At 52.1% G+C, this 139365-nt stretch overlaps 3 protein-coding genes across 5 annotated transcripts in view; all 3 read left to right on the top strand.

Moving 5' to 3' along the window:
- The first annotated feature begins 47500 nt into the window (after positions 1 to 47500).
- On the top strand, positions 47501 to 103289 carry UNC5B (unc-5 netrin receptor B). 2 transcript variants are annotated; one of them, XM_042789469.1, is made up of 17 exons: positions 47501 to 47663; positions 86063 to 86284; positions 89992 to 90135; positions 91901 to 92004; positions 92850 to 93030; positions 93585 to 93752; positions 94064 to 94228; positions 95017 to 95049; positions 96199 to 96393; positions 96805 to 97197; positions 97644 to 97731; positions 97821 to 97989; positions 98095 to 98328; positions 99220 to 99369; positions 99648 to 99812; positions 99908 to 100092; positions 100562 to 103289. In XM_042789469.1, the coding sequence occupies exons 1-17, from the start codon at positions 47573 to 47575 to the stop codon at positions 100725 to 100727; spliced, it is 2853 nt and encodes a 950-aa protein (XP_042645403.1). In that variant the 5' UTR covers positions 47501 to 47572; the 3' UTR covers positions 100728 to 103289. The 2 variants fall into 2 exon arrangements, with proteins under 2 accessions (XP_042645403.1, XP_042645408.1); XM_042789474.1 differs by lacking the exon at positions 95017 to 95049.
- A 3909-nt stretch (positions 103290 to 107198) lies between these two features.
- On the top strand, positions 107199 to 118925 carry SLC29A3 (solute carrier family 29 member 3). 2 transcript variants are annotated; one of them, XM_042791237.1, is made up of 6 exons: positions 107199 to 107239; positions 108007 to 108267; positions 112759 to 112841; positions 113892 to 114118; positions 115307 to 115469; positions 116193 to 118925. In XM_042791237.1, the coding sequence occupies exons 2-6, from the start codon at positions 108019 to 108021 to the stop codon at positions 116860 to 116862; spliced, it is 1392 nt and encodes a 463-aa protein (XP_042647171.1). In that variant the 5' UTR covers positions 107199 to 107239; positions 108007 to 108018; the 3' UTR covers positions 116863 to 118925. The 2 variants fall into 2 exon arrangements, with proteins under 2 accessions (XP_042647171.1, XP_032848251.1); XM_032992360.2 differs by lacking the exons at positions 107199 to 107239; positions 112759 to 112841 and having other exon boundaries at positions 108032 to 108267.
- Positions 118926 to 128754: 9829 nt separating this feature from the next.
- The window catches only part of LOC122154873 (cadherin-23-like), a 165373-nt gene continuing 154762 nt past the window's right edge, over positions 128755 to 139365 (top strand). The window contains 1 exon segment of the mRNA XM_042807848.1: positions 128755 to 128813. The gene's annotated coding sequence lies outside the window, so the exon portion shown is untranslated.

Here is a 139365-nt window from a genome sequence, read left to right as displayed (position 1 = left end):
TTTTTCTGCTTTTTCTCACTCTCACTGCCTCCCTTTGAATCAAGGATTTATCTTCACTGGCACACGTATGCAGGGCTATTGCAGACAGCGTTGTCTAGCAAAACACTCTGCAGAGTGAGTAGGTGCTGATGCTGCTTCTGAACTGCTCTCCACACCTCCGGGACCCTCCCTTCCCACCCGCACCCTGTGCGCAGCAGCATCTCCTGCCTCGCTCCCATCAGTCGAGGTGCAAGAGTTTATTATCAGAACTGCTCAGATGGCCAGAAAGGATGGAGTGAGGGGGGAGAAACATGCCCTGAAGAGACTGGGAGGCAAGGGTTGACTAACCTGAAGTGAAGGAGAAAAGCCTGCAGGATTCCCAGAGTAAGGACTGCGTTGGAGGGCTGTACTGCTGCCCTCTCGACAGCATCCCAAGCTGGGATGCTGAAGGACGGTGCAAGTGAAACAAGACAGATCATGCTCTAAGGTCAGCTAGCAACCACAGCTGGATTTTCCCTGCTGTAGTTTTACAATTAAAGTTTCCCTGTCCTGCCAAACCTGGGTGTAGGTGGTGTCCCAGCAGAGCCAGTACTCTAAAAGCTGCTGGATGTGGGTGAAGGGGTGCTCAGAAAGCATCTGCATGGGGATCCACTCCCTGAACCTACTCACATCCATGCCACAGGGGCATACCTCCCCTGTGCAGGGAGAGACGTACCCCACAGTGTGCCCCCCTCCCCATGCAGCCATCCCCACTGCATCGCTGCTGCCTTGTTTCGGCAGCCACTGGCAGTGCATCCAGCCTAAAAATAAAAAGACAGATTGTCCACTTCAGCTGTAATTACCAACTGAAAAGACCCAGTGGGGAAAAGGAGGGGCGGGGGATGTGGAAGGGAGGACAGAGAAGGAAAAGAAGAAAGGGAGAAAGCAGAAAGAAACACATCCTTGAACAGGTTGCATCAATCATCCAGGTTGCTGCCCATGCAAAGTCCTTCTCTGGTCCCTGGGAGGGATAACTCCATCCTGCACAGGGGAAGCGTTGCCTGAAGGATTACATGGAGCCATGGCTTCCTTGGGGTGCAGATCAAGGGGTTCCACCCGGAATTATCCGACCACCCCATTCCTGTCATTCCCCAGCAAGCAGGGCTGGCTGGGGTTGCTTACTGTTGCCCCAGGGCTGAGCCAGGCTCTTTTTTCAGGCAGCAGCGAGCTCTGTGGTGTGCTTGGCCAGTCTTTGATCAGCCCTGGCCTGTGCCCACATGCAGAGCTGCTGGCAAGGACACATGGAGGGGTAATTTCCTCTTGTTAGGAACGAGGACTAAACTACATAGGAATGTTAGATCCACAAGAAATGTTGTTTAGGCTTCTTTTGCTACTCTCCCACCGCATACATATCCAATTTGCTCATGTCTCCATTTCTCTGGAGTCTTCATCCTCCCCACCAATTCAGTCCCATTTGTAGAGCTGTGGTTTGGCTAATGCTTATTGCTTTTTTCTTTTTTTTTTTTTTTTTTTTTTAAAAGTGTATCTCCCTCACTGATTGGAGAAGCCAATGCTCTTTGACCAGACCAAACGAGAGGGAAGTGCAACGCTGGTGCTCCCAGCAGCGCTGCCAGCACCGTGCCTTCCTCTTGCTCCAGCCCCAGCGAGTGATGATGAATCCTGGGTGTCAAAGGCAGCAGGTGATGAATTAGCTGGGGAAGCATAAAGCAGCTTGGGTGACATTCCCAGAGCTGCTGACATTTCTTGGCACTGCAGCAAGGTGTCAGAGGCAAGGATGGGTCCTGGGCGAGCGGTGGCACGGGTCACCCAGAGGGTCAGCAAGGAGAAGGCAGTGATGACCCATGGAAGTCTTGGGGTTGCAACATCAGGACTCCCATGCCTGCTGCAAGCCAGGTGTGATGCAGCCACTCCTGCAGAGTGCCATGTGCCAGAAATACACCCCAGGGACAGTCACCTTGCCAGCCCCTGGCTTCCCACCTCCGTCAGCACCCAGCAAGTCTTGAGAGACCATGTACAAGTCACTCCCTGGGAGACTGGAGAAGCACTACAGCTGGCCAGAGACTGCATAGCAGATGGAGAGGCACACGCATACCCCAAGCCCATAGCTCAAACTACGCCTGTGTGCGCTGCCTCTCTTTAAAATGCCAGCAACGTCCTGTCATTATCAGCTAATGCCCTCTAATGGGTCCATTAAACAGCTCTGTCTTTGCCTTGGCTTCTAATTCCCCCTCCCCTACTCATAATCAGGCGGCATTACCTGCTTCAGAAGATACAATTACACTACTTAATTCTTTCTAAATGACAGCGCTGAGCCAGCAGCAGAGAGCCATTCACCCTTACTTGGCCAAGCAAGACCCCTGGATGCTGGACTGAGGGCGGAGGTGGCAGAGGAGACCCAGCTCTCACACCCGGATTTCCCCTTCACTCTTGCAACAGCAACATGGGTGTCCCCGAGGGCACCTGCCTGTAATTATCACAGATTTATAGCAAATAGTTCCTCCATCCCTGTCTCCATCCCTTTGGAGCAAAGAGGTCTTTGCTTTACCTCTACTTAAAACAAGATTTACCAACCTACCGTTGACCACAAGGCTTGCTGCCCCTCCAGCCATGCTAGCCCAGGGCTTTGCTTGCTGCCAGGGCAAAATCTTCCACAAAACCCAGCAGAACAGCCAGATACCCATTTCCATCCCCTGTGTGCCTCTCCATGTAACCGTCTCTTAAAACACTAGAGGAACAGCAACTGGAGTGACTCAAAATTGACTGCTTTTTGCTCAGTACTTGGCTGGCTTTCTCTGGAGTTTGGGGAAATTTTTGATAGTGCTGAGTATTGATAATATGTCACTGGGAATTTGCTTAGCAGTTCATGGCACAAGCGCTAAAAATACAAGGTCCTGCTCCCCAGAGTGTTTGGAAACATCGACAGAAAGCAAACTCGGAAGGTCATGGAGAGATGTGGAGGTCCCAGGGGCGCAGCCAACTGAGAAGGCTGCCAGGGACGGGCCCAAGCAAAGCTTCTGGGGGACCTAGAAGAGAAAAGGGAGAGAAAAGTGGGTCTGTTGGAAGCTCAGTGTCTGCACTGAAGGGCTGATAGAGCATTGTAATTTCAGGATCCATAACTACCATGCGACCTTGGGTCAAGTCATTTTTTTTTCCACTCCCCTTGCCCTGAAGATGGGGAAAACGGCTCTGGGGGCTCTTTGAGATCCACGGATGGAAACCATGGAAGTATTAATTTTGGTTATTCAGAGGAAGACTAAAGGAAGATGTCAACAAGAGGAGCCACAGACCCAAGAGAGATGGTGAAATGTGTGCACTGCTCTGTGTCCTATAGCTGAAGGTTATTTGTAGCATAAGGCAATGACAGAAATAGCCTTTAAGACAATACGGCCCTTCCTGCAAACTTACTGTGCATTTTACTCTGTTTTATTTGTCAGTTTTATTCCTAATGACCTCTGATATGGCAGGTAGGCCTTCATCATTTTTTCATGCTGGGCAGTACACTTCTCGAGGTTTCTTGTTTGTTGTTTTGGGTTTTGTTTTTTTTGTTTTGGTTTGGTTTTTTTCCCTTTCCATGTTGCTCTGTTATAATGTCATGCTGAGCTGCTAAACCCAGCTGCAGTTTTGACAGATGATGTACTAGTTCCCTCTGCTTTGGATTTGACATTTTCATGAGCACTAAACACACATGCTTACAAATTTTAAAAGGGAAAAGAACCCCCCTACACACACACACACTCTCTCCTGTTTTTTTTGGTTTGGCTTCATTTTAGAGATGATGAAAGATGCCAGATTAATGGCCCTTGAAACTGAAACCTTCTGTTTAGCCGCTGAACAAGCAGGATGAGGGATACTGCTCCTCTGCTGCTTCTGCAGTAAGCCTCATCCTGATGGCAGCCCCATCCCTGACACCCTCACATTGTGACTTTCTGCCTTTGGCTGCCTTGACAATGCTGCTCAGAAAGCGTCATCTGTGCCATTAACCTCTCCCGTTGCTTCACGGGTCTGGATTAAGCACACAAAGCTCTAAATATTTCAGGACCGTGTTCCTAGATGCAGCAACTCTGTCCTCCTTCGCAGCCATGGCAGTGTTGCGCAACCAGTTCGAGAGAGATGATCCTCTGGAAGATGGGAAGGAGGGTTAACCCCAGAAGGGAGCCTGTACTTGAAGCCCGGTCTCCTGGCAGAGAAAGGATAAGGTAAAAGGTGGGAAAAAATTTAAAACAGTCAGCCCGTGCTGATATTCTGGGAGCTTTCATGCTGCAGCAGAAGAAGCCAAGGGGAATTTTTCCCTCCACATTGATGGAAATGGAATCAGGCTATTTATCTTTGATGAAATGCCAAGAAATAGTTGATTGTGTTTAGAAGCAGCAAAAAGGTATAATAAATAGGGCTTCCTGCTCTGAGACAGGATGAGAAGTGAAAATGAAGAGACAATATCTGATAACCATCTGTATCCACATCCAGTATCCACAGGATCTCAGGTTAGAGAAGACATTGAGGTCTATCAACACGCCTGCCATCTGAAGAGCTGACTAACCTTGTGTTGGGATATTACAAAACAGGGAGTACTCTGGCATGGCAGATCATAGAGGTCCCGTTTCCATAAGGTAGCTCTGGATAACGCAGAGGGAAAAGCCGTGGGTCAGTTATTGTAGAGAAGAAAGACAACCCTAATTCTGAGGCTGGTGGGGCTCACCTAACTGTAGAAAGTCAACTGATGAAGGTCATCTTCAAACTCCAGTCAAGGCAGAGAGGAGCTCCATGCTGCTATTTATTGTATGAAAGCAGCATGCAGAGAAGGCAGAAAGGGTTTGCTGTGCCATCAGCTGTCAAATCACAGACAGTTGAAAGAAGAAGAAGGGAGGACCTCAGCACATGTACAGGAAATCCATCTGAGTCTGTATGCAGCGCTCTCCCAATTTATGTCTAATAAAGTCTGATTCTATTACTGGCGGAGCTGAAGCAGTGTAAGATTTAAGAGCTTGGTGTAGACAACTCTGAAGTTGCCCACATGAAGGCTGGGTCAAATCCTCTGGTGGGCTGCACCCAGTTGCGTGGTGTTGGGGCCAAAGGTGTTGTGGAGGAGGTAGCTTGTTGGTCCTCTGATGGCATCTCACAGAGGCTTGCTCTTCAGAAACATCAGGCACAGTATGGAAGCTTTCATCTTTCTTCTTTTTTTAATTAAAACCCAAACAGGTGACTTCTTTTTCTTTTCTTTTTTTTTTTTTTTCCCCAGAGAAAGTAAATGCTTTCTTGCAACATCTTAATTTGAAGTGTAGGGGGAAGAGGATTTTCCTTGTTTCGGGCCCATTGTCAACCTATCGCAGTCACAGCTGCGAGCTCCTCAGACCAGGACTGCCTCTCATACACAAACGAGGGGTGTAAAGAAATGGAAAAACGAACATCCTTGCAGAGAGAAGTGGTCACCAGTTTTGTGTTGGTGCTGCTTTGGGCACTTGTGGAACAGAAAAGGCTTCGCACCATGGGTCAGCACTCCACCAGCTGGCATGCAGATGTTGACCTGCTTTCTGCCTCCTCAAGGAAAAGGCATGTACGTTGTTCACTCATTAATATTTTGTACTGAAAATTGGAAGCACCATGTAAATCCTACATACCATTATTGGGTTTTTTTAATTATTATAATAGAGCCTGAGGAGCAGCAGCAAGCAAGAGCAGCACACCCTGCCCATTCACAGGATATATTCGCAGCATCTCATCGAGAAGATGGTTTTCCCTATGCTGGCCACCTACTTTTGCTTGAGTGGGAAACACTGACCCATGGCATTGTAAGGAGAGGAGGGAGGCCAGACATGAGAAAGGCAGGCAGAGAAAATCAGGTAATATTTCCCTTTACTAGTCACAGAAATTAATGCTGTCTGAGGCATAAAAGGGAAAAGAAACCCAGAGGCTTTGAGCTTGCCTTTGCACCTTGCCCCAAGCATGGCATTCACCTCCACCTCTTAGACTCTCAGCAGCTGGATATCACCTCGATGTTCCTCTCCCAGTTGGACCCAGGGTCAGGAACCGATGGTGCATTGTACCACTGTGCTTGAACATCAGCCCTGGGGGAAACGATGGGCATGGAGGCGCGGGAGCAGAAATCCTCAAATACAGCAAAGCTGGGCTGCTGCTGGAGGCAGCAGTCCTGCCCGATTGGGTCTGGAAGAAGATGGTAAAACAAAAAAGGGCAATTTTTTGCTGAAGTCATGACTGTGCTTTTCTCAGGGCCCTCCTCACCTCTGTCCTACATGCTCCACTGAAAAGAGCTGGTGGGCGACTCTGACACACACCATCCCGCTCCGCAGGAGGAGCACATCTTAATTAACTTCAGGGATGAATAGACAGGCGAACTCCTCTGCCTGAGGAGCACCCACCTTAACATCCCCTCTGAGATTTCCCAGCTAGCAGCTTGCGGTGAAGCTCTCCTTTTTATTTCAAATCCAGGACAGAGCGTGGCCGGGCACTGGCAGGAGAGGTGGCTGAGCGGGAGCCCATCCGGGTAGGAGGCACTGGGCAGAGATGTGGCTGTTCATTTCCCACTGAGGCATCCCGCCACTCGCACATGGCAACCCTTTGGGTGGGGAAATTATCGGGGAACAAACCCAGCTCTTCATCTGCACCCATGGGACCGCTCCTTCGGGCACCCCCAGGGCCCCGCAGCGCAAGTGATGCCAGGGAGAGTGGCAGAGGTACCGGCCCCGCATCGAGGAACGAGCAAAGGACATGGGTAGGTAACAGCTACTCAGATGATGCCTCTATTTTTTCTTCTAGAGCTGGTGATCTGGGGGTAATGCATTTGTTTGGGAGATTTGAACAGAAGTGGCAACAGATGCACTGTGTAATAAAAAACGCGAAAGCCACTATTATGCTTTCAGGAAGAGAAGAGAGAGGAGAAAAACTGCAGGCATCAGAGATAAACACATGCGGAATTATGGAAAGGCAATATTTAATAGTTCACCAATCACATTCTCATTTCCAAGGTACGCTACCCCTAGAGCTGAATTAAATATAGAATTTTTTTTATTCTTTTTTTTTTTAAGCACAAACCCAAGCACCTACCACCACCAAAAAATAAAATGTTGGCTGCTGCCCTTCCATTAGGAGAGCTCTCTTATTTCTCACCCCCACACCAGTGCATTCCCCACTTCTAGGCAGCCCGGGCCAGTTTTCATCCAGCATTGCCTGGCAGCCCCTTCCCAAAGGCTCTGCCCAGGCTTGCAGGGACTGTGCTGTGTGCCCAACAAGGGCAACTGGACAGTGGTGGGATCTTTTTTTTGGAGCCTCTCCATAAAAGAGAGTGTTTTATCTTTCACACCTGAATGTTTTCACCGGCACAACCCCAAATCAAGAGAAACTCGTGCAACTTGATGGTGGGTGGGAAGAAGCAGTAAGTAAAGGGGAAAGGCCAGTTATGGGAGCTTCTTACACCAGCTTCACTTGTAAAGGTTGTAACAGGATGAAATCAAGGTCCATCTAGATCAGCGTCTTTTATTCTACAGTTGCTATAGGCATATTTTCAGGGAAGAATAAAAACAGGCAAGCTAATGTGACCGGTCTTAATTTCCTCGTCTTCATGTCCCCATGCCGTTGCTTGTTATCTCCTCCAGCAGTGGAGGTTATTCCTCTATTCCTCTGGGCACGAGGCAGAGGTGCCAGGTCCCTCAGCTACCAGCAAAATTGGAATTGATGTGCTAAGGCTACTGTGGATCGGCTGGACCGTGGGTCTCATTCTCCCCTGGTTATCAGTATCTCTCTGGTGGCTCTTCTTTTACACCTCCGTTATGGGAACCTCTTGTTCTGCACTAATACCCCACCAAGTACAATAAGACTTGTGAATAGGCCTTTTAGGCACTGCATTAATACCACAAATAAAAAAAAGAATAACTCGCCCTAAATGGAATAGCTCTTTCAAGGAGGTATTACCTTTAATCATTTTTAAATTCGTGTAAGGCAACTTAGAATTACCTACAAAGGACTCTCTATAAAGCCAGATTGTATTGCATTTAATACCTATGCTTTTAGCCCTCTCTTTCCTTATTTTCTTGTACTTAGATAGATTTTCCTTTAGAGGACTTTATTTTTTTTTCTTTCCAAGTGTCTGTGCTGGCTCAAAAGTGACTCAGTACTTGATCAATACCTCTGGTGACTGTCAGTACAGCCACTGATGGGAAGCCAGCAGAGAATTATTCAGATGAAAGCCTCCAAGAAAAAGCAGTCAGGGGAAGGTCGGTTAGTTTGCTTGTTTTAAATCTTCATTGTTTTCAGAAATGGGGGGAAACCAGAGAGACAGACAGAAAACAGATTTTGGAGAATGCCAGAAGTATTTAAATACTAAATGGAGGGAGGCAGGAGTTTATAGCAGCAAAACTCATTACCAGTATAACATAAAAGAAGGCATATTTCCACTGCCTCTGCACTTTGCTGTAGGGAAAAGCCTGTAAGGACCTAAGAAAGGCCTTTCTGGTTCAGCTGAAGAGCGCACCTGTACTTACCACAAAGGCTGTCCTGACCTCCAACTGTTTTCCTCTCCGAGGAATCCCGGAGTCAGATGTGATTCCTCTGCCTTTTAACACCCAGTGGATTTTCCTCCCTGCCATGACTCCAACCCCTCTGAGCCTACACAAACATCTTCCTCGCAAAAATGTTAAAGGTGCACATCAACAGTGCTGAAGTTTGCAGACAGGCACAGGGAGGGGAAAAAGTCAAAAACTCCTCAAAGGGTCAAAATTCCTCGTAGACTTTAATCTTGGCATGTGCTGTTGTCCTCTTCTCCAGCACAACACCTCAGCTTGGGGTAGAGCAGGAGAACCCTCCCTGCCTTTCCCCTCTTGTCTTTGGGAATTAAGTTTATTCCTGATGCTTGCAGGGTGTTAAACCCCCACAGAAACATTTTCCGATGCCAAGCGATGCAGGGAGCGGTCCCTTGGGACCCTGAAAAAGTGTTGCTTTTCCATCTGGGACTGAACCAGGTCACGCCACCTTGCCGACCCTTCACTGCTCTGCTCAAGAGATGCTCCGCTGTTAAAATCCTCCCCAGGGACCTTCCGCTCCAGCAGAGCATCCTTTACCTTGCCACGCTGAAGGTACTTGAGAAAAGACCCACATCGCTTCTGCGTCTCGTTTTGGGCAGCTGAAGGGAGGAGGAGCAGCAGCTCCTTAGCGCCTGGCAGACATCTCAGCTTGAGAAACCCAGCAACACTTTCTCCGTGAGTCTCATTTTTCTCCCCTCTTCCTCCAGCCCTGTGCAATGGATGCTGTGCTACACGCTGCGTGTGTCGTCAGTCTTTCCAACCATGTGCTATCACGTCTTCCAGGAAGGGGCAGATTAACAGATTGGTCTGGAAGGAGTTTTTTCATCAAAGGGAAACTGTTTTGGTGGGACAACAGCAATCTGTGTCTCTCACCAGTCTCCAAGCGCTTACAGGTGGTGCTTGTACTCAGGCAAAAAGGGTGCGGGGCCAAACTTCAGGGAGCCCCTCATTAAAGCATTTGCAGCACATTGCTCCATCGGCCTGTGAAAACGCAACTGTCACCCCCCAGGCTAAACCCAGCAGTGAGAAAGCTGACAGCCTAGGTGAAACCAGCCACAAGTGACTTCTCCCATCCTCCTCAGGAGGGAAGATAAATGTCATAAGTCATCAGCCATCACGGCTCACACAAGGCGCATTTTTCCCTCCCTGGTGCTGAGCTGAAACTGCTCTGGATGGAGGGGAGAGTGAAGGGAAAGCACGGGGAGGGCGAGGGGCAAAAGGGAGCTGTGAATCCTGCTCAACTTCTCATGTCCCTTGAGCGGGTCTGTCAGCATTGATAAAAAAAGACGAGCGTGAAACTGGGGGAAACAAGGCACACAACCACCCGAGCGCCGGAACGGCAGCCAAGGCAGGTAGATAGATGGGTGTCTGGATGGGCAGCCATCTCTGCAGCACCTAACCCTGCAGAGACTGAGCACAAACTCTCAGCACCTGCTTCCTTTGCTGAACAAATGGTCCTTCAGCAAGCTGCTGCTGAACGCCAGCCGCGGTGGACTGCGTGGGTCGGGAACGGGCAGAGGGGCTGAACGTCCTCCACCCCTTCCCAGAAGCCGCCTGCTCGCTTTTGACATGGGTACATGAGCCGATGTCCTGGGTTGAGTGAGTGGTGGAGTTTTTTGGTGGCAGGGGAGGGGGCTATCGGGGCGGCCCCCTGTGAGAAGCTTCTCGAAGCTCCCCCAGCTCCACGTCAGCTCCACTTCTGTTTGGAAACTGAGCCCATCAGCTGCCCCTCTGCGATAACGTATTTAAGAAGGGACGTGGTGACGGGCAGTGGGACTGGTGAGGAGTTGCTGCAGCTGCATGAACACCAAGGTCAGTGGAGGAACGGAGGAAGAAAGGAGGGGGGAGGTGTGCCGGAGCAGAGACCCCCCTGTATCCTGTGGGGAGACGGCAGGGCGGCCCCCCCCTGCCACCCATGGAGATCTGCGGTGGAGCAGACATTGATTTGCAGCCTGTTGTTCCTGCTTGTATGATCAAGGTGCTGTGCCCAAAGAAGGCCGGGGTCTCATGGGAAAAGGCAGCCCCGCTGCTGTAATTCAGCACTGGGAGGATTGCAGCATGCGGGGGGTCCCACGCCACAGCAGCTCGGGAAGGGCTGCAGCCGTGGGAGGGACTCCAGTCGGAGGAAGTTAGTGACCCATGACGGAGCAGTGTGGGGAACGCTGCGGCCCATGGGAGGAATTCAAGTCAGAGAAAGTTTGTGGAGGACTGTCTCCTGTGAGAGGGGGACCACGATGGATCAGGGGGTAACAAGTTTCGGACACTCCCCTCACCGAAGATGAAGGAAGTGGCAGCGCTGACTGCACCCCCCATTCCCTGCCCCTGCGCCACTGGGGGAGGAGGTAGAGGGAGCAGAGCTGAGCCTGGGAAGAAGGGAGGGGTGGGGGGAAGGTGTTCTCAAGATGTGGCAATGCTTCTCACTGTCCTACCCTGTTATGTGTTGTTAGTGTCTGTAATAAATGTATGTTCTTTTTTTCTTCCCCTAATGAGTCTGCCTTTTGCTCGTGATCATAAAAGGGGGATTTTTCCCCATCCCAGTCCTATCTCGAACCCCAAGCCTGGCTCTCTGTCCCTTCTCATTGCCGGAGGGGAAGGGAGAGAGAGCTGCTGCATTGTGGTTGGCTGCCAACCAGGCCTAAACCACAACAGCCGAGCAAGCCCATCTCCCACAAGTCCCCTTCCTTGGCTGAAGTTGCACCTGACCTGCCCATCGGGTGGGCATCCCTCCGCCCAGCCCCCAGATCCTTCTGTGCAGCCCAAAGGCCGTGGACTGCCTTCTCTCCACGCATGGGAATGAGTGTAAGGGAAGCGTCTGCAGTGCTGAAAAGTCTGTTTTCTTCCCTTTTGCTGTCTTCAAGAAACTCACGTAGTCCAGGAGAGCCTCCTTATTCTAGGCACGAAGGAGTTGGCTCTGCTTTCTACAAAGCAAAAGTCATCCCAGCGACTCGTGAGCAAGGCGGCCATAAGAAAGCAGCAGACTGGAAAGGGTTAGAGCAAGGGGAGGAGATACGCTGGGAAGCCTAGCTTCTCACCCAGCTTCCAGGTAATTTAAGCTTAATGGTGAGTAACAATTCCTGTAAAAACAGTTAATTTCCCATTGCTGTTATTTCACGTTGCAAAGGCCAAGAAAATATTTTCAGCACAGCGGGCAGTACTGGGCTGCACAGGCGGGCAGGAGCAGGCAGGGATGGGGTTATTCATCCCAAGAGGCAAGTGTGTTTTCTGCATGCCAAATTCTGTCTTGAGTGATTCTTTCCCCCCCTTGCCCTGAGTTTGGATGGGGGGGATGAATTTATGGGTCTCTGCTGAAACCCTGGTTGCTGCTGCTCGGTCTCACTTGTCAGGGTGAGAGGAGGTGATTCTCGTCGTTGACCCAGAGCAGATGCTTTCTCTGGGGATACCTGGAGTCAAATACTACTTCTGTGTATTTAACAGTCTGTGGTGGAACCTTACCCATGATCTTGTCCAGTTTCTCCTGGAGCCCATGCAACCTCGAGGCATCCCGTAGGAAGTGGTCTCATGCTCCAATACCCTCTGTTGCATGAAGAATCATTTATCCTCTTCCATCAGCATCCCCAAGCCATGGGCTCTGCCAAAACACCTCCACCTCAGTTGAGGACCACCATGGTACTTCTGCTCTCAATTCACCCCAGGAAGAAAAAGACAAATCTTGCTGAATACAGGATGACTTTGAGTTATGAAGATAAAACATGACCACCAAAATTTGCTAGGTGATAGTATAGCCTAGCAAATAATTCCATGCAAATAGCTTGCTAAGTGAATCGAGCTTCTCTCGCCTCTCACAAACCACCCGTGAACACGCTGCGACCCATGATGTCCTCAGGTAAACCAGTTATTGGAAATCATTCGCCACTTCAAAATTTGTTCTTGGGCTTATGGCGTTCAATAAGTGAGCTGTGCAGATTGGCAGCGGCTGATCACATAAATCACAAGGCGTTTTTTTCCCCTTCCTAAACATGACAGAAGTCAGTGGGGTGGGATGCACGCTGGAGAGAGGCAGCAGACACGCAGGATCACCAAATTTTGGAGCATTTCAAACCTTTGCCTCCCCAAGCAATTAAGCCTCGTGTAACGCATCACTCCAAGGGAAAACGGACCCTGGCACAGAACATAGTTCAGATTTAATCTTGCTATATTGAGTTCACACATAAATAATTACCTGTGAACTTGCTGCTTCGATCTGCCCCACTGACCGGCCTCTGTTGAGGCCTGGGAAATTCTCCTGAGTTAGATGTTTTGCATAAGATAAGCCAGAGGAGAGGTGCCAAGGAGAGGAATGATTTTTTAACGTGAACACATCAGGCAGCGTTTGCAACATTTGCCCAGAGGATATTCACTCCTGGTATCACTATTTTCGTGGTGGCTCTTTGCAATGATTAATTTAAAGTGCCATCATCAGGAATCATGGGAACATATGACGAACCCAGTTTTTCTTTTAAAATAGAAATAACTTTCCTTCCAGACGTTACAGAAGAAACCTGGAAAAAGGTCATCATTAAAGACATGTAGAACACCCCTCTGCTTCTCATCTAATCTCATACTTTTTCATTGCATTTCTTAATTTGGAGAAGAAACCCTCTCATTTGGAATGTACCATATGGTTGCAGATCACCAAAATGGAAAAGCCGATCTCATCCAACCTTTAGCAGCAGATGCCCCAATTTCCCGCAGCCAGGGGGCTTAACAACAGGCGTGCCAGCCACTATCTCACGTACATCTTTCGAGAGTTTTCACGACAAAGGTGGCCTCATGGTTCCCAAAGCAGTAAGCAAGGTGTGTGGACTGCGGATGATGTCTCCATCCATCACCTCCCTGTGGATAAATTGAATCTTCCCCCTCCCCACCCGGCAATCCCTCCCGGTCACTGCTCTGTCCCTGTGCAAGGAGAATTGCAGCCAGCCCTTGCCCCGGGGTGACTTTACCAGGCATTATTTGCCTGTGTTGATGACTTGGCCTACTTCTTCAGGCCATTTGACAATGTTACCTCCTAGGAACCTTCACCATGGCCACGAGCTTGTCTTTTCTTACACTTCATAGCTTTCGGCCTCCTTACATCTGCTGTGTAATGTTGGGAAACGCGTGGCCTTTGGTTGGGTGGAGGAGGTAATCTCCATGTCTCTCAGTGCTCCATCCCAGAAGGTGGGACCTCTTAACCAAGGGTCTTTTTTTTATTATTATTGCTTTCCCCAATCTTACATTTCAAAGGATTAAATTATTGCTTGACAAGGCTGGGAAAATCCTATCCTGTAAAGAAAGCCAGTCTTCCTCTGAATCAACCCCAGCCGTGGGCTAGTGTGGGGTAAAGCCACCGACAAGCCACCACCTCGTGCCTCCTCGCCTATCCCAAGGCTCCTCCATCTTCTTCTGTTGGGACACTTTGCCTTTACTATACCCTGCAAATCTATCCTTTCTCTTCCCATCTCCTTGTGTTAGGCATCCTGGGGTGAATCCCATCCCTTATGGCAAACCTCTTGCTTTTAGCAAGCAGAGGGCTCATAGTTATTTACCGGGGAAAGAATAAGCTATGGCGTTTATATAAAACATATTAATAATTTCGCCCTTTCCCTCCACATTTACCAAATTGATTTTTGAACTGCTAGCAGTCGTATTGCAATAAATATAGTTGAAATCCATTGCACGTAATGGTTTATAAATTGTGAGTCATAATTCAGCAGGAGCCTTGGGTTTGGTTTGCTGGCTTCTGTCAGTGCGTGCGTGCACGCCTGTGTTTTCCTTTCTCCAGCCCTTAAGCCTGCACAACTCTCCAGTGGAGTAATAAATTGGGAATAATAGAAGCTCTGCTAACTAAATTTCACTTGTCGGTTGGAAGGCTTCATGCTGTGCATTAAGTTCTTGCAAATAGTGCAAGGTAAAAAATAAAAATAAAATAGCACCCCTCGCCCCATCCTCCAGCTCTCTGGTCTGTGTTATCAGCGTGTCCGGATGGGAGGAGAGCTCCCATTTCCCACTTTCCAGCAGCAGCATTGCTTTATCCCCGCCATGAAAACAGCCCCTTGTGCCTCGGGGCAGCTGCAGGAGGGAGTAAGTTTGCAGCTATTTTGTGATGGGTTCCCCTTGCCGAGGTGTCTCCAGTCCCCCTGCCAAGGCGGAGATGGAGAGGGGGGATTGGCAGGGGACCGAGTGCTGCCTCAAGATGTGGTATCAGCAGTGTCAGGTTATATATTCAGTTCACAGCGTGGGGTCCTTCCTCCAAACCATGTTTGGCTGCTCTCTGAGATGGCTGTTTTCAGTACACCCCTGGATCTGTGCAGGGGGAGGTTTTGGTGTCAAGCATGGGAGGGTACTGGGTGGGGAGGAGGTGGGAACAGCTTTGACCTGGCTAATCCCCCAAAAGTTTGGCCCCAGCAAAGGAGAGATGCTTGGGAAGAAAGAGCATCTGACAGCAGGGCAATGTCCCCAGGACAGAAACGGTGATGACCTCTGCTGCTGCCAAAATCACCTTTGCACAGCCACACATGAGATACCGTCCCCGCAGCCCTCATCCCCAAAAATGTGGCAGCAAAGGCACCGGGCAGGGGAAGCAGGAGGGTTTTGTGCAGGCAGCGAGATCCCTCCAGGGTGTGGAGACTGAACTGGAGCTCAGTGCGGCGGCTGGGCAGGAAAATCCATATCTGCCACAGATTTATTATCTGTCGGGCGAAATGTAGCACAGATATTTTTAAAACGTGGGGCCATTAAGCTCTTCAAATGGGCCGGCTCACCTGCTATTTTAACAACACGTTGTGACACCATCTTATTTTATAACTATTCCTCTTGGACTTATTAACTCTAAGCTGTCACATCCCATTTTGAGGGAGGAAAATGACATCGAGATGACCGCTCTGGTCACACTGAAACTGTTTAATGAGTTTTTATGGGACGCAGGAAATTTAAGTGCCAGTCCAGGACTTTGGAGAGGAAAAACAATGGATCAGTTAGGAATGGTGGTGTTTACATCGCTTTTCATTTTCCTGCTCTTTTCTCTTCATGGCCTTGTGTTCATTGTGGGATGGGAGTACAAGAGCCTGTGAGCTTCATCTGGGCCTCAGTGATGAAGAGGACTCTTTAAAGCGTCATCTCGGCAACCTGAAGTGTCTGCAATAACATCACAATCCTGGACACAGACACTTTTTTTGTGCCAAAAACCCCTTCTCCTGAAAAAATACCCCTCTGGGTGCTGCCAGTGGCTGGTGAGCACCCCTGGGCAAGGAGAGAGGCAGTGCCAAGAGGAACGAGGAATGGGGGTGAGGTCATGGAAAAGGGAAAACAAACTACACCTCATGTCTGGGTATCAGCTGCCAGTGTGGAAGAAGGGCAGAAAAAGGGATTTTGTAGCTTCCTAGTCCTTCACTGGCAGTGGAGGGCTCAGGGCAGTGATGGAAATGGGGCGGGTTTAGATGTTCAACTCTGCAGTCTGAGTGGTTTTTACCCAAATGTGTTTATTTTTGCTGGGAAAAAAAGAAAGAAATTAAAAAAAAAAGCTCTGGAGAAAAATACATCTTATGTATTGTATGCCAGGAAGCTGATGGGTTTGGAGGATGCTTGCAGCACTGCTACTCCATCACGTCACGTCATGTCACGTCATGTCACGACACGTCACGGACAGGAGACCAAGACAGCGAGGCCCCTGCCAACCCCTGCTCTCCAGGTGCAGGGCAAGCCAGAGAGGGCCGCAGGCAGGGGCTTGGCTCTGCTATGCCCTTGATGCACGCACCACGCACCCCCACGTCAAGGCAGGGGTGTCAGGGTGGGGGGCTCGACACTCATTTTCCAGCACCAGCCCGTTGCCCCTTCCCTGGAGCGTGGCTTTCCAGCAGGAGCCAAGCGCTGGCACCCACGGCCGGAGGAGCAAGCCAAGTAGAAGCATGACACATCCCAAAAAAACAACAAAGAAATGACTGTGGAGCTGGATTTGGAGGCGAGGAATGACAGTATTTAACCCTTGGCAGGACTTGCTGCTCTCGGGGGCGGTGCATGGGATGGACAGGCTGCAGCAAGGCAGGTGATTTGGGGAAAAAAAAAAAAAAAACAGGTGCCAAAGAGAGGCGCTGGCAACGCTCCATCTCTGCCTTTCTGTTGCCTGCTAGGGATAACCGTGTCCACCTGCAGAGGTTTTAGCCACACCAGGGCTGCAATCCCTTCACCTGCATCCCAGCCCTGCTACTGGCTTTAAACGGGACTTGGAGAGGCTGCTGTTAGTTCCAGGATTGGATGGATAGGAAGTGTGGGACCTGGGTGCTTGGGAGAAATTGTGGTGCCCGAGCACTGTTGGATGCATAGGTAGCGACTATAGTATGGCTGTGAGAGTTGGATGCCTGTTGCAGAGGGGTTTGGGGTTTTTTACAGAGATCCCTTAATAATTATTTGCTGAGGACTGTACTCTGTTACCAATGCAGTTACTAGCAGAGCTGTGTGAACACCTTCTGATTTTCAACTTTAGGAATGAAAAAGGAAACCTTGGTCCCAATTCCTGGCAGAGCATTGTCCAAATTGCCTATGCTTTGCCTCACTCCCTTTTTTATGTTACAATCACAGCAGAGCTTTGTCTGGAAAAATTGAAAAAGTATCCAAGAAGAATACACACAACTGCCCAGGAGAGATAATCTGTTGTTAAACTGTTAAAGCCTGCTGCTCTAATTAGAAAGGAAATGAAACTGGGTTTAAAGTGGAATTAACTGAAGGCTCCGTTATCCTGTCCATCTATTGTGCTCTCCCAGTCCTTCTGGACAAATGTGATGGAAAGAAAAAGGAATGCTGATCCTCTCTGGAGGTTCCCCTCAGAGTCTGGACCTGAGCAAGGCCACAGGAAGACACCCATTCCCTTCTGCCCAGCTGAAACGTACCTTCAGCTTCAGTATCACCAGTTATATAGGTTCATGCAGAGCTCGTGTTTCACTGCTGTCTTGTGCTAATTTTTGGCATCTAGGGAATAGACAGAAGTAGATTGTCTGTGTCTAATAGGTAGTTTAAGCTGTTAGAAATGATTTTCTGTTTATTAAATCTTCGTCAGTACCATAGATATTTTCTACTTCTTCGGGTGAAGGGTTAAAAGCCTGTGTCATTGGTGCTGATACAATGGCAATAACGCTAATACACTTCGCCTCTCCTTTGAAAGGAGAAGCACTCTGGCCCTTAAATCTGTCCCTTGGGAGGAAAGTGTGCAAATAAGTAGGCTGTGTGATGTGGTCTACACGCTTTTGTTGTCTGCTTTGTGATCCTTCTCACCTTGACAACAGGGTGATCCATTCTTTGGTCTTCTCTGGAAAGGTCCTCTCCCTCCAAACCTTTGTCACTGCTCTCTGCTGTTTGGGGAATGACTCTGGGTTTCCCACACATGGCCGAGGATTTCCAGGGTGCTAACAGCTCTTAAAAGTGGGTGAAATTAAATATTAGCAATGATAAAAAGAAATGGTGAGGTATTGACATGACCCTAGTAACATCTGCGAGGACACTTCTGGCAGCGCCTCGTCACCCTACCTGACACCTCTTACAGTAAAACACCCTCTCTCTGCTTTCACTTGAAATATGACTTTGCAGATTCGGAGGAAGAAAAACAAGATGTTAGCACTGTGTCAGGAATCTGACCGCAAAACCAGAAAAGATGGCTCTAAAACTGGCTCAGGGTGGTGATGGGGAACTCCAGGACAGGGATCAGTGAGGATCTCCGGCAGCATGCTCTTTGCAGGTATCTGTGGGAGAAGCTCATTGATCAAAAGGAGAAGAAAAAACTGGCCCATGAATAAACTGCCAACACGAATGTCACGTTGAAGTTTGAACCACAGGTCCCAGAAGCGAAGGCCTTATCTGAATACCAGCTTGCATAGCAGTAGCTACGCCAGTTTTTATCCCTGTTGGCTGATATAAATATATTTATTGGCCAAAGTCGATGTTTGGAGATATTTGCTGATTCTGGTATTTCTAGGTGAGCTCCTTTTGCAGCCATCTCATGCCACGCAGCCTTCACCCTTACCTCTGAGCCTGAATGCCAAGGGCAGGACCCTTCCAAGCACACCTCCTGAAGAGCTCAGGTCCTGGAGAGATGCTTCACCAGAGGGCTGTGTGCATCTTAAAAATCTGGCTGCTCCTCCTCTCCGCATCATCCTCCCAACATCTCCTCCCTGCTAACATTTGCATCTAATACCTGTGCAATGCCAGAAGCTAGCGAGGTAGGAGCAGTTGTGCTAGGGCTGGCAAGAAGTCCACACATGAAGCCATCAAGGCTGGAGTGAGACAGTGTCATGAAGCACTGCACTCTGAGGCAGAGAGTTCCAGCAGTAAATCACACATACCCTCAAAAAAGGCATCTTTTCACTTTTAAATTTAAATTAGGCTCCTTCCCCAGCATGTTTTCATGCTGTGAGTAAGGGGAAATACCTTCTCGGAACCATTAGTTATGCCTGTGCTCTATTATGGTCGTCTTATTCAGCTGCTTTCTGAAACTGCCAGTCCCTGACCCATCAATCTCTCCTCGTCTCTGCTGGTTTCTATTAGTCGTCTCGGAGCCTCTTGTGTTTCTGCTATGTCTTTTCTTGGATGAAAGATGCAGCAATATATTACACGTCTTCTGAGGATTTGGGGGAATTTGATGAGTGTGCTCTTTGGAAATGCAAGCGCTCAGGACTGAGGAGCTGCTGTACGCTCAAGTTCATCTGATTGCACTGTTAGACACGTACCAGAGTGATCTGAAATGACACATCCTCAACATATTAGAGGTACTCAGCTGGGCCACGCACAAAGGGAGGAAGCCACTTCTGGATTTTCCCTTGAATTGAATTCCTATAGATCCCAGCCTTCTACCCGACTGTCATGACTCGCTTGAAGGAGATCCGTGCCAATAAATGAGCAAATTGCTTGATGGCTAAAAAAAATGTGCATTCTGTAATTTGTACTGCCACACAACTGTTTGTGGAAGTGAAATGCAATCGATGGATCAGACCAGAAGGCTCCAATTTCATCTCTGCAAACACTGAAGAGTCAAAGTTTTTTCTTGTTGTCTTTTTTTTTTTTTTTTTATCCAGTGCCACCAGGGCCCCATCCCATTGTGCTCAGACAAAATCTACAGGTAATTTCATACATTTGCACTTTTTGTTTCTTTTCTTTAGATGAAACTCCCTCCTTGTCCAGAAGGTCAATAGATATATCATCTAAATCACAGAATCATAGAATGGTTTGAGTTGGAAGGGACCTTAAAGACCATCTAGTCTCAACCCCCCTGCCATGGGCAGGGACACCTTCCACCAGACCAGGCTGCTCAAAGCCCCGTCCAACCTGGCCTTGAACCCTTCCAGGTTTCCAGGAAGTCCAACTGAAATCTCATTCCCCTGGTTGAGGGATTGGCAAAAATAACCAAGTGGATTTTATGTCATCTAGTTCACCTGGCTGTCCCGGGAACTTCTGAGAAGGGCATCTCTAGTGGTTTCTATCTTTTCTTCCACCCATGACTGCATTGTGGCACTGCTCTCTTTGATTCAAGACCCAGAAACCACATCTTGTCCCTCTTGCACTTGCCTGCCTGGCTAAGGGATGCATTGGGACCATGATCTTTGCTCTGAAGGGTTTCTGAAGGCATCAAATTTGGTTCAAGCCCAAGACATGGCACAGCCATTTGAGCCAGCATTATGGAAACCTCATTCACCATGAGTCTTGTCTGTCCTCTCTGACCAGCAGAGCTGCAGAAAAGTCTACCACATAGCAGCTGTGAGATGGCTGATCTGCATAATTTTGTGTTTTACTTGTTTCTGGGTGTTTTAATCTGTTGCAATTAGCTAGCAAGCCTTGTTTTCTTTATGACCATTTGTAGTGCTGATTGTTTGCCATATATCTTTGGGCCTGAGCCAGAGAGAGCGGCAGTCTGGAAACCAGCTGGTACCTGAGGCTGGTCAGAGCACTGGACTGATGCACAGATTATTTTATGATGGCTTATTTTGATTCAGAGCCATGAAGAGGTGGAGATTTGATTTTTACCAGCCTGGAGTATCATTCCCTTAAAAAACAAAACCCCCACGAAAAAAACAGACTCTACTCATCGATTCAAATGTTTGGCTCCTTCAGGTCCAGTTTACACCGAAAAACTAGTGAATAACTGCTCAATATGAGTCGAGGAGACTTTATGCTTGATGGTGGTCCACAGGAGATGTAGATTTTGGGGTTGCTCCATGAGGCTGTCAGCTGCAGAAGGAGGAAGACATCGCTGCTAACTCCTGCTTAAGTTAACTGACTCTTGCCAGTTCAGAAAAGACTTGTAGGCTAAGGAGTGTAGGGATTTGTTCTCAGAAAATTTGGGAGAAAAAGAAAAAAAAAAAAAAAGGATTTAAAGCTGCATTGGAAATCTGTTCTGTGGTGCTTCTGGAATAGGAGAGGATGAATGCGTTAAAAGAGCAAATTTGTTTCTGGGAGGTAAAGCATGTCCTCAGTGGAATTTGCAAAGTTGCCAATCTGCAGGAATTGGGGTGCCCCGATTAGTGGGGAAGTCTGGGTGGTATGGGCATTGCCTGAAAACATTTGGAGGTGGTGATGTAGTGATACCAGCCTTGCTCTGCATGCTTTCCTGGTCCTGGTTTTTCTATGATGCACGCAGCCCGAGCCTCTTTTGCTAACTGCATGGCTAACACCAGTCAGGGTCTCCCAGCAAACTTTCTGCTGCTGTCGACTTGGGTAAGCCCCACTTACCTTCTCAGGAAGCATGACACATAAGAGACAGCAGCATGAGCCACGTGGGCTCCTCAGAGATTAAAAATAATCAGCTATACCCAATATAAACTCAAAAATCTGCATCACCTGAGTACTGTTACTGTTGCTCTACCCACATGTGGGCAGATGGGGACAGAAAAAAGGGACTACATCAGGACCCAGCAAATACACAGCCATGTCTTTCCAGTGTTGGTGGTGTCCTTCACCGTGTCCCTGTGCCCGGACTGCAAGGCAGGAGAAGTCCCCAGGGCATAACTCTGGTGCAGAAGAGGGGCTGGGAAAGGTGAGCAGCTTTCGGGTATCCCTGCCACCCTCAGGATGCTCCTGTCTCCCAGATGCAGCTGTGGGGTGGGGGAACCCTCCCGCACCCCTCCCAGGTATTTGGGGTGTCTGTCTGGGAGCTGGGGCTGCTCAGGTTTCCTGCTGTGCATGACATTGCACGGAGTCAGCCTGGGATCGCAGGTGCTGCAGGGTTAGAAAGAAATAATAACTCATGTCTTTGTTCCTGGGTCACACTTGAAATCAATGAATGGCTTTGAAAAAATGGGAAAGTTTCCTGTTATTAATATAGTTTGGACTGTTTCTTTGCCCATGGGTGTCCGGGTACAATTAGGTCATGTTTTCATGCTCTCTTCCAACCTAGAAAATACAAGATTTTTCTCTTGTAATGAGAACGGAGATGCTCCACTAATCACAGGACTCCTCAAGCAGGGTCTTCAGTGGGGAAAAAATGCAAATGTAGTAAGCAGCCTGTGATAAAATCATGGTCTGTTGTGGCTGGCACGTGTAGATATCTTTCAGTAAGAGGCATAAAAGCCCACGCCAGGATTCACAGGTCTGTAATGAAGTCATTGCAGAGTATTCACTGCTGGATAGCTTCCTGGGTTTAGCTCTTAGCGGGTCTTAATGGGCCAAAAAAACGGGAGGCTGCAAGGGTGAGCCTGAAGTGAAGCCCTGACGGGGAGGCAGCGTGATGTAAGTGGTTTAGTGTCCCATCCAAGCGCCGAGCTTTTTGTTACAAATGGATGATAGGAGCAAGAGAAGTGATGTTTCTCTGAGACTGCACTGAAGATAGGTATTTGGCAGGTACCACGTCAGGAAGGACTACTTAGTGGTCAGGGATGCTGGAGGAGAGGAATGTTAAGGAGATTTTGCAGATTTTTCTTTTCTGGGGGACTTTTGAGGGATGCGTGCATGCAGCTGTAAAAAGGAAAATCTCCCCCTCCTTCTGCCCACCCCCCTGCCACCAAAACAAACAAACAAACAAACAAACAAAACCAAAAAAACCTGCTGTGGCCTTAGCATCTCTCTTGTGGGGCACAGCCTTCTTGGCATGGGTCCCCTCCTGCAACCCAGCTGGGGACATTAGTCCACTGTTTTCTCTCCAGCACCACCCATCTCACCTTTATCCTGCATTTAAGATGTTGAAATGTTAGTCTGGGGGGAATGTGGATGCTAGGCTGGCTCCTCATCCTGCTCCACGTATGGCGATGGGCACTGGGGTCTGGGCACCCTGGGGTTGTGTCACGGATGGTGGTGACCGCAAAACAAGAGGTAAAAAAGAAACCACATGCACAGGAGGGGAAAATAATCAAGCCAAGGGGAAGGAAAAAAACAACTTGTCCTCTTATAACATAAAAGCCCTCCTCCCCTCAGAAGAAATAAAAGCCCGAGTGAAATGAAGGTAAATGCCAGAGGTTTAAGTACCACACTGCCGAGTGTGTTTTAAAGGTTACCTTTCAGGGGGTTGAAGAGAGAGCGAGCGACAGAAAGGGAAGGAGTTGGAGCACTTCCCATTGCAAGGACCACTCCAGCTCTTAATGGATTTTTATATCCCTGTCTGCTTTTCGTGACATTATTAAAATTGCTTATTTTTAAATTATTTTTTTTCCCCCCTTTCTTCATCTAGGGGAAGGGGTCGGCAGGGACAGGAGGACAAACTCTGTTGCCATGGCAAATCCAGCTCCACGGTACACAACTGCATCGCTGATTTAGAGCAAAAATGAAGTTTTGGGGTAGCTTTGCAAGAGCAGAGACAGAAGCCGTGTCTGGGAGCGTGTGCAAGCACACATGCATGCACACACTGGGCCAACAGACATAGGTTATAATTACAGGCGTGGAAAGGTGACACTTCCAGTGCTTACCTGACCAGGACAGAGAATTGAGGAGCCTGAAGCAAGGTAAACACCTGTGTATAATGTGACTGCTGTATGGCAGAGCCCCCTTGCCTTACATCTAGCATCTGATATTCAAAAAGTATGCCAAAATGTATATGGTTTAGGGTATATACCTTTATCTTTGGTAGGTTGCCTATGTGCCTGGTGGACCTGGAAAGATGTAGCTTCTAAAATGGAGGACAAAATTGCTCTCAGATGGCAAGGGCTATCTTTCTGCACCCCGTTGGGCTCCCTGTTATCTGCCCCTGTGCAAAGCCAGCCAGCAGTCTGGGCTACCAAAGTGAGGGGGGGCTGATGGCACGGGACCTGCCAACACACTTGCTGGTCCACTCGCAGTCTGCAGCAGGTTCCTGGGCATACCCCCCCCCCCGCCCCACACCCTTTGCCTTCCCAGGGTCACCAAAATACTACCCCGGCAGACAGTTTTGCAGCGGGAGAGCGTGCCAGCTCCTCCCCAGGGCAGCCGAGGATGCTCTCTGCCCGCTGGCCGGGACTTGGCGTGGTTTTGCCTCCAGACGGAGGGAGGTTTGGGGAGCAGCGTGGCTCAGCAGCACTCGCCAGCCCCCCCGGCACGGCTCTGAGCTGTCACGCAAGCTGCTGGGAGATGGCACAGCCCTTCCTTCAGCCCTTGCTCTCCTTGGAACGGTGATTTCAAAGACAGCAGCAGAGAAAGCAAAGGTCTGCTCTCTCTGAGGGAGGGAAGAAGCCTTCCTCTCACCTCACATCCAGGCAGGTGGGAAATAAGAGTACGCCAAAGGTACCTGCTATACTTTTGAATCCTGTTTTCTCCTTCCAGTTCCCCAGCCCTTCGATGGAGTTTGCGCTCTTTAATTTTGTTTTCCTGTCAAAAGACAAATGCAAGCTATGTATCCGGTGGTGTTCAGACTCCATCGTGGCTGAATGAGCTCAAAATTACTTTGAATGAGCTATCTTCCCCAAAAGCCCCATCTTCCCTGCTTGCCTAGCCGTCAGGGAGAATCTTATTCCAAGATAGTTCCTAAGCCTGGCTTTATCTGCCTGGGTAAGCTCTTTGCTCCTTGCATCTCAAATGTCTCATCCTCATGACACACTGGAAAAAAAAAAAAAAAAAAAAAAAAAAAAAAAAGGCACATTTTTGGTTTCTGCATGGGATAAGCATGTCATGCTGGGGCTAAACTTGGATGGGAACCAGAATTTCAGTCGGTTACTTCACTCTGTGCAACTGAGAGAGGTCCAGGGCTGCTTGCTGTGAGCAGGGTAGCATCACCTGGTGCTTAAAACACCGGCCCTTGCCAGGGCTTGCTGAGTGCAGATGCTCTGTTTCCTATAATACCTGATGGGAATGGGATCCTAGGGCATTTCAGCCGGCACCACCCTTCTTCTCCCAGGGATGGAAAAGGATCTCAGGGTGCTCAGCCTGCTCTGAGTCTTGGGCAAGGGAGATGCCTCCTTCCTGCTGCAAACTTCTGTTCACGGAGCAAAAGCGCGCAGAGTGGAGGCGTGAGGCGGTGCGGAGAGCGGGATGCATCAGTGCTGGGTTGGTTTCGCGTGACCTGACAGCATCTCTCAGGGCTCGGGCCCTGCTGGCAGGACAAAGGGGGTGCAAACCTCCCCCGGGGGGCTCAGGAGGTGGCTGGGAGGGAAGAGTCCCCAGCACGATGGCAATCTCAACTCCGCAGGCCCCAGCTCCCCCGCTGGGCGCCCTGACCAGGCTCTTGCTGGGTGTCAGGTGGCCTCACCGAAACAAATTATCGCCTTGGCTGGGGAAGTTGATGTGATTTCCCTTACTGCTGCTTTTACCAGCCCCGCTTGGTGCTCAGCAGGACCCAGGCGACGTCGCAGCACCAGGGGGAGGCGAGCAGAGATGACAGAGGGTGTCGTCCATCCCCGCCCCTGGCACTGAGCTCAATTTTAGCTGCTCTCACAACGCGGGTGGAGGGGGATTTGCTGTAATCACGCGCGCGGCCTGGGGGGAGAGGAGGAAATCCCATGGCACGGACTGCCCTCGCGGGGTGGCCAGGCAGGATGGGGTCCCCTCTTGTGGGAGATAGGGGCTGCAGGAGCCCCCTCCCCCCTGGCCACCAGCCTTGCCCCGGTGGCAAAGCCCTCAGCAGCCACCCCAGCTCCCGGCAGGGGACCAGAAACGGTGAGAGGGACAAGAGATGCTACCTCTGCTTCACCTGCAGCCCCCTCTGTGGAGCTGCACCCATACCCCCCACCAAGTGCTGGGGTAAGGACACAGAGGTACACCCTCAACTTCATGTCACCGAGCCCCCTCTTGCAGGACCTGCCATCCCATCACCACGCCGAGCTGCCCGAACACACTGCCAGGCACTGCTACTCCAGCAGATGGGTGGGAAAAGAGTTAACTTGTTAAAACTTCTCAGCCTCACATCTGAAATCTGTGGTTTGTCGGCAAACAGCTAGTACATCTAATAAAATGAACCTAATCTTTGCTCCAAAGCTGTATTTTTTATTTTTTATTTTTTTTTTAAGCTCCAGGGGCTCTGATAACTGCTGCTTTGCTCTTATTTCTTTTGCTCTTATTTCCTCAGAAAGCCCATAATAAAAATACAGTGGAAACGCTTGGAAAAAAGTAGTTGTCAAGACAAGCAGTTATCGAAAATACTTGGGGCCAAGAGGTGGCACAGAAGTCACGCAGGGACCAGGCAGAACCACCCAGCCAAGTGCACAGGGAAGTTCTCCGCAGGGATGAGCCTTCACCGGGGATGGGCTGAGGCCAGATCCTGGTGCTGTCAGCCACAGCTCTCGCTGCAAGGCAGGACTGGAAAGGTATTAGCCTTTTTTTTTTTTTTTTTTTTTTTTTCCTTGCAAGCACAGAGTTTAGCATCCACATTTAAGGAGAGCAGCAGCACCTACTTGTGCTGTGCTTGGGCTTGTCTGTGGCACGGTGGCAAAAGAGAAAGGACGGGCTGAATAAGAGACTGGTGCTATAACAAAGAGGTAAAAAAAAAAAAAACAACCCTGGTCAGGCTCAGCCCTTCCTGAGACCATGTGGTGCATGCCAGTGTATATATTTAGGATTTGGTTAGCTTTCCTTGCCTCCCAGCAGACCTGGAGTGGTAGCCCAGGGACCCAGGCCAGTGCTGCAGGGACATGCAGGCGTACTTGATGCCTGCGGTGATTGCTTAATGTGAACAGCACTCGATTAGAACTTGTGTCTATTGCTTTGGTTGATAATGCTGCTACAATGGAGGGGGGGGTGGAACATAAAAGCAAGGGAGAGATGGAGATTTAATTGGATAATTCTCACTGAAGCATCTCCTGGTTAACCAGCCAGAACCCCACCTGCATCTTTACATTATTTTGCATGTTAACAAGGTCTGCGTCCCGTGAAGCGGCTGGTGGGACATGAGGGGTTATTAAACCTGGCAGCGCCACTTCCATTTATCCTCCAGGGTAACTAAAGGAGGTAGCTGGATGTCAGTGCTCCTCTCCAGCAGCCCTTGGGGAGCAGGGTGCCCGGTGGGGTGGCTGGGCTCTTCCTTAGGATGCTCACACACAGAGTTAGAGAAAAATGTTGCTCTTTAGGAGCCTGGGCAGCTTTAGTGTCACAGTGAGCGTATACTATCCACCAGCAGAGAGAAATTATGAGCCTTTAACATATAAACGCCATCAGGGTGAACAAACAGGAGCCTTGGCTTTATTTTGCCTTTTCCCCTGCATTCGACTGATGAGTAATAGCACGAAGCAGAGTAGTGGGAGCAGAAACGTAGAATCATTTAAGTTGGAAAGGATCTTTAAGATCATAAAGTCCAACTGTTAACCTAACACTGCCAAGTCCATCGCTAAACCATGTCCCTAAGTGCCACATTTACACATCTTTTCAATACCTCCAGGGATGGTGACTCAACCCCTTCCCTGGGCAGCCTGTTCCAGTGTTTGACAACCCTTTCAGTGAAGAAATTTTTCCTAACATCCAATCTAAACCTCCCCTGGTGCAACGTGAGGCTGTTTCCTCTTGTCCTATTGCTTGTTACCTGGGAGAAGAGACTGACCCCCCACCTCACTACACTCTCAGGCAGTTGTAGAGAGATATAGGGTCTCCCCTGAGCCTCCTTTTCTCCATATTAAACACCCCTAATTCCCTCAGCTGCTCCCCATAAGACTTGTGCTCCAGACCCTTCACCAGCTTCATTGCCCTTCTTTGGATGTGCTCCAGCACCTCAGTGTCTTTCTTGTAGTGAGGAATGGAGCAACCAGGACAACTGATAATGTCTGGGTTTGTTTATTTTGCTCTCCCTAATTGTCTGAAACAACTTGAATGGATGGATTTCTTTCTTCCAAGGCCGGGCTGGGCACAGATGTTAAGCCAAGTGGGAAAGACCTGCAAGAGACGGTCACGGACAAATGCTTAAAAATATAAATATATCATTGGAAATTTCTGGAGCTCTTCCCATCCCAGACAACCTGACCTTCAATTTGTTGAACTTCATCCCACGACTTTAATGGTTGTCAGTGCAAGTGCAAGCCAGTTGCTCCTGGAAACATTGAGCCATCCCCCAAGCCTTGAGAGATATTCATGTTGCCCTTGTCCTGCCCCAGGATGTTTCGTTCCCAGCGCTTTATTTATCTCAGAAGCATTGCAAACTCAGGAGCTTGCCCTCTGCTCTGACCCTCAGAAAACATGTCCTAAATGTTGTCACTCAAGGGGGAAGGAAGGCATAAATGCGTTTGTCTGAAAAGCTGCAGAATCAGGCTGGGGAAACAAACACCAAGAAGGTGGAGGAAGACCTCAGGTTCTCCCCTCACCATCCTCAATAATATTCCTAGCAAAGAGTGCAGAGCCAGGGAAAAAGCTGCTGTAGGACCCACTCCTGCCCTAGGACCCCCAAGTCTGCATATTTTTCTCATGGGCTTCTAGGAGGGGAAAAAATTTAAATAAAGACCTGATAATCCCAAATTCTGAAAATTATTGTGGGTAGTAAATTAGCAGCAGCAAGTGGAAGCAGGTGACTCAAACTGACTCATAACGAGTCACAGGGAGCATCCTTCTCCCAGAGTGTGGTCACAGCTTGGCTCGATGCAGCCTTTGATGGGTATCTTTTCACCAGAGGGAACCTCTTTGAATGGCATGAAATGCCATCAGGTTTGCCCACCTCAGCACCCAAGTCCTGCTCCAAAGGGACGTGCTTTTCTGGTAATTAAAATTAATGGGCTGTTACAGCTAGGCTCCATTCAGGTTTTCCTAGTTAATAGATGCCATGGGAGGGTTGGCCACTGCATGACCTGCTCCCTGAGCTGCGTGGCTCAGACCAGGGAGGGATGTTTAAAATCTCCGAGGTCCCCAGTCCAGACATAGCTTTTAGCCAGGGAGCACAGTCGGTAGTAGACATCAGAGACACCTCACCAACACCCATCCGCTCCAGAAACACAAACTCCATTCAAAACCAGCACCTCCAGCCCTGTTACTCACAGAAAGAGATGTCAGGCTCTGGCAACCTCCAAAGCCTTGTACTTTAGGACTTTGGATTCAGGTCAATGTAAGCATGGTGCTAATTTAGCATCAGCAGGAAAGACTCCAGTCCCTCAAACCTGTTACTGGTAAACACACACTGCCCTGGTTTTGGGGTGGGGAGGGAGGGAGGTCTCTACGCTGGCCAACAACGTGTGGCACCGTCCTTAGTGGCTCACCCAAAAGACCAACGTTGGCAATAGTGAACACGGTGGACGTGCCCGCAGGTGCAGGCAGTGAGCAACTCCACGCCACGGGGAAGCCACAGCTTCGGTCAACTGCTCTGGTCTTTTCCCAGATATCGTGATGGTTTCCTTTGCTGCCCAGCAGATTTTCATCCACCCTCTTGGCAAAGACAGCGGGAGGCTTGATGCCAGGCTCCCTTCCTCCTGAGTGGCTCTTGTTTTCATCCGATGAGCCCAAAATCAAGCAGCCACCATCCTAGCACCCAAGCTGGGGTTGTTGTTGCAAATGCAGACCTCGAGCCCCGTTTCAGTGTGTGAGGATGAGAACAGCATTTGTAGGGAACCGCTTTTTCCCTTGACTCCACCACCACTCACTCGGTCGTGTGAGAGGTAACACAAAGTGTGCTGGATTGAGCTGCAAGGCTCTTGCTTGCTTGCCTCCGTGGCACTGGAAGACCATACTGCATTTCCCTGACAGAAGAGACCAGGAGCCCTCAGCGCCCTCCAGAGCCACCAAATATCCACCTCAAAGCACCATCCTCAAGCACTGGATGGCTTCAGCCAGCTGGAAGACCAGGAGATGATATTTGAGGCTCGACACAAACAGAAATGCAGCGGGATGCGTGGCTGGAGACCCCGGTCCCCCAGCCCATGCCCTTCCCGGATCCGGCCCGTCTGGCGGATACCCCCCCCCCCCCCCAGCACCCCTGGTGCTGGTGCTGTTGGCAGCTATATAGCAGGAGGAAACTGGGCTTTGCCTTGGAGAGCGCTGGGTGTCATTCAGCAGAGGATGTTCCCAGCGCTGGGCAGTGACACACATTGTTAGCAAGGCCAGGCTGAATCAAGAAAAACAAGTGAGATGACACTCAGCGATCAGTAATTCCTCCCCCTCACTCATAACTCTGTCAGCCCTTTCAGCTGGATTGTCAAAATACGTTTGTCACAGAACAATTCCTACTCTCTTTTTTTTTTATTATTTTTATTATTTTTTTCCCCTTTTTCAGACTCTGGCTGAACTCATCCGTTTGGAACAAAACCCAATATTCATTTCCTCTCTGGGCAGTTGATTTTATTATTGGCTCACCTGCTCCTGCAGTTGAAAAGCTATAAGACTAGCTGGGTCTTCAAAATTAAATTCTGTTGGGTTTTGGGTGGTGGTGTGGTGTTTTTTTTTTTTTTTCCCCAGCCTCACGTATTCCATGACTGCAGGTTACTGGCAGGGATTTGAAGATGTACTTGGCAAAGACGCTTTCTGTCTGGGATGGGGATGAGCAAAACAGGAAGCCTGTTTCTCTCTAAATCAGCATCTTTCCAAAGGCTCAGACTATTCCGGGGCAGGACAGACCTTGCTTGTGCCTTGTACACCATTTGCTGTGGGTGAAGAGGAGCTGAGGGCAGTCACCAGGTGTTGGGCAGATAAAGCTAAAAGAAGACAATGGGGGTTACATTGGGTTTTGGGTTTTTTTTTGAGGAGAAGGCTCATGTACAGCCCCAGCTTGGCAGCTGGGAGCCCTGCCAGGCTAGGATGGACTTGAGATGTTGGTTGGTCTTGGGATCCTTCCCAGGCTCCCCAATTCCTGCCATGGCAGGATGAATTTTGCTTCTTTGGGGACCATGATCCGGCGGCCAGGCTCGGTTCTGCATTGCACTGCCAGCTTTGCCTATTTTAGTTACTGATCTTCTCTACTGATCTAGTAGAAGATCTTGGGACAGGGAGGCAGGGACTCAGGTGGCCCATTGCATCGCTAAGACCTGCTCTCCCAAGCCAGACCCAAAATGCTCCAAGGGCTGCTTGGAGAGCTGTGTTAAGGGTTTAGAAACTCCCGATTAGCCACTGCTGGATTAAACTCTCCAGCTGGAGGTGACTAGGTGATGTTATCTTCATTCTGCAGCAGGAGGAGCGAGGTATGAGGATAGCAACAAAACCCTAATTTCTGTTGACACTGGCTTTCACCTCCCCAGCAACATCCTCTGCCTCACTTGTCCATGCGCATGTTTTCCATGCCTGCCTTTTCCGTGGGAATCCTGTCTGAGACATTTGCTCCCTCAGAGTTCCCTGCAAATGCAAAACGAGGTGCCGAAGCCAAAAGCTGACCTCATCGTTTCTCAGCAGGAAATAAGTTTGCCAAACAACTGGGATTTTCACTGACCTCATATCGTGAAAGATCTGCGTCCCGTCTTACCTGGAAACGCCAGCCGCGAGACAACGCTGGTAGCAGGAGCCAGCGTTTTTACTGGAAGGAATATTTTTAGCCTGGCAAGGCATTGAGCTGGGAGGCTTATTCCTTCAGACAGTAATACCTCGCTCTGTCAGAGCAAGCGCACGGGCTTTCCGGCTGCAGTGCCCAGAGGCCAGGGACTGCACCGGCACCAGCACCATCCCTCGGTGTCCCCAGCACCGTGGACGGATCCAGACCTGCCCACCCGCTGGTGAGGGTCAAGGCCAGACATGTGTTGGAACATGAAAAGCAATTGCAGCTGAAAATGAGAGGAAGGGGAAGTGTGAAGAAAACCTGGTGGGTGTCAGATGAGCCCCAGCCCCCCCCCCCCCGGCTCCGAGCCTGCCCTGCGAGGTCTCCCCATCGGATAACGCCTGGGGAGACGGCTGCTCCAGCGTGCATGCTGGCATTACTGCTCTGCCCCAGGAAACTGGTGCCAAAGCTTGGTGGCCTGGGGAAGCTGGACGCTGCTGCGGTGCAGGGCATCACGCCGAGCCGCTGTTCCCCGAGCTGCCAGGCTCCCACCCCCGCCACCACGGCTGCGGAGCGTATGGAAATGTGTCAGTGGGGTCGGGTAGCCGTGGGGCGAGAAGGGCCACGCATCCACACTCTCACCAGGCTGGCACTTCCCCCCGCGGTCCTCCCGGTAAGGCGGGTGCAGGAGGATGGGGAACAACATGAGCTGTCATCTGCTGTACCTGCAGATTGATTGAAGAGAGGAAAAGAGCCGGCAGATACTGCATGCCCTACATGCCAGGCTGCCCACGCAGTTCTCTCCCTCGCAATTACCAGCTGCACTAAAGGAACGGGCAGGACCAGCCTCATTAATGGGACTGGGGTTGGAACTGGGACTGGGATGGTCTGGGCTGAGTTTTCAGCCTCCGTGTGGGCTGTGGTTCTGTGCCTGCACCGTGCAACGCAAGACGGAGCGGTTAGGGGGGAACCATGCTGTGAGCCTGCAAGCCCAGAGCTGGCTGCTGAACGGCTGGCTTGAAACCCAAAAAAGGAGGATAAATCGGACAGGAGTACGTGCGACACCTGGATTTTGGAACAAGGGGGACTGTAGGAGAGCCTGGGGGGATGCAGAGCAGGCTGGCTGGCTGGAGAAGCCTTTCTGCCTGCATCCCTGACCCCGCATCCTCACCAAACGCTTGCTGCCTTTGCCCCAGTCTTCCCCTAGCAAGCCCCTTTGCACCGTTCTCCTGTGAAATTAAAACCTCCAGCCTCCCACTGCCAGCCCACCTTTTTCCTGGGCAGTCCCGGGCTCCGAGCCGCCCCGCTGAGCCCTTCCCCTGGCTGTCACAGCATCTGGCAGCAGCAGGCGGGAGGGGGGAGGCGGAGATGGGGTGTCAGGTGAAGCCGGGGACTCGGAGTGCGACCAAGGAGGTGATTATTTTATATTTTGGGGGGGAAGGAGGAAGCAATTTTCATGTGGCACTCCCTGGGTATACCTGGAGGGCGCAGCTGATGAATAGGACTGTTTTACTTGCCGCAGGCTGAGCCACGCAAAGCTCAAGAGAGTTTTTTTCCTGAGCTGCTCCATTAACACAAACAGACAGCAATGCTAGCTGCTGACACCAGGGTTAATTAAATCCATCTCTCCATCAATTCTTATTCAACTATTATCGATGGTCATTAGATCAGCAACAAAGTGACAAGCAAACAGTAATAGACTCATCTTAACCCTTGCGGTGCTGGAGAAGGGTAAGTAGACCAGGTGAGTGGGGAGGCAGCTTCTCTGGTGCTCTGCTAAAACTCTACTTATTCTCCCTTAGAGCATCCCACCCGCGTTTGATTTAGTCCCCGTGGTAGAGCAGGTCACCAGCCCCATTCCTCCAAGAAGCAGAGTCTATGCCCGTGTCCCTCACTGTCCCTTCCCAACAGCTTCATGGCCCGAGGCCCCCGCAGGAGCCGCGCCGTTCCTCAGGGACTCTGGGGACACCAGCCGCGGTCCGTGGCGCGGTGGCGTGTGGTCTGAAAGCAGAAAGGGCCCGCTGCTGCATCCTTCTCACCGCGACACAGAGACAGCAGGGTGCTCTGGGGCAGCTGCGCCTTCGGGTTGGTCCATGGGGGGGCAAAAAATCGCCCTCGTCACAAGGTGGCCCCGAACTGCACGGCAGGGTTGTGGGGGTGATGCCACCCTCGGAGGGCCACGGGAAAACTAGTTACTGGAATAACTCCGTCTGTGAAAGGACTGAGAAGACTAAGGGAAACGTATGCTTTCGGCTCCTAGAGCCCTTCCTTCCTGCAGCAAGGAGGAGCTGATTTTCCCCTCCGTGCCCGTGTCCTGAAGGCCCTTCCAGTGCCACTCACGCTTTTGCAGTCAGGCTCGTGGGGGAAAGCTGCCGCTGCTGCTCTCCTCCCTCTCCCCCTCTGATTAACAGCTTAAATGAGAACTGAAGGCTGCCCAAGGGCTGCAATACATTTTCACGCTGGCCGCCGCAGCCAAACAAGCCAACGTCCAGCTCTCCTTCAAGGTCACTCGCAACCTCCAAGTGACTTTCCGGCTTGCTCAGGGAGCGATGCTTGCATCCTGCGGTTTTAACTCACGGAGCAAAGAGATGGGGTCTCGCTGAGAGTGCTGGGGCTGTGTCTTGGTGGTGGCTCACACGGGACACGTGGTGATGGGTTACAAAACGCCTGCAATAAAATTAAGACGTGATTCTGTGCGTACATACGGGTAAAAAAACCCGCATGCATTTACCCTGATTTTTGTCCGGCCATAGTGAAACCCTGTGCCAGCATTGCCCTTGGTGGTCCATGCAGGTCTTTCCAAACACTGTGCTTTCTACACTGGCAAAGTTACAAAGTGCCACTCGTCTCCACATTGGTGGAATGGAGCTTTTGGTGCTTGTTGGCTCACAGTGGAGGCTGGCTCTAACTTCTTGACCCAGCATGGTGCAGGTAAACTATTAAAAAAAATACATTTATTACCACTTTTCTCCCTCTTCTGTTCTTTCTTGTTCTGGTGTTGCCGGAGTCGGGCTGGCCATGGTGGTAGGGCACAGCCAGGCAAGGGAACGGGGCGCGAAATTCTGGAGAAGCTTCTTGAACGCCCTCTTTCCAGCCTCTACCCAGAAGGTTTCAACGTGAAGACAAGATTTCTGAGTGCTCGTACAAGTTCCTTGTGATGGCCCATCTGCTCTGCTACAGAAAGTGTTTGTTCTTGCAGGATTGCCTGGTGTTTGTGTTTCTGGAAATAGTTAATCGTCACGGTGCTGGTTCATTGCTCTTCAGTACACGCTGCTGCATTGCTTGGGTGTTTTTGTGGGGTTCAGAGATCTCCGCGTGCGCCACAAATAGCTTGCTTTGTGTAACTCTTTACAGTGGCTTTTAACACCTGCAGGAGCTGCAACATGTTTGAGAGCTGGCGAAGAAACATTTTACGAGTTGGTAAAACCCTTTGTCGAGAGAGCTGGGAAATGGGTATGCACGAAGTAAACGGCCAGGAAAAAAAAAAAAAAAAAAAAAAAAAAAAGAGCTAGGACATTGCAAGGCGTATGTGTGGCAGGCCTCTGTCTCAAAACACAGCCCTGCTGCTATGGAAAAGACCCTGCCCGGGCTCAGCATTGACCTCTGGCAGGGTCCGTGCGTGGATGGCCTTCTCGTGGCGGGGAGGACAGCAGGCTGCCTGTGATGGGCTAATCCTGCCCTCCTGGCCATTGCCCCAGTCCTTTCTTTGGAGAAGGGAGACCTCGGTCCAGTCAAGGAATGGGGCACCAGTGAGTGGAGAAGCAGAAACATAGCTTTTCCACGGTCATCTCTGAAACTGGGCTGTGTAAGCCTCTGATTTCCCCCTCCACCCCGCTGGATACATATCTGAGGCTTTGCTGAGGGTGGCAGGGCTGAGCCTGAACACCCCATCGGGAAAGAGAAAAGGTGACTCGGCGGTGAGGCGAGGAGGGGGCAGAAACCCAAGAGCAGCCCTGCTCCGGGTAGGGAGCACGGCTCTGCTCAGCAGCTTAAACTGCACGCACGTCCCTCGCTTCTCAAAAAGGAAAATAATTGCCATATTCATTTGTGGAGGGAAATAATTACTTCATTCATGACATGAAGTCAATTTTTGTCCTGAACCGGAGGGAGCCCTGTACTGACAGAGGGAATTTCAGAGAGAGCAAAAACAAGCCTGGCATTTGTATGCTGCAATTAAAGGCGAGAAGGAGCCAGCGTTGGTTTGTTGCTGTTTTGTTTTTTGGTTTGTTTTTTTTTTTTTTTTTCCCGCTCCTTCTATTTTTTTGCACATCAAATCAGATAATGGATAAAATGTTCTGGTTTCTCCGGCTCAGGCTGAGGGGAGAGGAAAGGTCTCCCTTAACTTCGTTAGCCGTGCTGAAATGTTGAGGTTCAAAAGATGACTCTGGCAAGAGAATGCTTTCCCCCCTCCACTTGCCACAGCAGCTGGGCGAGGACTGATGGGCAGATTGAAGGAACCTGTTGGTCGTTTAGCAGGGCCGGGAGAGGCACAGGCAGGCACTTAACACAGGTTAAACAATTTAGAGGAATTAAAAAGGAAAAGAATAATAATAATAATTTAAAAAAAGGCTATAAGGCCTTTCTGCCTGTGCTAGTGAAGGGGTCAAATCTGAAATCTATTCCTTGGAAAGATCAAAGGCCTGGGCTGGGATTTCTGCGTGAGCAGCACAAATTGCTAATGGACTCTGTGCTTGCTTGGCCGCCGGCGTGGGCAGCAGCGGCCGGCTTTCCTCCGTGGGTTCCAAACAGAGGCGAGGCAGCCCCGGTGCAGCCGGGGAGGGTGCAAGCCCCTGCACCCCGTTGCGTGACTGAGTTGGGATCCCTCGGGGAGCTGGTGCCAGGGTGCCTCGCTGTCACAGGCCCTGGTGTCCGGCATGTGAAAAATGGGGCTCCCCGGGGCCGGGGAAAGGGCAGCTGGCATCCTGCAATTTCCCGCGGATACATTTTGAGCCAGAGCCTTGGGTATGGCTCCTCTGCTGCGGGGCAGCTCTGATGAAGCACCGAGCAACTTGTCGCAAAGAGGTTTCCCGTGCTCAGCCCGCAGTGCCCACCGCTCGCCTCCCACTGCCCCCCAGCTCACCCGCTCCCGGAGGGAAGCTGGGGGCACGGCTGGCTCGCCTGGAGCAGAGGGGGAAGGTGATATCCTCACCGGCTAATTGATACTAAACTATGTGGGAAAAGAGGAAACTGAGGGCGGGTGGTTCTGTAAACATATCTATTTTTCACAGTCTGCACGGCCATGATTGAAGCTGGTGTCAAGGGTGATATATGATAGAAAATTGATGAAACATTGATGTCAGGGGATGAATATTTCAGGAGGAGCTGTATACATTGTACAGTGCTTTTCTTAAATCTTTAACGGGTGTTGGATAACCTTGAGAGGTGTGTTTGTAAGTTTATTCTGTGGCAAGGGGAGCAGGGAGCCTGAGGGGATTTGGGGTGCGCTGCCTCAGGGAGGAGGGCGATACCCTGGCACGCTGCTGTCTGGCTAAACCAGCACCACGGGGAAAATCCTTGAGGCTAACACCTGCCAAACCTTTCCCAGCTCCGAGAGCAAGTGTGGGGTGTAAAGGTGAGCCCAGGCTTCATCTTCCTTCCTACAGCTGTTGGAGCATCCCGTGCGCTGGCTAGAGCCGCTTCCCAGCAGCTTGACCCGATCGTGGCCTCAACGTGCTCAGGCTCAGCACCCTCAGATCGATGGAAAACAAGTTTTCCAGCTGCTTTCTCCTTTAGGTTGACTTTTAAGCATCAGCACCTGGCTTCAGCAGGGAGGTTGCCCTGGGTCAAGGGAGTCCTGTGCCTGGCTGGGACCAGCGAGCCCGAGCCATGAGCAATTACAACGCGGGGGAAGCTCAGCGCAGCTCACAGCCTGGTGAGTGGAAAAGTCCTGCTGGCTCCTAGCTATTTTGAGGTAAGGCATTAATTGAGGACCAGAGGGAAAACAATAAAGCCATCCCCGAAATAGAAGCCATCAAAATGTCGTTGCTAGGAGTGAGGCTGAACCCAATTTTTTTTTTTTTTTTTTTTTTTTTGGTGCAAAGCCTGTTGGCTTCAAAGCAACTGCAAGGGGGCCTGAGTCTGGGGGTTTTCTTTGTTCCTACTAAACCAAACTTCCCAATCGCCCCTGTGCCCAGAGCAGGGGCCAGGGTGGCAGCAGCAGCTGGGCACACGTTAGGACTAAGGCTTTTCGGCGACATTTAGAAGATGCCTTGGGGGCCCTTTGCATTTGCCTCTCCAAAGATTTGCTAGTTCATTTTGGAAATAAAGCAGCATTCAAGCTTTTTTAATTAATAAATCCTCGATGAAAAAGGTTTTTTCACATGGAGGGAGCATCGTCTAGAGGATAGGGGTTCAGTGAAGTTTTGTGTCCAGGATGGGGATAGAGAGAGGAAAGCTTTGCAAGCAGGAGTTTTGTTGGGTTTTGTTTTAAGGAGCAGTTTTGATGTTTCGTGTACAAAATCAGTGTTATTGTAACACTCAGGTGTGCCATTCTGGGAGCAGGACCTCCTGCTGCAGCTCTTGCCTGGGGCTTGTACCTGGGAAGGGTCATCATCCCAACAGGACCAGCTTCTCCCCCAGCAGCCCCAAATGGAAGCAGAGCCAGATGATTTGCGCTTCTCCCACCCCACCCCGCCTCTCCATAAACAACATTTCATCAAAGAAGCAGGATGAGCATGAGACGGGAGGGAGAAAAGGGAGGGAAAAAAAAGCCTGCCTTGCTCCCTGTCCCATCCCCAGCTGGGCAGGAGTGGTGGCCCCCAGGGGCTACTGGTGCTGCTGGGCTGGGAGCTCCCCCCCACCCCGCACAATCCTTTCAGTTGTGCCCATGCCGAAATTTCCGAGGCCCCATCAGGAAGACGGTTTTCCTGCCACCGATATTATCTCACAGCACTTCCCATCTTTTATTCCCCCCCGAGGAAAGACACGAATCGAGACCCCGAGGTGTCTGCATAGCACCACTAAGACTCTTGTATATATTTTTTTAAAAGATATATTTTTCATTTTGCAGTGTTCAAACACCATCTGCTGTTTTGTACGGTGGCACTTGCACAGGAGGGGGTCATTTTTAAGTGTAAATTGCTCCTTAAAGTACATGTTGACAGTAGCGGAGGCTGAAATGGCTGGGAAAACGCTACAGTGAGCACAAAGTACCACAACCCTGGTCTGTAACGGCCATCCTCGTTGTGCTGGGACTTGGCTTCTTACCTTCCCATCTGGAAGAGCATCATCCACCACCCTCGGTCTCCTGCAAACCCAGGGACAGCTAGCAACTGAAGTCCTGGTCCTGAAATGCAGACTGCAAAAAAAAAAAAAAAAAAAAAAAAAAAAAATTCCCCCATCACTAGGCTGAATCAAGGCCAGCATCACCCCGCCAAAAACACTTGGGCTTATAATAATGAACTGGTAATTCTGCCTGTGGCGTGTAACTCATAAAGGATCGTGGTTATCAGGAGCAAGGAGGCATCGTTTCAGAGGGGTGCACTTGGCCAAAACCGGGGTAATGGTACGGTTAACCCCGGGGGCACTCGGTCTCCATTTCAAGGTGAGCAAAGCAACAACAAATACCTGGTGAAGAAAGTTAGTCCCTGATCTGTAGCACTTAAACAAATACGATTAAAATAATTGCTGCAGCCAGGTGGCTGCGCTCCCGTTTCTTGTTACGGAGTGTCACCGGGTTGTAATGACTGCAGCAGAGCGGCCTCGTGCTATTTCAACATTAATTTGGTATCTCATTTCCAGCTATCACCTTATTTGTTTTAGAAGCTTTAATTTATGTCGAGCCGGGTATGCCAACTGTCCCAATTACACGAAGGTTGGGGAGCAGCTCCTGCAACCAGTGCATGAGTCGGAGCCGGGTGCTACTGGATGATGCTACTGGAGCTCCTGCCGTGGTCCAGGCTCAGGCGTGCTCCATCGACCAAGCTCCTTCAGCCAACTACAGGGGAGGAAATAATGTTTTTCATGTGTGATTTTTATTTTTCCTCCCCCTTTTCTATATATATATATATATTTTTTTTTTTTTTTTTTGCTGTTCTAGCTTCTTGCTGGCAACAACAGACCTTGTATTTTGACGAGTTAATAAACATCTCTCCCGGGAGCAAAGGAGCTCCAGCATGCTCTGCTTCACCATGTTTTATGTCTGACTAACAGAGTTTGCAGAGCAAGAGGTGTTTTTCTAATCTGAGAACTCGGTGGCTCACGTTTCAGACTTCTCCCTGAAGCTGCTTTGCTTCCCTGCGTCTCAGAGACTGATATCATGATGCTTCTGTGTTATCTCCCGCGGGCTAACCCATTGCTGCATCCTCCCCCAGTCCTTTCTGCCCACCTGCACCCCCACCTGCTCCCAACCCCAAATCATCACTTGGATCTCATGTTTTTGAGCCATTTATCAGCCTCAGATGTTAAGATACTGCTGTACATCTTGTTCTGATTCATCTCTGGGACCTGCACGCTCCTGTAGCACAGGGTTCCTGTGCTGACAGAAATCCCTTCACCGAAGGGGTCACTAATGAACTCCAGACACTGCTGCAGCCAACTGCTGGGGGGATGCTAGGTCTTTTCATCGGGGATGTACCTTGTCTTGCTCCTTCCAAGCACCTCCACCTATTGCCCCAGTAATACAGAGTCCCACAGCCCGTGGTTTTTATCAGCCTTTCAGACCAACAACCAAGATCTCCTCATAGTTTTGAGACCAGCAGGTGAGGAAGCCCTCGGAAACCTGAAGAGCAACGGTAGATGGACACGGCTCCAAAACCTGGCGCTTCTAGGATGCCCCCAGGGCTGTATCAACCCAGAGGTGGCTGCTGCCTTTGTGTCTTTTGGCAATAGGAAACGAGACCGTGGCCGCGGCGCAAGGCAGGCCTGGGAAGACGGCGCATGGTCCAGGGAGCCAAATTGCCAGTTCTAACTTGTAGAACATTATTGCTCGTGAATTATGGATAGTTATTGCACCTCCCGGGTGATAAATTATTGAGCTGACATGCTGGGTGGAGAGCAAGGAGCCGGTGCCATGTCTACGGCAGGCGGATCTGGCACGTGGTGTCTTTTGCGGGGGGGGGGGGGGGGGGGTTAGGGGGGGAGGGCAGGTGAGGAGAGGAATTTTTTTTCTCACTTTCCTTCTGAGCAAGAGTATCTCCGCCTGAAGCGGTGGAAACAGCAGGGTTCTGCCCACCGTAACTCACCGAGCCAGCTGTGAGGGCAGCCGCAGGCGAAAATCCCTGGCGAGGGATCCCAGAGGAGTTTTGGGGGGTTCCCCCCAGTCCCAGAGGTTTTTCTCCTTGCACCCATGTTGGGTTTGCACTTTTACTGGGGTTTGGGAATGGGTAACACTGGTCTGCAAAAGGAAATGAGGCGGGTTTCTTAAAACCCAGGTATAGGAACGCTCACCCAAAGCAGGAGGAAGGGCGGTGTGTCGGGCCCTGGCTGCAAACAGCAGCTTCCTTCCCCTCTGTAGCATCATATATTGCTTTTGCCTGCAGATGATGGAAAACTGAGCTCAGTTTGTTCAGTATACAGTCAGCTGCGTAGTATTTGTGTTGGAGATGGAAGATAATGCGAGCTAACCAATGCTGTAAATACAAGGGTGCCTTTCAAACACCGCTGTGTATGCAGATGTAAGAAACCAGCTGACCAATAACTTAACAAGAAGGATTTTACAGACACCAGTGCAAGGCCAGCCTGGGCACTGGTTTTTCTTAGGTGTGAGGACTCTTCCTGGGGAGCTGGGTCACCAGCACCAGTGCTTAGCTTGAGCACAACCTGCTCCTAAAGTTTGCCCTGGTCCTGGTCAGCCAGCTCACCCCCAAACCCCCCCCCTTCCTTCCCTATCTTCCCAGAGCAGCCTGCCCAGCAGCTTGGCAGGGATGGGGTTTGGCACCTTGCTGGGAGGGGGGTCATTAATCACCCCCAGCGTCTGCGTGGGAGAAGGGGGAGGCAAGCAGGAGCAGCCACCCCGTGGTTTCTGAGCCTGGCTCGCTCCAAGCCACGAAGCAGAGCTGTGGGTTGGTCCCAAGATGGGACAGAAGGACACTTGCTCCCCGCTGATTTGCTCCCCGGGGCTGTTTATGCCACCCCAATGCAGCTTTGCAAAGTCCAGAGCTGGGTGCCACTCTGCATGGGGACAGGGATGTAAACCCTGGTGTGTGTGTGTCCCCGCTCCTCTCTGCCTACCCTGTCGCATCATCCTGGGTATTTTTGAGGTCCAATAACCTCCGCCTTGCCCTCAAGAGGATTTGGGGAACAGTTTATTTAGGTGATGAGACACACTACCTCGGTATTTCTCTCCCAGGCTGTGCTGGTCCAGCATCCCTGGCAGGAGATGGCAGGTCTGCTGAGCCCTTTGTCCCACGCCCTGGGCTTAGAAATTCCCCGAGGTGGCTACTCCATCATGTTTAACAGACCTTGACAGACCTGTGTGCCCCCAGAGTTTGCCTAAATGCTTTCTGGGGCCCACTTAGGCTGTAGGTCTCCATAGCACCCTGTGGCAATGAGTTCCATAATTGAATCACGGGTGGCATGGAAGAAGCACTGTCTTTTGTTTGTCCTTAAATCTGCTGGCCGATAACTTGATTTGGACACTCCTAGTTCCTCTGTTGGAAGAAATGGGGAATTATCACTGCCTCTGCACCTGCTCCACGGCACTGGTGCTTTTATACTGGCCCGCTGTGGCTTTTCTTTCACCTCTCCCTCATTCATTCCTCCTGGCAATTTCCCACTGCCCTGCCAGCCCTGCCTGCCATCGCGTAGAGGATGGAGCCGGAAAGGTCTCTGCTCTGCTTCATGGCTGTGTTCATCTCCACTTTTCTCCCGCTCTCTTCTTCCATAGGTGTGGGAGGGATGTTCGGGAGGCACTGCTGACGCCAGTCCAGATGCTGACAGGCTCCCTCTGGAGCAAACCGCGGCCTCGATGAAAATCCCCAGAGCATCTCTGGGTGTTTTGGGGCATTGACTCCTGCCCCTTGGGTCCACGTGTGCACCCGTGGACTTTTCCCCAGCCACCCAGCTCAGGCCCTCACAAGGGGGAAAGGTTTGTAACACAGTTTATGGTCATCTTGGGAATTATCTATCTCCTAACCAGGCTTTCCCTACCCCAAGGGAGTGGCTCTCACTTCTGTCCCCGCCATGGGACGGAGATGCCACGAAGCATCACCCAGGGTGGAGGAGAGAGATGCCATGAGGGCCCAAGGTGGGTGGGTGGGGGTTTTAGGGTCTGCTTCTCCCCACACCAAACAGGATTTCCATCGTATCTCAAGCCAAAGCCGAGGAGGCGCTGGAGTCAGGAGAAAGCGAAGCGCTTTCCCTAATCGAATCACACGCCAGTGTCACTCGTAAAGCTCTGCAAAGCAGAAAGGACTTGGCAGCCACTGAACCACAAACACCTCCTCCCCCTCCAGCGCCGCCGTGGAGACCCTGCCTTTCTTCTTCTCCATCTCTTGCCCGCAAACATGGCTCGGGAGGGAGACGGAGCTCGGAGATCCCACCTTGTGCCCCGTTGTCTGGTTCAGGGCCATCACATCAGGTGTCTCAAGGGCTCGAGGATTTGGGGAGGTGCTTATGGTGTTTCACGGTCTTGGTATTCATCTTGAGGGCGTTCTGCCTTTGCTGGTCATCTCCCCAGCAGGGATGTCTTCCCTCCAAGCAGGTGCTGGGCATAAGTCTCGTTTCGCTTCTCCAGTGGGTCTTCTCCATCTTCAGCTTCCATGAAGATGCTACATCTTCTGTGCCTCACTCGGCTCCTTCACGAACCCCTGCCAGCCCGAGCATGGGACGTGCAGCGTACAGCCACCCCGTTTGGTGGCGAGGGGCAGGAGGACAGTCCCTTGCCTTTACCTCCTCGGCCCAAGCCCAAAGGGGTAACCTGGGGACCTGGCGTGGGGTGGGGGGAGCCCACGGAGCGGAGGAAGGGAGGGTCGGTCACCCTCAGAGAGCAGGGGAGTCGCCGATGGAGGTGGACATTTCTGACAAAGCCCTTCATGCAGGTTTTGGCAGTGCATTCTCTGAGCATCCCCACGGAGCTGTGCACGGAGGAAAATTAGCAGGGAGGCTGGCTAATGTCAAACCGAGAGGACAGGCTGGCTCCATCCAGGTGCCCACCCAGAAAAATATGCCGGTCCGCCTGTTTTGCAGGAAAACCTGCCCTCTCCTGCTCCAAGCCCTTTTTCTGCCCTAACTCCCCCCACGTTATGGAGAGAAACAAATTCCCCATCCTTTACAGGCAGCAGCTGGGATTTCTCTGTGGCAGCAAACAGCCTTCTTGCAGCAGGGCCGTCACCGGCAATTTCTGCAGCCTCCTCCAGTGCACCCAAAGCATGCAGGAGAGGAAATTGTCAGTAGCAGGGGAAAAAAAAAAAAAAAAAAAAAGACATACAAACCACTGCTAAACTCAATATTTACTTCGTGCTGGGGCTGTCTTGGTAACAACGTGCTCCTTAGAAAAATCCCTCCTTTAAAAAAAGCAGGGTGATTTCAGCCCGGCTGGAATCCCAGAGGATGGAAGCGGCTATTTGTGGAGCGAGAAGAGATGGGTCAGGGGCCGGACCAGCCTTCTGTGGCGATGGGACCAACAGATTTTGGTGGTGGCTGCTCTCTCTGAGCTGGAAGTATGCAATTTTCCATGTTTGGTCCCTGCTTCTGTGGGGGAGCTGGTGGGGAACCAGTGCCAGGGTGTCGGGGCTGCGGCATCCCCGGGAAAGCAAAACTCTGTACAGACACAGCTTTTCCTTGCTGGGGAAGCCCTTGCCGGTGTCTTGACCCCTCTTTATCTGTAGCTTTGCTGCGTATCCCCTCTCCTTCCCCTGTGTGCATGTCTTCAGATGCTCTCTTCTTACTAATGCCTAATTAGGTTGGCGGGACTGTTTGGCCCGATAGCATAGTTATGGATAATGCTATGCAAATTGACTTGAAGACCTATGAACCCCCAAATAGATAAGCACCTCTGGCTACCCCCGTGCTCAGCTGCCCGTGGCCCGTCCAGCCGTCCACGACTACAAATAGCACGTGGGGGCTTTAGAGAAAATGCTCTTTAAAAAAAAACAAAACAAAAAACAACCACAAACCCACAACCATTATCCTTTCATCCCCAGTAGGACATTCTTTATAACACAAACATACCTTGACATCTCGGTGCAGCCATGCCCAGCCTTATCCCAGGCAGCTGAGATATTTAGTGAGGAGCATGGTCACCATCTAAAAAAAAAAAAAGGCACTTATAGAGGACATTTCAGCCCACCTAAGGCCCACTGTGCCTCTAAAGTTTGGGTGGGGAAAGATACCCACCCCTCCTGTGATACTGCGATCGGGGCTGAAGGACGCCGTGACCTCGAAGTCTGAACAAGCGAGTCTTTGTCTCACCTCCTGATTATGCTTTGGGAGTTTCCACTGTTTATTATTCATCTGATTGCGATCTCTTTTTTTAACGCTTTAACTCACCCCACTCCCGGCTTGGCTAGAGCCCCCAATGCCCAACCCGAGACGGGCACCCGAGAGGTCGGGGGGTCCCTGCTCGGATGCTGCGGGTGTCACCAGTGGGATGCGGACTGCTGGTCTTCCCGCATCCCTGAGTGGGAGCAGTCACAGAACACCAAAAACCAGGCAGCCCCTCTGACGCTGCCCCCCTCCCGAGCCCTAGCCAAACCGGGCGGTGCGGACCCTTGCCCACGGACCACCAGTTTTCCCTCGGCTTCATTCTGACCCCATCACCCGCCGTCCCTCCAGGGCCGGCGACAAGGTCCCCGTGGGCTCTGCCAGTCCTGCTGCGGCTGGGCAGCTGAGTCCTGTGCAACTCATCACACCTCCTGAGCGGCTGCTGGGAGCGGTCCCGCTGCGCTGGGGGTTTGATTGACGTGTGCACGCCAGGCCCTTAGAGGAAAAAGAGGGGTAATACATAAACACCTGGGAGGAAAAAACAGCCCTTTGCCTTAATGATAGTTTGTCATGTCATATTTCTCTAAAATTGCAAAATAGTGGTAGGCTAACCATTAATTTGCATTGCTTTAATTCATATTTTGAATACCAGACAATGACTTAAATGCCACCCAATTTAACCCACACGCTCTCACTCACTTCAAAAAAAAAAAAAAATAAATAAAATACAATGTATAAAAGGCACACTCCGCTTCCAAAAGCTCTGAGCACCCGCTGGCTCCTCCGCTCATTAATACCAATACCCACACTGGTACCAAGCCGTTCTTCAGAGCCCCTCAAAGAGCTTTACACAGTGGCCCAAGCGTTATCAGTGGTTTTTAATAAAAGAATAAACACCCACCCAAGCACGGAGCCCCCTCTTGCACAGACAGTTACTGAGGTCCAGTGCGAGCGCCGCTGCTCCCTTGCATTACGCTGCCGCAAACTGCACATGTGTCCTGTGCTGGCTGGAAAATGGCCTTTTTTTTTTTTTTTTTTTTTTTTTTTTCTGCTTTATTTTCCCAGGCCTCTCACTCCCAGCCCCTCTCCAACACCAGCACCACTGGCATTGCATCCTTCCCCCATCGTTGCCCAGCCAGGCTCTTTTCTTACAGCTTCACCCCCCTCGACAGCCGCTGGAAATGAGATTTCTTTGCGCTCTTAAGCCTTTTCCGGCACGTCCCACCGCTCTGTAAATACAGGCTGAAGTGTGGGATGCTCGAGGTAGCGCCCAAGGCTGCTGTAATGCTGGCAAGGTGTGAGCAGCCCAAGCAGCCGCTGTTTTGGGGTCTGGCTGGGGGTACCCACGGGACTGGCTGAGGGAGAGGGTGCTCTGCAAAGCTGGGAGAAGGCAACTGGGCGGCAGAGAGAGCTCGGGACGGCTCCCAAAGGTTTCCAACGGTGGATTTCCTATTTTGGGGTGATGTCCAAAAGGCCCACCCGAAGCACAAAGTGCATCCCTGGTTTTCCCGGGGGGCAGAACCCCCTGGCCTGCACGCAGCACCCCGCTTCGACAGCAGAAGCTGTCCCCCAGCTCCTCCAGCCCGGCGGGGTTTGCATTATCCCTCTGGCAGGCCAGAACCGAGCTAAAACCGAGGAGCAAACTCGTGGCTGGAGCAGCACGTTGGGCCCAGAATAAAACTGGTGCCAAACCCCCAACCCCGGTTCCACCGGGCCGGCGGTGAGGCGCAGGCGGTAATTACTGCCTGCCCACCAGGGTTTCTTCGCCCCCACTGTCCTACCCCAGAGGAACCCAGCAGCTGCCAGCAATTAAAAGCAGTTAGCAATTCCCCCCCCCCCCCCCCCCCCCCGTGCTATTTTAACCATTTCTAGGTAGCAACGGCAGCCCCTTCTCTCCCGGTGAGAAGGGAGAGGTTCTCGCTGTCGCGCAGCGCTTCACAGTCCGACTTGCGTGGGTGCCGCTGCGGGGCAGGCGACGCTGCTCTAGCAAAAGGCAACTTTGCTGAATTTGGGGGGGGGGGGGGGGGGGGGGGGGGTGTCTCCTCTCGGTCCGTCGTGTGTCCCGTGTCCCCCCCCCCCCCCATCCAGTGAGGGAGGAGGCAGGCCGGGCTTTAAACCGAGGAGAGCGCAAAACTGCAGCCCCACCACTCAAAAGTTTGCGAACCTCTAAGCTGGTTTTCAATCCTCTGCAAGAAGGGAGATGGACAGATCTTGAGGAGTAGTCGCAGGACCCCTTCCCCCCGTTTGTGAATTTTTAAATATTTTTTTTATTATTATATTTTTTGTGCGGTTCTGGGTGCTTTTATGCTCCTGCGGGTCTAATTCTGCAGGCTGAGTTTCAATCCCGGTTCTTGGCGGGTGCCGGGGGGGTGTGTGTGTGTGGGGGGGATGTAAGAGTCCATTAAGCGACCCTATGGCACTCACATCCTTAGCAGCAACAACACACGCCGCTTCACGCGTTCGGGTATTTTTGCGGGGGGGGGGGGTGCACAGCGGATCCCTGGGGGTGGGAGGGGGCTGGTGCCCAGCGGGGCGCGGAGGGAGAAGCGGAGGGGGGGGGGTGGTCCGGGGACACCGACACCGAGCGCGTTGCGGGGCTCCCCCTCGTGCCCGCACGTCCCCACTGCAGAGCATTTAACATCGTAGTTAACATTTTTTTTTTTTTTTTTTTAAATAATTCTGCCTCGTTACCCCCCCCGGCAGCGCTGGATGGGGATGATGATGATGATGATGATGATGATGATGGGGGAAGGGGGGTGATGGAGGTTGTGCGCTGAGGCCGGCAGCAGCTCACGGCAGGCGTGGAGGGGGGGGGGGGGGGTGTGGGATTGGGGTGGGAGGGTGGGGGGTGTGGGGGTGCCGCCCCCCGCCCCGCCCCGCCGAGCCGCGCCCCGCTCGGCGCCGGGCAGCCCGGCAGTGTGGCGAGGCGGGCGGGCAGGCAGCGCCGCGCCGCTCCGCTCCCCTCCCGGCCCCCGCCGCCATGCAGCCGCCCGGCCCCCGCCGCCCCGCCACCCTCCTCCTCCTCCTCTTCCTCCTCATGCTGCTGCTCCGCCGGGCGCTGGCCGCCGCAGGTAAGGGGGGGGGGGGGGGGGGGGATGGAGCTGGGAGGAAGGCGGCAGAAGTTTTTCGGGGCGAGGGGGGTGGAGGGCAGCATCCCCAGCTGCCTTACTCCCCCATCACCCCCCCCCCCCCCGCAAAAAAAAAAAAAAAAAAAGTTCACTGCGGTTTACCCCCTTTTTTAGGGGCAGCTCGAGGGGCTTTCCAACCTTGGGGAGTTTTTTTTTTTTAATTTTAATGTAAGGAGCGCAGGTTTGGGCGGGGGGAGCTGAGCCGCTCTCCGCTCCGGGGGGGATGCTGCGGGGGGATGCGGGCTGGCAGCACCGCTCCCTGCCCGCCCTGCCGCTGCTTGTATTTTATTTCTTTTTATTTATTTATTTCTTGGGAAAAGCAAAACAAACCCAGCCCCATTTGTAGTGTCGCCAGCTGTGATTCCCCAGCGGCTCAAGTAAGTAATTCTTGAGCCTGGGTAGGTTTGTTTTTTGTTGTTGTTTTTTTTTTTTTTTTTTTTAATCTGCCTTTTTATAAACCGATCTATTGATGGCCGGGCAGCTAAGTGGTCTTTTCCTATGGCTCTTCAAAGTTTCCTGTGCGCAACCCAATCTTGTGATTGAGATGCACTTAAATCCAGCCCTTCCGTTGGTAATCCCTGCCACAGACAATAAACAGAGGCGCGTCTCTCCTGCTGCCCTCTCTCGTTAGGACTCCTGTGATCAAATACAGCCTTTCCACTAGATTTCCACACCCCCCCCGCAATCATGAACATCCTCTGCGTCTCAGGACTTTGTCCTTTGTCATCCCCCGGTGGTGCCAAAGCAAAGGTGCCGGTGTTTATCCTCCAGGTATAAAAAGATGTCCTCGAGTGTAGAGCTCAGAAGTGGAGCCCGGTAAAGTTTGATGGCTTTTCGAGTTTGGAAGAGACCCCGGTGATGGGCAAGGTCGTCGTCATCCCCGTGAGGTGTCGGGAGGAGAGCCCATCGCTCTCTTCCCACAGCTTGTGGCAAGGCTTTGAGGACGCGGCGCGAAGCTGTGCGCAGCACAGATCAGTCCTGTTAGCAGTTAAAAGCATCTCCCGATAAGCTGATTTTCTAGGAAAATGAACCAAGCCTTCTTTTCTGAAGCGTAATTAAGGTGACGAGGAATTTTGGGGAGGGAGTTTAATTAGATTAATATTTTTTCCGCCTCCGCCGCACAAAGATCTAGTGTGTTTTGGCAAATGGAAAGCAGAAATGGCACTATTGACTTAGTCAGTGGCCTTGACGTTGCTGCAGCAGCATCCTCCAGCCAGGAGAAACTCTCCCTTGCTGGAAAGGGAGAGCTTTGGGAGCTGGCAAGCGGTGTCCCGCTCGGGCGGGAGCAGCGGGGCGTGTGTGCCGGAGGGTCCCACGCCGTGGGAGTGAGCAGCAAGGGGCCGGGAGGCTCGGCGTGGCGTGGGATGCTGTGGGTGGCAGGGAAGGCTGGATTAGCCAGGACGCTGCGGGTCAGGGTTTTAGGGGTGGACAAACAGCCTGGGGATGCTGGGCTGGGTGGGAAGGGGGGGGGATTTCGGTGGGGTTGGGTGTGCAGGACCCCCATGTCTGGCTCTGTCCCGTGCAGTGCTCTTTATTTTTGCATCCACCAAGTTCACGCAGGGGTTGAAATAAAACTGGGCAGGAGGGAGGGAATGAAGAAGGGAAAAACAAGTTAAACCTGACCAAGCTGGATCAGTTTGAGTCCAGGGAGCTTTCTAAAGGCAGGCTGTTAATCTGGTATATGTAAACGTGTTTAAAGTTTTTCGCTGTAGAGCTATAATTAGTGTTCCTCCAGGAGCGTAGTGTAGAGGTTGCATGTGGTGATCCAGAGGAGGGAGCCAAGATGGGTGCTTAGCCCCGGTGATAATCGGCTCCCTTCCCCGTCTTTGCCTGGTCTTAAGGAGGGAGGGAGAGGCATCGCCCAGAAAATAATTTTCTCTTTTAATAACAGAGGATGTAGTGGGGTTTCAAACCCAGAAGCAGTGGGCCCGCTCGTCCCCAGGACTGCTGCTGTGCTCTCCTCTGCTGCTGGGGGAACCCCAGCTCCCACCCGTGTTCCCCCTTTCCCCCCGCTTCCCGGTCCTGGGGCTTTGCCTGCCGGGCAGCTCGCCATGCTTTGTGCCGCTTGTGTGTGCTACTTTCGGTTGGAAAAGAATTTGGCGTGAGGATTTTGAGCTTGTTTGAGGGCCTTTCTGCCCCCCACCCCAGCCCCGAGGCCGGCTGCATGGAGGTCTCTGCCGAAATGCTGGAGGGGGGCTTAGCTAACAAAGATGTTTGCGGGCAACATGACATTGCCATCCTGGTGAAGGACTGTCCGTCCATCCTTCTGCTGTACCGCCATCAGGAAAAGGCTGAGGGAGGGAGGGAGGGAGGGAGGGGGGACATTGGCACTGCTGTCCCCCACCGGCGTGGGTCGCGGGCTCCTGCGCATGGGTGGCAGGACGCTGCCCGCCTGCCGCTGCCGCTGCGAGCGGACGGCCGGGGGAGAGATGCTCCGGGACCTGTTGCACATCAGCAAAGCCTGCCCTCGCAGGAGGTGGAGGCTTGCTTGCTTGAGGACAGCGGGGTATGGAAGGATCTGCTCGGCCTTTCGGTCTCCTTCAGCTTCTCTGATATGGAGCCCCATCCCCCCTCCCCCCCCCCCCCTTAGGAGTGAGTGCTGTCTGTGTGTGATAGTGGCAGAATGAAATAATGAAACAACGAAAAAAGGAGAGAAATGGAAAAATAGTACTTTAAAGAAGGCAGAATCTTTGAAGTGGTAGTTGGGGAGCAGGGGAGAAACCCAGACTGCATTTTCTCTGTTTACAAATGAAAAGTGCACGCAGTAAGCAGCTTGGAGAGTCCAGCTGTGCCCTTTATCTCCTCCTCTGTGTAAGGTCCCACGGGTCCTTTTGGTGCTGTGCACGCTGACTCCCTTTCCATCCCTCTCCTAGCCATACAAGAACAAAAAGAAAAAAAAAAAAAATCTGTATTTTTGGGTCATTTAAGCCAAGATGATGCACGGAGCTTGGTTTTGCTTCCATTTCTGGGAGGAGCAGCAGCGCTTTCAAGTCCTCTCAGCCCTGTGGCTTTCGCCCTCCCCGTGTGTTTGGGGCTGGTGGGATCAGCCTGCCAGCCCTGTAGGTTATCGGGAGAGTCCACGGGCTGGGTTTTGCTCGGCAAAAGCCAGGCTCGCCGTCCGGTGCCGGGGAGGCGGCGGGAAGTGCCGGGCTGCGAGGTGAGGACGGAAGGGGCTGTATGGAGTCTGCGAGGAGTTCATTACAGCAGATGTTGGTGCCATAAAGCCACAGGTTCCTGCTGTTTCCTATTCACTTATATCCTCCCGGCTTTAGCGATGCTAATGCGAGTGAAAACATTTGCCGGAGCGAGGGGGAGGAGGCATAAATCACTAGCCCGTTCCCTCGGCCCCCTCCTGCCATCCCACCCGCCCGTCTCACCCCGGGAAGCGGGGAGATTAATACGGGTGCAAGGGATGCCCGAGCTGCTCGCTGGCTGCCATTGCCCCCGCCATGGTATTTTAAGGCCCGCTGCCTCTGATTTGGGTTTTCCTTAATATGCAAAGCTGTAATTTGCTGTAATCAGTTGTATTGTGCAAGCCACCCCTGCTCGTGAGTCAGAGCGCCGTGGCACCGGGCTGACACAGCCCTGGCCCTTTGGGTGCTGGGGGCAAGGGGGGGGGTGTGTGGGGGGGAGTCCTGTGTCTGGTGGCACGAAAGACTCATTCCTTCTGCTCAGGACCAAAAAGAAATGCTTTGCCCCCAAAACCAGAGCCTTTGTGGTGCCCCAGGAGTGGCGAACCGGTAGCTTTTGAGTGATGTGACTCCTCGCATCAGGCCAAGGTGCTGGAAAAAAATCCTGTATGACCCGCAGTGGGGTTGTGCTAGGGCTGGGAAATGCAGAAGCTTTGACTTGGGAGGGGCAGAAAGCCCCATAAAGCTGCTCTGATGTCTGGTTTCACACCCAACCTCTCTTGGTGGGAGCCTGGAGGCCCCCAGCTGAATGCAGCACCCTCCCTAACACTCCCTAAATCCTCCGGCTCACTGTCCCTGCAGGCTTGGCTGACGCTTGAATTTTTACTGTCGAGGCAGTTTTGGAGTGTGGGTTTTCTTTTAGCTTCGCTGGGGTCCCGGCGCAAAGGGTGATGTTGATCTTGAGGGTCCCAGCTGGGTTTTGGTTGAAATCGGTTTTGATCCCATTGGGGAGCAAAGCGCTAAAAACAGGGGCTGCCTGCACAGGAGGGAAGCTGGGGAGCCAGAAGGCAAGCAAAGCATCCTGGCTGCACGGAGTATTATTTTTGAAGCCTCCTGGTTTTTCGGAGGCCTGACTCACGGCGCAGGAATGCACTGGGCTGGCAGCCCCGGACCTGCTCCTCGGCAGAGGGAAAGAGCTGCCGTCTCCTCCTCCTGAGCTCGTTCCCCATCCCCTCTCCTCCCAAACCACCAGGCTGGGCTGGTAGCAGCCACATGTTTGCTGAGCTTGGATTTTTAGGGGATTTTTTTTGTTGTTTTTGGTTTTTTTTTTTTTTTTTTTTTTTGTTCCCCCCCTTTGCTATTTGCTTTTTCATGTAGGGGCTATTTTTTTTTATTTTTTAATTTTTTTTTTTTCCCTGATGGGGCTGCTGAGGCAGCTCGGCGGGTCGTAGCAAGGCACCTCACCTCTGGATTGCATCGGCTGCTTGGAGGTGAGGGAAAGGCAGAGCGAGCCCCGAGATCAAACGCCAGCCAGGCTGGGAAAGGCTGGGCGAAGCCACACTGGAAAACGAGGAAAGGGAAGGGAAGCAGGAATTATTTAGCACGGGGCTTGCTCCAGCGTGTCCTGCAAGCTGCCTTTAATCTCCTGCAAGTCCCTCCCCAGCACGGCCTTGCTCGGGTCTCCTCGGCTCCCCACTGCCTTTGGTGGCTTCTCCCAGGCTTGCTGGCTCAGCTCAGCTTTTGTGGGGGGGCTGTTCCCCATTGCAGCGAGCTCCCGTGGACCCAAATGGGTGTGTTCTATCTGGGTTAGGTTTGTAGTGGAATGTCCAGGGTGGTGGGTCCTCCTCCTCATCCCCAAACTGGGGGGCCAGGCGCTGCTACCCAGTGAAACTTGGGAGCTGTTGAAGCTGCCAGCCTTAACTCAAACTCTTGGTGGTTGGGAGCATACCTCGGGGTAAATCCTGTAAAAGGGGCTGAGAGGACAAGCCTGGCTCCGTGTGTTTCTCAGTGTCGGGCTCCATGGACAAATTCAGGTGGGGAAGGGGAAAAAGCACGCAAGCCACGTGCCACCATGATGCTCAGCAGCAGGCAGGGTGTTTTACAGCTCAAGAGGAAGACAGTGTTTTTGTCTTTGGTGTGGACTCTGCTTCCCGTTTTTCCTCAGGTCTGCCTGGAACGTCCATGGAGGCCCCTGTGCCTTCCTTCTTCTTGCTTCAGCCCCTCTCTGGAGGGTATTGATGGCCAAGCACTCGCTCATTTAGGTGCTGGGATACACCCCCTTTTTAGCTAATACATTGCCGATCTTACCCCTTGCTGTGAGGAGGAGGAATTGCCAGCTCCCGAGCACTGGGGGTGCCTGTGGTGGCACAGGAGTCCCAAAACTGGGCTGTCACCATCAGACAGGGCTTCCTCCTGGAGCTGGATTTGCGCCAGGTGAAATATTTATTGGGAGGTGCATCCCGCTGCCTGTCACGCAGGGCTCAGTCCAGTTGGATGGGGCTGATTTGGCCCCCAGGATCTAAAAAGCAAACGTTTGAGCCAGTTTTTTCCCCTTTAGCTTTGCTTGTTGTTTAAGTTAAAGGCAGTGTTGGTGTTTGTTGGTTGGTTGTTTTTTTTTTCTTTTTTCTTTTTTTTTTTTTTTTTTACCCTGGGAGATGGAATGGAGGACACAAGTTGAGACACTTATTAAAGAGTAATATACCTGATTATACAAGAGGCAAACTGAGCAGAGCTCTGGCCTCAAACTCTGAAGCTTTTCTCTGCTTGCAGTTGGGGTCTGGGCTGTCCCTTTCTCTGGGGGAGTGAGTCCCTTCAGGTAAGGAAGAAGACCTGTATAGTTTTGCAGAGCATCTTTGGGGGATCTCCTTCTCCACCTCCATCCCTTTGCCCCAAAAGTCTGAGCAGCAGCAGCTGATAATACACATATATACACATGTAGAGCACAGCTGCCCTTGCTTCTCTCCCCCACCGATTCCCATAAAAGCTAGGAGGAGAGAAGGGGCTCGTTTGCACCATCAGTGATCCCTTCCCTGCCCAAATATGCGGGGCTGCGAGCATGGTCCATCCTACTGATCGGTACAAAACCCTCATCGAGGCAGGCACAAAAGTCAGATCCCAGCATCTCTCATGCTTCAGGGGGGTCCCGCCGGTGTGGTTTCCATAAAGGTCCCAGGAGTAACCTTTGCTGCCCGCCGGCTCCCCTCCTTCACAAGCCTACGCTGAGTGCGAAAGCTGAGGGATTGTTTCCCTTTGAAAGAGCGTGGCAAATCTCATTTTGAGACGTTTTATGCGTATTAGATCCATCTGCCTTCCTCTTGAGCGGAGGCCACCGCAGGAGGGGAGGCGAGGGCTTCTGAGTGCAGATGCCTGGCACCCAGGCAGGCTTCGGGGCTCTGCGGGAGCGATGCTGAGGGCAGCATCCTCCTTTGGGGGATCTGTGCAGGGGGATAGCATGAGGGAGAAGAACCCCCAAAAACCTCCATAGCAGTGGAGAAACGCTCTCGGTATTGATGTCGCCGCATGCGGGTTGTGCAGGATTGTGTGGGATGCTTTGGCTTGCCCTAGGGATGGGATTCAGCACACCTTGATATATTGAACCCAATGGCTGTCAGGGGCAGGTAAAACGTGTGTGTGAGGGTTTGAGTGTAGGATGGTGCCCGGGGAACGCTCCTGTAAGGCGCGATGATGCTTCTCCCCGCCGGGCACCCCTCCTCATTGAAGCTGTATGGAGACACGTGGTGGCTGTTGAGCCTGCAAGGCGGGGGGCTCACCTCGAGCAGGGAGATGAGACCACGGCTGAGATGAGAGCAGGCTTTTCTCCACCCTGACTTCGTCCTGCTGTTGCTTTGTGAGCCTTCCCTTTTGCAGAGCAACTCTCCTCTCTGGGAGCTGCCACCGGTCTGGAAATTATCCCCAATTGCCCCTTTCTCACTGTGCCCCCTCCTTGGTTGGCAGTGTTTAAATGGCTACATGGCCTCCTTCACGACTTAAACGGGGAGCAGTATGGGTTGTCCACCTCTGGGTGGGTTCCTCGGTGCACCTGTAACTCCTGGGGCGCTGGCAGGCTGGAGGGACAAGAAGTTGTAAAACAAACCCAAGCTTCCCGGCCCGGTGGCTTGTGGAGGCGGGAGGCTATTAAAAGGGTTGCGTCGCATTGTATAGCGTGGGAGTTTTCCTTAGGCAGGAGGTTAGGGAGCCCAGAAAGTCCTCGGGACAGATTTAAATGGGAGAAGGGTCACGCCTGGGATGCAGTGTTGCTGTCTCCTCCTGTCCAAGGTTTCTGTCAGCGAGTGCCTTCAGTGCTTTCTAGGCTGTGAGGGTTTGGGCTTATTCACCACCAATGGCCCATCCACCCGGCAGTGGCTGAAGGCACCAAGAAGGTCCTCAGCAGAAGACCTTGCTTCGTAGACCGTCCAGGTTTCTGGTGGACTCGTGTGATGTGCTGGGAAGTTGTAGTTCTTCCTTCGGATGATGGTGACCTCTAGCTGGAGGACTGAGTGCAATTGGGATGGAGGAACAGGGCTTCGGAGGGTTTTATGGAGGTGGATGAACAGAGCTTCCTTCCACTGGGTTGACTGGCTCTGCCTCTCTACCGTCTGGAGGGGATCTCGCCCCCCCACCTCGCATGGTCTATGAGCGGGGGCTGAGCTCCTCCACGTGCTTGTTATCCCCCATGGAGACCTCACCATCCTACGCCGTCACCCGGCTGCGTTAGTGGCTTTATCTGTTTGGGTTGGCTTGGAGAACAGAAGGGGAGGGTGTTTTCCAGCAGCCAGAAAGTGGTTGCTATTTAAAACAACAGAAAAATGCGGTCTGCTGCTCGCTTTTCATCCACGAAGCCAAACGGAGCCGAGCAAGCATCCCCACCCTCACCTGGAGGGGCATCTCTGAAGGCTTTGCAGGGCCTGCAAGTGAAGCTAGTAATTAGTGCTGGTCATGAGGGTGGATCTTGCAATGTGGCCATGCTGTCTGCTGTGGTCTGGCCTGGGGCCATTGCCTTATTTCGGATGGCCGCTGCCCAGGTGTGGGATCCTTCCCGACAGCCTCCCTCCACCCCTGTTTGTCCCAAACAGGCTGGGGATGCTGCTGGGGCTGCAGGTACCCTTGCCTCCGCGCCTGGCGTGGCTGTTTTTACGGTTGCTGCGGTGTACCCGCACTGGAATATTATTCTGAAGGTTCTTCTTTTCCCCTTGACAGATGTGAAATGTGGAGACGTGCTTAAAATGAAAGCATGGCTCCCAAGTCCAATTACACAGCAATTAAAAGTAATCAGTGGCCTAGGTAGCATGGGGGACTAGGCTCGTTGAAGGGTTTTCTCTACCAGCCTACTTTGGAGAAGCTTAAATCTCCTGTCCCTTCTGCTTTCTGGGACCTGATTGGAGGATATCTTCCTAGAGCAGGTCAAGTATTGCTGAAAACCTGCTTTAGGCTGGAAGTAAGTTGTTCCCTGTGCTCAGGAGCTCCTCACTGGGGCTGTGACATCCCAGCGTGGCTCCCTAGTGCCTCCTCTGAGTGTTGCACCGGTTTATCCACTTTGGGCACAAGTGCTTGGTGACACGGTGTCACTGCTGGGTGCACACCCGGCTCTGCCGGCATCGCTGGGGGCCGCAGGCTGATGCTCTGGGCTGGAAGGAAGAAGAGGTGGCAATTCTGGCTCCCCTGCCACCCCCACCCGTGCATTTCCACCCGGATCTGCGGTTCCTCTTGCTCTCCCTTCGTCTTCAGGAGGAGGCGCTTGGCTTGGTTGTGGAAGCACGTTTTGCTGGAGGATGCGCGATGCCCGCTGCACATTGTTTTGGCTGCTTTTCTGCAGTCAGAGCCCTGCAAACGCCTCCTTTCGTGCTCCAGCGTCGGCACTAAAGGGATTTGTTTCAGGAGAGGGGATTTGGCTGCACGGCTGTGCAGCACGAACCTGCTCGGGTGACTGGGGTCCAGAGTGTGATGAAGCCGGGCTGCCAAGGGCTTTAAAACTTATTTTCTCCCCCTTTGTAGTCCCTCTTTATTCACATGTGTCTACGCCAAATGATTTGCTACTGGTGAATGACTACTCTGTGCTTGGGTGAAGCGAGCAAGGCTGGGAGGTGTGGCTATGGTGGCTTTGCACGCTAAAATCCTGTGGTGCCATAGCCCAGGGATCCCAGCTTTTGGATTGCAGGATGGTTAATCCCTATCCTGGGTCGTGGCTACTTTGGCTACCCTGGGGTTTTTTTATATATATATATATTTATATGTATATATATATGTATGTATGTATAAAAAAAATATAAAACAAGGTATCGAGGCACATATTTCAGACTCTCACATTTACACACCGAGATGAAAACGTTGGCTCTGCCCAAAGCTGGAAAAGCAAGATCCAAAAGCTGGGAAGAGGGTTGGGTTTTGTTTGGGCTGAACGGTGACTAACAAGAGTTGAGTTTTTAAAACAAATGCTTGGGATAAACTGGTTATGCAAACTGGGGCGAATTGGGCAGGTTCCTTTGTAGTTTACAACAAAACCCCAGGAGTCTGTGGCGTGTTGGGGCCGGTCCTGCCAGGGATGGAAAAACCCATGCACTGGCTTTGCAGATGGGGTCCCAGCCGATCAGGAAGGATCCGGAGGGAAAAGTGGTAGGGAAAGCTACACGTTATTGCAGGGCCTCATCTGTCCAGCTAAAACCTTGAGTAACATCAATCCTAAAAACACAACGGGTAAAAAATAGATGATTTTTTTTTTTTTTTTCTTTAAAGTGTGATTTTATAATACCTGCTAAGAGGAATTCATGTGGTGCTCGGCTCCAAGAAACTGTCAGGCTTGCTGGACTCGTGCTGCTGAAAATACAGAAATTGAGAGGATCTTCGGGTCTTTTTTGCCGTGGTGTTCATCGGTGGTGGCCAGGAGGGTGGTGTGGGCACACCAGCAATGCTCGATGTGCTTTGCAAAGGCTTGCAGACTGCAAGGCTTCTGGTTTCTACCTACAGCCTGCCCTGTTTTGGCGAGGGGCATCCATCCATCCCTCTGTCCCCCCCTCCTTCCCACAGCCCTCCCAGGCTCTGAGACTCCTCTTGAGTGCGGTGCTTTCAGGACACCAGGAAAAAGAAGTGGGTATGAGGGCCCTGGTGAATTTTTAACCTAATCCTGTGATGCAGACTGGGGGAAGGCAATGCCTTGCTTGTCAGTGAGGCAAAGTAATGCTCTGTAAAAATCCCTCTCGCCATTTCCCGCTGGATTGGTCCTCTGGGCTGAACAAAAAAATGGCTTTGGCTGCCGTTGTCCCTTTTCAGGGAGAAGCCCGGCTGCTGGATGGGGTAGAAAATTAGATGAAAACTGCCAAACAGGAAAAAGAAATCTGATTTTTGCACACAGGGAGGGGGAAAAGAGGAGGCGAAGTTGCTGCTTAGGTCCGTCGGCGTCTGGTTCCCACCCTTTGAGCATCCTCTGACAGTGGTCACCCCTCGGTGCCTTGGCATCGCTGTACCCGTTTGCAGTCACCGCATCCTAAGGGCTCGCTGCTCTTTCTGTCTTCTCCTGCTAGCGGAGAGGGATGAGGTTGGAGGCTGGAGCAGGGCGGCTTTTCGGTGGTCCCCGGCCAGCCAGGGAAGGCAAAGCTCCGCTTGCAGTGTGGGTTTTTGTTGTGCACGTGCTTGCTGCCTCCTCCTTTCCACCTCCATATCCCAATGACATACTGGCTCGGGTTTCATTAGTATTTATGGACTGGCTGTACGGGGCTGCAGCGGATCCAGCTGGGCTGTTAATGACCCCTGCATGAAATAGCAAAGCCCACTTAGCGGTCTCGGCCGAGGGGTTTTACTGCAGCCTCTCCCAGTCTGGCTGTGCCCATCTCCTCCCCTTAGAGAACGGCGGGGATGGCTGCCGGCGTGATTTCTCGCTTAAAGAGAAAAGGGTTTGGATTTGTGTGCCTATGGGAGGCGGGGGAAGGAGAGACCGTGTGTGGGTCTGTGGAAAGCAGAGGGGGGAGAATGCAAACCATATGTTTCTGTGAGGGTCAGGTTGCAGAGCTAAAACCAGCGGGGAGGCAAAAGGAGCCGGAGTCCTGCAGTTGGGCTGCGCTTTGCATCCCGGTAGGTGTAGGGGGGTATCCGGCATGGCCTACTGATGGATGATTTTAAAAAAATAAACCCACCCTAAAAGATGATTTGGTTCCCCGCGTGGCACTCTGCAGTGTCACTGCTGTCCCGTGTATTTAGGGCTGGGGTCCAGGACTGTTTCCAAGCCCTTGGGGATCCTCTAAATAAACAGCAGGGATACTGGGAAGAAGCTTCTCCCGGTTGTCCTGAGTTCATGGCGTTTTCAAGTTGATAGGAAGTCAAGGGAAAAAGCTTTTTGCAAGGAAGGGAGTGCCTGCAGGTCGTTGAGAAAGCAAGGCCGTCGATGTGCCATGCACCATGGCTGTCCTTGCGTTCTCCTTCCAGCTACAGAGAGTCACATGAAAAGATCCATTTTCCCTTCTCCGAGTGGAAAAAGTTATGTGCAGGCAGCCTGGAGAGTTGTGTAGACTTCAGACCTCAGCGATGTGAGCTGAAGTGCTTTTAAAAAAGAAATACGAAAATAGGGGAAGCAGTGAGGTCCCACTGAAAACTTTTTTAGCTGGGAGACGTCTTTTGTTTCCAAAACTAAAGGCATGGAGACAATATCCGATTCCCCGGCTGACTCTGTGGAGCTGTTTGCAACCTGTCAGCTTGGTAACCATCTGCTCGCAGCCCGTGGGGACCGTGCTATATATGGGACGCGGGAGGAGAGAGGCATTGCCGTGCCCCGCTGGGAGCACCCGTGGGCTCCAGCCCCTCCGCAGAAGGGACTGTGGGGCACAGCATCTCCTTGCACCAAGAGGAGCTCCCGTGCTGAAGATGCCAAAAATCCTGTTGGATTTATCTTTTGGCTGTCTGGCTTATTTAGGTTCTTTTGTTTGTTTTTTTGGGGGAGATTTTTTTTTTTTTTAGCTCAATTTCCTAAAAAAAAAAATGCAATTTTCTTTTTTTTTTTTTTTTTTTTTTTTTTCAGTCGTGATGTTTGTATGTCTGCAGCCCTCCCCCTCTTTGACCTAGAAGTATATGTCTCACAATTAAGCGCCTGCCTGATTAGGAAATTAACAATAAAGTTTTTCATCTAGGTGAGCTGGTCCGCCAGTGAGAGGGATCTATTAATATCCCACTAAAAAAAGCAGCTTCACACACTTGCCACCTACTATTGGGGATCACAAACACGCGTGGGTGTGAGTATTTTGAGCAGCAGATCTATAGGATAGCAGGTTTCATTCTGCTGTTGATGGCACTATGTAGTTTTAGCTGAGATGGGGCACCTCAAAATACATGAAGAACCAAGAAAATGTTGGAAAAGCCGTAGGCAAGGTGAGAGAAGCGCTGAAGGATGCTTTCAGGTGGTGGCAAAAGACACTTGTTGGCAGATGACCTTTATTTGTTGTGGAAGGAAATGGTCCTTCACTAATGATGATGGAGTGGCTGGAGGGGAAGGAGGAGAGCATCTTACACTTGGGTCAGCTGGGCAGGGAAGGGTGGGCTTCCCTGTAGCCTACACACACGCTTTGGAAGAAATCGCTTGGCATGTTGGATGTAGTGGTTGGGGCTTGCTTTGCCAGCATGTCTAAGGAAAAAAAAGAAAAAAAAGGAGTTAAAAAGGCATTTTTGTAAACTGCGGGGTCTAAAATCTGGAGGAGTTTGGGTTATCGTAGACCTTTGGGTCCAGGGTATTCTGCAGCTTCGGCTTTTTCGAGTTTTTGGGGAACAGCAGTCTCTGAAAGCGGAGAACTGGGGGGGAAAATTGCATCTTTCCTGTTGGCGTGGTGCCGGCTGCTCCTGAGGGTCTCCGCGGGGTTTGGTCTGGCTGGCTTTTGTCCCTAGATAAATGCCATAATAAACCTGGTCCTTGCCTTGCTGGCGAGGTGGCCGCCTGGCTCGTCCCATGAAGACGTTCTCAAGAAAGTGGTGAAAATGAGAAACTGGAGTTAGGAAAGCAAAAGCGTGTTTTCTTCCACTACCAGGATGTTTATTCCAGATAAAACACAGATGCAGAGGGATGGCATCCCTTTTAATTTAAAAAAACCCCAAACCTCTATTTTGAAGCTGCTGAGAATGTGACTGCCCCTTGTGATGTTTCACAGCTGAGATCATTTCTGGCTGAGTTAATCCACTCTGGAGGTTTTAGTCTCAGTCTGTATGTATGGGTGAGCTCAGAATCTGTATTTTTACAGGGAAGGGGATGGGATCTCAATATTTTGGACCAAAAAGTAAAAGAAAGCTATAAAGAAGCATCAGTGAATAAAAGACTCTCAGGGTTTTGAGTGAATCGTGATCTGGAGCTGCTCTGCTGTAACTGTAATTTTGCACATACAGATAAGTGAAACAAGAAATGCAGAGTGTTTGCTAACAGAACATCAGCAAAAGCTGGATGGAATTACTCTTATTTTCAGAAATAGGTAATAGGCATTATTTTTGGAGTAATTAAATTTCACGAGCGCTTATTTAGAAAGAAATCTAGTCTGTTCACTGTATTACAGACTTTTGGAGAAGACATTAAGTCCGAGGCAAGCAGGCTGCCCCTGGGAGCAACTGAGACTCAGAGCAGGGCTTTAATTTCGGCGGTGTATCAGTGTAATAGTATTGTTTATAAGCTTCTCTTGCCACATGAAAGCAACGTTGCATTATCCTGGTTGGTCCTAAAAGCAGTGAACCAGCCAGAAGAGGCCTGATTACAGAGCAGCAGCTCTTTCTTCCCATCACTACAAAAGAACAGACAATAGAAACTGGGATCCAGTTTTAGCTCCAGTAATGCGATGCCTTCCTTCTGGTGGTCATGTCACATGCTGCCTGAGTAATTCCCATCCTTGCTCTGCCTGGCAAACCGGCCTCGGAGGGAGGGAGCAACGGCTTCGGGTGGGCGATGCCGGGGATCAGGTGCCTTGCCGTGGGCGCTGGTGCTGCGGGTGCACGGTGGATGAGGCACCGAGCTGCGGGTTTGGGGAAGGTGGTGGCCTTCAACGTTTGTAGGGTCGTTGGCCGGGGGCTCGTCATCACCCCTAGAAATGGGGGGGGGGGAGCATTTTGGCTGGAGCCTGGGCTTTGCTTGGCAGGCTGAGCTGGAGGCGTTGGAAGAGGAGCTTGCAAAAGCCGCTCTGCGGTCACTACTTGCTCGTGCCATAAGCTGTCATCCGCCCACAGGAGCGGTACTAAGGCCTGGCAAACGTGGATTTTTAGTTTTTTACCTTCAACAGCAGTAGCTAACTCGATCTGTGGGTAGCTGTGGGACATGTGGGGCAGCCGGGAGCCTCCCTTTCGGATATGGATCCTGCGAGTCAGGTTTCCATATAGCTGCCTGATGTGCCGCTTCTCACCTTTCGTAGGTGGTTTGGAAATAGGACAGGGTTTTGTTTCCAGCTTGTTTTGTGTCACTTGGCTTCCCGTGGGATTTAACGGAGGTGAACAGAAAGCAGGGGATTGCTAAGGAGAAGGGGGACCCCTCTGAGGTTGCGTTGCAAACTCCGCCATTGCACGAGGAGCAGAGGAAATTTTGGTGGAGCTATTTCTTAAAAAGTAGCTACAGATCACAGCTGGCTTGCTTTGACCAGGAGTTTCCAAAGAGCTGGATGGGAGACTGGTGCAGAGAGAAACCCACAGCAGAAACCTCACAGCTCTTTGTGCCAGGGACAAAGAGTTGGTTTGGAGTTACAGGGAAGAAAAGGAGTGGGGTTGCAGGGGGGAAGGTGTTGTAAGATGGGTATTGGGACTTGAACAGAGCAGGGGGGAGGCAAATGGGGGCCATAATGAGCAAGCACATTGTTGGGGATCGAGAATGCCAGCCTGGAGCGGGAAGAAATCTTTCACCAGCCGCATAGTGGTATGGATGCTGATTTTCCCACTTTCCTGAAGCTTTAAACATGCAGAAGACAAACTTTCTCTGGATGTCTTGGTGGCAGAAGATGGGTGCCCAGCATCAGCATCCTCCTGCTTCTCCGCTGGGAGTGTGTGTTGGGTGTCAGTGATGCTCCCTGTTCCTCAGGCGAGCCCCAGACCTGCTGCCACCCCCTTTTCTCCCCCGCCAGCCTTTGGCCTCTGTGGGTTTTTAACCTTATTTTCCCCCTGCTCATTCAGTTTGCAGTTAGGAATACCTTTTACACACTGAAGACTTATGGTTCAGCCTGAATACGTTATCAATGCGGTGTCTGATAAGTTTTCTGCCTCAAAGCTCTGGGGAAGCGCCTGTTCAGGGTCGCTGTAATAGATTTTCCTCCTCTTTCCCAGCTGCCTAAGAATAGTGTGATTTTTACTTACTCCTTAACAGTGAACAGACTTTCATCAGTGGAAAGAAAATGCACGTCCTAGCTAGCGTTGTCCATAAAGGCTTGTGATGCCTCTCCCTGCTTTCATAAATTCATAAATGGGTGGCAGGACATGCTGTTAGAAAAGAATAAATCTGTGATTATTTGGATGAGCTTGGACTGTATGAAGAAGGTGACAGGAGAAGGGTGAAGAGTTTGTCTTGGTGCGTTGTGGAGCTAATGGCCTGGTCTTGGACGTGGAGATGATTGAGGGGGGTGATGGTGTAAAAAGGGAGCGGTGGAGGCACCGGGACATTGTCTTTTGTAAGAGGAGGGAGGCTGAAGCATCCCTTTGAACAGGCTTGAGATGAGGCTCGGCACCAGCCACCCTCTGATGGCTGCAAGAGCTGAAGTGCAGTGCCCAAAGAGAAGGGGTTTTCTCCAAGCCCTCGTCTTGCTGCTCCCCTTCCCACCCTGCTCCTTGCTGGTGGGATGCGGTTGCAGTGCTGGGGCTCAGGAGAGCCTCGACCCTTGTGGGTCATTTCCTCAGTGATAAATGAACATCTCGACCAACCCCTGGGACGTGGCTGGGGGGGATTTATGGTGTAAAATGGTGTCAAAGTGGTCATTTAGGGCAGCTTTGCCCAGGCAAAGTGAGGATGTGGCGCTTCTGGAGCCACCCCTGCACAAAATCTCAACGCTCAAGAGCTAAGACATACACAGTGGGGAATTGTGCCACCCTTCTGCTGCTACCAGGAGGGTGATAGAGGGGTCCCCGTTGCAGTTTGGTAGGCAGGAGGAGGCAGCGCGTGGTGTGGGATGCTGAGCATCTATGGAAGCAGCTTTGTGTGCATTAATCAAAGAGCCTGCGGCTCCCCTTTCAAGCCAGAGCTGAGAGAGTCAATGTGTATCTATTTAAAGCACTTCAATAAATAAAGATACTAAATAAAATCACAGTGGCCCTGTACTCTCTCCTTGCGTCTAGGATTTCTCTTCCCTGCAAACACACATTTGCCTCTGGACGCTTCCAAAGGCAAAGACGGGGGAGGGATGGGGACCGTCAGGAGTCTCTTAGTTTTGGGGGGCGACCTGCACCTCGCAACGGCGGTCTGGAGCCAGGCACCCACTTGTGCCACTGCCTGTGCCTCTAGCAAGCAGCAGCCCTGTCTCACAGGCACCTGTGGGGTGATGGCAGTGAGGGGACCGAGATGCGCCCAGCTCCTTTCATCGCCCCAAACAGTGACAGTGGAGGGAGGGGGGGGATATATTTTTCTTAGGGACATTTTATTAAAGGTGCTTTCCCTGCCTTCCCCAGCTTAGTGGAGAAACTCTGATGGTGTGTGCGCTTGCTTTTTTTCTGCAGCAGGGAGGTGACAAGTGGGAAGCTGTCTTTGGAAACCCTCTATAATGCTAATGGGAGCTGCAAGTTGGTGCTCCTTGGAGTTGTTTTTGGTGTGTTGTTTTTTATTTTATTTTTTTTTTTCCTCCCTTCCCAAAGACTAACCAGGGAACACTTGTTGAAGGATAAAATTAAAAAGCCCATGGCGGTTTGTTTTGAGGACAGTGTGTTTGCTTTCACATCATGCTGGGGGGGATTGCTTTGCTACTGTCAGCAAATAAATAAAATAAGAGCTTTGTTTTAAATTAGTCTTTCTTCTGGTAGCTAATTAGACGAGCTGATACCTGCAGTTGCATTACCTAGGCACCAACTGTACTGTGCATATTTGAGGCATATGGCTGGTGTCGGCAGCTTCTAAACTTCATTAGCCCCTTATTATTATTTTTTTAAGCATCCCTTTAATGGGATGCAAATTCCTTGGGGCTCTGATGGCATCAACAGAGTCCTTCTTGGGTGGATGCCCATGGAAGCCCTGGCAGGGATGAAGCCGAGGGTTGCTGACACCAACTGGGGCTCAGCCATCCGTGGCACCCACGCTCCCGTGGCACCCACGCAGCCAGCCCACGTTCACGGGTGTGATGCTTTCCAGCCACTGAGGGGAAAGGCCTGAGTTCCTAACCGGGAAAATAGCCGCTTGAAGCTCTTTCTGGGTGTGAGAGCATCCTGCCCTGGTACCCAGAGGGAGCTGAGGGAGCGCGGGGCTGCAGCCATGGCTCCTGTCCTGCCTGGCAGCAGGGCGGGAGGGAAGCCAGCAGCTCGGTTTTCGCCGCCTCTCCTCCTTCTCCCCCGCTGTTATTAGGCTGCTTGAAGTTCCTGTTGGTCCTGTTGGTAATGGAGATCAGCCTCCGGGCAGCTCCAGCACCAGTGTCTGAGCCGAGCCCATCGCCCTCCTCCTCCTTGCCGGGGAGGAAGGCTCTGGGGGGGCCAGTCCTCCTCTCCCACCCACCCTAAAGGCTGCTCCTGTCATGTAGGGTTCACAAGCCGAGCCCTGAAGGTCTTGAGCTTTTTTTTTGGGGGGGGGGGGGGGGAAGGCTCGAAGCCCTTCACCCTGCATCTTTAGGGGTGGGAGGGGAGGGAGGGCTGCCTGCCAGCCAGGGAGGGGAGATGTGGCTCTCCCTGGCTGTCGCCTCATGTCCCCCAGGCCCATGCCCTGGGCTTTTCCCAGTGGGATCAGCCTGGCACTGGCTCCTCACTCTGCTGTTTGTTTTTTTTTTTTTTTTTGTGTAATTTTGTAATTAATTTTTTTTATTTTTTTTTTTTTTTTTTTTGGAGCCGGCCTACCCAGGTCTTGACTTTATGGGGAAATTAAGCAGAGCAATTATCCGTGGGATAATTACACGGCCCTTGCACAAGGCAGTGGGTGCTTCCGACCCCTCCGGCCGCCCTGGGAGCCGGTGCTGGCGGCTCAGCTGGAAACCTGGCTCCCTGCAACCATACCAAGCCGTGGTCACCCACAGCCCCCCACCACCAGCCCCCCCCCCCCCCCCACCTCCCTTCTCATCCCCACTTCTGCTCTTTGTGTGCAGGGGGCATGTCGAGGGGGGGTTTCTTCCCTGCCCCCCTTCTCCTGGAGCTGCCCCCATCCTGCATTCCTCTTCGGGTGGAGATAAGGATCCTGTCTGGCGCCGGGGTTTCAAATGTGCTCCCTGATTATCAGCAGGCGCCGGGGCAGAGCCCCAGGCAGCAGATAAAGAGGGAAGGGGAGCAGAGGAGTGGGGGCTGCCGCCAGCCCTGCTTGGCTGCTCCCTCCCCTCCTCACCCCACAGCCCCCCAGACCTCACTTAACATCACCACTGCTTCGTTTAGGAAGTTGTTAATCCCACTTGAAAAGATATTTTAATTTTTTTTTTTTTTTTGGAGTGCACACCCAGGGCTCCTGGGGCCTCATGACTGCTAAAGAGGACTTGCAGACGGGGCTTGTGTAGGGATGGAGAGGGATGAGGGAGATGATGTCCCAAGCTCAGCAGCTTGGTTCATTGCTTTCCATCTTTGCTCAGCCTCCCAGGGGCGCAGCGCTTTGCCTCCTGTCCACGGCCGCGTGAGGTTTTGGCACAGGGATGCCAGCACCAAGCATGCCACGGTCTCTCCTGGAGGAGGGGACATGCATGTCCAAAATGACATGTAAAGTGCTGCACGGGACACTGCCATGTTCACATCCCCCCCCCCCCCCAACCCCTCGCATTGCACATCACAGCCTTGTGTGTCCCCCACCAGCCTCTCGAGCTGGGCTTGGCCAAGGTGCCCTCCGAGTTTTGTGAGCTATAGGGCTGGGGTTTTTATCAGCTAGGTGAACCCCCAACTGGGCAAAAGCTCTTATCATGGGGCTGTCCCTGCCGTGGCATCTCTGTATGCAATTAAACCCCATGTGTCTCCTCTCTGCCAAGGAATCTGGAGGCGAAGGAAGAAGCTTATCTTCCTGCTGGTGGCTGGAATGCTCTTGCAGACCAAAGGCATTTCTCTGTTGTGCTAATTCTGAGATCTGGGGGGGGAAAGAAAAACAGGGAATTTTGCCCTCTCTTTTCACTAGTAAGCTTATAAATAACAGAGCAGCATCCTGGGGAGGGGTGGTAGGTTTTTGTTTTTGTTTTCTTTTTTTTATCTTAACTTTTTTTCCCATCCTCCAAGTGCAACTCTGGGCTGATATCCCAGGAATGTGATCTCTCTTGCTCATAAAGCCCAGTTTCTGGCCTCCTCCTTTCTCCTCCTTCCTTCCCAGGCATTAAAGAGCCATGACTTGGGGATGAACTGGTAGTTCATCCACTGGGATGCTCCACAACATATGGGGCCTCTGGTTTCCGGTGTGATTTCTCTGAAGCTTCCTGCATTAATATTTGATGCTCTTCCTTGGGGTGAACATTAAAAAGAAATGACCGTCACCACCCAAAAAAAGAAAAAAAAAAAAGAAAAAAAAAAAAAAAAGAAAGGTGCTTTTTCTTTTTAGTGGGTAGAGAGCAAGAAAGAAAGGAGGAGGGGGGAAAAAGCTAAAATGCAATCATTTTTTATGGCTTCCCGGAACGGCTTGGATGTGGGTTGGACGGCAGCGGGTCAGGAGCAGAAGGAGCAGATAGCCCCATGATCGTCTGCCTACTTGCATCTTTCCCTTTCAGGTCGTAAATATAAAACCACTACTTGAAAAACAAAAAGCTCGTTAAGCTGTCAGCGGGCTCCCTCTTGGAAGGTCATAAATGTGTCTCTTAGCAGCGGCTTTTGTTCCTGTCTGGACTGGGGAATAGGCACCAGGTCCCCCCATGGGGCTGGAGGGAGGTCCCTGTCCATAGGGACACCAGTAGCTGGTGGGGGGCCCTGACCCCACTAACGAGGGGAGTAACATCCCACCACCACAGATTTGAGGCTCCCCATCCATTCTTGACCTGTGCCTTGGTCTTCCACATGGACCTTGGAGTATCACCCCTAGGTGTGATGGTGCTCCGGTGGAGCAGAAGCAAAGCACAAGCTCTGCACAGGTTCTGTCTGTTGGTGCAAGGGCAGGGTCAGCGCTGCTGGCCAGGGCCTGCGGAGCGTTGGCTTCTCTTACAAAGCTTCTGGTAGCGTGATAAAAGACAACAAAATACTTGAAATTAGACTAACTCTTGTGATAGCAGTGAGCTGGGCGTAGGGGGAAGGGGAGAGCATCGTGGCACGTGGTAGAACATCTCCGCCAAGCGATCTCTGAGCACGGTTGGGTTTTTGGCTGTCTTGACAATGACGAGCGGTGGCCCCTGTGGACTGTCCCGTGGCGGGGGCACAGCCTCCTGCCTCTGTACCACCTCGCGGATTTTATTGCAGAGAAGCTCAGCTCAGCTCCTTGCAACTTGCTGAGGCGGGTGTTAGAGAGATGATTCAAATAAACAGCCCAGCAGACAGGAGGAGGAGGAGGAGGTGGTGGTGAAGAGCGTCCTGTTGCCTTCTCCTGGGAGGTGGTCTACAGAGGATCAGCCAGGAGGGTGGGTCGGTCGGTCTTGTGGCTGGTGGTTGACCTAAACGCAGGTTGTTTTGGGATGCTTGTTGTTCTGGTGGTGGTTTTCCTCTGTCTCTGGCTGCATTGCAACTAGACAAAACAGCCTTGGAGATCCTTCCCATGCCCCGGTGAGGAGCGTGGATGTGGGGAGGAAGAGGGAAGAGATCTGAAGTGGGCACTGTTGTGATCCATGGGCGTCAGGCAGCTACCAGTGGGTGCAGAAGCAATCCGTCCTGGTGTGGAAAGGATATCAATATTTTACAGCCTATTTTTCTTCCAGAGAGATATTTTCCACACAGAGAATAAGGACGCCCATCCCTGTGATCTGTTTGTCATTTAAGGCCCTGATATTTTTCTCTTGGTTACACCATGTGCTGAAAGTGCAACCGCTCTCGCATTAACATCTAATTAGCAGCAGCTAAAAAAACGTGCCTGAAACAGGAGGAGAAAGAAAAGGGCGAGAAATTAAAGATGCAAAAGACCTGTTAGATCATCTGGCCCTTCCTTGGGGATTGTTTCTGCGGTGTTTTGTCCAGTCTTGCTCAAAAGTCTCCAGGGCCATTACCGCTTCCCTCAGAGGCCATTTCATTGTGTATTGAGAAAAAACCTTTATAAATGTAAAAGCTTTATACAATTGAGGTAGAAGAAACAGATTGAGTCATTGTATTGTTCTTTGTAATCAGCTTTGCTTTTCATTAATTTCCTCCCCAAAGCCTTATTTAAGCTGGGAATTTGAAAGAAAAAGCAGGGAAACAGCACGTGTGAGGGGTGGTGGGAACAGGCTGCCGGGCTCGGGTGGGTTCCTGTGCATCACCCTCCTCGCCCCGACAGCTTGGATGTGTTCAGACATCTTCAGGAGCCTGTCTGCCTGCTCCCTGGGCCAAATTTAGCTGTGGTGTTGCACAGCAGGGACTGGTTCAGTGCTCTCACCACCTCTTGCGATGGGGTCCAAGTCGTCTGGGCAGCTGCTTGCTGCCGTAGCCTTTTAATTTAGCTATTTTTAAAGATGACAAGTAATAGCACCAAAAAAAAAAAAAAAAAAAAAAAAAAGCTACAGGTGTGTGTCAGCTGGTGCAAAGGTGACCAAAACTTAAGGAACAAAATAGGGCTGGGCTTTTGTGGCACCCTTGCTGCTGCAGTGGCTCGGGGTGCTTGGCGTTTGGGAGTTGTGCCCTTCGCTGCGGGGCGTGCAGCGACATGGGAGTGGGCAGGCAGCCTCCTGTGTCTCTGTTCCTGACACATCGGATGCTTTTTGCTAGTGGTGTGTCCTGGGTGAGGCTTCTTTAACTAGCTCTCTATATCCTCTGCTGTCCCAGTGTTTTTGCTTTTTTAACCTTGCCAGCCTGCTGGATTAATTTTTTTCCTTTGAAGTGCCTTGGTTCTTTCCCTTCCCAAACCACTGCCCTTCCTCCTCTGATATTTTGTCCTTTCCTCCTGTCTGTTTTTCTCCCTGACATCCCCATTCTTATCCCTAATGTCTCCCTTTCACTCGCCAAGTCCCCTACATCTTGTCTTGCCTCTCCAAGGGGAGATGCTCCAAATTCAGGCAGGCTGCCAGCGTGGGTGCAGAACACCCTGTAAGAAATGTCCTTGTCCCTCCTGCTCTGCTGGAACCGATGCCTAAGCCACGAGCACTATCACTTCTGGCCCTCAACAGTCCTCTATGCTGCTGCCCACGTGTGCACGGTGAGAAATGAGCAGCGGGTGCCAGATGCCGCTTCCTCGCCAGCGTGGTCCGACACCGGACTGACTTTAATCCTCCCCGCTGGAAAACACGAGAAGCTAATCCCAGACAGACTCTGCCAGAGCGAAGGGAAAGTCCATCCTCTGCCTTGGTAGGAAACACAGAGGAGATGTTTTGGGGGGGAACTGGGGTTTGCTCTGGTGAGCTGGGGGGTTCCCATCCTGTGCAAGGAGCGGCTGGTTTGGTCCAAGGAGCTGAGCGAAGCAGGTTCGCCAGAGGTTTGGTGCTTTACCCCATGCCCTGACACAGCCGGTGGAGCAGCGGAGGAGGCAGCGGCGTTGCTCCTCATGGCGGTTGCATTTCCCAGCTATAAATGCAGCTGGGGCTGCACGGAGATCACAGAGGTGGCTCCTGCTGTGATCCAGACCAGTCCTGAGCATCGCTGCTCTTTTATTGCAACTACCCCCTGCCATCTGCTAGCTCGGCGGGGTTGCTTGCATCCCTGTGCCCCCTCTCTTTTCTCACCCCCAGAGCACCCCGTTGGCTGTGGGCAGGTGGAGAGGGAAGATGTGGGATGGCAGCCTGGGCTGGCGGCCACGGGGGAATTCCCCGGTGCGGAGGGCCTGGGCTGCGAGCCTGCCGAGCCAGCTTTCCTCCCGCGCAGCCGAGCTGGAGCCTGCCCAAGCATCAGGCCCTGCAACCTCCCCAGGCTTCCCGGGTCTGTGCACGGGGTAGCGTGCCAGGTGGCTCTTTCTTCAGGGCTTTTGGAGGGCTAAGAGTAAGAGATGAGAATCAGAAGGAAGAAAATACCTCCAGCCCCTGCGTCTGCAAGGCAGGACCTCCTCTCTCCCGCAGAAGAGGATGCGGGGCATCTCTCAGGGCTAGGAAAGTGTGCTCTGGTGCCAGCCTGCCTCCGTCCTGCAGTGCTCAGAGCCCTGTACCAGGGTGTCTTGCGATGCTCAGGGCATCCTTTAATGCTCAGAGCCCTTCTCAGGGGTGTCCCGTGATGCTCAGGAGTGTCCTGCGTTGCTCAGAGCCCTGCACAAGAGCATCCTGCAGTGCTCAGAGTGTCCCACGCCACTCGAGAGACCTGCACTGGGATGTCCCCCTCAGCGGTGACGTGCCCCCAGGGCTTTCCCCGCTCTGGCAGAGGGGCTGCCGAGGTGCCCACGCATCGCTGGGCACCCCGGTGGGAATAGCACGAGGGTTTTCTCATTTCGCCCAGCACAGAGAGGGATGGGAAGCTCAGGGGTTGCACCACTCAGCACATGAGGTGAGCGGAGTGATGGGCACGGGTTTCCCCAGGGAGTGCCCTTTTGGGGCAGGGGAAGGGGTTTTGGGTACCTCTGCTGAGCTGGAACCACGGGAGCAGGTACCCGGAGCCGTGCTGCGGGGCTGGCCTTGCAGGATGGCCGGGGCCAGATGTTTCCCAGATGTTACTCACTTCCTGTCTGGCTCCTCCGCATTTAGCTTTTTATGTACTTGTTTGTTTTGGACTACAAACAAAATAAAAAGGGTTTTTATAACCCTGTTCCCATGAGGCTGCGAGTTCAGGATATAATCTGAAGTCTATTCACTATTGTCTCGATCCCCCTCCTTGCCCTCGGTGTCGTCCCCGGGCACGCACAAGCTCACACGCTGCTTTTGTTAAAATGTTTTTTTTCCCACATGACGTCTTTTCTCAATGGGCCACAGGACCATTTTTCCTTATGACCTCCTCCAGTGCTCAGGGGAGCGGTGGGAATATCCCTGGCGCGTTTGGGATGGAGGCAGGAGGAGGAAACGCCGTGTTTCTCAGGCCTGACCTGCTCCTTGCCGTGGGCTCTACCGTTGGGAGGGGTTCTCCTCTACATCTGAGGATGGGAAACTCATTGCATGGATGGTATCCAGCATCCGGATGGATTGCTCTTGCGCCAGTGCTTTGCCTTGCTGAGGATGGTTGGAGAGGGATGGGGGGGGGGAATGCGGAGAGAGAGAAATAGCCACGTGGAGCACTTTTAAAAGAAGATTAAAACACGTGGATTAAAGGTGTTTGTACTTGATCAAGTGAATGCAGGGGTTAAAAAAAGAAAAAAATCACAGAGGGGTCGGGAATGATGTTACATAAGGGAATATGGTCGGCTTTGGGGTAGGAAGGAGGAAAAAAAAAACTTATCTAAATGTATTGTATGTTCTGGCATGTCAGGAAGTCCCAGCAATCGCCGTAACTGGGAGCTGTTACAAATGCAGCCGTGGAGTTTTGCTCTCCTGAAAAGGGCCTGGAGCAGAGCTGGTCCTGTGGCTTGGCGGACTCCTTCAGCGGATGCTCCCCCGGCCTGTCCCCCTGGGTCCCGGGGCACCCACTGTCATACCTGCCGGGCTCAAACTCACAGGGAAACAAAATGAAGCTGTCAGCATCCCTTTAAACTGTGTATGTTTGGCTCTTTCTGGCCTCCTCTCACTTCATTTATAATTTTTTTTTTTTCCTGCCTGTTGGGGTTAAGGCCCCTTTTCCTCTTTTCTTTCTCCTTCTCTCTTAATTGCCTGTTAAATAATTTAAATATTTAGGACTAAAGGGCTTCAATTATCCATTAATTTACATTAGTAATTTATATATCAGGCTGAATGGACACACTGTTAGTGTAATGGGTCCCCGCGGACTGGCAGAAGCCGTGCTGCAGTGCATTTTCCTGGAAGCACAGCCGTTTCTTTACACCTCCCAGCCTTTATTTCAAGCGTGGGGAGGGAGCCCGCTGCCTGCACGCATGTGGGGCCAGGCTGCTGCGGAGCCCGGCGCGCTCCCGCACGCTCACAGGTGGCAAATGCAACCCCATCCCCTTACCATTTAGTGCAGATTTTTTCTTTTTCTATTTTTTTTTTTTTTTTTTTTTTTTGGCAGTTTGAGCTTTGCTTGCAAGAGCCCGGCACTGCCCGGTGCAAAATGGAGCACACCTAAATATTCCCCTCTGACCTCAGCTGCAAGCAACACTGTCCTTAACAGGTTCTAGCTTATATTTAACACTAGATTTGAGACTAAACCGTGGTTTTAAATTGAACCAGAAGGGCTGTATCCCTGCGTGGATCTGCATTTTCTGGTTGCTGGCACTGAGGAGCCCTGGTTGGGGGCTCCTGTAGGCACCGAGCGGCTGAGCTGGAGGAGCTCGGCATGCTTCCAGGAAAACTTGTCTCTCTGGGAGTGGGGAGAGACCTGTGGGAAGGTGCTGGAGGATCCTCAACCCCATCTGCTGTCTCCTCGGCATTGCAAGCCTCGCCTATAGACGAGCCACCGGGCTGGGGTTGAGCACGTTGCGCGGTGGTGGGCACGTCCCTTGGTGAGGACGGGGTTAATTTGGGAGGCACAGCGCAGGGTGGCTGTGGGCTAAAGCCATCCGTGGGAGCCGTGGGGATGCCGGGAAGCAGCTCAGGGCTGGTGGGTGGCTAGGGAGGAGCCTTAAAGGCCGGTGTCCCCTGGGTAGTGACAGCCGGCTCTTCCCTCCTGTCACCCTGCCCCGGGATGGGGATGGGGCAATACCTGTTTTCTGCATTCAGACACCCCATTTTGAGGGGGGATCTGGGGGTTTTCGGGTGCTTGTACATGGTTGGTTTGATCGCAACCTGATCGCCACCAGCCCTGGGCTCTCTGGCAGCCAGTGTGGCCAACTCACAATGCCATGGCAGCTAGTCCAGCCAGGGCAGGGGGCAACCAGGCATCACCAGGACCCATCCCTGCTGCAGCACTGAGATTCCCCGGCTCCGGGGCAGGAGAGAGGCCATTTACTGATTGGGCTCCAGGGAAGAGCAAATTGGAGCCAAGCTCCATCGCTTCGGCAGGCAGGGGGGGGCAAGGATTGTGCCCCCCTCGGAGGCGGGGGCTGGCCCGTGGCCCTGGGCTGGGGGCTCTGCACCAGCCCTGCCTGCCCTCCCAGAGCAGAGGTCACTTAATGACTCTGATTACCCACAGCATGGGCGAATTTAAAGCAATTAGCACAAATCACTTATGGAAATGCAGCCGCTGGGGGATAGAGAGGAGAAGAGGAGGAGGCTGGGGGCCATGGTGCTTTTTTTCCCTCCTCTTTCTGTTGGCTTTGTGCTTGGCTCTCAGTATGCATGGTCCTGCTCCCTGGAGGTGTTTGTGGATCACCTTTGGTCCCTCTCTCTTGCTTCACGTCCCTCAGAGGGGTCCTGCAAGAGCCATTTCACTGCTAGCCCAGCTAAGGCTGTGCCTCAGGTGTCCTGCATCCATCCTAAATACCCTCCAGTTTTGAGGTTGGAGATGCTCAGCGCAGCATTTATCACCGTAAAGTGCCTGGATTCAGCATCCCAAACTGTATTTAATTTGGTAGTGTTGCACCTTGTTAGCAAGCATCCTAATTTTTTAAGGCAATTTGTGTCAATACCTTGAGGTCCTGTAGCACTAAGGGAGAAGGGAGGGAGGGGAAAGCGTGGGTGGGAGCGTGACTTGCATGTCGGGGTATCACTACGTGTAGGTCCATACAGGTCGCAGCATCAGTGGGGATGCTGCCATGTGGGGTGGCACGAGCCCTCAAATCTGGGATATTTCCAGCCCTGGCACCTCCGGCTAAGAAGGGGAGGATGCTCCTGGGGAGGCTGGCCCACCGGGGGGTTGGGGTTTGGTCCGTGGGGCAGAGTGGGAGCGTGTGTGCCTGAGGACAAAGGGAGGAAAAAGAAACTCAGCGCTGCGGGAACACGGGCTGTGTCCAGAGAAGAAAAGGTGGAAATTCCCGGTGGTGAGAAAGGAAGAAACTGGCTGGGGCAGCTCGGGGTCCCGTGGTATTTAAATGCCAGGGAGTGTGGGAGGGGAGGAGGGTGCCAAACAACGTTAGGAAGCTCCCAAAGGCTTCCCACTTTGCCATCGATGGAAATGGGAGCCGGAGGTAAAAGGCTTTGTTTTTTGTAGGGGTTTCCTTCCGCTGGAGCATGGGGTGTTTCTCCCCACGGTGCAGGTGGGGAGGCAGTGCTGCCAAGCAAAGACAGGCACCAAAATCAGGCACCCACCAGAAAATCCCCCCCAAACCCTCCCAGATCAAGTCTCAGGTTGTTTTCTTTTTTTTTTTTTTTTTTTTTTTTTTTTCTTTTGCTCTCTGTAAGAGCAGGTGCGACATGCTTAGGAGCCCAGCTGGCTTCGGGGTTTAGAGGGGAAGGAATAAAACTAATCAAGGTGACTGCTAAAACCCTTTTGCAAGCAGCCAGAGACCTTCTATGTGCTGCGATGGGAAAGCCAAAGTCTGGTCCCAGGTACCTGCTCTCCTACCTGCTCTTGGCTGCTGAGATTAAAGTAAACTGAGATTAAAGTAATACAGAGGCAAGGGAATGGGGAAGCCTGGTCCTCTAAGCTTGTCTTGCTGATTGTTTGGTTTTTTATTCCTTAATAGGGATATTACGGAAAGAGGAGGGGGGAGAGAAAAGTCTTCATATTTGATATTCAACATCAGCAGGGATTATTTCTTTTTTTTTTTTTTTTTCTTAAATCATTTTTTATCCCTGTTTTCCCCCTCCCCCCTCTTTTTTTTTTCATTCTGTTTGTCCCTTATTGTCTCAGGAAAATGAGGGGAGAAGAAAAGGGCAGAGAAAGGACAAATGAAAAGCAAAATGTTTCCAGCCTCTATTTGTGGTGGTTGGGTGTTTGCCTTTTTTTTTTTTTTTTTTCGGTCGTAGCAACAAATCTGAAAGATTAAGGGCAACTTTAAAGACTATTTAATAAAGGGACCTTAATCAGTTGCTCTTGTGATGTTCCTCCCCCTTTTGAATTAATGGGGAATTTGGGGCATCAAATGAACCTTTTCTTTAGTTGTTTGGTTGTGGTTTTTTTCTTTTTTTTTTTTTTTTTGTTTTTTTTTATGATTAAAAATAATGCCACGATTTAAATGATTCAAAAACAGTGCGGCATCGCACCGAGCACCCTGGTCTATTGGATTGGAACGCCCCGGCGGGGTGAGGGGTGAGCCTGGCCAGTGGGAGCCGCGGCACGGGGCGTGGGTGCTGCTCCCACCCCATGCCTGCCACCGAGCGAGCTGCGGGAGGAGAGTGGGAAAAGCGTCGGGAAAAGTAGGGCAGCGTCTGGCGAGGGGCCTGCGGAGAGGCTGGCTGGAGGCGGCGGGGAGCATCCTTCCAGCCAGCTTTGGCTTCCTGGGGCTTGTGGGAGCTGCTAGGGAGGAGAGAGAGAGAGTGGGTGAGAAAAAGACAAAAATGATGGGAGGGAATTAAAAAAAAAAAAAAAAATTTAATTCTCCTTTTGCACTGCTTTTCCCTTCTTTGTAGCCAGCTGCCTAAACTTTTCGCTTTACCTTGTTGGGCTCGTGCCATCCCTCACTTCCCCGCATCAGTTTTGTTGGGGTGGGCCACACGCAGCCCTCCTCTGGATTTTGGCACCGAAATGCCAGCCAGGACCATCAAACCTTGTGAGCTGCTTTTAGAGGGCAGGGCTGGGTTGTTCCCCCCCTCGCTGTTTTGGCATCTGGGTGCTCGGGGTGTGAAACCTGCTCCCTTCCAGCTCACAGCCCCCCCCCCCCGGGTGATGCGTGTGCCCAGGGAGGGCTGTGGGGAGCTGGGATGCTTGGTGGGGGCAGCAGGGCATCCTTCTCTTCCCAAGGGGCACTGGGCGGTTCGCAGCCCTGCTTGCTGCTGGTTTAAAGTTGCTTTTCTTGCCCAAAGCCAAGGCAGTCGCCTCCAGATTTGCACGTTTGTCAAGGAGGGGGGGAAAAAAAAAAAAAAGAAAAAAACCCCAACAAACCCAAAACACCAACCAACAAAAAACCACCATTGCAAAACAGCCGCCTGGAAATTGCACTCTCAAGGGGAATGCTGGGGAATTTACATTTTTAAATATGTATGTAATTTGGGCGAAGGGGAAATCGCTTTCTGTCTGCGAAACTGGCAACTTTCTTTCTCACGGAGTTAGCATTTTAAAACTGCATTGCTCATTTGAACAGGAGACTTTTTTTTTTTTTTTTATCCAAGGAGAGATTGCATCTTGCACTTGATTTACTGCAGTTTGAATGATAATTAATAATTCCTCGGACTTTCTGGCACTAACTGGGGCAACAAGTCCCTGTTTGTTCCTTGTTTTCTTTTCCCTTCTCTCTTTTCTTGTTGAAATTATTATTCTTCTCACAACAGAAACACAGTACACGCCATACATGTGAATAAACAGCATATTACCACATTATCTGCTGCTGACTTTTTTCTTTTATGAGCCAAAGCAAATAAATAAAAGTTCATATAATTATTATATCCATTAAAAATAACGCTGTAGCTCAGTAAACAGAACAAACTATACAAGAGTACCGCGACAATGGAATTAAAATAGCACAAAGAAAAGTGTCTGTGCCCATAACAAGAACCAACACTAGATGAAATTTGGAGATAGTTTTCAAACATAACTGCTTCCCTGAAGGAAATGTATAAAATAGCACAAAAGAAGCGAGTACAATAGAGTGTAATGGGGATTTGCTACATAATTCCTCCTCCTTTTTTCTGTCTTTCTTTTTTATATTTTTTTTAATTCATCCTCCATTCTGTGGGTATTTATGGGGATTCACGAGGCTCACAGCTCTGCTCTGTTAAAACCAGAAATAAGGAACAATTTACTCCAATCTGCCTGCGCCGTGTTATAAATCTATATAATGAAAAATGAAGAGGTTCGTACCATAAGGGATCTCAGCTGTTTACACTTCTCAGGAGGCTTCGCCTTTGATTATCATAATCATAAAGATAAACAAAAGAGTAGTGGCTCCATAAATACTCCAGCGTAATGCATAATCAGCAAGATAAATCTTTCTCCTCTGAACTCCTGGCAAGGGAAGTTGCTGCCAGAGCCTGGGTGTTTCTCTTCCAGGGATGCTGGTGCTCGGGTTTTGGGCTGGGACCCCCTTAGCTGTGGCTTGCAGTGGCACAAGGATGCTCTCTTGGGATGCACAAGGATGCTGTGGTGGGACATCCCGTGTGAGGGCACCCAGCTTTTCGTTTTCCCCTCGGGCTGCTTCGCAAAATCTTGACCGGGGGATTTAGCTAAAGAAATTTTTTTTTTTTTCATTTTTTTTTTTTTCCAGTCAGGTGAAGTGGTTTTTGATCGATAAGGCTGTTGCGTGCAAAAACATCCTCGGTGCTGCCCAGCTCCTTCTTCCCACCCTCTTCTCAACACAAACTTTGCTTTCTGTTTTGTTTTGTTGTTGTTGTTTTTTTTTTTTTTTTTTTTTTCCCCCACCCAGTCCAGTCCTGGTTTAATAAAGGTGTACAGCGAGGGAGGCCGGCTGCAGGCTTTTCATTTGGCTGGGAGAGGAATCTGCTTATTTTTTTCCAAGGGTGTAATTAGGCCTGGCTGGGTGCACCCCCTCATTACCCACACTGGGGAGGAATGCTCTCTAATTATAATGTTTGCCCGCCACTGGGCGGGGGGGAACTGCTTTAACCCATCTGGGGTGCTGCTGCGAAATGTCCGTCTGTCCTGGTATCTGTCTGGCCTGGGCTGGGTGGGCTCCAGGAGGAACTAACTGGAAGTGATGGGATGGAGTGACTGGGCTCACTCATGGCTGGATTTACCCTGCGGGGTGATGCCAGGTTTGGCAGGGTGGGATGCAAAGGGACCTTAAAAATTCCTGTAATAGGGGCAGTCCATGGAGGAAAATGAGCTGGTTTGTCAGGCGGAGATGCTCTGGGGAAGAGGTTAGGTGGCTCTTTCCAAATTTAGTTATCAATAAAAGATTGGTGAGAATGGAAAGGCTCTGTTGTGTTGCACAGAGGGGGACAAGGGGGTCTGTGCTGCTTGTGAGTCCCTAAGGGGGAGACGGAGGGGGGAGATCCCCAAAACGCAGCCCCTGCAACCAGGCTTGCGGGTGCTTTCCTGGCTGGTGGGAGCGGGGAAGGGGTGGGCTCTACTTTTTGGGGGGTGGAGAGGAAGACCCTATAAATGCATGAGCCTGAGGTGGAGCAACACCTCCTGCTGCCCCCAGCGCACCACTGGTATCGAGGGTTGAACCCAGCAACTCGCTGAGCTGACTGCACGTGCTTGGGGGCGAGGCGCCAGATGCCACGGGGATGGGCACCCCACGAGCATGTCGGTGGCTGGACATCCCCATGGCTTTTTGACCTCGAAATCCAACCTTGCTCCAGGCTGGAGATGAGATGCCAGGTACCAGCATTTCTCCTTGCTACCTGAAGGGCTCCATCCTCAGCTTTTTTTTTTGGGCCTCTGCAGGCAGCTTGGGTCTGTCCCATCCCATCCTCCCGCGGAGGGATTGGTTAATGAGTGCCACGCTGAGTTAATGAGGCCGGGGGTTACATCAGCAAGCTGCAGCCCTCGGGACAGCTGTGCCAAGGGCCTCTCACATCCCCTGCACCTTGCTTTCATCAGCACCTCCCAGCTTGTGTCTGAACCCGCTTTAAACAATTCAGAGGGTTTTGAAGGCACGAGGTTGTGTGGGCTCTGTGCAAGGAGGCAGCAAGGGAGACAGCCAAGGAGGAAGCTTCCCTCGGTGCGAGTGGCTTCGAATTTTCCAAACCCATCCTCAATGACACCCCTTATTTGGGGCCATCTACCTTTCTCCCTGCTTTGCCTCTGATGGGGCAAGTCCCCGGAGGAGGAGCAGTGGGCCATGGCTTTGCACTGCGGTGGCACCTCAGCAGCGGGGCTTCACATTGGGGTGCTTCACGTTGGGGGGGCCGTGCTGGTGTGCAGGGGGCGATGGGGAGCAGAGCAGTGAGGAGAAGGGGATGCTCGGGGAAGAGGAGGTGATCTTTTGGGGAGAGAGGGTGCTCAGGGTGCTTTTAGGAGGAAAAGCTCGGCTGTGATTTACTGCTGAACCCAAACTTATCCCGGATGGGCACTCTGCAATGGGAAGCCCTTGAGAACAGGGCAGGCTTGGACCGGTGATGCCGGCTCAGGGACGGACTTTGAAACGTGGTGGGATGAGGACTGCATCCGATGTGATGACCCTCGCTGGGATGGGGACACCTTCGGGTCCCTCCGGGGCTTGCAGCGGGGATGTCCTCACTCTGGCAGGCATTCTGGCACGGGAGTGAACCATGCCACAGCTCTGACATCATAATTTGCTGGATCTTAAATGATAACAGCACTAATCCCCAAATGAGTCTGTTCATACATTTCCCCTGGAGGCAGTAGGAGAGGGGATTTGGGGCGGGGGGAGAGCCCCACTCCAGCCTTTCAAACACCTTCTCGAGCCAAACCGGTGGCTGGAGCATCCCTGGCAGCTCGGTCTCTGGTGCTGGAGCCATCCTCACTGGGGGATTGGGACGGCAGGCAGCTCTCCTCCTCTGGTGCTGGAGATAAGCTGTCATATTTTTTTTTTTTTTTTCATTTCTACAGGAGGATTTCTACCCACCCGGCAGGCAGGAATGGGCCTTAACCATTGCCTCTCGGGCCTTTGCACGAAATAGCTCTCGCCCCAAGCCAGGCATGAATGGGGGGAGATGGAGGCAGAAGGGGTTAAGCACCTACAGCCACTGAGATTTAGCTGGAGAAACCCAGCCGGAGAAACCCAGGCATCCCAGCTTAATCCTGACATCACATTCCTGCCTGCCCGGTGCAATGGGGAGGGATGCGTGGCTGTGGGTGATGGGCACCAGGCTTCGCTGCTGCTAATGCTCCTGTAATCTTCCAAATATTTGGAGGGATAACAGTTGCAGCACAGGGGATTTTAACGCTTTCCTGTGGAGGTTTGCTTGGCTGTTGCTGCAAAGGGAATTGCTTTCTGGGCTCGTCACCCCTTGTGCCGTGTGTCTGGGGTGATGAGGAGGGGGTTTAATGCTTGACCCCAGCTCCGGTGCTGCTTCCCAGTGCAGGCTGGTGGTGCTCGTTGGTTGGGGTCATTGATCTTTAACCAAGTTCCAAACGCTAGCTGCAAACATCTGCAAATCACCCCCCGCGGAACAGATGCTGTGGATAATCCAGCTCAACCCCAGCAGATTAAAATGTGTGATGAAGGATGGGAGAGAGGAGGCTGGAGCGGAAAGAAGAAGTCGGTGCCTGTTCTCCTCCTCCCTTTTCTGCCTCGCTGCTCCTTCCACACTCATCTTCAGGGTTTGGTCCTGCGGGTCGAGCCTGGAGCTGCCCCTTCCTTCCCTCTCCTCCCCAAAATACAGATATAGTGCTAAAATCAGTACTCCAGCCCATCCTGTAGCATGTTGTGCCGCAGCACCCAACTGCATGCCCCAAGTAGTGTGAGACTGTGGGATGGTGACAGCCTGGGACTTCTCAAAAAAAAAAAAAAAAACCAAAAAAACCAAAACCCAAAAGGGAGCTGGGAAGCAGGCACCCACCTCTAGTGGGAAGGAGGGAAGCCGGCAGATGGGAACCCCCTGTAGACGTCTGCCAGGGAGATGATGATTACAGTCACTGTAGCGCACTCTCAAATATTTATTAGTTTGTCGCTGCTGGGAGTTTTATTGCTCGTCTGATTGCAGCACTGGAAATCCCGGCTGTGCGGGGCTCCTTCCCTGGCTTCGCATGCAAAACTGTCTCTCTTGTGTGTGCTGCTCCGGCGGTCGGTGGGGCAAATTGTCGCCTCAGGTGGGATCAGAGCAGCATGGGGCAAAGCAGAAGCGGCCTCTGTGCATGCGTGGGTTAAAGCATCCGGCCCCAGTGGGGATGCTTCTGAGCAGCTCCTTACAACACCCGTGGGAACCCTCCTGTTGATGAGGTCTTCACCAGTATAAAAAGCATCTGAATGTCCCGGTGCATACCCCTACCTGAGGGTGGCTGCCCAGCCTGGAGAAGCCAGAGACCTGCTCCTTGCAAAGCTCCATATATATATAATGCAGCCGTATTATAATAATAATAATATGCAAGGCCATTGCAGAGGAAGGTTGTCCTAGCAGAGGATACCCTGTCTTGCCTTTACAGGGCCATTTATCGATGTTCTTATGCTGAAGCAGACCAAAACCTTTCTCCAACCTCTCTATCCTCTTCTTTTTTAATCCTGGCACCCACAGCACTTCATCCTGGCTGTGCTGGAGCTATTTGCTCCCCTGTCCTATGAGGGAAGGACCACATGGAGGTGATGGTGTTGCACCACCGGGAAAGGGCTGCTTTTTTTTTTTTTTTTTTTAATTTATTTGTATTTTGCAGTTGCTGCTGGATAGTCAGGGCAGCCAGGAGCAGCAGTTGTTCCTTCACACGGTGTGAGCAGGCATGCTTTCCCCCCCCACCGACTGTACATTGGGTTTTTTTGGGGGGCCCCCCTATGAGCATTAGCAGAGCCAGAGGTTTCCCATGCGGCGGGTGGCCGGGCGTTGGGAGGGGGGATGAAAGGCTGGGTTGATGGCTTATGATAAATGTGCCCAGCGTGGTTCTCCTCCCTTTTCTCATCCAAAGTCCCCGTTGTTCCTCTGCCTTAATTCCTCCCCGGCGCATTTAAATACCAGCGGCTGTATCCTGCTGGAGCCAAACACCCTGCCCAGCTGCAAATGCTTTTCTTCGGCCGCATAGGGCTGGTTTCTGGATGGAGAAATCGGCCTCCCCCCTTGCTTTACTCCTCTCCACGAGCAGGCAGGAGCCTGGAGGAGCCGTGGGGTTGGGGCTCTGCGACACAGTCTCGGTTACGAGTCTGCCATGAAAAAAACAGCATCTTTTTCACTGTCTCCTGTTAGAGCCACTTTTTTGGCCCCAGATCTCTCTTGGCCAGAAATAAAAGATCTCTCAGCTGTTGTGAGTTTGCAGGATTTGAACTTTTCCAGCAGCCGGGATGCTCCTAGCTTTAAAGGTTTGCGTTTTTGGAGTTCAAACCTTAAACTGAGCAGGTTTTTAGAGCCACCAAAAGCAGATGCTGGATCTGGCCAGGGATGGGGACACCATCCTATTCCCCCCATCCTCGTCCCTAAAATCACTGTACCCCCTTGGAGAAGAAACCTGAAGCCTTGAGCTTGAGACCCCCCAGCATGGATTTGGGAAGACCCCCTCTCGGGGCAGGGGGGCTGGATGGGACCCATCGATGGGGGGGCGGCAGATTTTTGGTACTGCTGGCAGTGTTTCAGCCCCGAACCCTGTGCTGGGGGACCGAGGTGGCTCCCACCACAGCCCAGAGCATCACCCGTCCCGTTGCAGATGATCACGGGTGAGTCACGAATCTGTGATTTTCATCCCAGTCGGGCCATGACTCATCCCCTCCCTGCCCCCAGGTCCTCTCAGATGACCTAAAGTCTCGTCTAGCATCACCAAAGTGGTGGTGGGGTGGGAGAAAATGTGTTTTCCGTGTCACCTGCTGGTGGAGGACCTCTCTTTGCCTGCACTTTTGGGTCAGGGGACATGTGTGCTTCAGGGTGTCACCTCCGTAGGGGAAGGTCCTTCCAAAAATTGTCTTCTTTGGGGACATTGGGTCTTTGTGGGTCACCCTTACAGTGCTGGATGGGCTGCAGGACTCCTCGCCTGCATCCTGGGGTATTGCACCTGGCTAGGGGAAGAAACAAAAAAAGTAAAAATAGGAAGAAGGAAAAGAAATAAAAAGCTGCTGGCCCAGATACAGAAGAAAAACTTAATGGGGATCTTCAGGCCCACGTTATGGCCAGGGATAGTATATTTTGGAGTAGTTATCAGCCCTGCCACTGCCCTCGGTGGTGCCTGGGTGAGGCTAGTGCTGGCCCCGGGGCAGGGGGGAGTGGGGGGCTCCCCTTTGCCAAGCCTCCTTGAGAGACTAATGGGCTTCAAGTGTTTACATTCCTGATAGCAAGCCTGCTTTCTAAACCCACCTGCCCGTAGAGTTGTAAAACAAAGCCCAGGAGCCACCCCTGGCCCGGGGATGAGTGGCATTGCACCAGCGGTTTTCGGAGGATGCGCCCTTTCCTGGGCACCGAGCTGGGGTCCAACTTTGGAGGCTGTGTGCTGCAGGGATGCAGAGAGCATCATTTCAGGGAGGTTTTCACATGAGCCCATGAGTGAAGTTTTGTTGGCGGCTGCTGTTGCCAGTTGGATTATCTCCTGCCAGCCCCCTTTGGCAAGGAATTTAAGTTTGTGGCATTGAAGTGATTTTTAAAAAAAAAAAAAAAAAAAAAAAAAAAAATGACACAACAAAGCAACAACTCAGTGGATGCAAAATTGAGTAGTAAATTAAAAAAGAAAAAAAATAAAGTTTTATTTGCTGCTGTGATACAGGTAAGAGGCTGCTCAGCAGGAGAGGGGAGCAGGACCTCTGATGCAGGCACTGGGAGAAGTGGGGGACAGTTCACGGTGGGGGGCTCTCACCTCCTCACTCCCCCGTCCCCCTGCCTGTGGCGGGGTGCTGGGGAAATTACAGGTCTGCAAATGAGATGGGGAGGAAATGGCGGGCGGCAGAGAGGTGGGGAAGAGCCAGCCAGAGAGAGAGAAATTAGCCCGGAGTTTAATTCATTGTTTCCAAAAGAGCAGTTAATGGATTATGACAAATGTCCTACTGCTCTCCCTTAGTGCTGTGTTAAATGAAAATGGAAAGTCAATTTTCCTAAATGGATTTTAAACGACTGACCTCGTGTGTTTTTTTTTTCCCCTCACTGATTTTTGCTCGGGAGGCAGCTTGGTCATCTTGTTTTCTTGACGCATCTGATTATTTTTTTCTTCTTCTCCTTCTTACATCTCGGGAGCCTCTGATTCTCTCCGTGCAGCACTGCTCCTTGCCAAGGGTGACGAAGGGAGTGGGCTCCTTTCTTCCTTGCCAGCTCCGGAGATGTTATCACGGGGCTGGGGATATTTACTGTTTTCCTGCACGCTGCAGTGCCTGGAGTTGAGAATCACAGCTCTGGCTGGGGGAAGAGAGGAGGAGGAGGAAAAGCTCATAACTCTTCTAGGTGTAAAGAAAAGCCTCGTGATGTGACCTGACTGCTAGCGAGATGCCCAGAAACAACAGGTTAAGCAGCAGCAGCATCCCAGTGCCTCTGTGTGTGTGTGTGTGTGTTTATCAGTCCTGCGATATTTGGGCTTGATCTTCATGGGTGAAATGGCTGGGAACAGGCTTCCTGTGCTGGGTGCTGCAGATGTTCCTTGACATCAGTCAGAGCATCTTCTTGAGCTGGGGGCTGGACATGAGCCACCGTGAGGCTCCTGCTCCTCAGGGATTATGTCCCTGGGTAAGCACTGAGGTGCTTGCCCCTTTTTAAGATTTTTTTGGCCTGGCCTGACTTCTTCTTCTGGTTATTTTTGCATTTAGATGGTTTTTGAGAGCAAACAAGCCGGAAGATGGAGATCACCAGAGCACAGGCCCGATCTGGTTTCTGGGGTGGGATAGTGTGAATCCCGATTGCATTTTGGGGTGATGTTCTCTGGAGGTGGCTGGGCTGGAAGCTCTTGCTTCCCAGTGATGGGCAGATGGCCGGTCCCCGGGGGCTGCACTGGCAGGGGCTGCCGGTGCCCCCCAGCCCTTGGGTGACGCTGAGACCCCCACGCGCGAGCGCTGGCAGGGGTGTGGGATCCCAAATGTGGCTCCACTGAAGAGCGGGATGTGTGAGATTTGTGCCGGGATCGTGGTCAGTGTTCCCAGCACAAGCCCTGCCAGCATTTTGCTCTGAGGGATGAGGGGCACCAGCCCCTTTGGATCCTCTCTGTGTCCCCATCACCATCCCTGGACTTGGGTTTGGTTTGCTTTTTTTTTCTCTCGTGACGTCCTCTAGCAAGATCACCCAGGCTTTGGGGTTGCCCAGGGCTTGGGATATAGATGGGTTGGCTGGTACCCAGGTGAAAACTGGGTGCACCTCGCAGCAGCAGCTCTCTAGCTAGCAGAGATTGCTTCTTTTATTTTTGGGAGCCTCCAGCCCTCTTTCGCCTCCCCGAGCATCCCTAGCAAGGGCTGCTGGTGACAGTGTCACCACACGCAGGGCAGTCCTGGGAAGGAGAGGGAGGGATGAAGTGGCATAGGTAGGAGTTGCGTCTTTCCTCGGGTGGGACTGAAGGCACCTCCCGACCTTCTCGTTCCCCTGGCAGGGCTGGAGTACAGCGACGTGCTGCCCGACTCCTTCCCTTCGGCCCCGGCGGAGACCCTCCCTCACTTTCTGCTGGAGCCGCAGGACGCCTACATCGTGAAGAACAAGCCGGTGGAGCTCGTCTGCCGCGCCAACCCCGCCACCCAGATCTACTTCAAGTGCAATGGGGAGTGGGTCAACCAGAACGACCACGTCACCAAGGAGAGCCTGGACGAGGTCACCGGTAAGCAAGCCCACCCCGGCATCCCCCTGCCTTCCCTTCCCTTCTCTTCTTTCCAGGCCCTTCTGCCCTTTTCTCTCTTGCACATCCGCGCTGGAGATGATTCTGCTCCAGATAGACCAACAGGTCTCTTTGATTTTTTTTTTTTTTTTTTTTTTAATCATTCTCAGGTGATTGCAATCTCACAAGGCCGCTTTTGTATGTTTTCCACCTCCTTGGTCCATGCACAGCTCGTCTCTCTTTCCATACCATCACTGAATTTTAGTCGAGGAGCTGCCCCTTTCCAGGCAGTCGATGAAGGCACGATGATGGTGTGGGTCACCATACCCCATCAAGGCTTGGGGAAGTCAGCCTGCATGCTTGCATGCTTCCCTTTTTGCAGGGCTTGGGGTTGTTAAATGGGATTTGAGAGGCAGTGTGTTTAAAATGGATAAAAAAAAGGGAACGCTTTCCTACAAAATGCCTAATCAACAGGTAGGAGTCGTTGCCACGAGGGGTGGCAAAGGCTGGCAGCTTACTCAGGTTTGCAGAGGGGTTAGATGTTTAATGGTTAATGAGAACATTTACAGGTAGGATTTGAAATGCCTTCTAATAGCAGATGAGCTCTTCCCTGCCTTGGAGAACAAGTCAGCCGCTGGCTGCCTGAAATGGAGGGGCGAGAAGGTGGTTTTTAAGCATTTTAGGGGGTGTCTTATTCCATGGGATTGGGTTCTGCAGAGCTGCTTGCCCCCCGTGCTTTGAAATGTCCTGGCTTGAGGACAAGGTGTGGGGGTTGGATATATCGTGTCATCAAGTAGATTTGCTAAAATTGGTATGCTTTAGCTCAGCTCCCACCTTTTCTGCACCTATTTTGGTACCTGTGCCCTGATCAGGAGAAGAGAAAAACAGTCATGTTCCCCATGTAAGATCTGTTCTCTGCAAATCCCTGAGCCTGCGGCATCCCTCATCTCTGGAGGGCTTTAAACCAGCGCGGCCTTTTGAACTGCTGCAGTGTTGGCCCCAGAAGTCAGGCTGGGCTTGGAGGAGAGACTTTGTTAGCCTGGAGGAGCACAAATACTTTTATAGAATCTCCTCTTGTCCCTCTTTTCCCCAGCCTTGCCCTTCCCCAACATCTCCTGGGCTCTTCATCCAGTGCCAGCAGTGAGCCAGTCCTTACTTGGGTGCATCTCTGAACCTGCTCTGCCAAGGGAAGATCCTTTCTTTTCCCTGTGGCTTCTTGAGCCTTTCCTAGAGCTGCTTCATCTGTTCCTGGGGTGTTTTTCTTCCAGAGGATCTCTTTGTGAAGAATGGCCTAAAAAGCACGGGAAGGCTGTTCCCTTGCTTCTCTGGGGGCTGTTGGGAGCACTGGCAGCACCGTTTCTTTCTTTTGGGGTGCATCTCCACCTCCCAGCTCTCACAGAGGCTGTATTGGAAACCCTCGCTGCTCTAGGGCAAAGGCAGAGCTGATAAGTGACTGAGCAGCCTTCGCTGAGGGGTTATTAATTTATTTTTTAATGTGTGGCCATGCTGGGTCGAGCCAAAGGTTCACGTGCTCTGCGTTCGACCGTGATGGATGCTTAGGGGAAGAGTCTTGAACAGGGACAAGGCTGGACCCCACTCTGTTACCCCTCCATCTTCCTACAGTCCATGATTAGGGACTCCCTGATCCGGTGGTGATATCTTAGCAGTGTGGCCCAGCCCCGGATGGATTCCATCCCTCTTAATTTGTCTAAATCATGTTAGGACTCATTTTTCCTCCGGACTGTCCCAGCGTCCTGCAGCAGGGAGTTAAATGGCTTAGTGATGTGCAGTGTAGAAAAATCACTGTATTTCTGGCCCCACCTCTCACTCCACGTCTTGGATGAATACCCCTTACCAAATAACCTGCCTCACGCAACTCTTTAACAAAACAGGGTGGAGAAAACGTAGGGGAAAGGGAGTGGAAAGTCTGCGCAGCAGGCGCTTACTCTGTTTTAGGGGAAACTCATTTGCTTTGGGTCAGCATCTCCCTCTCCGATCCCAGTCTGCAGATGCAGAATGTGTGCCAGCAATTTGGGGAGGAAACAGTGCACACCTTCTTCACTCAGGCTTCAAAAATGATATTGCTGCTATCAGTGAACAAACCAACAATGCCTTCAGTGTGGAGGTGATGCTGTGCATGTAAAAATCCGTCGGTGTGGGCATATCTGCCCGGCAGCTACCCTAAGAAAAAAAGGAGCTGGAGCCAAAATGGTTTACTGTGCTAAAAAAATCTGCATTTGCAGCGCCTGCCGTTTGCAGGAAAAGCTGCTGCAAAGGGCAGGGGGGAAAGCTGGTCACAAAGCGACAGGTTAACACAGTTAGGCATTCGTGGCTTTTTAAGTGTCCTCGGTTAAAAGCTTGGAAAAAGGGACCTTTAGAAAACAAATAAAAAAAAAAAAAAAGCAACTTTTAAGATGACGTGTCTTGAATGAGCGGGGCTCAGTAATGCTCTGACTGTGTCTGATCCAAAACATTTAATGCGGAAGAAAGCAAAAATAGGCCAAGTCAGAGAAGATAATTCAGCTGGACGAGAAGGAACTGTCGGTAGGAGCGGCTGTGTTTGGATGCATGTGAGCCCTTTAAATAGTCACTCCTGTGAGCCATAAGCTCAGTCTGCAGTTTCGTGTAGGCTTTGCTTTCAGGGGTTACAGAGATAGCAGGGCATTTGCAGGATGCTCCCCACCTTTCCAGGGCTGCTCAGCGCACCCCACAGGGGCTTTCCAGAGAGACAAGATGGTTTTGAGCCGTCTCCATCCTGAGTCCTTCTAAAAGCCATAATTTTTCCAAAAGTGCTTGGCCAAATGCCTTTTCTTTTGTGGCTTGCTTTTTTTTTTTTTTTTTTTTTTTTTTTTTTAATTTTTTTTTCCCCCTTGGTGCATGTTTGTCAGCTCTTCCGCAGGAAGGTGGCAGAGAGACAGTACTTGCTCCTCGCAGCACTGGGAGCGAGCTACAGAATTACAGCCGGGCAGCATGCGGCGCTCTATCGCCGGGAACTTGAGGCCTTTTTATAAATAGAAGCCGCAAAAAAAAGGGCGAGTGTGGCTGAAAATGAGGAAAAGTAAGCCCCGAGTCCCTTCTGCCCTCAGCAATGGCCACGCCGTGAGGGGTTGGTGCTCCGGGAGAGACTCGGCATCCTCTGGCCCAGGGGACCGTGTCCTGGACGTGGTGGTGCCACCTTTGTCACAGCACCCCTGCCACAGCCACTGGCAGACCTCACGGGGTGCTGGGGGGTTGCTGGAGGCACGTAACCCTTTCTGGGGTCACCGGGCATGAAACGCCATCATCCTCAGATGATTTCTTTAAGGTCTTTTATTTGTCTTGTTGTATTTGTATTTAAGTGGCAGCTGACAGAGATAGCTTTGGAGGCATCCTTCAAGCCCGTTAGGTGGGAAGGGGTCTGGGCAGGGACAGGGGTGTCAGTGCTGAGGGAAAAGGCTGGTGGAGGAGGGTGATGCCTTTTGAAACGATCGAGAGGTCCTGGTCCTGCTCAGCCAGACTGGGATGAAAAAAAAAAAAAAAAAAAAAAAAAAAGGGGTGGGGGCAAAAACTGCCATCGCCGTGGCTTCAGCTCCAAGTCACCCTCTGGAGATGCTTCTAATCCACTGCCTTGAGCTTGGTGCATCCCGCAGCCCTCCTCTGGGGTGTATCCTCAGATTCCCCGCTCCCTGGTGCTCCTGCCACGCTGATGCCATCCTCCTGTTCCCTTCCAGGGATGCTGGTGCGGGAGGTGCAGATCGAGGTCTCCCGGCAGCAGGTGGAGGAGCTCTTCGGCTTAGAAGATTACTGGTGCCAGTGCGTGGCCTGGAGCTCGGCGGGCACCACGAAGAGCCGCCGGGCGTACGTCCGCATCGCTTGTAAGTGCCCAGTACACACGTAGTGCTTGCTCAGCCCCGACCCCTCGGGCAGGGCTCCCTGCCCCTCTGCGAGAGCTGCCTGCACCCACCTGCACTACCTCGGTTCTTGGTTCGTTTAAACGAATGCTTCCCCCCACACGCACTCCTTTTCCACCCTGGGAGCCCCGAAAGGTTTCCAGAGGGTACAACCCACCGATTCCTAAATCGTTTGCAGAGCCTGAGGTGTGACCCTGGATCCCAGGCTGAAAAAGCAATGGTTTCATGCCAGGCGAGTGCCGGTTCTGGCAACGCCAGCAGCTGAAATAATGGCCAAGGTTGTTCATTCCTAGCTTCCTGGGACCCCCGAGATGAGTGGGGTTGACCATCTCCCTGTTGCAAGCAATGCGTTTTGATCAGTTGGAGATGACCCGTCCTTGCTGGACAGCCCTGGTCTTAGCTCCCCATCATGACTCTAGCTTTGCTTCTGAGCAGGCATCTCCCCTACCTGCCTGGGCGAGAGGCTGTGGCACTACCTGGGTTAATACCGCATTGCCCATCAGCGTGCTCAGCTCTTCCCCGGGCTTTATTATCATCAATAACCCAACGGTTAGCACCTTGCACGCTTTGCCTGAATCAGCGGCTCTGTGTCCCTGGAGTCCCTGCTGTCATATGTCACTTCTCTAAGCTGCTGTTTGTGGGTGTCAGCCTGTTTAAGGGCGAGTTAATCACGCTGTTACCCGGCTGAATTTGCTCTCTTAGCAAATGAGAAGGCAGAGCTATAGGAGAATGGCCAGGCATCCCCAGTCGTAAACAGATTCTGATATTAGAGGGCTAATAATCCAACGCATTATCCAAAACGGAGGTGGATGGTGAATCAGCTACGCTCATGAAGGATTTAGTCTGGACAGGGAAGACGTGAGGCATGGGGCTGGTTACTGAGGGAGCTTTTTTGTCTGGCCCCAGCCAAGGGTTTGGTGTTTCTTGAAGCTGAGCAGATGAGACAAACCGAGGGTTTGCTGCCCTGCACGAGCAGGAGCTGCTGCCGTAGAAGGCTGGGTGCTGTAGCAGAGGATTGCAGCACCATCTAGTGATGCTTCTGCTCCTTTCAAGGCTCTGGAGTGGGACTCTGCCATGTCCCTCATGTCCCTGGGGGCTCGGCTGGGCTTCTCGCCTCTCCCCCTTCCCCAAAGCACTGGCCAGCTCCTTTGCTGAGCAAGCTTGCCTTTTCATCGGCGGCCTTTCCCCATTTCGGCACTGGAGTGCGATGGCTGGGTTTCCAGCAAGTCTCTGGATGTGGCTTAGCTAGGACTGGCCAGGGCAGAGCCGAGCAACAAGCCTCCATAGCCCAGAAATTTGAGGATTTGCTTCAGCGCCTACATGGGAGCCGAGCTGCTGTGCAAATCTCACTTCCCCCCCTTCAGCAAGGAACGATCTTGGTGCAGAGTCCAGAGGGAGAAAGAAACAGGAGGGTTGAAAAAAGAGTGGTTAAGCTGAGGTTTAGCCCCAGAAGGAAAAGAGAAGAAGGGGTATAAGCTTGCAAGTGCGCAAAGGAGGAAAGGCATCGTCCTTGGGCACCACGTGCTGTCCCAAATCCATCTTGGAGACGACGCTTCTTCGTCTCCTTCCTCCCAGGACATGGTTTGCTCTAGCTGTGCCATGCCAGAGGGATTTCCCTGCTCATGGGCCCCCGGTGCCGAGGCGCTGCTCTCTCCCCACTGAGGTTTTGCAGGTTGCCCCTGTGACTGCAGTGAGCTGGTAACCCCTGGGTGTTCCTTTCCCCTCCCAGACCTACGGAAGAACTTCGACCAGGAGCCGCTGGGCAAGGAGGTTCCGCTGGAGCACGAGGTCCTGCTGCAGTGCCGCCCGCCTGAGGGGGTGCCACAGGCCGAGGTGAGCAGCTCAGCAGCCCGAAGAAACGCCTGGTGGGGTGTCCCCTCCAGTCCCGGGGAGAGACGGGGCCCATCCTTGCAGATGGCTTTCCTTATTCATCAGAATTGTTTATCTGGGGCAGTGGATCTGTTATTCTGACATCTAATAACGCGCGTAACCTCAGCACCTGCTTCAACCCACCTCTCCCACCCTTCCTGATGTGCTGTTAACCCATCACGGGGAAGATCTATCAAGGAGGCACCCAGTGACTTGTCCGAAGGGGAGCAGTCACAAGTGAGAGCCAAGGGCTGGGAAAGTCAATGCGGATGGGTTTCCCTAGCACAGTAGCAGTGCTTTCCTTGCCCACAGCTCCATCAGCCCCCAAGAGTGGTAATAGCCACAATGTCCCATCCTTGGCTAAAACAGCAGTAACATGCCCCAGTCAGGCCTGGTTTGGCCCAGCTTTTGAGGAGAAATAAATAGTCCGAGGCAAGGTTGGTCAGTCAATGGTTGGGGTGCTGAGGACATTGGTGGTCTCAGTGATGGAGATGAGGAGGGCTTTGGGGCAGGTCCTAGGCTGGTCCGAGGGGTTTTGCCCTCTATCAGGGATGGTGAATTCGGCCCCTCCAACCTGATGTTTTTCTTTGCTCGTGCCCACACCCGTACTTGATGATAGTATAATTCACACCCTTCCCAAACAGCCTAGTTAAGTGCTTGTGTCCTAGCGTAGCTTTGGGGCCCTTGGGTGTGGAGAACGTGGGATGGGCATTTCCACTGCAACTCATGACAAGGTTTTCCTGGCGGAGTTTTCAGTTCTTGTTCAACTTAATCACCGTCCTTACCCATCCCTTCCTTTGCATCACCAGGTGGAGTGGCTCAGAAACGAGGATGTCATCGATCCCACCCAGGACACCAACTTCCTCATCACCATTGATCACAACCTCATCATCAAGCAGGCCCGGCTCTTAGACACAGCTAATTACACCTGCATGGCCAAGAACATCGTGGCCAAGCGCCGGAGCACCACGGCCGCCGTCATTGTCTACGGTACCAGCCCTGGCTCTTGGGGGTGGACCTTTGCTGTCAGCCATGTCTCCAAGCCAAGGGGAAATACGGGCACTTTCTGGGAGTGGTAGGAGTGAACCCCAGCAGGGCATTGCATTCAATTAGGTAATAGCCAATGTCTGCAAAACGAGCTTCTCCTAGCTTGCACAGGCTATTGGGAGAGGTTGTTAGGTTGTAGGTATTTGCAAGCCTTCTCGTTTGGGTGTGAAGCTGGGTGGAGGTGGGACCCAGATGGATTGCTTTGACTCTCAAAGCAACTGAAAAGCTGCATTTGGCTGAACTTTTCTATGAAATCGAAGATCTCCTGAGGCCAAATGCAAAAGCATTTGCAAAGTGGAAAAAGGACCAAAGCAGGCCTGAGCATCTTGTGCATGGGCTGTGCGACACGAGAAAGAGTCTCATGATTTGCTTTTCGTGCGAGTGAGCTGTTCTGGGTTGTCACAGAAGATGTAAGGACGGAGGACCCGGTGAACCCTAGGCTTAGCTCCAGTCTCTGCTGAAACTGATGTGTTAACGCTGCCCGTCTCCTCTTGCAGTGAACGGTGGCTGGTCCACCTGGTCTGAGTGGTCTCCTTGCAACAATCGCTGTGGCCGGGGCTGGCAGAAGCGCACCCGGACGTGCACCAACCCCGCGCCGCTGAACGGCGGCTCCTTCTGCGATGGGCAGCCTTTCCAGAAAATCACCTGCACCACCCTCTGCCCAGGTAAGGCAGGTTCAGAAATCTTGCCCCGGGGTTTCACGGTCCGACTGTGCTCCCCAAGGAGACAGGAGCTTAGGAGACCAGTCCGAAGCATCCTCCGGTCTGCCAAGACCTGAAAGAGCTGGAGATGTCTGCAAAGACGCAACGGGGCTGGGTTTGCTTGGGCTAACGCTCTTCGAAGGTCTCTGGAAGCCCTGAGATGGGCCGCGGGCACCTTTCTGCTGCTGGAGACACCCCCAGCAGCTGGGGGGGGGGGGGGACGGACACACGACGAGGTGGGTTGTACCGACACGCCTGTGTTTGGTGGCCCGCAGTGGACGGCGCGTGGACGGAGTGGAGCAAGTGGTCGGCGTGCAGCACGGAGTGCACCCACTGGCGCAGCCGCGAGTGTGCCGCCCCGGCCCCCCGCAACGGCGGCAAGGACTGCAGCGGCGTGCTGCTCGACTCCAAAAACTGCACCGACGGGCTCTGCCTGCAGAGTGAGTACCCCGGGCGGGCGGGCAGGGGCTGCTGCGGTGCCACAGGCGGTGCCGGCAGGCAGCCGCGGTGCTCCAGAACTCGGCCGCGCTCTCCTCGGGCCGCTCCGCTCCTCCCGAGCTGGCGGGGCAGCGCTGCCGGCGCCTGGGTTTTAAATTGCGCCTTTAGCAAGGTGGTTCTGAACCAGGCTCGCCCTTTCCAAAGCTCGTCGTCACCCAGTGGAAAGAAAGGTTTGGGGATTATTTTTTTTTTTTGGTGGGATCTAAACGTCCTACTAACCCGTTTGAAGCAGCGTGAGGTTTGGGGTCTTTGCTGAAATAAAATATGGCTGGTTGTGGCTAGTGGGGGCAAGCCAGGGGGTGTTTCTCAGCCATTGCTTGGTAGGAGCCCTGGAGCAGCAGCTAGGAAAAAAAGCCAGAAATAATTCAAGTGGTGCTGCTACACTGAGCGGGCACACCGAAGGCTGAGCCAGCCGGTGCTGCCACCTGCTGCTGTGTGACACCACTGTCCCCATTAACACCGCCGCAGCCAGAAATGCCCAGAGTCCTGCTAGCTGGGGACATGTGCTCCAGGGGCTGGCCAGGCACGGGGACATCCTCATCGCCGTGCTTCTATGTGGCCTTCTGCGTGCCCGGGGGAACGATGCTGTTTTTCCATCCCTCCCCACCATGCTGTGGCTTCTCGTGTCCCCCGGGCCAGCTTCCCCGCTCCCTGCCTTTTGTCTCATCTCATCCCCATCACACCATTGCCGCCTTCACCTTTTGTTTTCTAACTTTTTTTTTCCTGACAGATAAAAGAGTTCTAAGCGAACCCAAAAGCCACCGTAAGTGCTCATTTCATGGCCATTTTGTTTGTTTGCGAGGCATTGCTTTGGTTTTGTTCTGTCGCATCCATGATAGGGCTTCTCAGCAGCAGGGGCAGGACAGGGTGGGAAGAGGGAGCAACTACAGCCCAACCCAAAACTTCTGTGTACATTAAATGACATACTCTGCTTGAAGCTATAAATACGACCCGCTTTTGCACCCCCGCTCCCATCCCCGTGTCGCTGCTTGCAGTTCTTGGGCGCGCCACGATGCAGCCGGTGTCACGCCACCAAAGCCACTCCAGGCATTGTCACCCTCCGATGAGGACTCCTTTCCTCGAGTTGGGGGTCCCGGGGGGCACGTCAGGGTTCCCATTTATGGCATCCAGAGCGTGGTGGGGACTTGGGGACGAGGTGACACCTCCCAGAAGTGACATAGCCCTGACGTGGTTGAGATCGCCGGGTTTAGGACAGGGCTTCACTCCAGCATGAAACCATAGAAACCGAGAGATGCGGGCGAGCGAGGAGGGTGGGAGGAGAGAAGGATGGGCTGAGCGTGCTCAGCTCCTGCTGCTGAAGGCTTTACCATGCTCTGCCTTCCCTCTGCCGCTTCTTTCTGGGCAGATATATCCAAGATACACCAGGCATTTAAAGATCAAGAGCCTTGTGACAGGGGAAAGGAAGATGGGGAAGCTGAGGGGTGTCTAGGTACAGTGACGGTCCATCTTTCTGGATGGATGCATAGCTCAGGTGTATATATATATATATATATATATATATTTATGAGATGCACGGATAGGTGTTACATTTACTCCTCAGGGTTCTCTGTTAGGGTGTGAGGGTTGATAGCTTCATGAATCTGAGCTGCGCAAACATCATGTTTCTGGGCTTCTTGGTGCTCAAGTAAAGTTTGCACGAGCCGTGGCAAGGTGTCCTCCAAAGGTTTGAGGGGTTCAGCCCCATCTCAGTCTCTGGCATCGTTCTGATTTCTGGACCGCTCTTAGAAAACACCTTCCATCCTCCTGCCGCAGCCTTTCCAGTAGGCCCAGTACACATCTTCCCCTTTGTGCCTACGTCCCGAGTTAGCAGGAGGGTTGGGGAGCACTGGTGGGTCTTGACCTGCGTTTCTGGTGCTCCTTTTCTCACCTCCATTTCTTTAATCCCTCCCAGTGCTGGAGGCTACAGGTGACGTGGCCCTGTACGCCGGGCTGGTGGTGGCCATTTTCGTCTTCATCGTGATCCTCATGGCTGTGGGGGTGGTGGTGTACCGGAGGAGATGCCGGGATTTCGACACGGACATCACAGACTCGTCAGCCGCTCTGACCGGCGGCTTCCACCCTGTCAACTTCAAGACCTCCCGGCATGGTAAGAGCCATAGCCCATCCAGGTCCTGCTCACCAGCTCAAGCCCAGGCAGAAATAAAGTCAGGATGCAAATCACAGTAGGGGACGGGTTCCCGGTGGACCCCTAGCCCCGGTTTTCTAGGGGAATATGCTGAGTTTTGTAGGCCGTGGGCTCCGTGGAGGCGATCAGGTGTTGATGGTGGGAGTCAGGGCGAAGCAGCCGTGATGGGGATTTACTGTAGGGTGCTGCTCCTCGCTTAGTTGTGGTGCTGAGCAGTTCCCTTCCAAGTGCCTGGTGGAAGGCGGAGAGATGTAGCCAGCCTGTCGTACCTCCTGGGCTTTTCACAGGCATCTCTTCCAGCCCAGCAGTGCTTTCTACGTCCCCTTCCTTCCACTGCCACCTTCATCCTATCCGCGTTTCCTCCTCCTGCAGACAACCCTCAGCTGCTGCACCCCTCGATGCAGCCGGACCTGACGGCCAGCGCGGGGGTGTACCGCGGCCCCATGTACGCCCTGCAGGACTCCTCGGACAAGATCCCCATGACCAACTCCCCCCTGCTCGACCCCCTCCCCAACCTCAAGATCAAGGTGTACAATTCCTCCACCGCCTCCTCCTCGCCGGGGCTCCACGACGGGACGGACCTGCTCGGAGGGGTCCCCACCACCGGCACCTACCCGGGGGACACGACCAGGGACGGCCACTTTGCAAACATGCGGGGCAAAGCCCTGGGCTCACAGCATCTCCTCAGCTTGCCCCGGGAGCATGGCAACAGCGCCAGTGGCACGTTTGGCTACCTGGGGGGAAGGCTCACCATCCCGGGCACCGGTAAGCCCTGGGCTGGGGAGGAGGTTGGGTTTGGCTGCTCAGTGATCAAGGATCTGCTCTTGGCCCAGCAGACTTGCCTGCAGCGAGCAGCTCTGTGCTCTCCCAAAGCTGGCTCAGGGGAGGAAGGCAGCGAGCCGTTCCCAAACCAGGCTTCTCGGGCTGGAGGTCACAGCCTCCTGGGCCTTTCCTGGCCAGCCCTGCCATTGATCCAGGGCCAGTGCCTTGCAAAAAGATCCAACCTGCCGTTTTGCTTCCTAATGCAGCGGCCTGGCTCCTCTCCCTGCAAGCAGTGCAGCTGAGGAACATCTGGAGATGTTTCTCCTGGGGTGCCCTGGGCTGCTCTAGCTCACTGCTGTCCTTGGGCTCGCCAGATGGGGTGGAGGGGTGGTTCCTCCCTGATGCTTTCTCCCTCATTTTGTGACTAACACCCCTGTGTGCTGTGCTAGGGGTGAGCCTGCTGGTACCCCACGGAGCCATCCCCCAGGGGAAGTTCTACGAGATGTACCTGGTCCTCAACAAGGCAGAGAGCATCCTGTAAGTCACGCCGCGCCGCCCGCACTTCTCCTCTTCGTTGGCTGCCGTGAGGCTTTCTTTCCAACCGGTGTCCCCTCTCCCCTCCCCAGCCTGCCCTCCGAAGGCACGCAGACGGTGCTGAGCCCGGCGGTGACCTGCGGACCCACCGGCTTGCTCCTGTGCCGCCCCGTCGTCCTGACCATTCCCCACTGCGCTGATGTGGGCTCCTCAGACTGGATTTACCAGCTGAAAACACAGTCCCACCAGGGAAACTGGGAGGTAAGGTGGGAACCCAGCCCCTGCAGCCGGAGAAGACCACGAGCCTTGTGGGACGCAAACCCCCGCTGGGTGATGGGCTGACCCCCCCACCTTGGTTCCCTGTAGGAAGTCGTGACCCTGGATGAGGAGACCCTCAACACTCCCTGCTACTGCCAGCTGGAAGCCAAGTCCTGCCACATTTTGCTAGACCAGCTCGGCACCTACGTCTTTGTGGGAGAGTCCTACTCCAGGTCAGCCATCAAGAGGCTCCAGCTGGCGATCTTTGCCCCCACCGTTTGCACCTCCCTGGAATACAGCCTCAAGGTCTACTGCTTGGAGGACACGCCAGACGCTCTGAAGGTAACGTCGCCTTGCAACGGCTTCCCAACGCTGGTGTGCGCTGGCGGGAGGGTGCTGCCTGCTGCCTCTCTGGATGGCCTGGCCCCGGGGAGCAGACAACCTGATGCAACTGCCTGCAAAGTGACCACAGGGAAATAATAAGCGTGTTCACTGCTTTCCCCGTCCTTCCTCACGCTCTCCGAAGGAAACAGTGAGCATGTTCCTTGGCTCCTGTGCTGGGCCCCCTCTCTGCAGACATTACATGAGAGGTTTTGCTGCTTCTGGGTGGGTTTTCTCTCTCCTACGCAGAAAACAACTTGCTGCAGTGATTTGCCTCCATTTTCTATAGATCCTCTTACTCCAGCACAGAGACGTGTCTCTCCCTTCCTCGGGAGGAATTTGTAGCATAGAGTGCAGAATGGGAGGCTTGAGTTTTGATGCTTTGGCTACCTGGACCACCGGTGCTGTGGCTGTTTAATTCCCTGTGACTTGTCCGGTGGTGTCAGGATTGCTGTGGTGCCTCTAGGTGGAGATGTAGGCAGCTCCTGAATTTTATTTTTCTCCTAAGAGCTGCTGTAATAGTGGGATGGTGTTAAAAACAGATGGGGTGGCACTCTTCAGGAGAGTACCTGACCCTTGTGTTGGACCTCTGTGTTGTCTGAGGAGTACAGAGGCATATACGGATGCTCACATGTTATAAAATTCAAGTTGTAGGTGGGGCAGGCGTGTGAGATGAGTTGGTGAGATCTTGGGGTGGCAAAGGCTGTTCTTGTGGAGAGGACACCCCGCCGGCTTGTTGCTGCTGCTGGCTCCTCTTGGCAGCACCATGCCTGGCTTTGGGTCTGGAGGTGGGGAGAGGAGCAGCCCCTGTTTTCCTCCTGGGTCTCACGCTGCCTTTCCCGCTGCCCGCAGGAGGTGCTGGAGCTGGAGCGGACGCTGGGCGGGTACCTGCTGGAGGAGCCCAAGCCCTTGCCCTTCAAGGACAGCTACCACAACCTGCGTCTCTCCATCCATGACATCCCCCACGCGCTGTGGAGAAGCAAGCTGCTGGCCAAATACCAGGTGAGGGGCTGAGGTGGGACCAGCCAGGGTCCCAGATGGGTGACACCACCTTCAGCTAGACACCACAGCGCTGTGAGTGCCCGGGTCTTGTCGCCAGAGTTGTCTCCCAATTGGGGATGGAGGGGGAAGGGTGACCAGTTTTCTGGCCTTTCCCGGTGGGATGCTGCTCTGTGGGGTCCCTCTGTCCCATCCCATCCCCGTGTGGTGGCTGGAGGAGGTGGGATCTCCCAGGGGAGCTGCCGGAGCCTTCGCTGAGCCCGCGCTTTGGTGGTCCGCAGGAAATCCCCTTCTATCACATCTGGAGCGGCAGCCAGCGAGCCCTGCACTGCACCTTCACGCTGGAGAGGTACAGCCAGGCCTCCACCGAGCTCACCTGCAAGATCTGCGTCCGGCAGGTGGAAGGGGAAGGGCAGATCTTCCAGCTCCACATCACGCTGGGAGAGGTGAGCAGTGGGGAGGTGGTGGGGGGGGACATCAAGGTGACACGCTGGGGTGCCGCTCTGTGCTGCAACATCTCGCTCCGTCCTTCCTCTTGCAGCACGCCAGCTCCTTCGACACCCTCCGCTCCCACCACAGTGGTGCCGCCACCACCACCACCCAGCTGGGACCCTACGCCTTCAAAATCCCCCTCTCCATCCGGCAGAAGATCTGCAACAGCCTGGATGCCCCCAACTCCAGGGGAAATGACTGGAGGCTCCTCGCCCAGAAGCTTTCCATGGACCGGTGGGTCTCCCTGTGCTTTGCTTTCCCCTCCTCTGCCCCAGGCAGGGGGGCTTCCCTCTGTGCTCCTTCCCTGCTGCAGGCATCCAGTGAGGTCATATCCAGCTGTATAGATTCACCCATAAATACGGATATTGCTTTGCATAGTTACACCCATCGATATCCGTGCATCCATCCGTGCCACGGTCCTGGGTCTCTTGTCACTTTGAACTGGCCCGTATTTATCTGGGACCACGCTTGTGCTCTTCTTGCCTGGGTTCACCTCTGAGGACTGAAGGGAGGGTGAAAGCAGCAAAATAAAGCGCGCGTTGTATAAAAATTGAAGACTGTCTCAGGGGCTTTGGCATTTGCGTTACGGCATCTCCATCGGGGTTTGTGTTGCAAACAGGTTGGTTGCTCCACCATCCTGCCTCCTTCCATCCCCGCAGGGCACCGCACCAACCCGGCCCTCCTCTCTGCCTCTCCTTCGCAGGTATCTGAACTACTTTGCCACCAAAGCCAGCCCCACCGGGGTGCTCCTGGACTTATGGGAAGCCGAGCACCAAGACGACGGCGACCTCAACACCCTGGCCAGTGCCTTAGAGGAGATGGGCAAGAGCGAGATGCTGGTGGTCATGGCCACGGAGGGGGACTGCTGATGATGCTCCCCGCAGCTGGCGGGCTGGGAAAGACAAAACAGGGGGGTGAGGGGGGGTGACCCTTCCCCGACGGCGGCGGGAGGCACGTCCATCCCCAGGCAGCAGCTGAGTGAGGAAGGGCCAAGGCCGTCGCTTCTCCCTCCCTCCCCGCATCACTGTCAGCCTTAGAGACCCATCCTCAGCGTTTACAAGCAATTCAAGTGTTACGCAGCATTCCTCTTCCTCCTCCTCCTCCTCCTCCTCCTCCTCCTGGCTGTCCCCAGGGCAGCAGTCACAGCGTGGGGAGGAATTAGGGCTTCTCCAGTCAGGATGGGGGCTTTCCTTCTCCTTTTTTGTTTGGGTTTCCCTCCGGTTCTCCTCCTCCTTTAATAGCATTTCTGCGTTGAAGAGACGAGTACAATCTAGGCGAACGGCTTACTTCTGTCAAAAGTTTCAGACAGCTTAACAAGGCAAATAAGAAAGAAAAAAGGAAAAAAAAAAAAAGTTTCTTAGGAAACGCAAGTAATTTATTATCCAGATCTTTGGATGACTCCTTTTTAAAAAAAAAAAAAAAAAAATAGAAAAAAAAAGATTTATAATTTTTTTTTTTCTTTTCTTTTTGTGCGTGAGAGCAAGAGCGTTGCTATGGTCAGGATGGCAGAGAGAGAGATTTAAATGAACACACTTTTGTAGGGAAAAGCGTGCGATCCAAGTTGAGCAAAATAGCAAAATGTGTTTACATGTCCTGGGACCCCCGGGGAGTCCGTAGGGTGAAGTGCCTCTCCGTCCCTCTGCTTCAGGGCCAGCTGAGACCCTCCCCAAGATTTTTTCCTTGCAAACTCCCCTTTCCCTGGCAGCAGTGCCCAGCGGAGCGAGGGTTCCCCCTTTCCCCCCTCCGCCTGCAAGGAGGGATATGGGATGCTGCCCTGCATTTAGGGCGTGGGGAAGGGGGGGGTAATGCATCCAGATATGGGTATTTTTAATGAATTCTTCCCTGGCATCACGTGGGGGAGCTTTTTAGGATGACTATGCCTTCATTTACATAACTTCAGTACAAACCAAAGATTTCAGTCCTGCACCAACCTACTGACCCCCAGGCAAAAGGTGGGGGGGATGCTTTAAACCCACTGGAATTTTGCAGTGAGCACCCCAAACCTGGGTGCGGGGGTCGGAGGGAGGTGCTGAGCAGTGTGTGGAGGGGTCCAGGGAGAGCAGAGGACCGGCGGGCCAGGATGCAGCCCCTTGCAAACCACGTCGGTCACTGATCCGTGCGCTCACCCCTGGGTTTTGATGCAGAATTTCATCGGGAATTCGGGGAGGGAGACCTCAGTCTCTCCAAGCTGCAAGCCAGGCTGAGCATTTTCACACAAGGGATGGCATCGTAAGCGGTTGATCGGGTTTCCATCCTCTCATTGCAGCGCCTTTTTTTCCCTGTGATAGACTTTTTGTAATGATGGAGAAGTTGTGGGGTGAATGGAAAGCAATCGAGGGGTAGGCAGGAACGAGGTTCCTCACAAAAGATACGGTGTCTCAGTGAAGGTAAAAATTTAGATTGCTTGCAGATAGAAATAGTTACTCAGTGAGTGCTGTATCTTAGAAATTTGGGGTTAAAAAAAAAAAAAAAAGATGGTAAGCTCAGGATTAGACTTGATCACACAGCAAGGCTGTGGATCCTCCATCAGTAGAAGTATTAAGAGCAGGATCTGAGAGCTGGTCCTGCTTCGGGCTGCAAAGCCCTGGGCTGGTGTCGCGGGATGCCTGCAGCATCCTGCAGCGTGCTAGGGACCGGAGCAAACTCAGGGAGCCCTGCCGTGAGTGAGAGCATCGCCTTTGCAGGGCGGCTCGGGGCGGGGGGAGTTTCAGTATTGCTCAGGCACGGGTATGATTCCTCTCGGCTGCTCGTGACGCAGTGATAGAGCCGCTCTCTGTTGTGTTTCGGGGTCATTTCTTGCTGGGTTTTCAAGGCTGGGGGAGAGAGGGGATCTTTTGCATTTGTGCTGGATGGGAAGACTTCTGCTGGGTGAGCTCCTGTGTCACATAGGAAGGGTTTTATCCATCCTTTAGGTTGCATTCGAGCATCCGATTTTGGAGACCCCATCTCTGAGCTGAGGAGGGGGAGTAAGCACATTTGGGAAGAAATGAATTGATGGATGAAACCGGCTGCTGGTTGTTTTATAAGGCTCCTTTCTCAGTGCCGCGGGGCTCTCCATGAGATGAGATGCTCTTCTTTCGGGTCACGTCTGGATCTCTCTCGCTCTCATTCTCACCGTCTCTGGTTTACGGATCACCGTGCCAGCATGCGCGCCTGTCTGTCCGTCCCGCCCACGGGTCCCTCTGCCTCCATCCCCATCCATCCGTCTTCGTCTTCCCCTTCTTTTGGGTGGGCAGCAGCTGCCTGGATCCTCCAAGTTGTGTCTTTTGGGGGGGGGAGGTTCTCCCCATTTTTCAGACCAGGGAACCTGCGTCGGGAGCGGGACAGGGAGGAGGCAGGGTTTGCCTGTGCCCATCTCCCATGGGTGCCAGCTTCCAGGAACAACCCCCCCCCCCCCCCCGGGGGATTTCTCTGTCTGGGTGTTTTGGCAAAGGCAAACCCGTGGTCCGTGTCGTGCTGGCAGTGTCCACCTCTTGCTCCACAATCTGTTTCCATATTTATATGTCCGGGGGATGGGCCTGGTGGCATCCTCTAAAACCACATCTGTTTATTCTGTAAACTAAAGAACTGTAAATAAAGTTTAGCATTCCTATTGTAACAAATTAATTTTTATGCAATAAATTATATTTCCTAGTCTAATAAAAAAAAAAAAAAAAAAAGAAACAATCTGCTCGCTCCTCTCATGTTCATCACTCACCAGTTCCTGCTGGGTTTAGCATCTGCAGGGATTCGGGTCCAGCTCAAGCAGCAGCAGCAGCAGTGTGGGGATCCCCGGGAGCATCCCTCCAACCTGTTTTTGGGCCTGATGCCGCAGGCATGCCAGCGCCGGCAGCAAGAGGATGTTGCTGTCGGGGAGTCCCTGATGGAGGTAAGCTGCAGAGATTGATTCAGGGTTTGGTTTGGACTTGCGTGGCTGATTACAAGGCGGGAGACTAGGGCTACAACTGTGTCTTGTGGGCTAAGCCACCATCTCCAGCAGGTGATTTCTTTCCCCGAGGGATATCTACCAGCCCTGCAGAAAGCAATGCCCCTTCCAGCAAGGACCAGGACCAGAGGGGGGACACCTAATTTGGGAGGGGGGAATGGAGCACAGAGCTGCAAGCCCTGACTCGAGCTGGCCTGTCCTTAACCCCCCCACCTTGTGCCTCTTGCCTCCTCGCCTGGCCCCCTTCCCTCGCTTTGGGACCTCCTTGTCATGGGGACAGGGTGCCACCAGGAGATGGCAACGGCGTCGCTGCTGTGGGCGGGCGGGGGGGTTCTGCAACCGGTGAAGGAACTGGGGAGCAAATTGCTGCCCTGCCACCGCAGCAGTTGTGACGGCCACACAAAGGTGCAAACCCCTCTCAGCTGGGCTTTCCAGCCCCAAATGCGATGCCGAGGCAGATACTTTCTCAGAAGCAATAACCTTTTCTTTTTTTTTTTTTTGCATCTTAATTCCTTTAACCTCAGTCTCCCAAGATGCTTTCACTGGGTACTTTTTGCTTCAACCCATTTTTCCAAGGGCCCAAATCTGTGGCTAGCTTTGACCAACTGGTGTCTGAATTCATCTGATGTTCTCCTGTTGAAATACCCAGCTTGCTAATTCCCCTTAAACTGGCCCAAATCTTCTCTGCAGTTGAGATATTGAATTCAGACCCCATGACAGGTTCAAAAGTGACTGCTGTGCCATCGCTAAGTGTTGACAGATTTATTCTGCTGAAGAAAGGACACCCAGGGGCGCTGGAACAGCCCACGTCAGTGTCTCTTGACTTTTCCACTGTGTGTTTAGGATTTTTTTCCTTTGGGCCAGTCTCGCTGGATTTTACAATTCACTTACCATGAGCAAGCTGTACGGAGGGGTGGGGGGGAGCTGCTCTGTAAGTCCCAGTTAACAAATTTCAATCTCTTAACCATTACTTATGTGCCCTTTGCTCTGTTACGCCTCGAGTGCGGCGAGGGCACGACGGGATGCCCGGTCCTCCTTTGGGATAACCATGAAATTCTTTCCGCTCCGGCACAGCTCATCTCGCTTTCAAACCAGTGCTGGCCCTGTATGTGGGCTTGGCTGGAGGGGCAGCAGCCTGAACCCCGTTTGGAGCACAGGGCTGTCCCTAAAATCTGCCCCGAGCCCGTGCGGGGGGTCTGCATTGTGGAGGGTCTCTCGAGTGTGGGTAATATCGACTCGAGGGGCCGTCACAGCTTCAGTTAAGCGTGGGCTGGCTTTGCTTTCCCCCACTCAGCTGTCACAGTCCCTTGTGCTGATGTGATCTGAGGATCTTCTCCAGTCGTGGGTTTTTTGACATGATAGACAGCAGCAGGTCAGAAATATCAGGCGAAACCCTCTGAGCTGATGGGTTTCTGACTTGGATAGGCCGTGCCATCTCCTCGGGAGCTTTCCCAGCCCGGCACATCAACACGGATGAAAATCCCAAGGAGAAACCACTTGAGAAAAACCCACGTGCTCCTCTAAAGCCTTTCCATTCCAGCACATCGCCGGTGGGTTGGTTGCGTGCTTCTGCTTGTTTGCTCACAAAAGAGGGGAAAAAAAGAAAACAGAACATGCATGTGTCTTGGGCTATTTTGACATCTGGGTGGCCAAGGCCACCTGATCCACTCTCCTCGAGGGCTTGGAGAGTCTGGAGGTGGGTGGTGGCTGGCCCTGGGCAGTGGCCAGTTGTGTGTGCACTGGTGCTGTTGGGAGGTGAGGTATCTGGGTCTGTCTACATTTTTCCCATAGGCAGTTGGACGTGGAAAAAAAATCCAGACTAGATCATCTTGGGGCCTTATGCAAAAAATGGACACTACTTCAAAGATGAAAGGCTGGATACACGTGCAATGGAGGAAAAAGCGAGGAAGAGACCCAGGTTGGAGCTTGGATACTGGAGATGGGGAAGGCTAAAGGCAAGTAGCTGGCAACAGGAAACATAATATGTAAAACTCCACTACTTGCCAACACAAGGACAAAAAAGTTAGCAAAGCATGTCTGATTGTGATGAGGTTACAAAAAAACTGGGGCCCCACTAGTTTATCATTTTCTTCTGTGGCTGCCCACATGCCAACGAGCCAAACCCATTTTTGGGAAAGGAAAAAGGGAAGGAAGAGTCAGGGAAAGGAAGAAGGCTAATGATGTTTTCCTTCACAGTCCCACGGTGCCCTCCAGGTGAATGTTAAAGTGTAATTTGGAGGAAACTGAGGACTTTATGGTGAAATTCATCCTACTTGGGCATTGCAGGAAGCGAAGCACCCATGTCCTGGCTCTGGTAAGGGGCCCCTCATCCCTCAGATGCTGCCCATTCCCCACCCTCACATCCTCAGGAGAGGGGAGGATGCACTTGCACTTTGGTGACTTCCACCGAAAATCAAGCCCTGGCAAAAGCTTTTCTTATTGCGGTGTCATAAGCCAGTCTGTGTTTCACACACTGATTTTAAGAGTGCTTCTGATTTGTCCTGGGTTTGAGTGAGGGGTGTGGGGTTTTTTGGTTTTAAACAGAGGGGGGTGGGGTGTGTGTGTGGAAGTTCTGCTTGCGGTGCATCTGCAAGCAGTCAGATGGAGTAGCTATTTTTAAAAAAATAAAAAAAAAAAAAAGGAAAGGGGAAAAAGGGAAAAAAAGGAGGGGGGAGGAGGAAAAAGTAAAAAAAAAAAAAAAAAGAAAGAAAGAAAAAGGGGAAAAAAGGAGGGTGGAGAAAAAAGGGTTTTTTAAAAAAAAGGAAAGAAAAGGGGGAAAAATGTTTTTTTTTAATTAAAAAAAAAGAAAAAGAGGAAAAAAGAAGAGGGAGAATAAAGTTAAAAAAAAAAAAAAAAAGAAAAGAGAAAAAGGAGAAAAAATGAAAGGGGAGAATAACGTCAAAAAAACCCAAACAAACAAACAAAAATAAAAAAAAATTAAAAAAATAAAAAAAGAAAAAGGGGAAAAAAGGAAGGGGGAGAATAAAGTTAAAAAAAAAAAAAGAGAAAAAGGAGAAAAAATGAAAGGGGAGAATAAAGTTAAAAAAACACAAACAAACAAACAAAAATAAAAAAAATAAGAAAAAAAGAAAAAGAAAAAGGGGAAAAAATTAAGGGGGAGAATAAAGTTAAAAAAAAAAAAAAAAAACACACACAAAAACCAAAAACCAAACCAAACCAAACAAAAAAACAAAAAAAAAAAAAAAAAAAGAAAAAGAGGGAAAAAAGGAGGGGGGAGAAAAAAGTTAATAGAAAAAAAAAAAGGAAAGGGCTGCACCGCCCCTCGCCTCCCGGCAGCGCCGCCCGGGGCCGGGGCGGAGCGGGGAGGGGCGGGGCGGGGTGGGGCGGAGTGGGGAGGGGCGGGGCCGGGCCGGGGCGGGGCGGAGAGGGGCGGGGCCGGGGCGGGGCGGGGCGGAGCGGCCCGGGCTCGGCGGGGAAGGAGCCGGCGGGGCCCAGGTGAGTGCTGGGGGGGGGGGGGGGGGGGGGGGGCGGTGCGGGGCCAGAGGGCTGCACGGAGAGGAGGAGGGATGCGTGGAGAGATGCGGCGCTTCCTCCTTCCGAAATGTTTTGGTTTTGTTTTGTTTTTTTCAAAATCTCTGATTTCCGGCATTTCCCTCTCCCCCCCCCCGGCACTTGGCTCGGCCCGCCCCCCGGGGCCGTACCAGCCGCTTTGCGAAGCCTGACCGTGCTGCAATCGGTTAGGAGCCGCTTTGCAATTGCGGCGGTAGCTTATGCTCGTCGTGCAAAGCCTGCTGGTGTTGTGATTAGTTTACAAAGTCATCCTCCAAGGCCCGATGATGTTACGCTGGTTTATGAGTCATTTTACAAAGCCTTGATGATGTTCTATTAGTTTACAGGCCGGTCTGCAAAGCCTGGTGGCGTTGCTTGAGTCATTTTCGAAAGCCTGATGGTGTTACAGTAGTTTACAGGTTGCTCCGCGGAGCTTGATGGTGGTGTTGGTTTACAAGCTGTTAATTTTTTTCTAGAGCCACGGCTGGGCTGAGGTTGCCTGCTTTTGCAAGGCCGAGGGGACGGGTTAATTATTAATTATGGATGGGAACGTGGGTGCTGCTGTGGCAGAGCCCATCCCCACTGTGACTCGGTTCCCCCCCTCCCACACCTTTCAGGGTGGGAGGAGAAGGGAACCACACACACCACCTTGCGAGCAACGGTTTGCGACCCTCCTGTGATAATATCTTTTTGGGGGTGGTTGTTTTTTGCAGCGTGCCAGCGCTATGCACCCGGCAGCCGGCAGCTTTCCCCTGGACGAGGAGCCCCTCATCGAGGAGCCCTCGGTGAACAGATACAGCCGGCAAAAGCCAAGCGACCGCTTGCATGGGGCCTACGTTATTTTTTTCCTCCTGGGCATCGGGTCCCTGCTGCCCTGGAATTTTTTCATCACAGCGAAACACTACTGGATGTACAAGCTGCAAAACTGCTCGGATCAAGCAGGCCCGACGGGACAGGCGGCATCGGATCTGCGGGTAAGCGTGCTGCTTTCAAGGCTGAAAAAAAAAAAGCTGATTTCCTTCTTAATTTGCTCTTTTTTTCCCTCCACTTCTCCAGAAGGCGAGGGAACATCCTCTGGGGTTTTGCCAGCTGCAAACCAGGGGTAGAGGTTTATTTGGGGAGCACAAATAGTTGCAAGAAAGATGCTTAAAACGCATAGCGCTTTGTGATCTGTCTCTTACCTGTATTTGAAGTGCTAAGGTTTAAGGTGCGTTTAAAAAAATTTGGCTTCACCTGGCCCATAAGCAAGGCCGCCTTTCATAGGACAATTTCTACGGTGCAAGGTATAAATCTCTTCGTGGTTGTTTTTGTCCTTCATGCTTGGTGAGTCCCCGGGCCCCGCGGGGCTCTGTGCTTTTCCAGCTGGACTCGGCTGCGACTCCCTGTGGGCTGGGAGATAAATTGCTCTGAGATTCTGGCCCCGTGGCGAGGCATCAAAGACGTTTTAGGTGTTTTCTCCCTCGTGGTGGCTGGCGCAGCCCGTCATTTGGAGGTGGCAGCAGAGCTTTGCACGAGCCCCAGCCCCGGAGCACATGGCTTGCGATAGTACTGCTTTTCCTTCAAGATCTGGCAAGTGTGACCAGAGTATCTCCCTGCAGCAATAAACATCTGGGTTTAGGCATATGGGACTGTTGCGGAAACTCCCAAACCGATTAACAAGAGAAAAAAAAAAAAAAAAAAAAAAAAAAAGCAAAATTTATTTTTGTACGCAGTTAATCAACATTCTGTCCATGAGAGGAGAACAAACTATCACCACACAAACTTCTGGGGTTTAACGACAACCCAAAACGCTCCATCACTCACCTAATAAAAGGTGGGGATTCTCAACCACGCGGGACATCTCAGGGCAGCGTCCCGACCCGCAGGAACCCCGAGGAGTCTCCTTGGGCGGCGTCCCAACCCAAGGGGAGAGCCCTTACGTGCAGCACGCTGCTCCGGGCGGGACGAGCTCAAAAATGGGCCCCTCCGGGACTCCATTGGTACCCGAGCCGAACCTGACCTGTGGGCAATATCAGCCCATATTGGCCAAAGACCCCAACTGCCGTAAAGCCCTGAGAACAAGGGCACAGGAGAGGTTCAACAGCCAGGGAGCCACATTTTCATCGGGCGGGTGCACCTGCCGCAGGGACTAGGAGCTTGTCACAGGGCAATTGATGAGCCGGCCTTGGGGAAACAGGCTTGATGGCCTCTTTTTCTCCCCCCCAAATAAAACCATCTTCTCTTGTTCCTCCTGCCACGGCAAGAATATTTCCCTGTGCCCCCCTGACAAAGCAATGGTGTTTCTTTGTGGCTGGAAAAAGTGTCGGTGTGATGGGGCTGCGTCCTGTCCTCCTCCCGTTGCCAAGCTTGTTCAAGTGGTTTGGGCATATTTTATTTTTATATAAACACAGAGCCAGGTGTGACGCCCACATTTTCTTCATGCTTTCTCACACCAGTGCGTCATCCACGGCTGTTTTAATTTTAATGGTTGTTAAGCTGGGTGTGTTTTTGATGGGGGGGGAAGCAGAGTGTCACTGACGGTGTTTCTACCATGATGCTGAAGTACCAGTGTGCTAGTGTAAATCAAGATATTGGGTTGATTAAACTGATGGAGACCTGTGGTGCCCAAAGATGGCAAATAGGCTGTCCCTGTGCTAGCAAGGGTGCTCAGAGGAGGTGAAGGGTGCTCCCACATTCCCTGCATCCCACCCACTCCTTGTTGCTTCCATGTTATGCTTATCCAAGGCAATTCTTAGAAAAGCTGTTTTCAGGTAGAGTAAGTATCACAAGGTGTCTTGTATTGCTGGGTGGATCAGCCGTTGCTTTGTTGAAAAGATGTTTCTCCTCTTTCTGTATGGCTGTGGGGCAAGACTTCTTCTGGTGAAAAGCAACCTGGCTTTTCTGTGGCAGTTGAGCCTGATCAAAAATAAACCGCTCGGCCCCATTTCTGCCCTGGGATGACGAGCCAGGAGGGCTTACCTGCAAACAGGGCTCGACTCCGTTAAGATCCACGTGTGTCTGGCAGCCTGCCCTTGGCTCCAGCCTCCTCGCTGCTGCGAATTTCTTGCCCCGTGCTCCAAGTAACACTCCGGTGCCTTCAGCCACCACCGTGGGCCTGGTTTGCTTTTCCAGCCCGGCAGGAGCCCAGCTGCCAAGTCCGGGCTGGAGCAGAATAAAAACTACTTTGCAAAAGCATCTTGACCACACCGGTGACTCATTTGCCACCGCGATGCTTTGTTCTTGTTCATTTTTTGTTTTGTTTTGTTTTTTTTTTTTTTTAAGGTACCAAGCGCACAGCGTCCATCGTGGCAGTGTGTTTGAAGATGCTGTGGTTAATAGGGGGTCAAACACCTCTGTTATGTGCCTCAGCTCCGTGGCTGAGGGATGACACCTTCCCCATGAGAGGCGGAGGTGGGAGGGAGACGTCAGGTTTGCTTTGGGGATTATTAGTATTATTAATATTTGTTATTAGCCAGAAAAGGGGTGACAGTCTTGCAGTGTTTGCGTTTCTCTTCTAAAACCCTGTTGGCAATAGGGAGGTCGGCCCTGCGAGCAAGGAATGCCCGGAGGAGATGAGGTGGCTGGTCAGGGAGGGCTCACCAGGAAGGGAGAAAAACTGGGTATATCTTGCATAGCCAAAAATTTCCTCTGGAGGCATAGTCTGTGATGTGTGGGAATACCCACACAGGGAGAAGAGTTACCATCTAAGCTGGATTAACACCTAACAAGCAGGAGCAAAGAGGTGAGATGAGTATGGAACCTGATATTTTCCCTTGATCCAGACATGGATTGAATTTGCCACCCGCCATTGTGCTGCTGCATTAAACATGTGGTGTGAGGGCTTTCCTTTTTCAGAGAAACAACAGCAATTGAAACCCTTCTACTTGGCTTTTCTTTTCCAGCAGGGTTTGGCCGTGGGTAAGGCAGGTTAGAATTTCCCAGTGCAGTGCAGGCTCCTCAGTTTTTTGAATACTTTCCCCAATCCTCTTCCCACTGCTGGTATGAGCATGTTTGCTGGGATGAATGAATGTTTCCCTAGGGTGCTCAAAACACAGCATCTCTGCTGGATTACTTCAAGTGCACTTCTACTTGGTGGAAGGCGTTACACGGTCTTTCTTCCTCCCCAAAAGAAAAAGAAAATTAACTTAGAAGTATATTAAATTTCCCCAGCTTGGTTTAGGCGTTTGTTTTAAGTAGGTCGGTAAAAAAGTCTTAGTTTTAGCAGCCAGCTTTGCATTTTGCTTTGTCTTTCCTTCCTATATTCACCACATGGCTGTGGAGCTTTGAGCCTCCTGCTTCGCCAAGCTGATGCCATAAGTGCAGGCGTTTATGTCTCTGCCTATATGGACCCTCTAGGAGCGATTATTCGATTTCCTGTTGCTTACAGTAAAGCTCCTGATAGGGAAGAATAAATGAACCTGCTTGTAAACTGATTAAAAGACTACCATGCAAAGCTAAAGAAAAAAATATGTAACGTGCCGAATAAATGTAGCAAGTGCCTTCTCACACTTGGACGTGACATGGCCCCGTCTCTGTAGCTAGGTAACTGCAGAAAATGCAAGCCCGTCACGATGGAGGTGGATATGTAGGTCATCCTCTTTGTCAGCATCATCGTCCTACCTGCTGGCTGAGATTCCTGCGGACAAAAGAGGGGATTAAGCACCTTGAGGGGAGGAGAGCAGACAGACTTTAACAGCGTAATACATAAAATGGACTGAAAATGGAAGCGTTTGGCTGCAATCTTGGCAAAGAAATCTCTCTCTCTCTGCTGTGGTTATTGCTTTTCGCATGCCCAGCCTGACCCCTGTGCAAGGTGGGCTCGTGAGCGTTGACTGGGGCTGCAGCCGACTTGCTTGGATGATGTACGAGTCCCCGGAGTAAATGTGTCTAGAGTCTCAGTATAGTTTCTCAATGAGTTTTGCACATGCAGGAGGGAAAATAATGTCCTTGTGTCCCCGCTCGAGCGTGTCTTCAGGCGTGGTGTCCCGGTCACTTTGCGTGGAGAGGGACGCACAGGTTTCCTAGCCTTCTCAGGCTTTTGAGGCAGTTAGCTAATAGTATTAATGCTTTTGTGTCCTTATTTATAAAAAACAGCCCTCACAGAGCTAAAGTAGGGTAAAATGTTAAATAGGTTTGTCCAGGATGCTGGAGCCAGCCGGAGAAATTAAGATCTCCTTTTTTCGGGTGCTGCCCCATGGGGCCAATACGGCAGTGAGACAGGTATTTCCTTCACCATTTTTTGCTTATGAATTTGTTCTGGCCCTAATTTCCTGAAATATCCCAGAGCTGCTGAAGGAAAAAAAAAGCCCCGGGGGCCTGTTCCTGCTGCCTGTTGTCCTGAGCAGCTTTGCAAGGTGTGCTGCAATGCAAGGAGGTGGACACCTCCCTCATGACTCCCCGTGAATTTACGTGTTGTTCCTCCCCTACCTTTTTTACTTTGTTGTCTTTTGGTCTGTTTTTTTTTTTTTTTTTTTTATCCCCGGCAGGACTTTTTTGAGAGTTACATCTCCATTGCTTCGACTGTGCCCTCGGTGCTGTGCCTGATCGGAAACTTCTTGCTTGTCAATAAGTGAGTGTCGCTCCATTCCCGAGTCCGTTAGCCGCGGCTCTCCCCAGCTTTCCCTGCATCACTCCTGCCTTCCTCCGCCTTCAGCCGTGGCTCCCAGCTCAGCCTCCCTGTCCTGTGGGGGCAAGCCACAGGGCATCTTGAATGCTGCCTTCCTGTGTGGCCAAAATCCCCTCGTCTGCTCCTGCCTGTATCCCAATTGGCTGAGATGAAGTGGGGTGAAGCGCTCTGCTCCCCGCCTGCAGCACCCGTGCCTGGATTTGGCTTGAGCTGCACCACTGTAAATAAGTTCCTAATAAATTCTTTGGTTAACTGCTTGGCAAACGGTCTTTCCTCTTAAAAATGTCTCCATCCCTGTCACTGGAGGAGCGGCTGACGAGAGCTGGGCTCATCCAGGCAGGAGTAACGCCTTGCTCTAGCCCTACCAGCCGCTGAACTGGGTTAAGAAATGGCCCATCTCTGCCTCGTTGCAAGCTTGACTTATATCTAAAATAGCCACCTCTCCACATTTGTACCATTCCTTACCCCAGCTCAAACTCCTGCACGTGTAGAGGCGAAGGGGAATGTGTTTGTGTCTTTAATCTCTAGATCCTGGCTGCCGGTCCGGCTCCCTGCCTCTGTCCCTCATCCCCTCTGTCCTGCCCCCAGGCCAGCCCATCCAGTCTCCCCGCCAGCTGATAAGCAACCTCCCTGCTCAAACAGCTGATTATCCTGTAGTGAGGTGCCTGGGATTGCTTTCACCCAGCCTGTTTCCCAGGCAGGCTTTTGCTGCACGTTGCTCCAGCAATGGGGATAGCTCCTGATTTCTGGGAGAAATGGGCATTTACAGCTCCGTTGGGCTCGTAGATTTAGTCCTACTGCTGTTAGAAGTGGAAATCGCAGGGTTAACATCTAAAGGTTGCTGAGAAAAATCATTGCCGTTTTATTCCTGATCTCCCCCCACCTTTATTTTCTTCGACCCTTCTCGCAGCAGAGGAGGAGTTGGTGTCCTCTGCATCGCGCCTTCGCGTTATGGTTTTGAACACAGGAGTCTCTCCTTCCCCTTGTCCCCAGGGTGCCTGCCAGCGTCCGCATCTTGTCCTCCCTCTTCGTCATGTTGGCCGTCTTCCTGGTGATCACGGTGCTGGTGAAGGTGGACACCTCTGCCTGGACCACCCGCTTCTTTGCCCTCACCATCGCCTGCGTGGTTGTTGTCAGCAGCGCCTCGACTGTCTTCACCAGCAGCATCTTTGGGCTGAGCAGCCTCTTCCCCATGAAGAATTTGCAGGCGCTGATCTCAGGTTGGTGGCCCCCCAGCCACGCCGTCCCGGTGGGATCGTGCTCTTGGGTTTTCTGTGGTTGGGTGGTTGGTTTTCTTTCCCTCCTGTGTCTGGCATTTCATCACATGGGAGTTTATTTTAGGAACTTAACTTTGCCTTCAAGATAAAGGGAAGTTGCTGAAGGAGAAACATGCTCGGTCCCATGAGCCGGTGCTTTCGTTTCTGTAAACACCCATAAACTGAAGGGCTCGAGGGCTCAACAGAGGTGAGGAGAGCAGAGGTCCTTCACCATCCCTGCCCAGGGGGGGCAAACACCCTGCAGAGAAGCCTCAGCCAGCGTGACGGCTTGACCTGTTGTTTGTTCTGTGCAGGGAGAAAGGGGGGGAAGAGATACACCCCTCAGCTCCTCTGTTTGCAGCTGGAGGGATCTTCAGCTTTGCATTGTCTCCTCCTTTCTGTTCAGCGTTTCCATGAGTGATGAGGGGCACGTTGGGAGCCATGAGTGATGAGCTCCCTGGAGGGCTGGTAACGTTATAAATGTGCTGTGAAACGGCTGACAACCCAGGAGGGGAAGGGGGAGAAAAAATCAAGACAGAGAAATTCTTCCCAGGGCTGAGACAGGAGTGTTTTAATGAGTTTAGCCCGGGGGGGGGGGGGGATATCGCCACATCCCCAGGATGGCATACCTGTTGCCGGTGGCTTGAATTCCCATCTGGGGGAGTGCAGAAGAGAGGTGGTTATGTGTGTGCTGGTGGAAAGCCAGGTTTAGGCTTTGGGCAGGGTTTGAACCTTCTCCACGGAACTCAGCACACGCAAGCTCAGGGTCCCATCCTGACCGTTGCGCAGTGCTGCAGCTGTGTTGGAAGGGGGATGCAGGATGGGACCTGGGCTGCCACGCAGCCCCACAGATAGCTGTGTTGCAGCAAAGCCTGGAAATGGAGATGAGGTGGTGTGTGCAGCTGCACTCTGAGCCGGGTTTGAGGACTGGCATGGGGGGGCACGGGGGTGAGCTGCTTCCCCTGGGGGGGTTTGCGCGCGCCGGGAGGTGTTAATAAGAGGATGCTGCTGTTTCTGGGTTCCCCCTCCACATCAGAGTCCTCGCTGGAGGTGCTGTGGGTTGCTCTCTGCCCCCTCGATGTCCCGCGCCCACCTCGGTGAGGCTGGCTCGGCTCTGGGTGCTGAGCTCCGGCTTTCTGGTCCCCTGCACAGGTCAGGCCATGGGGGGCACCATCAGCGCCGTCGCCTCCGTCATAGACCTGGCGGCAGCAGCCGATGTTACAGACAGCGCCCTGGCCTACTTCCTCACCGCCGACATCTTCATCGTCATCTGCATCATGGTGTACCTCCTCCTTCCCAGGCTGGAGTACTCCAGGTGTGTGCACCAGCCTGCCACGGGCATCCCACAGCCACGGGGCGGGAGGGTTTGCCGCTACTGGTGCTGAGTGGGATCGCTGGGGGGGGGGGACCCATGGGGTGCTTGCTGTGCCGGTCCCTGCCCGGTCACCCCTCCCCTTCCCCCGGGATCCCACCCTGCACCCCACGTGCTCCGGCGCCGTGTTGTGCTTCCCCATCTGACCAAAACCACAGACTGAAACTGGGCACCCGCCCCGGCGTGCGCTGAGTTTCTGGCAAGGCTCCCTGGGGGGAGAGGGGTGCTGACACCAGGGCTTCTGAAATGCATGAAATCAGCAGAGAGCTGTAATCTGGAAGCAGCCAGCCAGGGGGGGTTCCCGTAGGGCACCCCTATCTGCAACATCACGCACTGACGTGCGTGACCCGTTGGTCTTGTTGGTGCTTGCAACCCCCAAAACTACCTGCCCCCCCCCTCCCATGCCTGCAGGCTCCCCCTGTGAACCACTGAGGGTGTAAAGGGACCCCCGTGGTGGGGAGGGGGCGGTGGGTTGCTGAGGGTCACCTCTCTCTCTACAAGGCAGGAGCTGGAGGTGCAGTGGGGTCGCCGCAACTGCCTTCGCTTGGTCCAGCGAAGACATCCCTGTGTCGCCAACTTCTCTCCTGCTCCCTCTCCAAATCCTCATTTGTGTTTTCCTCACACACACGCTTGGCTAATCATCTCCCCCCCTTCTCCTTTTCCTAGGTATTACATGAGCAGCCAGAAGGAGAGCCCATCTCTGGCCACGGCGCCGCCTGACAGCTCTGCGGAGGATGAGGCAGAGCCAGGAGGCACCACAAATACCCGTTTCCTCACAAAAAGCACTGGCATCCCCCCGCTCCGCCCCATCCTGCAGAAGACCGCCCTCCTCGGCTTCTGCCTCTTCTATGTCTTCTTCATTTCCATCATCATCTTCCCTTCTTTGTCCTCCAACATCGAGTCGGTCAGCAAGTCCTCGGGGAGCCTGTGGAGCACCAAGTACTTTGCGCCGCTCACCAGTTTCCTCCTGTACAACTTTGCTGACTGGTGCGGCAGGCAGGTCACCGCCTGGATCCAGGCGCCCGGCCCCAAGAGCAAGCTGCTGCCCGTCCTCGTCCTCCTCAGGACCGTCTTCCTCCCTCTCTTCATCCTCAGCAACTACCAACCCCGGGCTCGCATCCGGAGGGTGGTCTTCAACCAAGATGTCTACCCGGTGATCTTCACGGCTTTGTTGGGGCTGAGCAACGGTTACCTGGGGACGCTGGTCATCGTCTACGGCCCCAAGATCGTGCCAAAAGAGCTGGCCGAGGCGGCGGGGGTGGTGATGACATTTTACCTCATGTTGGGGCTGGCTGTGGGCTCCGCCTGCTCCATTCTCATTGTCCACCTCGTGTAGAGGAGCAGCCGAGGCAGGGAGGGATGCCCTTGGTTTGAGGTGCTGCTGTCGGGTATTTTAGGGCTTTTTCCCCCCAAAAGCCAGGCACGCCGTGGTTTTGGGGCAGGCTGTCTGTCTCGGACCGGGGAGGGGGGGTGGGATTTGTGTCCAAGGGAAAGCCCTTCTGGGAAGGGGTGTCCCCTGTGCTTGGGAGGTCCTGCTGGATATTTGTCACTCCCCAGTTTGACCAGAGCAAATGGACCAAAAAAGCTTTGTTCTCCCCAGGGAGCTCAGGGAAGCATTGAGAGCACAGGGAAACCTGTCCCTCACCCCAGTGCCAGTGGGCAAGGGCGGCTTGCTGGTGCCACCGCGCTGGTTTTAAGCTGAAATCGAGGCTTTTGATGGCACCTTGGGTTTTGCTGCCTCATTGTTACGAGTTTGGCCCTGCAGTGTTTCGGTGGTCTCGGGGAGATCCCCCTTCGTCAAGCTGTGATGGTGGTGTTGAGCTAAAGGGGATTTGAGCCCTGGAGCACCTTCAGGCAAGCTTTGGGAGTGGACAGCAGCCACTCCAGGGAGCAGGGCACCATTTCGGGGGTTTTTTCATACATTCATGCCCCCCAAAAGCCTATAGAAGGGAAGCCGCTCCACTTGGACTTCTGCTTGCTTTAATTTTTCCAGATAAGATTGAATTAAGGGATCATCCACCCCACAGCACGGTGCTGCTAGTCCTGGGGCATTATGTCATGGCCAACCTGAGACCATTTCTCCTGCTGTCACCGCTGTGTGACGGTTGTGGACACCAACTCACCTCAGCCCCAAGGAATGCGAAATGCTAAGTGGTCCTAACGTAAGGTTTTTAAGGTGCCTTCACTCTGTGCCAGGGAGAGGTCTTAGAGAAGCTCTCGCGTGATGTTCACATCAGAAAGCTGATTAATTTGCATAGACAGGCGGCAAATGGTCTCCAGATGTTTTCAGAGGGGTGAGCTGCTGTGACACCCAAAAATACGGCCCACCCGAAGAGGACTGACTGGTTTTTAAAGTCACTTAAGCTTCCATATGCAAACACAGCCTGGACTAAATGCAATGATTGTATTTATTTTCTTAAACCGGGTGGATTTATGACTGAGGAGGGGTGGACTGGTAAGCATGGATGTAATGGCATAACTTGGCTTTGCAGCTTCAGGGCTGCCATCTATGGAAAATATTTCCTTTAAGGCTGGATTATTAGCAGATGCTCTAGTAGTGGGATGTTCTCTCGGCATCTGCCGCTTGACCGAGTAGCGGTGAAGCTGCTGGTCCGGGTTGCCAGGCCATCTCCTTGCTGTGCTGGATGTGGAGGCTAGCGGGAGGGAGGGTGCGGGGCTGGTGCCTTTCCACCCACGGCCGCCCTGGCTTTGCTGGGAGAACAGCAGGATTGGCCGTGGTTCTTGCCACGGGGCGACATGTAGGCTTGGTGGGTGTTGTTTTTTTTTTTTTTTATACAAATCCTTCCCAGTGTTTAGTGTGGACTCGTTGGCAATACAGGCGCAGTTTTGCTTTACGGCTGTTTTTTTTAATCTAAATGTAAAATCCAGACACGAGTGGAAAATTGGCAGGGTGTGCAGGTACTTTACAGCACGTGGCTTTGCACGTGCGGGCTCTTAATCCCATTGCCTGGGTAGGTTTGCAGCCCTTCAGCCCCCACGGCTTGGCCAGGGGCTACTTTGGCCACCGTTGACCCGGGTGAAGGTCCACCTCAGCTTGAAGGGCAGCCCGAGGGCGGAGGGCAGCGGTGCTGGCCAGCCGGCTGGGTGCTGCTCATGGGGGTAAGTCAGTGGTGGCTGAAAAGCCCCAGCCAACCTCGTTGGCAACCAAACGTCTCTTTGTGGCCTTCAGTGCTTCCCACTTGAGAGCGTGCCGTGGGGTCTGCTCTTCTCAACTCATACATTTTCCCCCGGTCCCAGGTACGACGACATTCTGCTTGTTTTCTGATTGCTTTGCACCTCTGCTGATCTTCTCCCTCGTGTTACAGACCAAATACCTCTTGAGACAGAACTTAATTATCCCGTACCGTTGCTAATAAAGTTAATTCTTGATACTGTGCAGCCGCTGGTGTCTGGAGTGATTTCTCTTGGCGATGCATTGATGCATGCAGTTTTAGCTTGCATTTTTCCTTCTGGTCATCCTCTCCCAACTTGGATTGTAAATTCGGAGAAATCACTGACAAGGGCTGGGTGAAGGAGCCCCAAAAGAATTGCTTTGAGAGCCCAGTTATTGTAATTTAATATCTCCAAATGACCTGCAGATAGGTGTGCAGAGCATACTTACTACATCTGCAGGGGGAAGCAAGCAAAAAGGGAATTTATCCTCTGTCTTTGATGGTATTCAGCTAAGGAAAGTTAAGAGACATGAGGGGAAAAATCAATACGGGTTCAACTTGGGCAAGAATCAGGTCTGGGTATAAAGCAGGGACTGCTGGTGGGAGCTCTGTGGTATGGGGATGGGTGCTGACAGGCAGCCTGAGCCACGAGCGTGCAGGTGACCCACCTGCAAAATGGGATGGCTAATTTATAGGGTATTGCATATAATGACAAGGAAGTAATTACTGCTGTATACCGCCTGGGCGCAATTGCATCTGCTGATCTGTGCAGGCCGTACCGAACAGCTCGAGGTTAAGAAGATGCAGAATGACAAGGGAAACGGCGGTTGCAAGGCAGAATGAAGGCTGCTGTCTCTCAGATGTGTTAGTCAAAATGCAACCACGGTTTACTTCTTGATGGTTTTAACTAATGTATCTTTGACAAGGAATGCAGCCATCGACCCGTTTCCAGTTCAGGAATGATATGGGGTCCCTGCTCTATGCCAGCATCGAGGGGGTCAAAGCCTACTTCATGGTATTTAGCCAGGAGATGACTGTTGTGGTTTAGGCCTGGTTGGCAGCCAACCACAATGCAGCAGCTCTCTCTCCCATCCCCTCCGGCAATGAGAAGGGGCAGAGAGCCAGGCTTGGGGTTCAAGACAGGACTGGGATGGGGAAAAAATCCCCCTTTTATGATCACGAGCAAAAGGCAGACTCGTTAGGGGAAGGAAAAAAGAACATACATTTATTACAGTCACTAACAACACATAACAGGGTAGGACAGTGAGAAGCATTGTCACACCTTGAGAACACCTTCCCCCCACCCCTCCCTTCTTCTCGGGCTCAGCTCTGCTCCCGATATCTCTACCTCCTCCCCCAGTGGCGCAGGGGCAGGGAATGGGGGGTGCAGTCAGTGCTGCCACTTTCCTTATCTTCGGTGAGGGGAGTGTCCAAAACTTGTTCCTCCTGCTCAATCGTGGTCCCCCTCTCACAGCAGACAGTCCTCCACAAACTTTCTCTGACTTGAATTCCTCCCATGGGCCGCAGCGTTCCCCACACTGCTCCGTCATGGGTCACTAACTTTCTCCGACTGGATTCCCTCCCACGGCTGCAGCCCTTCCCGAGCTGCTCCGGCGTGGGACTCCCCCACATGCTGCAATCCTCCCAGCACTGAATTACAGCAGTGGGGCTGCCTTTTCCCATGAGACCCCGGCCTTCTTCGGGCACAGAACCTTGATCATCTACGCAGGAGCAACAGGCCATAAATCAATGTCTGCTCCACCGTAGATCTTCATGGGTGTCAGGGGGGGGCTGCCCTGCCGTCTCACCACAGGATACAGGGGGGTCTCTGCTCCGGCACACCTCCCCCCTCCTTTCTTCCTCCGTTCCTCCACTGACCTTGGTGTTCATGCAGCTGCAGCAACTCCTCCTCACAAGTCCCACTGCCCATCACCACGTCCCTTCTTAAATACGTTATCGCAGAGGCGCAGCCGATTGGCTCAATTTCCCAAACAGAAGCGGATCTGACGTGGAGCTGGGGGAGCTTCGAGAAGCTTCTCACAGGGGGCCGCCCCGATAGCCCCCTCCCCTGCCACCAAAAAACTCCACCACTCACTCAACCCAGGACAATGACACTTTTCTTCTTCTAGGTCTCGAAGAGCTTTGCAAGAGGGAGTTGCTTCCTGGCTCTTAGGACCCGGGACACCTGAGGTCCAGAGGGAGATCTCAGCTATGGGCAGGGTTGGGAGCTGAGCTTGGGTCCATGGGTCTTCCTCGCCTGTCCAAAACGGTGTTGCCAAATTTTCTGTCCTTAATTAACACCACCCCCTCAGCTCCTTAAAAGAGACTAGCAGGGTTGTAAATGTTTTCACCATCTTCCAGGCGAGGGAAGCGGTCTGTGAGCTGGCCAGCGGGGGAAGGACCGCATGTTCTCTGCAGGGCTTGGCCTCATCTCACCGGTGGACGTAAAATGAGCGATGGCAGGCGCTTGCAAAATTCATGAGGGTGGGCCTGCGAAGTTGAAACACAATCAAAGATGGGCATGAAATCCCTGCACGGTGCCAAGTTTCAGGGCCACCCTTTGCCCAGTGCTCGGGGCCAGCATCACTGGCAAAATGACCCGGAGGACGGCGAGCCCCCCGTGCTCCCCCAGCTCTGCGGAGGGCTGGCAGCCCGGTGTGCTCAGGATGCTGCGCCTGCTCCATGCTGGCTTATCCAACGGCTTTTGGTGTTAAATCCAACTGGCCGAGGGGAGATGAAAGCTGTGAACTGGCAAAGCAACACCGGCAAGACAGGAGAGTGCAGGGAGCAGGAGGGGGGCTGGATGAAAGGGCAGAAAGCAGAGGGGACGCATCTGTTGCAGCTTCTGCTCAAAGGAGACTAACTGAGCCTATCCTCGACCTTTTCTTGTTGTCTCTCTCAGCTTAGCAGTGCCCGCTGCTTCTCCCTGCTTCAGAGCTGCAGCCTTTAAGTGTAAGTATTTGGGGCTTTAAAGCAAACGCAAGCAGGCTCTAGGGAAAAGAAACTTTTGTTCTGCAGTGATAGTCATCTCCCATCAGTTGCAAGTGACTTTCCCTCTTTCTCTGTCGTCTCCAAAGCCCCGTCTAGCCTGTCCCCACTCGGTGGAGTGCCCCACGGGGCAGAAATGCTGTCACCTCTCCACCTGTGTTACCAGCCTTTGCATTATCGAGTCTTTGGTGCAGCATTATAACCCTCTGGGAGATGGAAGCGTCTTTGAAACAACCTCGTCATCCTTCAGCATTGCCTTGGTGGTGTCCAAAGAGAAGATCTGCTGCCTCTCAGCTTCTCCACTGTATGTGTTCTGGGGCAGGACTCATCCTTCCAGTGGTTTGCTGGGATGCACCGCAGTTCAAAAGCCCAGACAGCTGAAGTGGGATTGCCTTCGGTGGCTTGACTGGGCGAGTGGGGGGCTGCTGGGGTACCCGGCAGCACGGAGCATCCCTGCGTGTCTGCATCCGTGCTTGTCCCCAGCATCCCGACAAAGCTCCTAACGAGCTCTGGTGGTCCCCGTGGCCAGGCAGGGGCCAGCGTGCATGACCCCATTCTTAATTACCGCCCTGTGACAGCTTCATTTGTATGGGCAGTGGGGTCCCCGGGCAGTGCCTGGTTCTGTTCAGCTGCTCGGGCAGCGTGCGGAGAGCCGTCACCCCGCCACAGACGAGGTGATGCTCTCTGACCCCTGCCCCTCTGAAATGCTGCCTCTTTCCCCTCTGCAGCCACAGAAAAGGTATTTTCGATGTATTTTAGCTCTTGGCCCTTTCTCCCCTTCTCGCACATTTGCCCGCGCGGGGCTGAAGCTTGCCAACCTCTGCGGCGTTGCGGTGAGCACCCTCCTGAAAACGGGCATGTGAGCCAAGGGCTCGAAACGCTGGCGGGCCTCGTCTTTGGCGGGGGGCTCGGGGAGGGCCACGCTCCCCAGCACACGAGCTGGGCTGATCCTGCCCCTCTGCAGGCGCCCCAGAGGAAAAAAAAAAAAAAAAACAAACCAAAAAACTTGGCTTTGAAACCTTGCCAGCCAGCTGCAGGCTTGCCCGGCTGCTGTTCTCCTTTTACATGTTTTATGGAGTAATTTGTACTATATTTACACGACGGTGATAAACAGTTTTTAAAATGGAAGCGAAGAAAACGCTGTTGAATGAATTGTTACAAAAAAGCCCTGTTTGCCATTCCAGCGGGGGGAAAAAAAGGGATAAAAATCACCATCCTAGGGACATGCTGTTCATCAGATCTGGGTATTTTTTCCCTTGATTTGTGTGCCTAATGTGAGAAGAAGAAGTCGCAGATGCATGCTGAATTCTGCAGGGAACATATGCATGCATTTAAATCATTTACAGCATTTACTGGTGCAATTGTAAAGCACATTATTTTTCTGCATTTGTAATTAGGCTCTAAACAGATGGTGAAGGACTGTAGCTTCTGATTAGACAGGCTTGTGCTCTGTTGGACGGCACTGTGAGAACAAACTGAACTGAGAAAGTTTTCCTCCTAATTTATCACACCATGGTGTGGGGGGGTAGAGTATCTGGGGCTGGCTGAGCACACATTCCAGCGTGCCCGTAGCAGGCTGGGCAAAGCTGAGCATGCCGGCGGGTCTTCTCCCTCTGCCATCCCTGCTTGGTGATGGATGGGGTGCACACAGCACACACACACCCCTCCAGCTCAGCTTCCATTCCAGATTTTGTAACCCCTCCTCGCTCTGCGCTGCACAGCTTCGGGTACCCGACAGCGCAGGATGGAGCGTCTGCTTTGACAAATGCTTTTAATATGAAGCAGAAGGCTTGGGTTTGAGAAGGGGCTTTAAAGGGGGAGCAAGCTCCAGGCTCGCGGCTGCGTACGAGGAGCGGGTGCCCGCGCCTGGCGTTGGCTCTGCTCTTTGGCACCTCCTTTTTGCTGCCGTTCTGGCGAGCCCTCGGCTTGGCGAGGTTGGTAGAGCTCCCCTGGGCTTCTCCTGGGGGGCAGCCTTGGGAGCTTCCACAGCAACGAGTGGTTGGCCTTTCGGATCTTTATCTCCAGGACCTGGCTCCCATTTTAAATGCAGCACCTCGGAGACCTGCTAGCCTCATTTTTGACCTTAAACAGCAGCAACAGCTCTTCACAGGCAAAGTGCAAGCACGTCCATGCTGAGCCTGTGTTCCCTTGCATGCACCCTCACTCCAGCAGGTCAGGAGTCACTCCTCACTATCCTGTAGTCACGCAGAGGAGAATTTATGAGGTGTTATTTGTACTTCTTCCTACAGTTTCTTCTTTTCCTGGCTTACCTCCTTAAATTACGGGCCAAAATGGATTAAATGAGAGGCGACTGGAAGAGCAAAGCAACACAGAAGAGGAGCATGACGTGGGCCTGAGCAGCTCAGGAGACCCATGGGCCTGCAATTTGGGATGCTGGGTGAGCAGCATCCAGGTTTCCCGCGAGGCAACTGTGGGAGCAAATTTACTTTACGTCCCCTTTGCTTACTCCCTCCCAGCTGTGCAAATGGCCATCACCTTCCCTTGTGTTTTTGTCTCAGTGCTCCCCTGGGTTACCATCAAGGTTACCCACAGGGGTGCCCAGGATCTGGCCAAGGTGTGTGTGTTGGGGGGGTATCATCTTCTACTCAGCCTAGCGTTTTGGGTAGTCCCTGACCCCCAAAAGTGGACTGGGGAGGATGAGAGGTGTCACTGCTTGGGGGATTCACGCAGGGATGGGGGCCCACCACCACCACCATCACCTCCTGCGACCTCAGCACTTGTGGCTTCTCCGAGGTTCCAGGCAGCAGCAACCTCGGGTGGCAAAGCAAGTGGAAGGACACGGGGCATGGGCCACATCCAGCCCGGCAGGGGCAAGGATGATCCGAGGGGCTGCCATGTGGATGCTGTGCCTGTAGATGGCACCTTTTACTCTGCCTCTGCTGAGGAGGAAACTAAAGCTAAGCGAAAAAATCCCAAACTGGCCGGTAAGGTAGAACTCAAAGCTAAGAGAAAGATGCTCTTGGTGCGTGAAGTGACTCAGGGTAGTCATCCCCCGGGGAGTAAAGGACCTGGTTCCCAAAGCTGTCCTCCTCCCACCGTAACTGATCTTGCTCAAGATTGCCTGTCACCATCATCACCAAACAGTCACTACTCTGCAAATTTTCTGACATTCCCTATCAGTAGGAAATTACACCGAGAGCTATTTCAAAAGCCACTGAAAAGCACCCCCAGCTGCTCAGAGAGTTGGTATGAAGGTGGTTTGGTGATTTTTGTTTTTGGTTTTTTTTTTTTTTTTTTTTTTTTTTAATCCTCATTAACCCCTTCTGAATATAACAAGTGCAGCCAGGGGCTGCTGGGCGCTCTCAGTGTCCTTAGCAGGGGACACGTCCTGCCCGCTTCCATGAGTACAGCTTGGGCTATAAGGGGAGATGCTGCATTTTGGAAATGAGCTGCTTCGGGGTCTGCAAAGGGCAGAGCTTCAGGGCTTTGGCCAGGTCTCCTCGGGGTGGTCCTACAAGGCTTTCTGGAGCTCACACATTGATCTTTCTGGTTGCACGTTAACACCATGCTGCAGCTCTGGCTACCTAGTCCCTGTTGCCCTGGCCCAGATGGGGATGCTCAGTCCCGAGGTAGCTCAGCTGGACCCTCCTCTAAATGTGAGCTGGCAGAGCCCTGATGAAGGATGCCACGCGAGTTGGGCGTGTGCTACAAATGTGTGCCCAGCTCCTGCCCTTCCCATCATCTTTAAACACATTTGCTTTACCCTCCATATGGACTAGACGCGATTTGAAACGCAGTACTCCTATATTTCGGAAGGAAAAAAAGAAACCAGCTGTTCTCTCAGCACTTTTCTTCTACAGAGAGAGCAGTCCCTTTAACTTTGCTCAGATTCCTCTCCAACCTCCTTCACTTATAAATTCCTAAACAAACAGCGTGATCCTAATATTGGCCTTAAAATTCTGTGTGAAATGGACCTGGAAATTAATTTCACACCGGAAAAACTGGCTCACCATCGGCCGCAGCACAGGTGGTCAAAAAGAAAACCCCGCGCCTGCTGTACAAATTAATTCTGCAACTCAGGTGAGAGGGTAGTGATGGGGGGGAGCTGCCTCCCTTGTGCTGCCATCCCAACCCACAGTGCGGTGTGGGGTCCTGGAAAGCCGTGAGCAGTGGAGGATCCCACCATCCCCAAGGGGCTTGTGGTTTTTTTTGGGGGGGGGGGGGGGGGGGCACACACAGACACGGCACAAAATCACCGTGTCCCCCGAGAAGTGAAAGCAGGGGTCATGGGCTGCTTCTTCCTCAGCAAAAAGCCCTCCTGCACTTTTGCATGGGTTTTATTTACTGAAAAAAGATGGTAGTTTGGGGAAGCACATCAAGGGATCCTTGTGGGAGACTCCTGGGGAAAAGGAGGCGTGAAGAAATGAGTGACAGTGTAATATTGCACGCACTGGTTGTCAGGCAGCTGATGTCCATGCAGACCCTGGGGTCCACGGCAGTACATGGTCCGTGGCAAGGAGAAATGATTCAGTACCTTAGCTAGGCAGGGTTTTGCACGTGCCTGCATTTTACCTGCTTTCCATGTGGTATTTCATCTCTTTAAAGATTTAGAGACGAACGACGCTCCCACATCTTGCAGCAGAAGGGCCAGGGAAGGCAGAGAGAGGAGTGGTACACCGTGGGGATAGTTGGATGGAGAAATGTTCTGTGGTTAGGTAGAAAATGAGAGGGGGAGAATCCCTGCAGTACAATTTCAAGGTTGAGTGAGTGGTGCCAGGAGGTTGCGAAGGCTCTGACTAGCTGCTCCGCTTTCGCAGGCACAATGGAGAGGGGAGGTCACGGGATCTGGCTCAAAAAAAAAAAAATAAGGTTTCCCAGTAATGAGCCTGTGGAGAAAGGCCGGGATAGCAGGGAGGTTATCCTAGCCCTCCTGCTAGCCACCGTGCTCCCTGCCTTGTAGGGTCAGCACTAATTGTGGTCCCTCCGATCCCAGTGGCGACTGGGAGCATCCCTCTGCTTGCAATGCATTACTTCATTTTGGTCCCTTTTTGGCCCCAGCTATGAGCTCGTTCCAAGGCAATTGCGAAGGTGCATCCCCCCCACCCCCCCCCCCGGGCTGTGTCTCAGGGTGATGTTGCTTCCTTCAAACGGGAGCTTGGGAACGTCAAGTCAGTCAGTTGGTTTGAGGTCCAGCCTGCACACAGTTACTGCTGTCGCTGCCCGATTTCAACGAAGCTTGGCAGGGAGATGCAGCTCACAAGATGCTGAATTCCTTGGCGGGGTTTTGTGAACCTAGGCAGTGAAATCCCACTAGTCCTCCCCCTGCCCCGCAATGGGGAAGGCTGCAGCCTGGGCTCCTCTGGGAATTGGACCAGGAGTCCAAGCCAGACCCATAGGCCAGGAGGAGCTCAGCTTCGTTAGAGCTGACTTACGTAAAATAGGTGACAGGTCTTCAAACTGGTCAGGATGTGATCTCGCATGCTGAAAGCCGTGGTGTAAAGCCAAGGCGTAGGAACCGGGCAGTGGTTCAGCAGAGGAGAGGTTGTGTTTCTATTTAAATAGAAACACTGACCTGAATTTATCATGAGAGTCATTAAGTGAGACATCACTTGGGCAAAGTCAGAGTGGCTACAGACAACAACCAGGCCTGAAATGCATCTTCAAGTTGCTTAACATATGGTTTTGCTTTGGTTCCCCCCTTCTTTTTGTTGTTGTTTTTTTTTTTTTTTTTTTTTTTTCCCCCTCCTAATTAGTTCCCTGACTTTACGGGCACGGCTGGGATCAGCACAGCACAGGTATCCTGGCTGCGTATGTGCTGCCTTGTGCTGATGAAGCTGCCTCAGAACCCCCCCCCCCTTCCCAGGGCTGAGGTGAGGTACCAAGAGCAGCCCTCTGCCCAATTCCAATCAAGCAGCCCAGGAGCTGTGGTAATTGCATAATTATCAGAAGTTGCTCAAGAGAGGCGAGGGCTTAATTATCCCCTCCTGGCTCCTGCAGAGGCCTTTGCCCACCGCTGCTGCGGGAGGAGGGAGGCAAAGGTGAGTAGGATGGGAAGCCCCCCCCCTCCCCATTTCCAGGCAGGGCTCCAGAGGGGCTTTAGGAGCACAAACTGCACTTGTTTAGTGTTTTAATTAAAGCGGCTTGGGATGGGGTCTGGCAGGCAGGTAAAACTCCTCCAAGCTGTAAGTGCTGGGCTACGCAGGCACAACCCAAACCTCTGGTCCTCCTGGGGTTGGGGTGCTGCTGGGGGCTGTGTCACCCCCTCGGTGCGGGGACTGGTGTCATTGCAGGCTGCTTTCCGTGGCTTTGGTGCCCCCGAGAAGGCAAGAAAGAGGGTAAAGTGGTGGGATTTGGCTGCCTCCCCTAAAACTGCTTGTAAGGAGGGCTTGGACTGGGTGCAGGGATTTGCCCAGCGATGTTCTGCGGGGTTTAGGCAAACTGGGAGGCCCGGGGGTTGGAGGTGGTAGGAATGGGGAGGGTTGGGTGGAAACCGGTTCTGTAAAAGCCAAGGCTCCGAGGAAGAGGAGCTGGGGAGGAATAATTGCCATGCGGATGTCCTGGTGTGCCTGCGAGAGCGTTGCCCGTATCGCTTTCCCGCTCATGTATGATTTACGTGCTCCGCAGGCCTGCCAGCCGCTCTCACACAAAGGGCGGGGGGGGGTGTGGTGTGGGGGGAAATAAAAAAAAAAAAAAAAAAAAAAAAAAATTAATAATGACCCCAAAAAATTAAAACTAAAGAGTCTGAGTTCAACTTCATGTGGCCAGTGCCTGCCTCGGGCTGAAGTTGAAGAGGCAACCGCTGGCTCGGGGGTGCCCCCCGCCAGCCCGGGGGCTGAGACTTGGGGTGTTTGGGGGGGGCTGGCTGCCGCACTGGGAGTCCCGGGTGGGGGGGGTGTTTTCAGTGGAGCCGGCGCTGAAATACCCGTTACCTGGGCAAGGGGCGCTGCGCCGCCCGCATCAGCCGCCGCTCGGGCTCCTTCCCCACCCCTTCCTCCTCCTCCTCCTCCTCCTCCTCCTCCTCCTCCTCCTCCTCCTCCTCCTCCTCCTCCTCCTCCTCCTCCTCCTCCTCCCGCGGCGGCTCACTCGGCTGGCAGGGCGGCGGGGGGGGGGGGGGAGCATCATGGGGGGTCGCCGCTGACACCGGGACCAGGACCGGCCGCCACAGGTATATACCCCCGCGAGTTTTCTTTAATCCGCGTTTAATTTATTTAGGGGGGGAGGGTGCCCGGGCGCGGAGCCGCTGGCATCCCCCCCCCACCCCCCTCCCACCGCGGCTTTGCGCGCCGTCTTCCTTCCCAAATCTCCGTTCTTTGCTTTCACCAAGGGGACAACTTCTGGGGTGAGCGCTGTCATCATTATTATGTCGTGGTTTGGTTTTTTTTTTGTTTGTTTTTTTTTGTTTGTTTGTTTTTTTTTTTTTTTTTTGGGGGGGGGGGAGTACGTTCAGCGCGGTGGTTTTCAATGACAGAGCCCAACTTTTCTCCCTTTGAGCAAAAAAAAAAAAAAAAAAAAAAATAATAAAAAAACCCCCATGTGTGGTGTTATCTGCTGTCCTGCCCCCCGAAAGAGCAAGCCCCGTCCCCAAACCCATCCTCGCTTCTGGTTTTGAGTTGGGCTCGGGAGGAGGAGGCGGTGAGAAGCGGCAAAGTTTCTCGGGCGAGCCGGGGCTGAACTTCTTCAAAAGCGGGGGGGGGGGTGTGGTGTGCGTGTGTGTGTGCTGGGGGTCCGTGGGGGTCCCACGCTGCAGCCCGCGTGGGGAGAGGCGGGCGGCTCTGACCCCGGCCCACCGGGACTAAACTGCTGTGAGAGAGGTTTTGGTTTTGGGTTTTTTTTTGGGGGGTTGTTTTTTTTTGTTGTGTTGGTTGGTTGGTTGGTTTTAATCCCTTCAAAAAAATATATTAAATGAGAAAACAGCTTTTGCAAATGACAAACTCACCTCGAGCGGTTTCTTTCTATTTCCTGAGGAAACCCTTTGAGATCCCCCCACCCCCCGTTGGCTTGTTCCTTTTTTCCTTAATTTCTGACAAAATCTGCACTCCTCTTTTATTTAAATAAATGTTTTCCTGACCACCGCAAATACTGACCCCGGTGCATATCTACCAGACTTCTTTAGCTTTGAACTGCCTAGAGTCGTTGCCGGAGTCTTTATTTAAAAAAAAAAAAAAATACTCAAACTTCAAGAGTCTGGTCCATATTAAAACCTGCCAGCCAAATTACGTTACCCATCCTTTTAACTCACAAAGTTTGGGGTTTCTTGGGGTGTTTCAGCTGTATAATCTTTGTGGCAGAGATAGCTTTTTTCCCCCGGTGGTGTTCCTCAGTTTGAGCTACCCAGCACCAGCCCCTTTGTTCTGATCCACTATTTTTGGATGCTACACAGAGGTGAATAATATCCCACCCTCGCTTGCAATTACAAGTAAAGGTGTGGGGCTTAATTACTGGCATTTAATTGGGAAAATAAGAAAAATCTGTGGTGTTGGTAATAAAGACATGTCCAAAAGGAAATAAATAAGGCTGCTGATAGAAAAGACAAGGCTTCTTTTTATTTACAAAAAAAAAAAAAAAAAAAAAAATAATAAGAAAAGGGAGAAGGAAAAGCAGAGCTGGGGGGGGTTATTTGGCTGGATACAAGGCTCTGGAGGGCAGGGTGATGTGCTGCCTGTCTGCAGGTGAATAGCAGAGCTGGCTGGGGCGCAGCCCGGGACTCTCCTATGGGGACTCCTCATGGGAAGGGCAAATCCAAACCCGGTCCCGTGACAGCAGTTCTGGGGTGCTGTTAGCACCCTCTTGCCAACCACTGTCATTTCCCTAAGCTGCCTCTCCCTTACCCACCAGTGATTTCTGGGGGGGAGTGTGTGTGTGATGCTGGAATGGGAAGTTTTCTATACTGGTGCATGTCTTTTTGTTGTGTGGTGTTTTGTGTGGGTTTTTTTTTTTTTTTTTGTGTGTGGTTTGTTTTTTTTTTTGTTGTTGTTTTTTTTTTTTTTCTCTCTGTGCTGGGGTGAAAAACCTTGTCTAGCAGCAGGTCCCCTGGGCATGACTAACGTTGAGGGGGTCGGGAGGGCTGGCAGAGCAGTCGGTGCACACCACAACAAGCCCGGTTCCTTCCCGGGGTCTTCCTGGCTCATCTTGTGGCCTCAGCGCATGATAGCGCTACGGGATAGGGCTGGGGCAGGATTTTTTAATTTTTTTTTTTTTTTTTGTGAAGCAAGGTATTTCCATGGGCAGCCCACATTTGTCAGAATCCAGGTGGGTGCTTCGAGGGAGGGAGTTTTACCATTGTCTTTCCTTCCCCTCTGTCCTGGGGAAGGAGGAGAGGGAAATCCCTTTGCAATTGCATTTTCCTTCTCCACCTCCTTCCCCGACACAAAGCTCTCTTGTTTCAGAAGGCAAATGGTAGGTTTTGTAGCACCAAGTCAAGATTGTGTCATGAAAATACAATGTTTTGTTTTAAGACCGAGTTGTAAAACACTCCCTTTATGGGAAACTGTAAAAATTGATTTTTTTTTTTTTTTTTTTTTTTTTTTTTTTTTTTTTTTTTTTGGTGTGTGTGGTAAGTGGGAGAAACAATGTTTGCAAGAAGTGGGAGCTGCACAGCTTGGCTCTTTGCTGTAGCTTGGCCTCGAAAGGGCTCCCAGCCCGTGTTCAAAGAGGCTGCGTGTCCCTTCCAGGGGCATCACCTGAACGTACCGGGGGGTGGGGAGGGGGTAGCACCAGAAATGTTTTCTGCTGCTCAGCTGCAATAATCTCCAGAATAATGTCCATTGTATGGTAGCTTCTCGGTTGACCTGGTGGAGGTATGCAAAGAAAAAGGGCACCGCAATCCTCTTTGGAGCACACCCCAGGAACAGCCGAGGTGGTGAGAACATCTTAAAAAGGATTTAATTCATGAAGTTTCTTAGATGTTCTGTGCAGATGGTCTTGAGCACAGATTATTGTTAAATTTAAGAAGCTTTAGGATATGAGGTTGCCTTGATGAGGGGCTGGCCTGTGGCCTTTTGTTAGGGTGTAAAACGTCCCAGCTGCCTGCAGCCAGGCTGTTGCAGCCCAGCTAACTTAGCTGGAGGTTTGCTTTGTGAGCATAAATAGTTCAAAGTGCATCCCAAAACTTCTGCGTTTTTTCCCACTACAGTGTCCTGCTTCCTGCAGTAAGACTTTTAATAATGTTACAGGAGGATGAGGGTTAGTTTGGGGCTTTTATGGCCCGAGACCTACAAACGTGAAAATTCCCACCTTCGTGCCTGCGTTGCTATCGGACCCTATTCCAGCGTGGGGGTTCTGCAGCTGAAATGGGGAATCCCTGTGGTTAAGACTCACCCAAAGCTTGCAGATGTCCTGGATCTTGCCCGTGGTTTGGTGATGACCAGGACACTCTAGCAGGGGCTGGAATAATGTTGATGCACCTACTGTGCCGTGCAGCATGCTGAGCTCGCAGCTTCGGTCAGTGTGGACAGGAAACCTTTGGTCGTGGAGCCTGTGGCTTTCCGTCCATGAAGATGTTAGCACGTGGCTCTGGTGGGTGCTTGCTGACTCTGGTGTAATCCAGAAACGATCAGAGGGGCCATCCTGGGCACAGGTTGTCTCTCTTTTTGCTAACCAGCCTTGCAGAAGCATCTGCTTTAACCTGTGCCCGAGGGCCAAGGACCGTGCTGGATGTGTCTTGGGATGGAAACTCCGATCTGGGTGTGGGAGGGCTGTAACGTCCCCTCCCCAGCCTCTGCTAGAGCCTACGTTGCAGTGAGGCTTTTTCCATCCTTAGCCTGAAATACTTTGCCCGGATCTGTGCATTTGCTGTAACAGCTGCTCTCCAGGGGAGAAAGATGTCCTGCTTGGAGCATGCTAGGGAGAAATTTACGGGGGTCAAAATTCTGATGGTAATAGTGGATGTGCTGATGCCTGGGCTACTGTATTTTTGAAAAGGGCAGGTAGGAGAACAACTAGACATCTTAGAAGGTCCTCAGTCATGGCTAGGATCCTAGGAGGGCTTGCATGAACAAGCCTGTCACTAGTGATGAACTACTGTCATTAATCCAAATAACTTCATCTTTGCTGAATGCCTTTGTCTTTCAGTTTGACCCCCTGCTCTCAGGGGCTGCTGTTTGGGACTGAGGGATTTTGATGGGGTTGGGTTTTTTCGGTGTTTTTTTTTCCTCCCCTCCTAAGTAGCCCCATCTTCCTTTCCCTGTACTGTCTCTACTACTTTGGTTTTTTCCCTCTCCTAAAATTTCAGCTAGGGAGTGATTAGCCACAGCGTGCCCATGGTGTTACTCCATCAGGCAAAGCCTCACTTTTATTAGTTTGAACAGCCAGTGGGCCTTGAAAAGGTCTGTTGCTGCAAAGTGCCTCTCGCTGAAAGTTAAGTGAGCTTTGTGCAAAAGCAGCAAGGACACTTCTCTCTTGATTTGGATGAGGCAAGAAATGGCCTGAGAGCTTTTGCAGCTCAGGTTGCTTAGTGTGAGGGTGGGGTTTCTTCCTCCTCTGAAGCACCCCTATTTATCTCTCTCTTTTTTTTTTTTTTTTTTTTTTTTTTTAAGATCTACCTTTTCCAGCCTGCAATTTGAGTTACCCAAAGACTGAACAAATAAACTTGTTGCTTCTTTTTAGTGATTCAAACATCCCGCTTGGAGCTCAGGAGAAGCTGGGGGCAGGGAGATGGGGAGAGATCCTGGGGTCCTGCGCTCGTGGGGGCTTGGAGCCGTGTCTGCAGCGATAAGTGTTTGCCAAGGAAGATGAAGTGAAATAACTAACCTGTCTTCTTTGGCAGGGCTTTGAAGTGTAGTTTGGTTACTGATTGTCAGGAGCCCCTAGTTCTGTGGCTGATGGCTTGCTCTTGAAGTTGATGCTCAGTTTTTTTTCTTGCACTGTCTGCGCTGTTATGGGTGCCCGTAGAGTGAAGCTTATAGTGTGCTTCCTCAGGCTGCTGCGAAATAGGGATGCTCAGGGTTCAAAGCTGCACCTGAGTATCACAAGGAGAGGGAGGTGTGGTGCCTGTCCCCCCGTGTCCCTGCAAAAGTGCACAGCCCTGACACTTCTGCACTGGAGGGGGCCGGCTTGAGCAATAGTCATCTACTGTGTGTCTGCTAAGTGTGTTTATTATTCCATAAATCAAGCGAGCAATATTTAGGTGAACACCTTTTTTTTTTTTTTTTTTAACTTCTTTAATTCCACTTCACAGATGTCTTCTCTTCTTCCCCCCCCCCTCCTTCCTTAAAAACCCCAAATCGAACAGAAGTTGTGTGCTTGCACCTGAAGCAGCGCCGGCAGGAGCACCCTAGGATATGTAAGCGCAGGCTGTGTGGCGATGCTACAAACCCGCTCAGAAACGTTGTGTCAGGGCCTGAGGGTGTCGGACACTTCTCCTGCATCATGTTGACAGCGGTGCTTGGAAGCCCAGCCAAGCTGCTGCCCAGCCTCAGTCAGCCAGCAATCCTGCTTTCTTTCAGGCAGGGCACAAGAAGAAAGCGCTTGGCCCTCCCATTCACTAGCAGGCTTTGGGTCAGGCCTCCAGCATCTTTACATTTGCCACTTTGACCATTGCTGTATGGTTTTTTTATGAGTCTGGAGAGAAGTTCCTGTCTTGTGAGACTAAACCGTGCATGCCGCTTCACCGAGTTCAGCTTTCTACCTCCTAAAGCAATAAGTTCCACCTTTCTTCCCCCTCCTCCTTTTCCCCCCCCCCTCTCATTTTTACTTTAAGCCAAGCTCTGTTGCTGTTGGCTGCTTTTCCTCCTTTTCATCCCACGTTAGCATCATCTGCTCTGCAGCCCTGCTGCTCCTTTGCTGCCTCGCCTCCGTGTGCTGGGCTTTGTGCTGGTGCAGCGCAGGAACCCGGAGAACTGGGAGCCAGTTGGGTTGGTCTGCCAGTTGGGTTGGTCTCCACATCCCATCCCAGTCTGCTTCCTAGTTTAAGAGCTGCTGCTCCAGCTGAAGTGAGGTTTTGTGATGGAAAATGGTTGCTAGTCACTATAGGCATCATAGCAACCAGTGCTGGAGACTCAGTAGAGTCAGTGCTGCCCCACTCAGAAAACAAACCAAAAAAAAACAAACAAAAAAAAAAATCAAAAACCCCAAAAAACCAAAAACCCACAAACAAAAAAAAAACCCAAACAAACAAAAAAAAGGAAACCCCCAAACACCCTATGGTTATCTCCTCTTCCATCTACCCAAGAAAGATACTGCCTTTGCTATGGAAGGATGGGTGGGTGGCCCTGCCTGCTGTAGCAGGGAATGGGGATGCCCCCTTCCCCAAACCCCCAAGGTTGTTATTTTAATATTGCATGAATAAAGAGGTGAATTGGATGCTTGTACTTGTAGCACTGAATGACTTTCCTTGGGTATACCGCGGTTGGGTTTGCTGTAGCGGAGGGTTTGCATGTTGCTCATGCAGAGCTAGGCAGTTATCGGGGTTGTCTTACAGCAGCTGCAATGACTTGAAAAATCAATTTTACTTCCAGGCCAGACAAAGTTTTCCTACATGGGCTGAGAATTTCAAATATGATATTTTCTTCTGGTCTTGGTGTGTTGGTTAAACAAGGTGCTAATGTTGTTTTGGAGCTAACACTTGTTTCCTATGGGAAAGCAAACCTCCCACGGCCCTAAACAAAATGTTTCACCTCCCGTCCTTGTTCTGAAATGGGAGTAAACTGCTGGGAATGTGGGAAACTTTTTTTTTGTTACTAGTTGTTAGTAACAAACAGCTCTAGCTTTTTCCCGGCCAGGAGAAAGGTTTCAGTCCCACCAATTGGTGCTAGCTGGGATGCGCAGAGCAGCTCGAACACGCTGCCGTCTTTGTGAGCATCCTCTGGGCTGGGTGGGGAGAAAACACGGGTGTCTGACCTCAGCTTTGCTTTTGGGGTGGAGGAAGGGGAGAGAGGATCCTTCACATTATTCTTCCTGCAAGCACTGTCTCAGGGCTTAGGTGGGCTCTAGCAGCCGCTGGCAGCGTGCCCCTCTTGCTCCCTGCTCTGTGTGCATCCATCCTTCCCCCCCCCCCACGCATACAAATATGCTGGCCTGTATTTATTTAACAAGGGAATTTTTTCCTTCACTGCAGGGAATAGAAGAAAAAAAGGGCAAATTTTTTCACTGGGAACAAATCTCATTTTCAAGAGTCCTGGCAAAATGAGCCATAAAATTACAATATTTCAAAGTGCTTCGTAATTCTAGCGCGGACGGCTCTTCATCATGGAATCTGAAAGCTCAGAAAATATAAAACTCATTAGATTAAAATAAACCACCTACCGCATGGAAGAAAAGCTTATTTATCAATATCAATTTACTTCTGATTACCCTGTTCTGCAATTTGTTATTTTTAGGAATTATGATTTGTGTGTAGCTCATGCCAGTGTGTGTGTGGGGGGGGAAAAATTAACTTTTTTCATTTTGAATCCTACTTATTGTAAAGACCCGGCCAAGGAGCAACAATAAGAAGAAAAGGTGCATTTCTAGCGGTGCTTCCGTTTGAGGAGCAGAGGGATTGAAAAGCTGGGAGAGCGGGAGCCGCTGTGCCTCTGCAACCTGCCGTGTTTTGGCGTGAGGCTTGGTGCCAAGCGATGGGCTTTGCTGAAGAGGATGGCGGGGGTTGTTTCTCTGACGTGTGTGTGGTGGGAGCATCTCCTGGATGCTCCTCCGAGGTGGTCGATGTGATGGAGGAAACTGGGGAGAGTGGGCGTGGATGGCGTGCTGCGGGGAGGGGGGGGGGTGAGAGGGGTCTTCCAGGGGTTGGGTGGATGTCATGGGCACGGTGGGATCCTGGCGGCATCTCGGGGACTTCCACGCTGCCTACAAAGGAGTAAACGCTGCGGGTGGGCAGCTCTGTGTGCCAGGCTCCCCTCTTTGGGGCACAGGATTTGTGCTGCATCGCCAGAGAAAGGGGCTTTTTGGGAAGGCGTGTACGTTTTCCTCGCATGGAAGCCATTCGGGAGACTCTTTGATTTACACTTTCATTTCTTCTTTACGCTCCTGGAACAGCACAGAGCAAACGGAGAGGCTGACACTATAAATTCTGAGGTTCAAGTGTCGCGGTGCAGTTTGGGGAAGGGAAGAGCAGGTGGGTGGGGAGAGGGGCCGGGGGTTTGGGGAGTGATTGAAGATGCCAACAGCAGCTCGAATGTGAGAGGATCTCTGCCAGCAAGGCACAGCCGCCACAGAAGCAGCTCTGATGGAGGCAATTAAGTGTGTTTTGCATGTGCGTGTGAGCTGTTCTCGTATGCAAGCGCCCCAACAGTGCATTTAAAAATAACCAATACAGGTGCACAGCCTGGAAGCCGATGCTTAAGCACCCTGAGAGCAATATGTGGCCTGGGCTCGAGAAGCAGGAGCATCTCTGCTCCGGCGTTTCATGGGGGTGAGGTGCTTAGAAGGCTCTTGGAGCCTCACTGCCAACTTCGCTCGGATTAACGTGTGCTGAGAACTGGAGCATGGGCTGGCCGGGCTCTGTCTTCATAGCCAAGGGGGTGGGATCTTTGCCATGTTTAGGGATACAACGATGCTGCTTAAACAGCAAAAAAAAGCCAGTTCCCGGGCTCGGGAAGGAGGCATTTGGGGCGAGCAGGCTGCAAAGCCTCTGCTTGACCCGAGCCAGTTCCTAAACTCTGAAGCCTCGGACTTCTTCGCAGAGCGGTTTCAGTGGCAGAGGCTCCTCCGGTTCCCATCCATCACCATTTAATGCGGTTCTGTCTGCTGCTTCCCGTGCCTTGGGGAGCCCTTGCCAGCGGACTGGGAAATCTCTGGTTTAACATTAGTGCTTTTGCAGCCAGGAGACAACAGTTAAGTTCCCAGAGATGACTTGCCCAGAGACATTATTATGCTGGAAACTGCACCGAATGCTTCCTACAAAGAGCCTCTTTCAGGCAGAAGGTGCAATTTAATATGCTCTTAGTCACAATTTTTAAGTTCTCCCCGGAGATTTCTCAATCCCGTTCCTAAATTTGCAATATTCGAGTGAACCATCTCGGAGAACCAGCGAAGAGCTGCAATATTAATGAAGACAGACAAAATCAAAATGACATTTCAGGCAATTACTTACATAATGAAGTGACTGACTTGGAATATACAATATTTAGATTTATCATGACACTTGAAAGGGGATGCTGTCAACCGCCTTTATTTCTACATCACGTAAATTGTTTTTCCACTGCCCTGTTGCTTTTCAAACATGGTCTGTGAAGCCGGAAAATAATGTTTCCGCTCACTTGGGCTGATAGTGGTGCTGTTTTAGAAGAAAGTTAGCATTTTCCTCAATGACATTTTGGCACAGCAGAAGGTGGAGGAAGAGCTTGGGGTTGAGCTGCCTTGCTTGTCTCCATCACATCCTTTCTGGCAGCAGCAGGACAATCTTTGGCTCTGCACCCCGGGATTGATGATGGCCAGGGGATGTGGGGGCCTGAAACAGCAGCGTTGTCCAAGATTTTCTCTTCCCTGACACCTATTAAAGGGGGAAAATAGAGAAGTTTGGGGTTTTTCTTTGTCAGAAGAGTCTATTCTGCTTTTGTTGGCTAAATCTACAGATTTAAAAGGTCTGATAGGATACCCGGCTCCTGGGGAAGAGGTAATTTTTGTTTAGGATCTGGGTTTTGGGATGCTCTGCTGGCACTGAACGCTTATAAGTCAGAAACTTGTTGAGGGTGGGGGAGTGGAAGATGGAACTCTCCTGCCCTGTCTGTGTTTTCTGGGGAGATTGGCATGATACACCTAAATGTTAAGCAGCGCTGATCCCGAATCCCTTCTCAGACTAGTGCTGAATTTCCTACAGATGCACAAAAAAAAGACCACAGCACCATTTTTCTTGCCTAGACACAGACCTTTTCCTTCCAGTGACTCTCTTGTGGCAAAACAGCTGAAGAAATTAGAATTTAGGGCCCTTTCTATGGTGACAGAGTTGTTAATGAACTCTCTTCTCTGACACATCCATCAGCAAAAGTAAAATATGCGTAGCTATTGCTCTGAAGCTCCTTTAGGAGCATCTGCTCGTCCCTGCTGGGGTGTGGGCTCCCCCGCAGAGGTAAGGACCGTGCAGTGGGCTGCCCGTGTGTCTCTTGGGGTGACAGCGGGGTGGGGACCCCTCCACCCCTTAGGTGGGCTCCCAACCCAGTGCCACGTTTCTGGGCAGCTCTGCGCGCCGTCGTCGCGTTTGGCGCCTCTGGGGCAGGATGCTGTGCAGGGAAGGCTGGGCTCCTGCTTTTGGGGTAAACGGAGGGTGAGGGTGGGTGGAGGTGGTGGGCTGTGTGTTTGGGTGCTCCTGGAGTGGGAATCACAGGTGTCACAGCAGCTTGTTCCAGTCCGTGGCTTCCGTGATCTGTCCTCCAAGTGCTGCGAGCGCCGGGTGAACCAAAACTTGCTGTGTATACAACCAGTCGCAAGCCTAACGAGTCCCTGCTTAGGCCGGTAAATGGAAGATGGGGTTTATTACTCAGCCCTCGGGGCTCAAGACAGAGTTTAGATCTCAAGTGGGAGCTGCTTATGCATTTAATTACTGGTTCATCTCTGTGTTTGCTGCTCGGAAGGCTGGCTGTCACGTACGCTCTCTGCCTCGCGTGTCCCTGGGTCCGCTGCTGCATGGATGTGCTAAGGTGGTAGGAAAACGTTCCCCTGCCCCACACCTTTCACAGCACCTGCAGAAATATGGAGAGCTTCAGAGAAGGGTCACTGAGGTGTCCTGTCTGCTTCAGGCTCTGTGTGAGCTGCCTGAGGGATTTCCATTGTGTCTGTATGCTGCG

The sequence above is a fragment of the Tyto alba genome, unplaced genomic scaffold (genome assembly GCF_018691265.1).
Source record: "Tyto alba isolate M040663 unplaced genomic scaffold, T.alba_DEE_v4.0 Super-Scaffold_1, whole genome shotgun sequence".
NCBI classification, from domain to species: domain Eukaryota; kingdom Metazoa; phylum Chordata; class Aves; order Strigiformes; family Tytonidae; genus Tyto; species Tyto alba.
The sequence above is the reverse complement of the archived record's forward strand: the minus strand, read 5'-3'. Positions and strand labels throughout refer to the sequence as shown.

Coding starts and splice junctions, on each gene's coding strand:
- UNC5B (XM_042789469.1), top strand. CDS start 47,573: ATGCAGCCGCCCGGCCCCCGCCGCCCCGCCACCCTCCTCCTCCTCCTC. Junction 95,050..96,198: donor AAGCGAACCCAAAAGCCACC/GTAAGTGCTCAT, acceptor AATCCCTCCCAG/TGCTGGAGGCTACAGGTGAC. Junction 100,093..100,561: donor CAGAAGCTTTCCATGGACCG/GTGGGTCTCCCT, acceptor TCTCCTTCGCAG/GTATCTGAACTACTTTGCCA.
- SLC29A3 (XM_042791237.1), top strand. CDS start 108,019: ATGCACCCGGCAGCCGGCAGCTTTCCCCTGGACGAGGAGCCCCTCATC. Junction 108,268..112,758: donor AGGCGGCATCGGATCTGCGG/GTAAGCGTGCTG, acceptor TATCCCCGGCAG/GACTTTTTTGAGAGTTACAT. Junction 115,470..116,192: donor CCCAGGCTGGAGTACTCCAG/GTGTGTGCACCA, acceptor TCCTTTTCCTAG/GTATTACATGAGCAGCCAGA.